The sequence below is a fragment of the Pholis gunnellus genome, assembly GCF_910591455.1.
Source record: "Pholis gunnellus genome assembly, chromosome: 3".
In the NCBI taxonomy this organism is placed as follows: domain Eukaryota; kingdom Metazoa; phylum Chordata; class Actinopteri; order Perciformes; family Pholidae; genus Pholis; species Pholis gunnellus.
In genome coordinates, this window is record NC_136529.1 from 17,390,587 (window position 1) to 17,534,765 (window position 144,179).

Genomic DNA, 144,179 nt, shown 5'->3' on the forward strand with positions numbered 1-144,179 from the left:
ATGCATTAATACATACTTAGTACTTTGTGGTAGTAGGTCAGTGTAGGATAGGCTCTAAAGAAACTAAAGGGTCCATGCACATTGAAGACATGTCAGCCAGTGTAACGTGTGGCTTCCTGATCTGTTTTCAGAGTTTTTGGATGTCTTTAGAAGTCTACGACAAGGAAAAATATTATATATTAGGCTTTGGCTACATAGACGTCTTATTGGGATCAGTTCATTGTTGGTTTTAGTCTTTTCATGGGATTTCCAACACAGAGTATTAAGTCATCTGTATAGATATGTTCAAAAGAGAACATTAATTTCATTTCACCACCATGTAGGGGTTACATCAGTGTAATGAGTGAATGTGTCATAGTGTCCTCGTACTTCATTAATCACCAAGTTTGTCTTTGCAATAACAATCATTGGCGATAACTGAACAAAAAGAGCCACGCTAAAAATGGAGTAATCAAAAATATAATCCAAAATGTATTAGTATTATGTATTAGTTGCAGCCCTAGTTTTAAGAGCTTGCGGTCTGATGGATATTAAGCTGACCTCCTGTATCATCCTGGGAAGGTGTTACTGCAGCTTTTTGTCGCTTCCCTTGGCAGCAGCCTGCCTGCTGCTTTCATCCACTTTCAAGGCGAGGCACAGTTCATCTGAAACAATCCTGCGGTCTGTGGAGCAGGTCCAGGTTTGTTTTAGATGACGACATCAAAACAGTTCTCACTGCTATCGGCTTTGAACCAGAGACTGGTTAAAATTCACGAATTATATCTGACCTCCGTTATATAACACAAAGGGTGTCACTTCTATTTTAGGGTGGCTTTGTTTCTTGAACAGACGGTTCAATAGGAATGTATGATTTCAGTATGTGAAATAGTGCTCTAGTGCTATGATTTCATTCAATTATAGGCACTTCTTTCATGATGTAGCTTGGTAATATAAAGTAGTGGAGTATTTGTGTCTTTTGAACATATCTATACAGATGATTCCATACTCTGCTTTGGTAACTAAATGTTTTACTTAAGAAGGTCCTCTATCGTTGTCTTTCAGTGTGGGTCAACATGGCGAGTCCAAGGACCAGAAGAGTTCTGAAGGAAGTGAGAACCCAAGACGAGAATAATGTAAGCCTTCACAGCAACCTATTCACACGGCTAACCGTCACTTCTTAGTCCAAATAGTGTGCCCTCACTGGACCCTTATAATCCACATAGCTGGTGGGAGCAGGTGTTTTGGGATGCCTGCAAAGTAGCACAAGTTCACTCTCCTTCACAAAGTTTCCCCGCTTTCATCAACGATCAAATAAAATGGTGGCAGTAATTGTAGGTCCGAATTTCACCGCCAGTGGACATGTTGTTGGCCAGCATCTTTGGCGCTAATATTTGACAGATATGGGTCCTAAACTAAAAATGAAAGGCCAATATGAATACATGTAGTATTGTTCTATTTATTTAACTGACAGTGCAGTGTGAAATGATCGTGTACAATGTTAAAACACATGGGGTTAGTGGACATTTTGTATACCGTAGATATTTTCCTTATAAATGCAGGATCGGGAGGTGTAAATGTATTAACTGTCCAGCGGGCCTTGTTGTTTTTCAGCTATGTTTTGAGTGTGGTGCCTTTAACCCTCAATGGGTCAGTGTGACCTATGGGATCTGGATTTGTCTCGAGTGCTCCGGCAAGCACAGGGGCCTGGGAGTACATCTCAGGTGAGAATAGTGGACCCTATCATGGTGTTAATGATTTAGAAAATGCTGGACAGCCTGATAATGATTAATGTGTCTTTTCTGCCCCGTCCACAGTTTTGTGCGCTCCGTCACCATGGACAAGTGGAAAGATATTGAGCTTGAAAAGATGAAAGCGGGAGGAAATGGAATATTCCGTCTATTTCTTGAAGGCCAAGATGATTACGATCCGACCTGGACGTTACAGGATAAATACAACAGCAAAGCTGCTGCACTCTTTAGAGACAAGGTGAGGTGTGCAGGTGGAAAGCTCTTTGGTCAATTTGTCTATTGGCAGAATGATCTAGTTTTTGCTGAGGCCTCTTTGAGATGACTAGCTTGTGAAGGTGTCTTATTTTGATCATCCTGTATATGACAGGTTGTAACTTTAGCCGAGGGTAAGGAGTGGTCCATTGAGACATCCCCTGCCAGAAACTGGACATCTCCTCAACCCAAGACCGGCCTTTCATCCTCTCATCGGTAAAAGTGGTTTCTAACACACTCACACTATGGGCAATGGCAGATTACAGGACAGGCATTAAAGCAGTGAATTCATGCTTCTGTCAAACAGCTCTGGAGGACCGGGACAAAGCTCAGCAAAATCTGGAGACAAGGCTTTTGAAGACTGGTTGAGTGATGACGTTAACTCGTATCAGAGGTGAGAGCCTCACATTCTCTACGTTTCTTTTCTTATGCACTTGTCTGTTGGTTTCTTTGTCTTAAGTGTTTTATTTCTACATTATGTCTTTATGCTTCGTCAGTGGAGGGGGCTATAGTGGGAATCAAGAGAATCGGTATGTTGGCTTTGGCAACACAGTCACTCCAGAGAAGAAAGAGGACGACTTCATCAACAATGCCATGTCTTCTATTTATTCGGTAGGTCACAATGTATATCTCTTGTCCGAGTTGTACTTTTTATTGTATTTTTCTTCCCCCCGTGGCAGTTTTTTAAATGTTTAAATTTGTTTTTGCAGGGCTGGAGCAGTTTTGCTGTTGGAGCTAGCAAGTTTGCTACTATCGCTAAAGATAATGTAAGTGTATTTACGTGATAAACACTTTATTGTTTTTCTGCATGGAAAAAAAAAAAATCCAGACAATCCAAAAAACAACCCTCATAAAAAATAAAGAGGTCATTCATATTTGTTTTGTCTTTAACCTCTCCTATAGACATCTAAACTTGCAAACCAAGCAACCTTAAAGGTAAGACTGATATAGTAACGGGTAACCTGTAACCAGAACTACGACTTTTTGTCTGTCGGGATTGCGTTTGAAGTTCCCTGTTTTGTTGAATAGGACCCCTATAACTAAAGGGAATTAGTAGTGTTCTAACAATGTGTGCCATTTTGGTAAATCTCTTACCATATAATGTAAATGTCCAGCTGCAATAACTGTGTGACTACTTTAATATCTCTTTGCCTTCTCTGGATGTAGTTAAAGGGCTATAAAGCACCCCCAGAACCGGTAAAGCAGATAATAGGTGCATGGCGCTTTTTCTGCATCATGTTTTACATTTTTTTTAAGTTAGACATTACCCATTTTTTTACATTTTTGTTAGCTTGTGAGTTGTTATTTTTTCACAGTACAAATATTTTGCAAAATGGTGAGCACCATCTTCACGTGCTTTTGCTTGGATACTGTGCTTTTCTTGGGGCTTATTCTTTGAGTTTATGGATAACCTGTGGAAGACAGTTTGTAACTGTATTGTGAGATGGGGATTGACTTTAATTCCTACCCCCAATATAGAAATGTTGTTCCATGAACTGTTCACTCACATCCATTGATAGTCGGTTATCCATTTATGCATGACGTTTTTGTGTCGACTGCTAACCGTGCCGTAGAAGTGTAATGGTATTTAAAAACAATTAAGTTTGGCATTAATCAACATCAATGCAGAGCAACATTTGGTATTTTTGGGGTATTTTGCTCCTCATCTGTTCTGTTATTTTCTATAAATAAGGCAACAAGAAAAAAATCCTAAGGAAAAATAAAAATTTACAAAATTGCAATCGTAGTTCTAGCTCAGGTGGAGCCCTCTACTGGACATAATGGCGTAGCCATTCAATCAGGACTCGCCTACCCGAATACATGCGGAACCCACTGTAGATAAGGCAGCACACATAACACAGCTGTCTGCCAGCCTTCCCATGGAAGCGTCGAAAGTGATCCCACTGCTGCTGGCATTGAATCTAGTGCAGCGTTGGGCAGGCTGGGGGCAGCGCTCTCGGCGTGCGTCGGGGCACTTGAAGCAGGCGTCGTGAAGATCCGTCCCAGTGATGAGGCCGGGACATGACGTTCTTCAAGAGGTGACTCCATCTGTGCAGATGAGCAGTCGGCGGGCAAACTGCTGTACACTGAATAGAGAAAGGCAGACGGCTGTATGTGTTGCCTTATATACTGTAGGGCCCACACAATTCGAGTAGGCATGTCGGTGGACAAACACGTGCTCACGAATGGAGGAGAGTATTACCCAGAGAGTCCTGTGTGAGTTACAACATGCATCCTATATGTAGCATGTTTCTTTGAATAATTTAGGTGGCAGAGTAGAAAAGCAAAGATGTTGTCTTTTAATATTTTGAAGATAGACGAAGACTTAAAAGGCTTCTAGTGTTTCACCAAACTCTCAGTAAGAAATCGTATGCAGTGTTGCCTCATAAGAGAAGTTTTTTTAACCATTACACCCTCTAGTGCTTGCTCAGTGTCATGGTGAATGGGAATGACTGTCGCTTCATGCAACTTCAGAACAAGCAGCTCAGTGTCTTGCTCTACTGTGAATGTTTAACTGTTTCTCATTCAAGTGAATTCTCCCCTCTGACTTCCAACTAGGCTGCAGAGTTAGGACAGACATTAAATGAGAACGTTATCAAACCCACCCAGGAAAAGGTAACATTGATGTTTGAAGTTGTAGATTTGGTGGTGGGATAGAGTCCGTTAGAGAAAACAAACAGCTTCAGATGTGAATGTGCTATTTTCTGCACTGCTTGTCTGCGTCAGTTTATCTGCTTTATGCCAGCTTACATTAAACGACAAAAGCTGCAGTTTTAAGGATGCAAAAAAAACCAAATCAAACCTTTCATTTCTCCAGTGACTCAGCAATGGGATTTGAAGAAGCACACAGCTGTGAACTGTTTATTTGGGAGCGGATGTGAGTCAGATTGAACTTTTGGTCACTGGCTTAAAGTACATTTAAACATTTGGAGGAACCAAATTGGATGTCATGCGTCATATCAAGACATTCAGTTTTTAGTTTAACATGTTGTAATTAAAGTCAAGCTTCACTAAACAATATTAAAAGTTAAAATATCACAGTCCTGGTCCATACGTTTCTCATGAAATGACACAACCTGTAGCTCTTCAATTGACAGTTAGTCGCTCCCTGTCTTTGCAGATTCTGTGTTTAAGCGTTTGCATCAGAATAAGCTTTGTTTTTAAACTAAATCCCTGAGGTCATAATGAGTTGTTTACACATAACTGCTCTAACTCTTTACTGTCAAGTGAGCCGCTCCTGGATGTGTCTTTAATGAGATCAAATGAGTCCTGTTTAGCTATAAGACAACTTGATGTATTTTGGAAAGGCCAATGACTGAGAGAAACTAGTTTTAAACTAAACGTTTTTGTCTTCTAAGGTACAGTTGGCATTTGTGATTTACGGTATTTATAGTAAGCGCTTTTGTAACGCTCTTCTTGCTCTCTTGCTGAGCGGTTATAGCTCCTTTTACTTTGGACTTATTTTCTCTTGAAGAATAACCTTTTGTTGGATTCAAACAAAATGTTATTGTTTTCTCATGTTGATTATCAGTGCCCTCAACAAAACGCATCACTTCTCTCACAATCAAACTGCTGCTTATAACATGTAAGTTAGATAATGGATGGATATTGTTGTTTTTAAAAGTTTTTAATAATTTGGCTCATTCAGGTAAAAGATGGCAAATTTCTAGATGAAGTGGCAGTCGGCATCAATGGGCTGGCAACCAAGGTAGGACGGGCAGACCTCTGCCACGCTGTACAGATGCTAAACCAGTCTCCTGAGCCGGGAACAGCAACACTGATCCAACACTTATAACTTAAGATAAGCTGAAACTGCAGAGCCTGCCTCGGCCCCCTGCAGCAGACCCCTCAAAGGAGACTGGTTTCGCTGTGTTGATGAATGTTTGAACAATTCTAATTTAATGTCATCTCTCGTTTTTCTTGCTGCCATTTTTAATCTGGTGGTGAGTACTTGGTGTTAGAAAACAAACATGTGTTTTCAGTTTTATTATTGCTGCCTCTAACTGTTGCTAAATCTAGAAATGCAGCATCATATTTTCATTTGTTGTGAAGCTAATATTGATTGTTTATGGACTTAGATTTAAAGATTTTAATTCCTGCAGTTATTCTTTCAACCACCATTAGTGTTTACCATTGGCTTTCATTTTCAGATTAAGTAAAATACCGTTTCTTACAAAGTCACAATGTTTTAACACGTACAGTAACAGCTGCTGAAAAGTCTTGTCTGTTCTTTAGGTTCAGGGAGCTGGTTCAAAATTGACAAATCTCTTCTCGGGAAAACCGGAGGATGGGTAATAACTACTTTATACATGTTTATTTTTTATATCCCACATGCAAAATCTGTTGCACTGTGTGAATGAATGCAAGGCAACATGAAGATGGTGTTTTGACTGTGTTCAGGTGTACCGGAGAGAGCTACCAGAACATGGATGCCACTGAGGGATATCAGGGCAGTTCTACCCAGCCGGTCTCAAAGGACTTCTGGGAAACCTTTGGCAGCAACAACTCCTTAAAGGCCAAGCAATCACCCAGCAGTGACAGCTGGACCATCGCGGAGAATTCTGCAAAGAAGAGCTCTGACAGTTGGGACAATTGGGGCTCCGAAGCAGCGTCCAACAACAAACACAGCACAGAGGAGAGCTGGGAGGCCTGGGACAACAACTGGGAGAACGCAGAGGGTAAGACGAAGAAGAGTCCCACGAAACCTGCTGAGGAAACCTGGGATAATGCAGACTGGTAGTGACCTCACAACCATACATCTCCTCACCCGTCTCCCCCTCTGTTTCTCTGTCTCTGCTCATCTCACTGGCACTTTTAGGGAAAGAGCTGTGTCAGCTTAGTTCCCATCAATCCATTCAAAAATATATTTATTATAAACCCAAGAAACGATAAATGAAGCCCGGGGTTAGGTTTTGCTCATTGTTGAAGGAATATTCTTAAAAGGTACAACCATACTGACTTGCAGTCATGTAGTTTATTCATCAGCTGGAAGTAAGAAGAAGTCAGTGTAGATATGGTCATAACTTTCTGCCTGGGCTCCCCAAATATATAACTCTTTACGGTGAAGAACAGTGTTCATACTGTATGGGTTTAATGGTTCTCAATTCAAATACACATTCAAACACCGATGCATGACGGAGAAAATCTGACACTGTAAATATCAGTTCTTGTAAATACAGTATGATTGACTAAACACTAATGACATGATTTTCTGTTTGTTCAATCAAATAGATTTGTTTTGCCCCTGGACCTTTTGCACATTTTTGTTCTCATAAATGTATTTTGAAAAGCATGTTTGATTAAATTAGAGCCGTTTCCCCGCTGTAGTCGCAAAGTGTTACATTAAATCAAAGAAACAAACAACTACTGGAACAAGTTAGCTTTCATCAATCAAGTCTGTGTGAATACGTAGAATTTAAATTCAATACTCTAATGTGTAATGAGGTGGAGCTACAGCAAATTACCTTTTTGTTTTTGTTTTTTTCTGGGGTTTTTTGTTTAAAATGTGCAAATAGTCAGTGGGTTTGAAAACAAAGCTGTGGATACATTATCATGTTTTGAAGAGCAGAAAATGGACTGGATGGTTAAAAGTAAAATTCGTTGTGTCCCAAACAAATAAAGTTGATCAATAATTACCCTTTTAACTTGTAAAACAGTGAAGTTGGTGTTCACATTGGTGTCATCAATGAGCTGTGAACTCTTTTTCGTCGTCGCCATCTACAGCTCAAGACCGGTGTGCGACTCCCACTCAAATATTCTTTTTAGGCACATCCCCAACATCATTTTTAGGATTTTTTTTTTTGTTACACAACTCCTCAAGTAATGCCATCTGTTACTTTATACTTCAACATTAAGTTATGTTACCACATTGTCTTTTACTTTACAGCCTAATATATTAGGGTGGAGAATTATCAACTAAAAAGATCCCAGAAACCAATCACGAAATCATATTCTGAAGCATTGAATTACAATAAAATGTCACAATAACGGCCAGTAATTATTGATCTACTTGTGGGTTTACCTGACTTTGAAGCCGGCTGACTAAAGAATAAATATGCATAGTTTATTGTAGATGATTCCACACAATAGTCTCATTTCAGGTTAATATACATGTGTATATATGTACTGTATGCGAGTGTGGAGGTTGTTTCATTAACAGATGTTAGCTGCATGGTGTTATCTGTGAGCCTGTAACTTGTGACCTCAGCTGAACTCACTGGTAATTCTACATTTCATCTCGTATGAAGCACCTCTGTGTTCTCCACATCTGGGTTATTGCACCGTAGTCCTTATGTGTCGTGAGGATTTGATGTCACATATCTTCACACTTGTTAATGACACCCATTATACGCTGGGTGTTAAGACGGTCATAGCTCTCAAACACTTAGGAAGTTATTCGGCAGCTGCAGCTCATTGTTTTAACAATTGGAAATGTGATTGGTGTGAAGTTGGGTATTTGACAAGCCTGTAGTAAAATTCAAACGAGCCATCGAGGTTTCGAACTAGGACAATTTTGCAGAACCTGACTTTCCCATGTGGCCTTTAATTCCCTCGAACATAAGGAGTTGCAACTTAATCGTACTGTAAAAGTTTAATTTGCCTGTTCATGTAATAACCTACAGATGCCCAGTCTTCATAGAAGATGCAAACCTCTCAAACTGAACTCAAGTTAAATACACTTGAACCAACTCCAGGAAGATAAAGTTAATGACTTATATGAGAAGACATCTTTGGTTTGCACCTGATTTTGTGATGCTTGGTGTCTGTAATAATCAGCCAGTTAATTAATAACTGCTCGTAGGGCAGTCTTGCAATGCATCTAAGCTGCTGGATTGTTTGTTATTAGGGTGTTATAACACTTTGCTGTACCTCTGTAGGCAGTACACGTTGGGCCTCATGATTAGTAAAGATATTTTATTATCGCAGGTTTTAATGTGGAAGGCCATTTCCTGGGAACTTTATTCCATGTCCATTTCCTACCTCTAAGAAGTCTTCAGTTTACAGCGGAGTTTTTTTAGTCGGTGAACTTTTAGTTTGTTCTGAACCGTTCAGCGTTGTTTTGATGTCGACCGTATTGCAGCAGGCTTTGCTGTGGCTCATCTTGTCTTTGCTGAATGAAGTGTGTTACAGCAAAGCAACAAAGATGGCTCTACAGCATTAGTGTGTATCTGTGACATTACAATGATGTAAACAAGAAAAACAACAACGATCACTCCTGGAACATAAATGTCACTGAACCTCTGTAGTCGTGTTCATGTATGGTCATGTGTTGAAAAACCTTAAACGGCTGTGACGGCTTTCTCTTGATGGCTGGTGTCAGTTTGCTCGTGTGTCTCTGATGCAGTGAGGTGTACACGTCAGTAAATCACCATCAAATATATATATATATCGTTAACCCCCAGCCTTCCCTACTAAAGCTTTGTGTCAGTCATTTTGATTCATTTTGATTTTATGATGGCATGACTTAAAACATATAAACTGCCAGAAAATGAATAGAAGCCTTTGTTCTGTGATATCTGATGTTTTCAAAAGAGGAATATTTTAACAGTCTGAAATCTGTATCAGAGCTTATAGTTCTGAAATACATCTTTTTATGGTGAATGTTTGGGGTTACTGGTACACATGAAACACTTATAAACTGCAGAACGTGTTAATGACTGAAATGCATCTAAAAGGTCTTGATATAAGGTGATGATTCTTTTCTTTTTTCTTTTTTTTTTCATACACCCGATGTAATCTGAAGCCAATTCTAAACTTTAACTTTCCAGAGCTTTAGTGTGGCTCAGTGTCTGTGCCTGTCGACCATTTGAGATCGGGTATGTCCGTGTGTGTTGATGAAACTATTATATCAGAAATACTATTTTTGATGTCATGCATGAGATGTAATGTGGAGCTAAATACATTCAGCTGTTGTTTGATTTTTCAAAAGTCGTCTCCTCAGTGAGTGTCAGTGCAGTTGTCTGCTTTGCCCCCTAACAGTTTCACCAGCAGCCATCCCATGACGTGAGCCAGTGTTATCTACTCAGTTGAGGCTGAGGATATATTTTACCTGTACACATGGTTTCTGTGTTGAATAAAAGTCAATTGTGCCGTGAATGCCATTTGCTGTCTGTGTGGTGCAGAATCTAGAGTCATTTGTTGATCCTCTTGGAGAGAGAAACTTGATACACAATGTGGTTATGTTATGTAGAGCTAAGTTGTAAAATGATGGGCTAGTTTGTTTGGGAACATTTTGCACAAGCTTATTAGTAAGTCTTTAGAGACGCTCAATATGGTGGTGGTCATTTAATTCACCAATGAATGAGAAAATTGTTATAGTTCCGATATGGAAGTATTGATCGATTATTACAACAGCTCCGGTTCTTTTGTGCCTGGGAATGAATCCTGCACAAGAACAATGTCACTATGTTGGAGTTGAATCATGTATCATTCAACAAAGAACTTCAAGCAAGTGGATGAACGATGTTGACCGTGAGAAAATAAACTAGTCCTTCTAAAAATTACATTACAATTTAAAAAAATAGCCTTATTTGTCCTTTAACATTTTAGCAAATGCAAGGGTAGTGTTATAGATATACTGGTATTAGACACAACAAGCATAATTATCACTTATAGCTTTGGTGCTGACATTCAATGAAGGTGCATCTCTAAAATGTTTGCAGGATTTGCACCAAACAGTATTTATGGATGCAGTTTATGACTGTTTTTTCCAAGTAACACATCTGTGAAATCTTGTCATAACTCAAATGTTTGCATTTATGGAATTAAATATTGAGCAAATTTAACCAGGCCAAGATATGAAACACATTAGGACTTATATTTTAGATTTGGCAACACCCTGTGTAAAGTACGATGTCTGACTGAGACTCAATAATATAACCTTGTTAAAGATTACTGCAGCGACATGAGTCAGAAACGTCTTTGCCCTACCACCTACTGCATTTGAGGAAGATGTCAGTTTAATTGTGCACAAATTAAATTAGATCAAGGGTCTGCCTCATCAGCAGACGGTGACATTTACATTGTGTCCCGCCTACAAGGCGTGGAATTGTGTCTCCTTTCCAAAAGTATTTTATGGGAGACAGAGAGAGAGAGAGAGAGACAGACAGAGAGAGAGAGAGAGAGCAGCATCACTGCATGAGTAACACTGAGCATCGACATTAGCCGCGAAGTAGGCTTCAGTAAAAACCACGCATCCGTTTCATAGTAGAGCCAGAAAGCATCAGGACATCCTCGGAACAGGCGCCGGGAGACAGGCTGCATCATGACCGCAATGGAGGAGCAGGCAGAGACTGGCTGGATGACTGAATAACATCGGCCGCCTTTTGAGGAACACCGCTGGTACCGACTGTGAGAGCGCGTGAGTTCGCTGCTACTTTAGAATATAGCACGACGTAGTCCGTGATAATGTGTAATATAACGTTACCGACGTTATCACGAGTTGTGATTGATTTCGCCAACGTGAAATAACCATAAGGTTGCAAAATTGCAGCCGTTGCTGCATCAGTGTGTGTGTGAGCTCCCCGTGGTCTACCACAGCTTCAGTCCAGCCTGATCGATAACCAGCCAACCGAGCCTTCAACCTTTTATTATTTGTATTAGTTCATGATAAAAGAAGCGTGTATTGAACGGCATGAACACTTCAAACGTCTGTGAGACGAGCATCACAGACTATGCCAACAAACGGTCAATCTTGCAACATGCAAGCGGGTTGTTATCGCGTTTCATGCAAAAAGACTGTACATTTGTTTTAATTTAATAATTTTGGCTAAAGGGAAATTGGCGAAGCTGTTTTTTCCCCCCACTAACGGAGCAGTCATCTCTTGATAAACACCGTATACAACCAGAGGGGGCGCCACTCCGCGTATTCAACTAACGTAGGCTAACTTCAACTAGCTATCATAAAAGTTAGGCGCCTCACAGACTAAGCTACATGTGTGAATGTTTTTATTTGAACCAGCCTAGACAGAAGCCCCCTAACCACATTATAAGAATAGTAAAATGGCGTCAGAAACATCCGGGTCGCGGTGAAAAGTAGCAGTTGGGGGACAGAAAGAAGTTGAGTCTTTAGAGACGAAGCTCGGACCACACCGGGGGATTTCTTTGCAGTTGTTGCTATGCTACCACTGCAGCGCGTGCAGACCAGTTGCTAAGTGGTCTCCGTTAAAACCTCCCAGTACAGCAGCCCAGTAGAGCCCAGTAGAGCCCAGTCCACCGACATACACCAGTCAGATGACAGCATTGTTAAGGATATAAAACTGTTTTAATCACGAAACTTTGCATGCATCTTCTATCCTGCACTGAGCCACCAACATATGTCATAACCAGAGAAGCACACAGGTATAAATTATAGCAATAATTACAGGTGTGACCGTTCAAGGGGAAGTCAATTTTATTTTATATAGCCCAATATCACAAATTAGCCTCCAGGGCCTTTACAATCTGTACAGGATATGACACACTGTCCTTAAACTGAGGAGGGATCTGCCAGGACAGACAGACCTGCAACAGATATGTGTACAGAATAGACCAACGCAGTAGAATTACAGTGTGGACAATCAGGATTAAACAAACGTATGGATAGAGTGTAAACATACTGGAGCATATATCAGGGAGGATGTCAAGCAATGCCAAACAGATCCTGAACTACACAACCTCTCCTCCACCGTGGAGAGGACAGAACACACTAGAGGCGAGAAGCTCAACACATCATTCACACTGAAGGAGAAGGAGACAAGGACATGTACACAAGAGAGAGAGAGAGAGAGAGAGAGAGAGAGAGAGAGAGAGAGAGAGAGAGAGAGAGAGAGAGAGAGAGAGAGAAAGAGGCTGAATCTCCTGGAGGACAAAGATCCAGATCCAAAACATCTGGAAAGGGTAACAAGAGAGAGAGAAAGAGAGGGAGGTCCCAGGAGGGTCAAGAAAGTCTCAAAGTTTGTGAGAACAGAAACTATCTGAGATTCAACATCTGCATATTTCACTGCAGATTCTGTAGAAGTAACTCGAGACAAGAGACTAAATTTGTATCTAATCTCATTAAAAAAACTAACCGTTTTGAATTTACGTCATTTACGTTTCCTTCTCCTGCAAGAAACATGTTTGATCATTAAACCAGGGTGAAGACCTTGAAGACCAGTTGTGTTTCAGTAGAAAGCAGTGCAACTGAAACTGAACTGAATCCCAAAGACTAGGAAGGTCTGTCTTTAACACACAGTCACACAGTTTTGACAGGTCCTGTCACTGCAGTGAAAGGATTCAGGACTGCAGGCAATCGCTCTCCAAGTACAGTTGAAGTTGACGGTCCAAGTACAGGCTGGTGTCGCTTCACATGTGACAAGAGAGTGATCTGACAGCACGGATGTGACCGTCAGAGCAGAAACCTCTCTCTAGTTGATATGAATGGTTTCAGTTCAAGAGCCTAAAAAAGAGTTGTATTTAATAACACATCTGGAGGTTGAATTGAAAAGACACTTATAGATTGAGCCCCACCTTGTTTGAGTTTCATTTAATAGTAAGATTGTGTTTAAGCCATGTGTCACATAAACAGACTATGCTGAAGAATCTAATTGTTTATCAGGATGGCTTTGGTAGACAGTTATCAGGTACGTATGAAACCACATGTGAGCGTCTTGTTTGTGCTGCAGCTTTTAGTAATAGGCAAATATGTGGAGCCACATGTAGATGATGTGTTAATTGGAAGAAGATACCTTATATTATTATGGTATCAGAGCCATTGTTATTAATAATATGATATGAACATTCAAATTACACCTATTAGGCCTCTTGAATGGTCAACTTTATGTTAGTTATATTTGACTGCGTGATAATGTTCATTCTCAACTATTTCACAAATAATTAATGGAGAAATCAAATTACTTTTTGTAGTGTTTTAGGCCATTATTTATCATTATTTGTAGTTTGAAAAAATGTAATATGATGTTATTAATAGATGATAAATCATAAATATCAATAGTCCTATGCTACAAAGGAAAACATAGATAACAACATGGCTTTAACGCTGATTAACACCGATTATCTTTAGCCAAATGTCAGTGCTGAAAGTGCAGATTAGCAACAGAGAAAAACATCTCCCCACGTTCTTTAATATTAATACAAGAACAAACTTCAGAGAGGGCTGAGAGATCACATGTTATGTGAAGCGGTGGGCCGTCTGCTTGAAGGTGCGGAGGCGGTGCAGTCGCTCCATCAGATGGCTGGTTAGACTCTGAATTGAATTGGCAGTTTTCACTGCGTATCATTTGCAGAATCCAACTTAATTTGTTGTTGTTGTTAATCACACATGCATCACTCTGTATCAGTCTGTTAATCTCTCTAATTTGTGACAAATTATGTGGAGAATGCAATGCCAGGATCCTGTGGTTCAAAGTTATCGAGATGAAAGGATTCAGGTCGTGCTTAATATTTATCGTACAATTTGTGTTCCAACTTTAGGATGTCTTCATCGTGAGGAGCCAGCAGCTGTAGTGTAATGATGCTCTCACAGCCGAGCCTGTTAGAGAAAAACCTTCTTTGTGTTATGAATGATCAAAGGACAACAGTGTCAGACGTCAGGGCCATTGCTGACGTAAACTGACAGGTGAACATATTTATAGAATCAGACAAAGCTCAGCAAGACGGTGCTGCAGTGTTTAAATGTACTATAACGCTGGTAAACCTCTCTGGAAGATAATCATCAGGCTGGTTCAGCTTGTTTCACCAGTAACGTGTTGGTGATGTTTCAGATTTCTTTTCAAATGAGCAGCTTTAAGCCGTACAAAGTGTTCTGTATGCTGAATGCAAAGAGACCAGCAAAGTCTTTTTCTTCTTTACCAACGACTTCCAATCACCAGCCGAGTCTGTCACACAGCTTTTCACGCTCATTGTAAGTCAGAGCAGAGAGCGAGATCTCATTTTGTTGTCAAAGACCGGTCGCTGCTGTGTTCCTCTTCCTCTTGTATTTCTGAGCAAATAATGAAACAAGTTTAATAAGCGTTGGGGCACCAGTCAATGTAGCCACAGTAATGTGGCTGTTATAATAAGAAGGAAGTGTCTGTGGGTAAATAATAGTGTGCTCTTGCAATGAGTTAAATTAAACAATAGAGTGAATATGTGATCCACATCAGCGTTAGCATTAAAATGTAGTGTAGAGCCGATGGCCAGACATTTATAATCCCTAAATTGTAGATGTCGCTACACTGCTTGTGTTTCATGTAGTACATATGATTTATTTCTGAATTCAATTATTCATTGCTCAAATGCAAAATATGAAGAAAGTCAAGGGACACTGTAATACACCCATGAACCCTGATTTGTCAAGCACTGTGATGAGTAGTGTTATAACCATTGTGTTTTCTTTCACATACTTCTAGAGCTCCATTCAGGCTATATAACATATACAGAAGGAGAGTTTAACGAACCCGACAGCAATATATCACCTGATATGGTGTTGTACATTACATTTGTCTGCAAGCAAACTTGAGAATTGTGAGTAAGATGTTTATAAATGACCTCAAACAAATGGTGGCATTTCAGTATTGCTACTTTACTTATCGGCCAACAAATATGTATTTGTGATAAGCTAAAGTGGGTGATAATAGAGGTCAGACTCTATTTGTCCCACCATTAAGTTGCTGTGTTGCATATCAAGAAACCCAGTTTGACTTCTTCAAGATGATGCCACAATAATTGGAAAAAAAGTAAATTGTCAAAAGAAATGTTGTTAAAGAAACAAATGGGATGTATATTTGGCATATTTACTGGAAATAATAATGGCATGCCGAAGGCAACAAAGCACAGCAAACCCAGAGCCCAGTGAGCAGAACGCTCAACCCAGTCAAGGTCTGTGTGTGTGTGTGTGTGTGTGAGTGTTTGTTTGTGTTTGTGTGTGTGTGTGTGGGTGGTTTTGTAAAACAGTCTTACAGCTTATTGATCCGTTCACTGACAGATTCAGTTCAGAGGAGAGAAAATGCAGCGATGGACCGAACTGAGACTTTGTGCTTTTTAAGGAAAACAAGGTTTTACTCTGACACGACTGCTGTGTGGGTTTCTGTGTTCACAGGGAAGCCGACTCAGTGGTTTGTACAGCAGAGCTGTGAGAGTGACCGACCCCCTCAACACGTCTCCATTAGGTGATGTATAACCTCTAGTTCATATTATTCTGAAGTTAATCAATCAACAGACTGAAAACCCAAAACATTTCTTCCTCTTCCAAATATTTTGACCTACTGTTGGAGTGCAGATTAACAAAAACATTGATTTGTAACAATGAAATTATACTTTTTTAACTTTCTGAACACAATTTATTAATTATCATTTTTAATAGCATCTATGTCACAGTGAAGTAAACCGTGTTTTAGAAGTGATTTAAAAACAGGTGTTATTAATCCAAATAATCCAACCTGGGAAGTTGTACTAGAGATAAATCTAATTGATTCTTTCTTCTGTAGGGTGCTGTGATAAGACAGCCATGCCGCCCCCAGCTGACATCGTGAAAGTTGCCATTGAATGGCCCGGTGCTAATGCTCAGCTTATAGAGATGGACCAGGTCTGTATTTGTGTAAAACGCGACATTGAACACATCTTCAGTTGCTCTCTAGTAACTCTTCTTCTTCTAACTTTAACTAGCTGTTAGTGGCTAAACCTTTACAAAGTAATTTAAATTTAATTTAATTGTAAATTGTATTTGTTTGGAATTTGAAAGCCACAAGTAATAATGAGATGTGTTTTAGTGATTCAGAATACAGGTATGTACCTCAATGGTTGTTATAATAAATAGCGCTTCATGAGTAATACATTTAGGATATGTATGTATGAAATTTTTTTCTTTCTTTCTGTTTGCAGAAAAGACCATTGTCCTCAATAATACGGGAAGTATGTGATGGGTAAGCATTACTCCCACACATTTTAATATTTTCCTTGTATTGATTTGTAATCTGACTTTCTGTTTAATTACCAAATGATGGCATATTAATAAGATGTTTGCAGGCTTATGATGTAAGACTAAAAAGGAGTCAGAGAATGGCAGCTGTTAAACTTGTGATGCCCAGCCACAGTTGTGTCACAGAGATACGATCCAACTGAAACCTTATAGGACCATTCTTACCCATTTACGTCTTTTATCCGCCATCATGTCTGCTTGTATCATAACATGTGATTTTGTGTCTTACTGTTGCCTTACTGTTTTTTTACCTGCTCTTTTTTGTCGTGTACTCTAGTGATGAATATTGCACTTTTTTTTTTTATCTCACCCATCCACCTCTTCGCTGTATCTACCCACTGCCTCCCTTTTCCATTTCAAACTGAGAATTATTTTCACGTTACTGTGAACACCCACTGAATAGTTCTCCTCCACAATCTCTCAGTTTTTGACATTTGTGTAAATACAAACGCTGGAGGGAGCGATCTGACTTTCAACAACATTTTGTTCATGCATACTCGAGCATGCTGCATTAAAAGAAGTGACACTGCTTCTTTAGTTGGTATCTAAGTCACCTTCCCTCTCCCCCCCCGTCCTCATCCTCAGCTGGTCTTTATCCGGCTCCGAGCAGTTTGCTCTGCGTTATGCTGATGGCCCTCAGCTTTACATCACTGAGCAGGTGAGCTGCACTGTTTTCTTCCTAAGCTTGAGTTGATGGCATTTGAAATGAGTGTTTAATGTGTTGAAAAATTCTTCCTTTATTATCTCATAGAGCCGTGGTGAAATCAAGAACGGGACCATCCTTCGATTAGCCATTTCACCCGTGAGTCAGCTCTGTTCAGTTGTGTCTTTTTTAAAGAAGTTTTGAAATTGTAATATTCTTAAAGTGAGATACAGTCAGCTATTTGTACAATGAGTAACTGGTGTGTATTCTGGCTCCTCCTTCAATGTTCTAATTCTTATTTTGTAGTGACTTAAAAAGGTCTTTATACATGAGCATCAGCAAACTCTACTTCGGTGCAGGCAAACTTTTTGTGTCTTGGAAGTTACGCTTGTCTTTACTCCGTAACCTGACAGAGCACTGCTTTTAAAAGGATGAAAAGGTTTGATGTGATTTGCCACGGTGGATACCAACCTCAATAATAATGTATGATAATATATTCTTCCTAATCCCACCCTTCCTCCCAAATGCACTGTGGGTGCACCTCACGTCTCCACCACCAAAACACACACAACAAAGTGCTACCCAATGCGCTGTGCACTAATTCGGATTTATAACAACTTGGGTCTTTTTCTTGGCCTGACTTCCTGATTCAACTTTGACCTATCATATTCAAAGTAGTTTGATTCATGCTTTGTGCCTAAATGTTCTATCAATAGAGCGTTTAATGCTTTATTCATCAGTCCTCTTGCTTTTTATAGTCATGTAAACATAAAACAATTATTCAGACAAAGGCATGTAAAATGTATATGATGCAGGCTTTGTTAACCGTGTTCAGTTGAGGCTGTAGTAACACTTGAGACTCACCTGTCATTACATCAATCATGTGTACTGCTTTTCATACATCAGTAGTCTCATCAAATTAATTCAACACAGCTAAAAGTTTCCTAGAAATCAAAAAAGACTCAAAACATACTTGACTTTCTGACCCCCCCGTGTTGGGTGACAACATATGAAACAGGCTGTAATATATATATATATATATATATATATATATATATACATCATAGTTATTTAACACTAATAGCATATGGAGACAATGCATCAAATAGGTGAAACCAACATAATTTGCATGTACTTTTATGTAGGTCTGGTTAAGAATGACCTGATGCAAAGCTTTAAAATCACGCTCAAATAACTCCGTGAACGAGTGGGTGAGGTAAACTTTTTTTTGCGTCTGACAGGCTCGCGCTGCTCGTCAGCTCCTGGAGAGGATCCAATCCCACGGTATCGACGCTCGGCTGGAGGCTCTGAAAGAGCTCGCCAAGCTGTCCGCAGACCCAACCTTTGCCGCGGAGTTCATCAATATGGAGGGCATTGGGACGCTGGCACGTCTTGTTGAGAGTGGCACCCAGTGAGCACCACAAATATTATTTTTTACTTCTTTATACGTGTGCTATTAGTCCTTAGTAGTAGGTAGTTGGACCAGGTCAGATGATGTGAAAAGGTCTCTACTAAATGTACTTTGCTTCCTTTCAGCTTTGGTGAGATGCTGGCCTTCACTCTCACGGCCTTCCTGGAGCTAATGGACCATGGCATTGTGTCCTGGGACCTTATCTCCCTCTCCTTCATCAAACAGGTACCTCCTCCAACAAAAGAGCATTTCATCTGACATTTTAGTTTCACAGAGAGCCCACTGGACAAATCGACACGGTTTTAAATCCCTTTTTCTTTTTTTTTATTCGTACACTTTTATTTAATTACTTCATAAACCTTTCGGCCTACATGCCGGAAAAGAGTGGCTGCAGTTGCCTAGCAACTCCTCACATTATTCCAAGCTCCTTCAGTGTGTAGAGTACGTGACTCTTTGTCTCCTGAAAACTTTCTGGATTTTATTTTTACAGATAGATTTAGGTTTTAATGAGGAAAGGGAACCTGGTGATTTTAATCTCTTTAAGGATTACAAACTCTTGTGAAGTGACTCAGTTGATGACGTTAACGATTCAGAGTCGTCTTCGTGTTGCTCGGTCTTCTCCGTCCTCACTCAGATTGCGGGCTATGTGAACCAGCCGATGGTGGACGTGTCCATCCTGCAGCGCTCTCTAGCCATCCTGGAGAGCATGGTCCTCAACAGCCACAGCCTCTACCATCGGGTGGCACAAGAGATCACCGTTGGACAACTCATCGGGCATCTGCAAGTGTGAGCACACACACACGCACAGGGGCTTCATGCACTCTGATATGGGGGGGGCAGATGTGTGAATGTAGCATTGTGGGGTAACTTAGGAAATTAATTAATTAATTAGAAATTTGCTATGATATTTGGCCCGTGGCACTTTTTAAAGTGTGAGTTGAGGATGCGTAGATGACCTCTATCAAACACCAAGGCTGATGTTATTCTATATTGTGTTGTAAACAAATCCCATGAAAAAAAACTTCTCTCATCCGAGCCCATTGGTTTCTATTGAAGACATAATCCTTAGAAAACAGGTCACATGTACGCTTCATGTACATACTTTCCTAAAACAGCTTGGCACTGTAGTTTTTAGCAAACCGTACTCGATCAGAAGCAAGTAGTGCACTTGTTAAGGACTACTTTCAGCAGCGGATTTATACGCTGCGCTCAGCGTCTCCTCTCCTCACCCCAACGTGGGTTAACTTTACGCTCCGACATAAGCAACTGCGATGAGGGCCCGAGCTTGGTTTGTGGGAGGAAAGTGTATGTGGGATTGCTAAACACACCATAAAAAAATCCCTTGTTAATTGTATTGATGGAACATTTCACCCAGTGCAACATTGTGGCTCTTAAATGCTTTTTGTAATAGTTTCTGGACAACAATGGAGCTCAATGGCACATAGGAAAAAGCTATTTTAGACAATACCTACTACGTTAGTAGGGTCCATTCATTGTTGGTTTTGGTCTTTTTATGGTAATAAATATATTTCCATGGACTTTTAAATATGTTCAAGACACTCTTTAGTTTTACTGCTTGTAAAACAAAATGAAGAATATCATACAATTATTGAAAACGGTGTGAAAGAGGGTTCTCTAAACATCCTGCAACCATCCCAAGTATAAAGTGATAGTGATAAAAGTGAGAGCATAGTTGTTATTCTTTAGTTAAAACTCTGTATGGACATTTGTGGAGCATGATGCTTCTAACTGGTTGTTGCAAAACTTGATATTCCTTCAGGTCAAACCAAGAGATCCAAACGTACGCCATCGCCCTCATCAATGCTCTTTTCCTGAAGGCACCAGAAGACAGACGGCAGGTCAGTTCCCTGTATTAGAGAAAAGCACTGAATACGCACAAAGCTAGAATACTAATAATGTTCCAGCCTCACACTGAGCTCTGAAAGAGCCACCCATACATAAAAGACAGACATTTATTCATAATAGTCGCATGTTTTTTTGGTGTCAGAGCTGCAGATATTGTCTCTCTCTGGCTGCTAATGGTGGCAGCAGTACGTTGGTTACTAAAGCTAATCCCATGAATACGACGTCTGTCTGCCAGCTGTCAGGATTCTGTCTGACAGTCATCGCTGTAATGACACGCTCCCTCAAAATAGTACTCGCTTTCCTTTTGAAGTTTTCACATTTGTTATGCTGCAGTTATTTCAGAATAGCTCAGCGAGGTAGACCAACTGAAGGACGACTGACTGCTTGTGACAAATCGACAAAGTGCTTGGATCGGATCCGAGCAGAATGCAGTAATTTAAGATTCATTTTGCTAAATTCATTTAAAAAAAAAAAAAAAAAATGCTTATTTATTTTTGACTCAAGCATTGGACTCAATGCCAGCCAGTGGTTCATTATTTCACAAACGTGGCGTGAAACATGATTCGCGTGACATCCAAATATACTAAAATATGACGTTAAGTTCCGGTTGATGAAACAGAGTCGGACAGAAAACAGCCAGGTATACAAAGACTAAAGGAGCGAGTGCTTCTTTAGATGTCTGTCCAGTATGTTCCTCATCACCGTCACAACATGTGTCTGTGCTCCGCTCACCCTGCAGTGATATCTTCTGTCACAGCTCACACAGTGCATGAGCATACTGCATTGTTTCATCCTTTTTCACACATTGTCACTTGCTCTGTCTCGTATATAATTATGGTTCTCCATGTTGGAATTTGATTTGTATGTATTACTTATATAATTTTACCATTTTTACCATAGGAAAACACGACTTTAAAGCTTCTATCCTAGATAAATACTATCTCAGGAATTAAATTGGAAGAAAACACAGAGAGTGAGAATCCTACATACATCCTACATCACAATACAATATCACTTACTTTTATAAGTACATTTAAATACCAAACATTTACAAGTAACTCACAAGATATACTTTCATTTGATCAACAAAATAAACAAAAAATTGTGGCAGACATCGTTTTTTTGTTTATCAATCACAATCTTAGACTTTTCCATATCAGATTTCAGTATCCAACTAAATGAAACTATTTTACAGTAAATTGCAATTTATGTATAAATTAGAAATAATAGTTCATGAAGTGAGAGCTGAAGATATGCAGGCAGAACATGACATGGGCCTGTTAAAAGGAGATGACAAGTAAAATGTTTGACAAACAGCTACGTCAATGCTGCTCATGCCGGATTCTCTGTCTTTAATAATTAGTCTAAACACTTCGATCAATCACTTTAATTTGACCAAATGTCACACAATAGCAACATCAAGTGGACGAGGCAGTGAGACGTTGTGTGCGTCAGAAACACAACTTTGACTGACTGCGAGAGATGTGTTTGTTTTAGTAGCCTAATTGTAAATCAGCACTTTACATTGAATTTAGGGCAAATTGACACTGAAAATATAGAATATTTATTTTCCAAAACTCCAAAAGGTCTTCAAATCCTGAGTCTTTAAAAAAAAAATCTTCACTCGGTTTTGAAAGTGCTGATGAAAAATGCAGAGTTGGTATGAAGGCGGTGGGTTCAATGACATTGTGAGAAGAGGAGGGGGATTATATTTTACTTAATTTCATCGTGGGTTGTATGAGGACGAACAGTATGTCCGGACATTTGTCCTAGAACATGCAGTCGTCTCCTGCTGCTGTTGTTGACCACTGGAGGGCAATCTGAGTCAGTTCTTTGAGATAAATGCATCAGAGGGACACGCAGTACTTATTGAATGTGGCTGGCACTGTTGAGCTGATCACTAACAGTACTAAAATCAACTACATTACAGCGAAGCTTTAAAATATCGATTTTTTTGACTTGTTCTATAGTTTTCAAATGAAGGAGACTTGTTGTAAATAATTCTAAAATCATGCAGCAATTCTGGCAGCAGTGTAGCAGTACAACACCATTCTACAGTGAAGAAAATCCTTGACAGATTAAGGTTACATGACTAACATCTCCGTTCAGGGAGCTACCAGGACACCACAGTGATTTTCATGCATTTGAAGATCACATTTTCCTCTGTGGGTTGATAGAATTTCACTGCTCTTTAGCTTGTAAAATCCTTTCAAAACCAGTTGGATGAACCAATAAATGCGTGGTCGTCTGATTCGGCATGTAGGCCATGTGAGGTTTTTCAAACAGCTAAATGTCGTGACTACTTCTTTTTCGACATTTTGTTGTTTTATGTTCTTATTTCGTTGCATGCTGTGCCGGTGATGTATCTCTGTATCTCATTGTCCATGTGTGTGCGCTCTTTGTTTCCATCACTGTTACACCCACGTCCCTCCTCCCTCCCTTCAATCTGTAGGAGGAGTATACTAACCCGCTGGAGCAGCACCTCACTGTGAGTACACATCCCTCAGCATCTCCTACCGTCCTCTCCATCCCACTGCCCTCCTCCTCCCTCACTCTCCATCTCTTTCTGTGTCATTGAAAGCCGCAGCAGACAGACTGTGTTGACAGATGTAAAATGTTTTACAGAAGGTGTGAAGGCCAAATAGTTATAACCAGTGATGGAAACATAGCTTCAGAGTGTTTCTGCATTTCAGTAGTTGTTTAAAATTCCCATTTGCTGTAGGTAGACTTTGGTAAAGTTACTGCTGTGCACTGCTTTGCTGTGTCATAAAGCATCGTCCCTCATCAGCCCTCCGTGTTGGAATAACGTGTCTCTTTACCCTCAGGAAATGGCAAGCACTTTGGCTCAGAAACACCTGCGATCTATCATCCTCAATGTGAGTATCAAATCTGAAGTGAAAGTTTGAAAGTATTTTTCTGGCTATTACAGCTGCACATCAGAGTTAACGCTCCGCTTCAGTGGTTATTAAGCTTTCAGACGGCTGTGAAATATCCAGGTGTGAACACAAGGTTTGAAGAGTTCCCAGAGGTGGGGTTTGAAACTAGTGGCTAAATCAAACTTTGGAAAACTTCCTTTATACAAAATATTTCTGTTCAGCCTTCTTTGAGACTCTCCTTTGCTGGGGTCTGGTGGTCGTTGGGGGGCTCTGGGACCACCAGTTCAGAACGTGTCGATTTTACTCACTTGGAGAGCTGCGACAGAGAACCAGCTAATGGGCGACAAAATCTGCTCTGAAAATTATTCTTTTTGGCCCCGACTCTTCTGGAAGTGTCTGACTGAACTGGCTGCACATTTTAGTGTGGAAGACGCTGCATTCAGGAAGCATCCTGGAGCAGCTCCGGCTGCTGTGTTCTCTGATCGACCCTAAAGCAGTCTGTCTGTTAAGGAGACCCGTTTGTGCATAAATTGTAGCAAAATATAGAGGCTTTGCTCTTAACTAAATGCTCTTCTTTCATCAGCATGTTATCAGAGGAAATCGACCAATTAAAGCAGAAATGGCACATCAGCTGTATGTGCTGCAGGTATTGACCTTCAACCTTTTGGAAGAACGAATGATGACCAAAATGGATCCCAATGACCAGGTAACAATGTAGATATTTTCTGTTCGGCAGATCATTGGCTTGTGTATTTCGATAATGACATTTAATCTATATATATATATAACATGATAAGTGAGGTACAGCAAATGCCTTTTAGATGTAAAAGAATATAAGAAATCTATCTTTCAACAACATGGTTAATCAAACTTTGATCGGTGTCTTTAAAGGTTTTAACAATCTCAGTTGGGTTTACACTGAAATAGATTTGCATTAAGTGTAAACAGAGGACTAGTTAATTAACATAATGAACCTGTCCTTTGAATCCGCAGGCACAAAGTGCACTGTGTACATGCTCCACGCACGGAAATGTAATTTCTGGTCTATTTTCCCTGAGATTAGATTAGATTTTAGATTTTAGATGTTGTTAAAAATGCTAATTGTTAATAAAAATGTGATTAATGTTATCAAAATGTTTTGATAACATGTTGGCTTGCTGTGGTTCAGGCTCAGAGAGACATCATATTTGAGCTGCGAAGGATTGCTTTCGATGGAGAAAATGACCCCACTGGTACAGAGAAGAGAAAGGCCATGTACACCAAGGACTATAAGATGCTGGGGTTCACTGTGAGTCTCCACTATAGATATCAGTTACATTTTCTTTAGTTACATGTTTTAAAACTGCTTTAACATTTCTGTTTGAAATGCAGAACCATGTGAATCCGGCCATGGACTTCACCCAGACTCCCCCGGGAATGCTGGCTTTGGACAACATGCTGTACCTCGCAAAGGTTCACCAGGACACGTACATCAGGGTGGGTTTTGGCCTCATGCAGGACTTTGCTCAACTCACAGAGGTGCCACATCTAACATGTCTTCTCACTCACGGCAGATTGTGCTAGAGAACAGCAGCCGAGAGGACAAGCATGAATGTCCCTTCGGCCGGTGCGCCATCGAACTCACTCGAATGTTGTGCGAGATTCTCCAGGTTGGAGAATTGCGTAAGTAGATCTGTGTTTGACACGAGGTGAATATGTTGTTCTATATATCCACAATCTTAAAATGGCTCAGAAATTGTGGTGTGACACTTTTTACTCCAGGCTAGTGTGTGTGCGTGTGTGTGTGTGAGAGAGAGAGGAAAATGCCTCTCATACTAACTTTTTATTCTCTAATATTTTATTTTCTGTAGCTAATGAGGGTTGCAACGACTACCACCCCATGTTCTTCACTCATGACCGGGCATGGGAGGAGTTCTTCTGTGTCTGCATCCAGCTACTTAATAAAACCTGGAAGGAGATGAGGGCCACAGCTGAGGACTTCAATAAGGTCTGAGACCAAAGCGCTCTCACAGTCGTCAATAACACTGTTAACACACAGATATACTGTTTATTAGATATTTATAGAACTGAACATGTAATAGAATAAAATCCTCTCTACTTGGAAATTGTTCTGCGATGAACTTTTAGAATTTAAAAGAGGTGAAGGACCCAAACAATAGAAATGAATGGATGAACTGCATAACTAAATCCTGCAGGAGGGATTCATACTGTGGTTTGAAGTAATGGTTCTCTGTAGGGCAGAGGTGGCCAACCCGCGGCTCCCGAGCCGCATGCGGCTCTTTGCCCGGTTTCATGCGGCTCTTACGTTCATATCGAAGTTTGTATTTGTGTTTTTTTAATGTGCGTGTTCGCTTCGCTTGAGTTAAATACGGTATTTTCGTCAAACGCGCATGTGCGGCCACAGATTACATTCCTCGTCGACCCATTTAACGCCGAGACGGACTGTTTGAAAGCCCCGCTAGTCACAGATGAGGATGCGGCTGAGTTGGAGATGATCGATCTTTGTGAGGAGGACCAACTCAATTCTGCTTTAAGGGACGGGACCATTGAGTTCTGGAAAAGTGTGCCAATGAAAAAATACCCCAATGTCAAACGGGCTGCGCTTAAGATACTGTCAATGTTTGGGTCAACATACGTCTGCGAGTCTGTGTTTTCTACCCTGAAACACGTGAAATCAAAGCATCGATCTGTTCTGACTGACACCCATGTGAAAGAATTGCTTCGAGTGGCAACAACGGAATACAAGCCAGATTTGAAGAGGATTGTTCAAGGCAAGGAATGCCAGAAGTCCCACTAAGTAACATGCATAGTAAAAGAAAAACACTATTGTAAATTATTATATTTTTGTTTGTGGACTTGGTTGAACTGAGAGTTTGTCTGTGTGAGACAGTGTACACAATGTTCATTGTTGAAAATGACTGGCCTGTGGGCTTAGGAGTCCATTTCTGTCATTATCATGTTGGTGTGTGACATTTACAATAAATCTGGCTGAGCAAAGGTATGTGTGTGTGTGAGGAAGGGATAGGGTGATGTTCATGTGTGCCCATGTGTATGATGTGGCTCTTTGCGGTAACACAGTAAAAAATGTGGCTCTTGGTCTTTGACTGGTTGGCCACCCCTGCTGTAGGGTGACCAGATGGGCATGGTTGAAATTCGGGATAGGGTAGTTGGGGGTGGGAGGGGTCAAATGGCCACGGTGGGCGTGGCCTCCAGTACATTACATTCTGTCCGTGTCTCCTAAGGCAGCTGTGGTTTTGGCTTTTTTTGACTTGATGGTCAGCAGGTCCCAGTACACCAGGCCACATGTCAGTGATGGGTGGCTTAACATCGCTCTGTAAATGTTTAAATTCAACGACGTCATGCGTCGCCGCTGTGTGTAGTTGTTTGTCAATTTGCGGCACTGCTGTACACAACTAAAACAAAAACTACAACAGCCATAATTCATGTGGGCTGCGGATGTAACAGTCCCTGTCTCCCAAACAATGTTTTACAATTATCAGTATTTCGTGTTTTATTAGGCTACAACTAATCAAAACTCAGTTTTAGTCAAATTTTTAGGACACACAGGACAGAATTTGGGATACAGGACAACTGCTCATAATTCTCGACTGTCCCAAATTTTTCGGGACATCTGGTCACCCTAGTTCACTGTATTACAACTTAAACAATATTTACAATCACTAAACACAATGCAGCTAGATCTGATAACGTTTATCCCATCACCTCTTGATATTTAGGAAGTCTGATGTGTTTTTATTCCACCTTTCCTCACTTATTCCGTGCATATGTGCTTCAACCCTGAGCAGGTGATGCAGGTGGTCCGTGAGCAGATCACCAGGGCTCTGGCAATGAAGCCGTCGTCTTTAGACCAGCTGAAGAATAAACTGCGAGGCCTCAACTATTCAGAGATTCTGCGTCTGCGGCAGTCAGAGAGAATGAGCCAGGACGACTTCCAGTCTCCTCCCATCATGTCAGTGTGTAGTAAAGATAAATAATTGTATAGTATTGTCCACATTTATGCGTGTTTTTCCTTTTGTTGCTCATGCCGTATTTGTCCTCCAGTGAGCTGCGGGAGAGAATTCAGCCAGAGATCTTAGAGCTCATCAAGCAGCAGCGACTCAACCGGCTGTGTGAGGGGAGCTGTTTCCGCAAGCTGGGGAACCGCCGAAGGCAAGGTACATACAGTATCAATACAGCCCCTTTGCTTTTTTTTCTGCTGAAGTAGGAGTACTGCTGCTGTTGATCAGCAGCTAAGCATTGTGTTGTTTTGTGTCTCTGCCTCTTTTGTAGAGAAGTTTTGGTTCTGCAGACTCTCACTGAATCACAAAGTGCTGCACTACGGAGACCTCGATGAGTCACCTCAGGGTGAAGTGCCTTTTGAGCAACTCAGCGACAAGAGTAAGATGCATTTATTTCTTCGCGTGGCTCCATCTCCCATCTCGTAAACTTTTCATTACACACATGATGACACATTCACTAGCAGACCACACTGTATCGGTCAGTAGGCTGACCTTAAATAAACATCTCTATATCTTCCTCTCAGTCCCCGTCTCTGACATCAAATCTGTGGTGACCGGGAAGGACTGCCCTCATATGAAAGAGAAAAGTGCTCTGAAACAAAACAAGGTATTAGTTTAGTTTGTTTTTTCCTGTCATTCTAGTCACATGGCTGTTCTTTCATTCCTTGCTGTCACTGAGTGTGTTGTTTGTCCTCATGTTTGCTTCTCTCAGGAGGTGCTGGAGTTAGCCTTCTCCGTCCTCTATGATCCTGATGAGACGCTCAATTTTGTTGCGCCGAACAAGTATGAGGTGAGCTCAGCAACAGTGAGGCTTAAAGCTACATGATTCAATATTCATTTTAACAATGGGTCGAATGTGTTTAACAGGAGCACTTAGCAGTTAAAGAGCCATATATTTTCCTCAGGAGTTGGTGGAGATCAAAACAGAACTAAAAAGGAGCCGGAGGACATAGTCAATATTGGAGAAACATTAATCAGGTGGCCAGAAAAAGAACTCCAAATCGATTCTTATGTTGTAAAAGGCAGCTGCTAACATTATTGCTATAACCAGTTTACCCGATTATAATATGTCTGTGTGGCCAAAAAAGTTACTAACACTGCTGCTTTCACTATATAGCTTAGACCTGGCATTATTTGTGTAACCACCTAAATAACTTACTTAAACGTTATTTTAATAGTCGCCTACATTTAGTTTATTGCGTGTGTTGTCTCTTTTTTTGCTAATTAATTACATAACAAAAGCGTGATTTAATATTATCTTATGTTTCTTATTAACATGATATCAATATTTCATTTTTAAATATCGCGGTTATCATCAATATCGGTATATCAGTCAAAACCATGCAACTTTAATTTCAAACGTGTATGATAGTCGCATAAATCTGGATGTCCAAATCAACAAACTAACCTACAACTTGTTTACTTGCATAGCAGCGTGAACTGACTGACGCACTCTTCTCATGCATGTTCCTCTGTGTGGTGTTTTCGGGGCAGTACTGCATCTGGACCGACGGGCTGTGCGCGCTGCTGGGCAGAGAGATGGGCAGTGACCTGACGCGCAGTGACCTCGATACTCTCATCAGCATGGAGATGAAGCTCCGCCTCCTCGACCTTGAGAACATCACCATCCCAGAAGCCCCGCCCCCCGTGCCGAAGGAGCCTAGCTCTTATAACTTCACCTACAACTACAGCTGAGATGTGTGTGTGTGTGTGTGTGTGTTTGCGGTGCATGTGTGTGTTTGTCAAGGATGATTATCTTTTGATGAATTTAGCTGCAGATGTTTGCACCTGGAGAGGTTACTTTGAACACTTTTTTTTTTTTACATTTCAGAAGCCTGGAGACTTTTCTCTGTCCATGTTTGTGATGCTGTATGGTTCGTCTAATAGAGGAAATGTGTTTATAGCTTCACAGGGAGGTCCAAGGTCAGGGTCCACTACAGAGCAGTTACTCCTGTGAGTGAATCTCATTTATCAGTGCAGTCTCCAGGCAACGCATCCCCCTTCTTTGCTATTTAAAGGTATAAAGCTGCCTAAAAAGTGTGTACAGATCTGCAAATTAGTCTTTAATGGAGTATATTTTAGTCAAATAGTGGCTTAACTGGTCAATCAAATGAAGTGACTACCATTCCAGTGGTAATACCTTTGATTCGGTCTATCCCTCCATATGACGGACGTATGATGTAACGTCACACAGAGTAGAGTGAGTGGGCCGAGTTTACACACACTCACACACACTCCTGAAATGACATTCAGCCAGTGTCTCGCTCAAAGTCACTTTAGCGGGAGGGTTAGTTGATGGTATTGAACGTGACGTTTCTGGTGAAAGGACCGTCTCCCTAATCGGAACACCATCCTTATATCATCGTGAAGATATTTGACCAGCGGTTCAGTATTAATAAGAAAATGTGCTAAAATTCAGTTATAAAGAGAGCTAGAAGCACAATTAAAAATATCTACTTATACAACAGATAAGGTGGAAAGATAATATTTCTTTGTTACTTTTATCATGTTTATCATACTGGGACGCCAACTAACAATTATGTTCATGAATTGATCATTTGATCCATGAAATAACATAAATTAGTGGAGAATAATAATCACAATTCCCTAGAAATTCAGTTCTCAAGGTAACATAAATGTTGTTTTGTCTGACTAATGTTCCAAAAACCCCAACAAAATCAGTTTGCTATTGTGGAAGACAAAATATAACTAGCAACTAATTATATCTCAGAAGGTGGATCCTGTTAATTTTTGCCTTCTTCTTAAAAAATGTGTAAACCAATAAGTGTTTGTCAGAATTTTTGCAGATGAATTGCCTGTCCATCAACTAATCAATTAATGCACTAATCGTTTCACAAAAAAACGCACAAAAGTGTTCCTGACAGCATATGAATTGCTTACAGCTTCTGTTTACTCAACATTCATGCTGCTTCAGATGGTTTGACTCACTTCTCTCCTCAGACATCTTTTCATAGCCGGTTAAACAGTGTGAGTTAGATATACGTATCCCGTTGAATTGAAACTGTTTAAGCATGTTGTGTGAAGACACCATTGCCGGCTTAATGTGTCTGTGAGTGTGTATTTATGTGTGCAGATTTGAGGTGTAGTGTAAATTGTTTATGTTGAGAGATGGAAGGAATAATCTCAATATTTCATACAAATCCAACGCTTTAAAAAACATGAATGACCCTTTTTTGTCGAGTTAAAGTCACTGCATTGCCTTATCAGTCAAAGTTACCTTATATTTTTAGTAAAAGTAGCATTTATAAGCAGTACATGAATAGTTTATAACACTTTATACTATAATGTGTGTTAGTCCATGTTTTTGTTATTACGACTTCTCCTATGAAGCATTCACTACAGATGAGTAAACATTAGATTAATGTTTGATAACTTTAAAACAGTTGAAATAAATTATAATCATATATCTTCAATATATGTTAACATATAGTAGATTGTTACAGTATAACAATTTTACAGTGTGTTTTTACAACTATGTTATACTGTGTTATTAAACACTGATTAACTGCTAATACACCAGTTATAGATGCTTCATAGGAGGAGTAACAGTTGTTTTTATAAACCACTTATTAATTGTTTATATACTGCTTATAAATGCTAAGTTAGGTTTGTGTTACCATGTTTGGTAAGATTATAGTGACAAGTGTTTCTTTCCAGTTTAAAAAAAACTTGCCTGACATACCAACAGTGTTTGATGCCCCTTGTGTTTGAATTAATCAGCAGTTTTGAGGCTTGATTTCAGACTTTTTGGCACACTGCGGAGGCAAACGGGTCTAAAGAGCAGCTCTGTTGGCCTGTTTTAGAAACACGACCCTCACATGAATGGAAGCAGGTCAAAACCAGCTGAGTGAGATGGCTGTGGGCATCGGGAACATCTAGTGCTGCTCATGTATCGTATGAGCAGACAGTATTCTGTGCTTTGTATGCAGTGATGTAAATGATAGTGCTATCGCTTGATGTTGTTTTCTTATTTTCATAGTGTCATTGGTTTGTGTATTTGATTCACTTTAGTCACTTAATGTCCTGTCTAAACCAGTACTAATCACTACTGTCACTTGTTAATGCAGAATAGAATTATATTTTTGTAAATGATTGTACAATCTTGTCAGCTGTGAAGAGAATGGGTGTCGAACCAACAGCATCGCTCTGTACAATACATTCAACACGCCCATAACTGTGGAAGAACATTCACACAAAAAACAACAACAAAAAAAAGTCACAACCACGTTTTCAAACTACAAGCACCTCATATTGTTTAGGAATGACACCCACTCCAGCACCCAATGATGATGTCAGTGTTCATGTATCTTATAATGCTAATCGAAATAATGAAAAATGCCATTACTGTTGATGATGTTTGTGAAAAGGAATATATTTTATGTTAGTTGTTTTCAAATAATGTTTCTGTTGTTTGGTTTTTAACCAATGTTGGAGGTTGTAAAGGTTCCCTGTGGAGTTTTAGACTTCTGGTAGTGCTGTGGAGCGGTCTGTCTCTGAGTGGGTCCCTGTTCTGTATGTCTAATGCACGCAAACGAGGACGCACTTGTGGTACAAATTCCTGCCAATGGTTTTACTTCACACTAGTACACTGATCAACAGGTGGCGGTAATTCACCAAGAAATGCTGCAGTGCTCCAGAAAAGGCAGTGTAGATGAATTCTGCACGCTATTAAAGATGGTTATTAAAATACTAGTTGTAGAATACTTAAACAATCGTTTTGCGAATGTTTTATGGCACGCTTATTAGACCTCAAGGATACACTCTAGTTTTAGTGAGCAACACTGAATGTAAACAAAACAAAACTCCACAGGGCCCCTTTTACTGCTCAAAAAGAGTTATTTTATATTCCAGTAAGTCGTCGAACTGCAGCTAAAATATATCAATAATGACAAAATACTGCAGTGAGTAAAGGATTGTTGCATTGGATGTACTAACAGTATGAATTGGTACTCTTTTACATGACTTGCTAAACTATTTATTTCCACTTGCTAGTGATCGTAAAGAATGACACGTTTGTTAAGAAATAACAACATAAAGTCACAATATGGTTTACATATAGATCATTGTATGTATATACAGTATTGTGTTGCCTTATTGAAGAAAATGTATCATGTTTTGTGTGAATAAATACAGAGTCTAACTAGATTAGATGAGACATCTTTATTGTCCACTCACATGGAAATTTGTCTTTGTCTACGGTTGAAAGTTTATATTTATAAGTATTATAATAGTAGTATAATATAATAAATTATAAGTATATATTTTCTATACATATATTATATAAAGAAGAAGCCTTTGATAGTGTGTTACAAAAAGTAGTTTAAGAATTATTCTGATATTTTACTTTTAAGTTTTCCCTGTGCCGTTTCAGACCTCCAGTAGCGCGGTTTTCAGCAAGCAGGTCCCCGTTTTGATCGTCTCGTGCACGCGCGCGATGGCACGCGCGCTGCAATGACACAATACTCTCACGGTGTGCCTCTATTCCCCTGATCTGCAGGTGGAGGTAATACGCCAAGATATGCAACAATGCGCCATCAAAGGCAGAGAAGAAGAAAACGGCAAACTCGTCAGCATGGATGTAAACAGTGCAGGATTTAAAATACTTCAAAATCGACTTTGCCAATTTTCTTATTAGGACGGAAATACAACAACATATTCGTCAGAGCTCAAATATAAACAGTGCATGTTGGTGAGTACACTAAATGTAAACATTACTTTTTTTATTTATAAGAAAACTCAACAGGACCCTTTTAAATATAGCTAGGTGTCAATACCACAATGTAAATATACCTCATTGCAAATACAGGTTTAGCATTCATTCATGTTACTTCAGAAGTATTAGCAGATATCAAAGATATTAAAACAATGTATGGAGGCACAAGGCCCCCTGCATTTCATATAAGGGGATTATTCGACTGATGAATTATAAGTAAAAAAACATTTTAGTGTTGTAGTTGGCCCAGTTGGAGCTATTTTTTTAATCTATATTTGGAATTTGTTTTCTGTAGGCTAAAGCAGTATCTCACATTTATAAGCTTACTTGTATAACTTAAGCTGTCAAATACATGTAGTGCAGTAAAAGTAGCCTACATATTGGCCTCTGAAATTTAGTGGAGTCAAAGTATAAAGTATAAATGGAAGAACAACCATGTATGTTATGTTCAGTACTTGATTAAATGTACTGAGTTACTTTCAACCACAGTATAACATTGTATTGTTATTATGACTTACTGTAGGTTTTAGGCAGGGTTATAAAGCTAAATACACCAACAATTACAATTAATTTACACTTCAGTGCTGGCAGCTTGTATCAGTTGTGCACTTACCTACTGCACTGGAAAGAGTTTTGTTTGCTGTAATTGTGTTAATAATGTTCAACTCACGTTATTAGGAGCAGTCTGACGTAGACAAATCAATTTCTATTGTTATTATACAACAACAATTCCCTGTGCTACTGCTCATCAAGGAAACACTTTGGAAGACTATACTTTCACCTGTCTGAAGCCTTCGCTCAGTTCCAGGTCTTACCCAGCAGGGGACACACTGTGTGTTTACTGAGGAGGTGTCAGATGTCCTGAGCTATTATCATACTTATTCCTACTGTGGAGCAACAGCAGCTGCATACTGATATGCAGGGAGTCGTCGCTGCAGATGAATCTCTAATATGTGACTTTGAGTTTGGTTTAAGGTCATCTGCCATGCTGTGTTTACCCGCAAGAAAACAAGACATAAACAGTAGCATTGTATAAATGAAAAAGATTTTATTGAATAATAGCTCAAAATAGAATTTAACACAATTACTTTTAGATCACTTTTATGCTTAAAGAAGATGTGGGTTGTTAGGCGCGGAATCAGGATGAGCATACTGTATTATGTACTGCGAGATGTACAACCCAGTCCAAGGTACTGAAAGCTAAGCAAAAGGGTTGTTTACGTACATCAATGCAAGCATTTCATTCACTATCAGACTCAAGGCAGAGTTTCAACTGCTTGGAGAAAGAATGGTTCAGTCTGTGGAACATGTAGACAGGAAACATGACAAATACCCTGCAGGTCTGAGCCGCTCTCCTCTGCAGGTATCTGTCCCTGGATTGAATCGGGTTGTCTTTAGTTTCAGTCCAGTGGTCATCGGCAGCTCAGACTCATTTGTTTCTCCTGTGTTCACTCACTGTGCTGCAGGAGTATGATTGTCCACCTTTATTTTTCCTGGTTAGGGTTCAGGCGTTCTTTACAACACATATTAACACACCAACAATGTCAATATATACTTTATACTGTATATAAAATAAATACAAATCTCTTTCTGCACCACCGCTCTGATCTATGACTGATGATCTTTTCTAGCTGTTATTCACAAAGTGTAGGCTATATTTGACATTTTGTATATGTTTGTGTCAGTGTTTGTTGTCTGGATTTGAATGTGCACAAACATAATAATCTCAGCAGTCCTGATGTTAAAGCAGTTCCTCACTTTGCTTGGTCTAAGGTGCATTGTTTCCTTCTGTCTTTTAATTGATGATCGGAGCCTTAGGACTTTTAATTTCCTGCAGGATGGTACCGTGGTGTTTTCCTTGCTCATTGTCCCAGCCCTGGCCTGCCAGCAGCAGCAGTATGATTGCGAGCAGCAGTAGTGTGACTACTGTGGAGGTCAGCTCTGGGCTCAGCTGCAGGCCGGGCTGAGGCTCTGGGACATCCTTCGTCCTGAATGAAACGCACTGAGGCTTTCTGCTCTCTCCTGATCTCCTGCTGGCATGCGTGGTGCCCTCACTAATCCCTAAATGTAGACACACTCTGTAAAATGTCTCTGCCTGCAGGTGGGTCAGGTTGAAGCTCTGAGTACCAGCCAGGATGCGTGTGGTGTATGTGGGCATGTGTGCGTTTGAGTATATGGCTTGCCAGGATAGACGAGTTGAAGGGAGGTTGCGCCCGCTCTGCCAGGACAGGATAGCATAGTGTTGTCCAACCTCCCTCACCTCCAACCTGGCATCTTCGCTGAATAACTGATATCCCTTCTTATTAGCAGCCATCCCCCTCTTTCTTTTCTTCTCTCTGCCATGCACACCCACAGTAACGCTGCGAGTATCTGCTCCCAGTGCATTCTCAGCTACACAGGTATACAACCCTGCCTCGCTGGAGGTGACCTGGTTCATTTCCAGAGTTCCCTCAGGCAATAGCCTGTAGTGTTTAGAGGGATTACAGGGAGTATCATCTTGAGGCTGGCTGTGAGAGACGCTGGATGTGTGGTTGAATCCCTCAGAGGCTGCCAGGCTGTGGCAGGGAGCCGGAGCTGGTACACCTTTGGATGCATGGCTCGGTGCAGGACCAAGTCTCAGCCCAGAGGGAGTCACCCAGTACAGTTCAGGCTGTGGATCCGCAAGAGCTCGGCAGTGCAAGACCAGTTTTCCTCCTTCTCTCACCCCAACGTAGGAAGGGAGGGAGCTGGTCGGGATCATGGGGAGACATGAGGCCGACATCTCCCTGGAGGACACCTCTCTCACTCTGCGAGCCCTGAGCTCCGCAGGTTCGGAGCACAGCGTGGCCTGGGGCTGGATGAAACGCACCATTCGAGGTGTTTGTCTCTCTGTTTGTGCGTCTTCACTGTGATGGGGAGAGGCCTCCTGAGCGGCCCAGTGAAACAGGCAGTCACAGCGCAGTGGGTTGGAGTGTAAGCTGACCTCCTGAAGACTCGGCAGGGAGAGCATGATGTGCTGGTGCAGTGCGCTCAGAGAGTTGGAGTTGAGCATCAGACTCTCCAGCCTGCTCAGCTGAAGGAAAGCCTGAGGATGAATGTAGGACAGTCGCGGGTTGTTGGTGATCTCGAGCTTCGTTAGCTCTGGAAGGTTTTCCAGGGCGGCTCTCTCAATGGACACCAGCTCCTCCATGTTGTTCAGGCCGAGCTCCTTCAGGTGGACCATATCTCGGAAGTCCCCTGTCTCGATGAGTTTGATGCGGTTCTTGTTGAGGTCGAGGAACTTCAATCCTGGCACTCTCATCAGGGCCTGAGTGGGAACCTTTGTCAGCAGGTTATCGTAGAAGGAGAGGCTTTCTAGGCCATCCAACCCTTCCAGTGCTTTTTCAGCCAAGCCTCTCAGACCCATACCACCAAGAACAAGACTCCGGAGGGTTTTTAGGGCCAGGAAGCCTCGCTCAGGCAGGGCCTCCACAGGGTTTCCCCCAAGCATGAGAACTTCCAAGCGGGGCAAAGCCCTGAACCACCGAGGGTCAACAGTGGTGAGTCTGTTGTTGTTGATATGCAGACGCAGTAGGGAGTCCAGACCGGTGAAGGCTCCAGGTGCTATCGAGTGTAAGTTGTTGTGACTGAGGAAGAGCTCCTGCAAAGCTGGAAGTGAGGAGAAGGAGGCCTCAGGGAGTCGACAGAGATGGTTTTCCTCCAGGTGTAAAGACAGTAGAGAGGGCAGGGAGGAGCTCTGAGTTATTGTCTTGACACGACTGAAGCGATTCTGGGAAAGGTCAAGATCGGTGAGATTGGCGAGTCCGTGCAGCACCGCAGTGTTGAGCTCAGACAGAAGGTTGCTTTGCAGGCGCAGGGTGTGTGTGTTCGGGGGTATGGGTAAGGGGAGCTTGGTCAAGAGCAGGTCGTTGCAGTCCACAGTGGGAGCTTCATGGTAGACAGAATCAGGGGAGAACCACGGCTTGATCTGACACACACACCGCACCGGGCAGGTGACGTGCCATGGTAGCGCGTGAGGGAGCGAGCCCACAACGCCTGGCACACATACACCAACCAACACACACAGGAGACACTGCGACTGTAGAAACACTAAAGTCGGCCTCATAATCCTCGCAGGAGCTGATTCAGACAAGGTGGGGAAGAGTTTGCTGTTAGGATGTGAGATGAATCATTTGGACAAGAAATGTATGTGAAGTCTTGTTAACAGTTTCAAGATGTGCGTGCTAACTGTGAAAGGTGAACCAGATGAGTCAGTGTCGTCATTCATACATTCTAAACCGATTAAAGTGCGATACATTTGTTAACAGCATTCTACAACAGCGTCAGACACAACTAAAAAGCTGAAATGTGTATGTTGACTTTGTAGCCACAGACTTCAGTTTATGTGTGGTAGAACAGGGACTGCACAATGGCTGTAGCTGGAAGACGGCCTTTGTTGTCACACAATCGATCTCACATCCTGGCCACAGGTGGAGGACTCATGGCTCCCAGCGCGGTGGCTCACTGTTTTGTCAGAAACACAAGAAGAGAAAGAAAGAGATTGAGAGAGAAAAAGAGAAAAATGAAAATGATCAAACCAAAATCAGCTGTTTGCTGTAGTCTGTTAAAACGAAACGTGTCACTTAAATACAAACACATTTCTAAACATTATATATTATCAGTTCCTACTCTAAACTAAATCTGTTTGCAATTGAAATGCAATAGATGTCTTGGCGAGGTCACATGAAGTTTTCAAGGATGTAGTTTGCAGAAATGCTGTGTAGCCGAGAAGAGCAAGCAAGAAGTGAAGGACAGAAGATGGATGAGCACGGAGAGAAAAAAAGCATGCGATCTGGCATTGACTGGAGTAACGCATTTAGACACGGACAGAGTAATGACAAACAGATGAAGGTAAAAACTGAACGAAAGAAAGACAGAAAGAAAATCAGTGAGGGAGAGAAGGGGGGGCTCTGCTGTAATACCCAGGCTTTCTTTCAGCCCAAAGGAAAAAGGTAAATATGCAGGAGTAATGAAATCGTGTTGCACTTTAATATTTTATGTCATTGCTTCACATTCAGTGTTCAGTGTTCAGAGCACAGCATCCCACAAATGTTATTTATTATGTAACAGTTAAAAAGACCCTTAGGATCTTTTATATTATCAGCTTCTGTACTTAAGGCTGTTATGGATAAAACTGCGTGAATGTAGCTGCTGCTTTAACAAATTCACACACACACACACATACACATACACACGGCGAGAGACACAAACACAGCAGTTACATCAGTATTTACATTTAGCGCAGTTGGCAGACTCTCTTATCCAGAGCATGGTACAACACCATTACATTAACGGATCGCAGACACTTGGCAGCAATGAGATCATTCCAGTAATTAGCAAACCAGCAGTGGAAAAAAGAGGCATATGTGTCAGAGTAACGGCTATCAACCAGCTATATTCGTCTAAAAGTCACCAGATGATACAGTCACTCATTACACCACAACACTGGTGCATTGCACAGAGGAACAGAGGCCTACTTTCTGCTAGCTTCTTTTAATGTAAGTTAAGATAAAAAGTCATGGCGAAACAAAGCAGTTTGTTTAATTTTGTCCCAAATAGACGCTGTGAGGAGCAGGAGACTCTTTTCAGATGTCATTTGGATGGAAACTGGAATCAGGGCATCATACAGACTAAACTCTTTGTCCCTGCTCTCCTTTGAAAGACACTATAATGAAATCAGTCAGGGTTCAACACCAAGCCTCGTTGTCTCCTGCTGTGTTCATCAGAAGTTAGCTATTTTGGACATTAGTGACCTATTTCAATATGATCGTTTGTTGGGTATAGTTTTCATTGGGTGCACAATTGGTTTACGTGGACGCCGTGCCAGACTGAAGTGTAATGTTTAAACTTACTGGCCATGTTGGTGCCATTGTACCTCCATCCATACGTTTGATTATTGATGCTGTTGCGTCCATCAGCTGTGTGTGTGAATATGTGACCAACGTGCCAGGATATGAGATGCTGTTAATGTTTGTTTTGTTAGTGCCTGTAATACCTCTGATGTTGAAGTATAAGCCTTGTATGATTAAACTATGACGCATTCAGGCAAGTATAGTTAAAGTGGCTTATTTTGGTCAACATACACCTGAATGGTCATAGACTAGCTTGGTCCACCTGATTTTCTGCCCACCCACACTGTGACTCCGGCCTGTGCCACTGACTGGTTTTTAAAATTTAAAATTTAAGTTTACTTGTAATTGAGCAGACATTGGGAGCGTGACATTTTGCTGTTCTTTGTCCTCCAAAAGTGCTTTTTTCTGTGGGACACACTAGAGTTCTATTATGCGATATTGGTATCATGCATGACAAACACACACTATCGCACAGGCCGAGAAGGCTTACTGCACAGTTGCCATGGAAACACATCTCCCAGCCTCACTCTGTCTCCGTGTTTAGAGATTGATAAGAACACAGATTAAGCAACACCGACTGGACCGAAGAAAACCAACATCAAAAAACTGTATTTTCTTTTTAATCAGCCTTCATGTGTTCTACGAATCAGTTCTGTATGATTGCAAATGTAGTTTTCATCAGATTAACTTTTAACCTTTTGTTGCAACGTCTTTCCATCCTGGCAGCTGGTGTGATAAAACATGACTAGCAGGAAGTGCCGTACAACTCCACAGGCTGTAGCGTCGGCTAGCGGATGAGGAGAAAGTGTGGAGAGATGCTTGCCACGTTTTTTTCCCCCAAACAAGAAGTAGATATAATCAACAGATTACATTTAGCACAGTTATTGAAATGGAGAGAAAAGTGATGAGCATTCAGACACCACATGCAGTTTATTTGTATGAGAAGCACAAAGAGAGGGACTTTGTGTGTAGTAAGTGCTGCATGTTATCAAGCTCTGAGCTGCAACTGTACAAAGAATTTGTGCTGACTTATAATTTGAACTATTCAGAAAAGGAGTGTGAAATAGATCTGCATGACTCAGCGTCTGCTCCTAGCAGCCCTTATTACTCCCCTGACTCTTCTGACTCAGATCTCTTTGAAAGTTTAATATAACTGCACAGTAGCTAACATATTAATACAAGGATGAGTAATAATATCAAAAACAAGACAAAGCTGCACTAACTCCAAAATCTGAAGTGACTCTCCTGTCGACAGCTGAGGAAGAACTTTTTTTTCTCAAACACTTCATGAATAGTTGCATCGGGAAAGTAGTGACCTAAATAAAAGTAGTGACTGCATCTAATTCTACTGTAACTATGTTGTCTTTTGACAACATAGTTTTTTTAGTTCTTTTGTTTTATGTGTATTGATTTATATATCTCTGCACTAACATTAACATAAAGCTCATCTTATCCAACTAGTCCATTCATTTTGTGAAGCCTTTTAAAAGAGTACTCCAGCGATTTTGCATTGCACTCCTATAACATTGTCGGACTCACAAAAGATATTTAAAAAACAAAAAAGGATCAAAATTGGTTACAGGGCTACAAAGCACTGGTCAGCGCACTTCTTTCTAACTCCACACCCCCAGAGTATTAGGACCCAACCGACACTGACTCAACTGACATCAATTACAGACAAGCAGCTCCCTCTGCAGCCACAAAGGCTTCATAAAACATGTGTTCACATATTACCGCCATATTACTCTCAAAGACCTGTTAACAGACTTTGATGTGTTAAATTCACACTGCCAAATCTAAGAATACCTTATATCAGTGGTTCCCAATCCCCCAAGGCATTACACAATTTTTTTTAAACAATTTTTTGATTATTATTTGTCACATTCTTGTCTTTTTTTGTGCTTTGTTCTTGTTAAATACTGGATTATTTCAGGCTCCTAATTATTTAAATTAAACTATATGAGAAGAAACCGGCTCAACTGTTTCAAAAGGTCAACGTGCCAAAAAAGTTGGGAACCAATGTCTCGAATTCATACTGGCTGCACCATTAGTTTAATGCCATTACAGTTACTTCAGGTGGTACGGTTGCTTATCTCATAAATTCTGCACCGAACACTGACCGTCCTAACAAAAACAACTATTCAGGCCTTGCTGAAGCCCCTACGCAGATGTGGATTTGTGCATAATTGTGGATTTTTAATGAAGCAGTCTCTCAAACCTCTTTCAGAAGATGTTGTTCTACTCAGCATACTAGACGTATGTGCATTTTTCTGGATTTTTTGACTTTCATATCCATGCTGAACACAACAGATGCCATTTATGTTTGTAGATCAATACCTTACCACGTTACCATTGGACAGGTGTTGCTTGTTTCTTTTTAACCAATTTTGAACATTCTCTCACACATATAAATGGATGTTTCCCTCCCACACACTCACCCACACAGCTAATACCTGCACAAATCAGCTAAACCTCCACTACCAACTGTATCTACCTGTACACTAGATGGCAACCAAGCAAACAAAGAATAATCAAATACATCAGAGAGGATTGTCCATCTGATTACCTTTGCAGGACCTTCTTAGCAGTTTTTCATTTGTTTGAGCACCTCACTTCACTTGAAATATGCAAGCTCCTGTTTATAGTAGAGCCTTCAACACTTAACATTTGATACAAGAGAGGAACACAATCTTATGCAATGGTTTAAAGGCATACATTAAAACCCTACAACTAAGAACTGATGGATTTCTTTTATGCTACACTAAAGAGCTTTTTTACTTTCCAATAGCAATTCTGGTAGCTTGTGCTCTGCAATTCTAGATTGAATTGAGACAGTTAGGTTTGGGATAATTGATTTATCTCAATCCTATAGGCAACTATCAGGAAGTCAATGGCTTGAAGTTTTTCAGAACCCCTATGGGATGTGGAAAAAACCCATCAATTAAAGGTCTGTGTTATTTCAGACTAGCCACATGAATGCTTCTGCAGAAGTTAAACATGCCTCCCCGATCGGCTCCATTCGGCTTTGCTTTAAAAGAGAGAGACAGAGAAAAGCTTTTCTATCTACATTTTCTAACAGATAACGGGAGAATATAAGTGTGGAGTAGAAATACATGCTTGTATGAACCATTCATATAAAAGGGTTTGTTTGTGCTGTGCTACGACACAGAGAGTCACTGCAACAGGGCGGAATAGAGAGAGATGGAGAGAGAGAGGGAGGGAGAGATGTAAGACAGAGATAGAGGTGCTGGATGCAGATCCTAACATTAATAATAATGTAAAACCAAAATAGAGACGCATTGCCCTTTAGCTGAATCTGTTCCAGCATGCACACTAACACACATATGCACAAACTTATGATGTTTAGCACAAGAGACCCTCGAGCTTCTCCATTTCCAACACACACACACCTGCTACCAAAACCTTTGACTCAACACTGCTTTCACTCAGAGTGAATGTGCATGCATCCACAGCTGCATGGCGGTGTGAGTGCTGCAATGACCTGTTTGCTTAAAAAATGACATCAACATATTTTAGTTTTTTTTTACCGCAACTGAAGCACCGACTACATCTCTCTCCGTCGATTCTTCCTTTCTTCATTTGCTCAGTCTTTCTTTGCAAATGCGTCACGTGCCAGGATGTTGTTGTTTTTTTTTTCTTCTCCCTCTCAGTCACACGGTTGTTGAAATATCACTTCCCCAGCTCTCCTCTCTGTGTCACTGGAGCCGAAGAGTGAAGTGGCACAGACTGAATCCCTCTCTCTCTCACTCTCTCTCTCTCTCTCTCTCCCTCCAGCTAAAATGGAGATGAGGTGTGTTCTGCAGCAGAGCTTCTCTCCCTCTCATCTCTCCTCCTCTCATTGCCTGCCTCACTCTCACTCTCTCCCCCGTACTTTTTTCCTGTTTCACAAGCCGAAGAAAAACCACTTGCATTAGTTACAGTGTGTGATTTTTCTGGATGGGAAGTTTTCTTTGGCTCCTGCTGGCATTTTAGTTTTTTTGCCATGGTCTGTAGATTAAAGACCTGTTTGCAATGCCAGGTCATAGATTACAAAGGTGACAAAGCAGCAGGACAGACACAGTTTAAATGGTGAAAGTCGTTATTTCTGTGTCCTTATTACAGTACCTGTAAATTGCTGATTGTGTGAAACGTTTTCAGAGCTGAAGTTGTGTCTCATCTCTTAATGAAAAATTCTATAACATACTGTTTAGCGATTTCATTTTTGTCAGGTTTCAATGTGGAATGGTCTCCAAAGTGATACAAGCCTACAGTGCATATTGAATAGCACTTCAGAGAGTGCTACAGGGATGACATGTTATTGTAGGACAACCCGGAAGTTAGCATCACACTGGTTCCCTCGACGAAAACCCGATTAAATTCTTACATTGGATTTTAGCTAATTGCAGAAAATAAGCTCTGTGGCAAACAAAGGTTTCTGATAGGTACGCGTTTTGTTCTTCTTCACAAATGAACACTAATTTCATGATTTTTGAAGTGTATATGCAATTACAGAAATAAAAAGCTAACGTTAGGCTATACATGAACCACACCACGGTCATATGACTTCATGTCACCTGCACAAAGCCTAAAGGTGGACTAGTGGTTGGAGTGGTGACGTTTTGTTGTCTCATTTAGCCATCTGTTAGGAACCGCCTTTTTAAAGACACTTTAAAACTTCAAAATTCATGAGTGGGGTATTTACTGAGATATTTTATGTTGTAGAACATATTTAGCGTCTGTTGAGCACAGACCCTCTTTCAGGCATCTAACCAAAAACCCATTCAAAAAACCTCATTGACTTCAGGACGAGGGAGCAGGAAGTACAAAACTGCTGTCTCATTTACGGGTTTTAGGACTCATTCCTGCAGCACTCAATTGTGTGTTTATATTACAAGGAACTTTAATTGATTTTAGCGGTCACTGTGGACAAAAGTGGTAGTGTTTCCGAGCACCAGAGTCCCTTTAGAAAATCTCTCTTTTTACTGCAACGGTCTGACAGTCGGCCCCACTCAGTCCTGGTTCTGATTTCTCCTGTGCCTCCCTTCCCTCCAGCGGGAGACTGTTTCATTGCCCTTTATTGGATAACAGCTTCTATATAATGCCGCATTAACAGTAGATGGTAATTTATGTATGAAATAAAAGGTATTCAGTCAAGTTTGTGTGCCGACGTTGAGAAAATCTCAGACTTACATCTCAGGGAACATTTTGCCAGTCAGAACCATTTATTACAGGTAACCACAGTGCAGTATAATCTTAAGCTTTTAGCAGCAATAATATTACACATGTTATGGATTCATCCTTACCAGAAGGTAAATGAGGTGTTCAATAATCCCCAAAATGTGCATAAATACTAAATAATTGTATTACTTCAACCACCACCCTCTTTTTTGACCAACCGTACTATATTGATTGCTGCAAAAGTATTAAATAATTGTTAAATAAAAGACAAAATTCAATGAAAGTTTTATTTGATGTGTGCGTTAAACATTAAATATTTAGACAAGACATTCAGAGTCTTTACTGGGTCAAATAGCAGCTGCCAGCAACTTGCATGCAGCATGAGGAGATGCATTTTTTATTTTAGCACTAAGAGAGATTATTAAATGAGGTGCTTGTGAAGAGAAAAGGGAGGTGTATAGAAACACAGCCTCTGGTCAGTGATACAAAATACACCCATGCTGATGTTGAATCACACAGACTTTCTCCACAGTATGAAAACTAGAAAAAAATGAGTTTGTGTGTGACCATGTATGTGTGTTTGTGTGCTTGTGTAGTTTAGTTTAAGACAGTGTAACAATGTTTGAGACATGTATAATACGGTAAATCCATCTTTCTTCGTGATGTGTAATACTAGGACTATAAGTGCTCTTGATATTTTTACATCCAGCAAACTACAGTGTAATTTTGGGACATTGCAGACTTTATAACTGTGATGTCCTGGATCCTGTGACGGTTTTGAAGTGGTTCCGTACGATTCATCTTTAAGATTCATGATCATTGACCTGTTGCTAATGGGAAAACATAACAGACACACTCATACAGCTCCCTGCTTGTGCTCATCTTTTTTTTCATTGTATTTCACACATACAGAGAGTAGTGGTGGTGAGGTTATGTGTGTATTTAAGTGGGTGTGTGGTAACTGAAAATCAGGTAGGAGTGGTTGTGAAAGAGTATAGAGAACCTCTACTAGAGGAACATACTTTGAGACGGAAGAGCAAGTAAATAGAGAATGAACAGAAAGAGAAGTTGGTTACCTTAAAAGTATGAAGCATTTTTCCAGCTTGTGGGCTTACATTATTATTATGTATTAATGCATATTATTGTGGCTATGCACGTCTGTGTGGAGAACAGTTTGACTTGGCTCTCTAATGGCTTTCTCCTTCATTTGCTTGATTCATTCAGGAGCCGACACACAAACGCACACACACCCACATGCCCTGCTGACTGAAAGGCAGCATGGATAAGTGGTAGCTCGCTGAAAGGAAGGGAGAGAGAGGAGGTCGCCATAGCAACACGGGGGGGGTTGTCGCTTTTATTGGAGAAAGAAAATCAGCTCTGCCTTATCCTTCCATCTCACTCTCTCAATTCTCCTTTTTCTGTGTATCACCTCTCGTTTTTATCTGTGTTCATTTCGTTTTTGACGTCAACTGCCTGGGACATCTGCAGGGGATTGTTAGCACTTTAATTTCACAACATGGCTAAAGATATAGTATCATGTATGATGCTGCACAAAAAACTAACTAAGAGTCTGTCTCATATTATAAGAATACAACGCAGAACTAAAGTCCTTCATACATGCAGCAATGGTGATACAGACAATGATAGTGTTCTGAAACCATGTGAGTGTGTTTCAGCTTGTGAGTCAAGGTCCTAAATCCTAAATAAGTAAATTGACACTTTGTTCCCAGTAAATCTGAACAGAAGCAAGCGTATCTGTCAAGTTTAGGAATGTGACATTTATCAAGCTTGCACGCAGACACACAGACAGTTAGGTGCACAATGCACACAATACACAATAGCACATAATGGCACATGATGTCCCATAACAGGTTGCACGTGGCCATGTTGAAAATGTGATATGCTATATGCATGACACAGCAGCCCTTCCCTGTCACAGCATCCTGTATGAATTTTGTTCACATGTGGAGTGATCCAGCTGGACCTGGGAACACTCAAGGACTTACGGACAACCCTCCCACATCACAACAGCTAAACATGCGTGTGTGTGTGTGTGTGTGTGTGTGTGTGTGTGTGTGTGTGTGTGTGTGTGTGTGTGTGTGTGTGTGTGTGCATGCATGCGTGCGTGTGCGTCCACAAAACATGTCAGATAGAAAATGATCGAGATTTTGCTTCCATGGTGACAAGCCCAGCAGTATCTAATAGCAAAGGGCTGTTGAGAAGCATGGCCATTGTGGGAGGAGAGGCGGGTGAGGGTGGAGGTGGAGGGAGCAGAGGGACAGAGATAGATCGCAGGAACTGAACACTGAGTGCTACTCGCAGTTTGCACAGTATTCACATTTGTATTTTGTGTTTTGCAGATCACACTCTACATACAGTTGTTGTTTAACATTCTTCCAGACAAAAAACACAACATGTTTTCTATTAAATATGCACTCCTACATCTCTGAGGAAGATCACAGGCTCAAGAATAATCACACACTGTAGAGAGCAGCTAATTGCACAACTGAATTAAACCTGCTCCCCTGCTCAGATAGACCTGAACATAGAAAATTATAGATATGTTATAATTACAGAGCTTCAGCGTGATTCTGTAGTATGTTGTTTTATACAAGAGCAGATGGGTGCTGTTCAGTGGCTTCTTCCTGTGTTTCTCCAAAGACAACGTAATTGATGACGATTAATCCTCGTTTCAATGTGTTTCAATTAGCTAGCACTGTGTGTGTGTGTGTGTGTGTGTGTGTGTGTGTGTTTTTTGCGTGGGAGATGGCAACAGGTTTGTGTTTATGAGCCGGCTCTCTGTGCAGAGTTGCCATGGTGAAAGAGCTTGGTTTGTGCTTCAATGTAATGTATCTACAGTAAAAAAAGATCTGTTGTTTCAGAGGTTAAGACCTGTCTTGCTTGCAGCGTGCACCATTTCAAAGAGCAGATGACATCACTGGAGGTGGAACTAAACTGATCCAAGAATAAATGGTCTTTCATTCTTGACCATCTTGTACAAAATGGACCACAATGGACTCTACACAGCTTATCGACTCTCTCTGGTGGTGAGATTTGGTAGTGTATCTAACACTATGGTCATGCTGTGAACAATAAGGCACATACTGTATGTCATTTTACTATATCTTCATTATTTTATATATTGGCCAGACATGCACTCAATTACTTCCACCCTCCAACTGCATTCAAATCACTTCTGTCGACGTAAAAAGTAAAACTCTGAGGGGATATTTCCAAGTGCCCACATACAACTGCAATTCAACAGTCCATGACATAATACATCGCATGTCCATGACGTAATACATCGCAATTTGAGTAAAGATTCAACAGTGATGCCAACACAAAACAATCATTTATGTACTTCAGTATGGGTTTAATGAACAGCAGTATGCTTAAAGTCACGTACAATAGGTCGGTATTTTTTCACACTGTGTTTAGTTTAGCCTTGAGCTGTTGTTGACAGGGAAAATACTTTGCGGCTGACACTCAAATTTGACTTGGAGGGAAAACCAGTTGAAAGCAAATGCTGGCTGAGCTGCTTCATATGTGATTATATATTCATTGGAAATGGCATTTCATTACACTGTGTGGAAACCTGTAATATAGTAATCCACATATAGCTGTTACTGGCTGAGTGTTGACGGTATGTCGTGTGTTTATTTTACTAATCACACCATTGTGTATCTGGGGTTGACAAAATTGGTTGGTCCACCATCCTTTGCATTTTGTATTTGCATTCAGCCGCTAGATGTCGCACTCTCCCTCCCCGCTCCAGTGAATTCACTTCACAACAAGTGGTTTCCAGTTCTGTCAATGTGGGCATCTTTACTTATAGTACAGCTATGTTGTGTATTTGGGGTTTGACATGATTTGCAGAGATTCAGCATTCAGTAGATATAGATTAAGTGACTTTGTGTGGTGGTGTTTTAACATTCATGTAACGTAATGGTAATCTTAGTCAAGTTTAGCATGTCATCTAAGCGGTGTGGTTTTGCAGGCTACACAGCGTAACTTATTCCTACTTATTTTCCAGTCTGATGCGTTGAAGCCTACATTGTTTGAGGGAACTATGACGCTAGATAACTGGACACAAGGTTGTAAGGACTATGGCTGTTGGTTGTTGTTGATTTTGTTTAAATATACCAAATTGTAATTTGATTGATTTTTGTACGATTAAGCTAAGATAGATAATATGTCCTAACGTCAGTGATCATTTGTTGCCACAGTAAATATTCTGGTATTTTGTGTCGTCAGTGTCAGTGAGGCCGGACATGGCAGAAGCAGCCTCCTTCTGCCGCTGAGCACTTACCGTCAAACTCAGCCATTTATCGTTTTTTTTCCACACTAACTGGCAACTTCATGGTTCACAAGCCTTGTTAGAAGTGGGAATTTTAAAATAATTAATTCACAAAAGAAATTAGGAAAAGTTTCAGCTGTTTTTCACTCATTGTATTCAGTCATTGGTCGGTGTGGTCGAGTCCTAAATGGCAGACACACGTCCTCACACAAGTTTGTTGCATGTGGCTTGCTCCAGCAGGAAAAGATGGATAGTTTGTATTTGAGTCACTCTCTGCCTCAATCAATTAATGTAACTTTCAATATAAATTGTACACATATTAAACTGCTGCACTAAAGAGAAGAAAACATAAAAACACACATCAGAGCCAGGAGCTCGAGATTATATTCACATTTACTTCTGGTTTGGTTCTAATGCTCATCCTCAGGCGGCAGCGGTCTTGTGAGTAGCGTTCTCCTCGATGGATGTCCAGATAGGGATGCCATTCCTCAGCTGGGGAGCACAACGACTTCAGACGCTGTGGAAAGTGAGGGATTAGCATCATATCTTTGAATTCGTGGAAAAGATTTCAAGCTGTGCAACATGCAATGCTTAGAAAAAGACGACATTAGTGAACCACCATGCCTTGTCAGTCATCATAACACATACGCACCTTCCAGGGGCTTCCCTCGGCTCTTATCAACTTATACACAGCGACGACGGGGACCCAGAGGAGCATAAATACAGCCATGCACCAGCCCAGAACCAAACCCCAGACTGGGAAAGGGACTCCTCCATAGGAGGGAGGCGTAAACGTCATCAGAGACCAGATCAGGATCACCTACACAACAAAAATAACTTTTAATGTGAATTTATGGAACCACTTTAGACACGGGTCAGTTTGATTTATTCACTCTTTTACACAAAAAGATGAAATCTAAAATTAATTGAATTTAACTGAAATTCAGATCTTGAAACATAAGTTTAGTGGCTGCTGGCCGTAATTATACCACCTTTTAAAAAAAATATCTTTAAGTAGCTTTTGAAGCAATAATAATTCTCGATTTGATGTCATTCCTTAAACATATGATTAGGATTGAAGCAGACATGTGATTGATCGCCATCTTTTGCATCAGGGGCATTGTGTGACTCACCACTATGACGCAGGGACAGATGAAGAACCAACATGCTCTCCACCATAGCCAGAAAATGAAACTCTTTTTTCCAATCATCATCTCAATGTCTTTGATAAAACGGTTCCCTCCTGTAATGCATCAGAAGAATACATTGGCCTGAATGTACACAGCTGGACTTTAAGGCTGTCTGTCAGTTTTATGTGCACATAACTCCAGTTATCATATTTACCATATATGTAGCAGACACCAATGATCTCCAAGAGAGCCAAACATAGCAGCACCCAGCTGGCAGCAAACTGGTCGATTAGAGTCACCCAGTATATTCCCGCCTGTCTCAGACACACACACACACACACACACACACACACACACACACACACACACACACAGACACACACACACACACACACACACACACACACACACAGACACACACGCACAAGCTGAGTTAACTAGGCCTATGTCAGACAACAGTTACGTTAGGTTACACTAAGGCAGACTTACCCTTGTGACACATGGCAGTCCCAGCAGGTAGAGGATGGAAGACGTCGTAATAGTCAATAAAGCTCGTTTGGATTTGAATATTTTAGGGAAGGAATCGAGCAGGCAGGTGGTGATCACCTCTAATGACAAAGAGATTTCAGGATCCAGCATTCTATCGCAACAGCAAAGGTCTTAATGTTAAGTGTGAATGACAACTGAATATCTCACCTATTCCTGCAAACTGGGAGTCCAGACCAACCGTCAAAAGCATGAAGAAGAACAAAATGGACCACAGAGGGGAAATGGGAAGCTTAGACAGAGCATCTGGATATGCAATGAATGCCAGACCAAATCCTGCACAAAGACAAAGAAACTCAACATCACAGGCTGCCTGAAAGTCTTGCACATTTTATATTAATTGATGCCCACATTTTGTGTCTGTCTGACCTTCCTTCACCACTTCTCCAACAGGCATTTTGTAGATGTGAGCCATGTGACCCAAGATTGAAAATATGGCAAAGCCTGCAAGCAAACTGGTGCCTAGGAAAACATGAAAATAGCTAAATAGATGAGATAAATATAGAAATGATATACATTTTCCTTAAATAATGCAGTTACAGTAACTGTGCTCCTACCAGCATTAGTAAGGGTTACAACAAATGCGTCCTTGAATACATTATTGTGGAAGTTGTTATAAGAAGCAAGAGTCATGACTCCACCCCAGCCAATCGAGAGGGAGTAGAAGGTCTGAGTTGCCGCGTCTTTCCAGACCTAAAAACACAGTCATGCTTTAAATCAATATACTTAGATTTCTGTAAGGCGTTGTAGATAAGTATGGATAGTTGGGTCCCTACGCCCCTACCTGTGCTTCTGTCAGTTTAGTCAAATTGGATTGGGAACCAATGTAGAACTCAATCCCATCTCTGGCTCCCTCTAGTGTCACACCTCTGATCAACAGGATCAGAATCACCACATAAGGAAAAGTAGCAGTGAAATACACAACCTGGTGAGACAAAAGCCAAGAGTTAAAATTGCAAAAAAGTAAATAATTAATTTATATTGTTGCTGGGAGTTTCAATAATAAAGTGTAAAACTTATAAGGGCTTAAAATTCTAAAGGTGTTTGCCATGTTGTAATTAGCATGTGTCTTTTCTTCTCTGCATCTAGCGTTCACTTACACTTGTTATCTCAAGCAAATCGAAAGCCTGCATACAAATGTGTACATTTTTACAGAATGGATTGACATTTTGGGCAAAACAGTTTCTAGTTGAAAGTAAAGATGAGAGGATTGGATCAACTCATGTTTGTATGAAAAATAGCTGCAACCAGCAGCTGCTTAGCTTAGCATAAAGACTGGCTTAAAGGGGGAAACAGCTAGCTTGGCTATCAGTACCTTTTTAAAATGAACTAATGGTGTATAATTTCTTCTAATGCCACCAGCAGGTCAACATTTCAGTTTGTCCAACACGTGTTGGTTTATGACAAAACCAACAACATTCCCATCAGCCTCAGCTGTACTTTGTGTTCATTGCTGATTGGAAAATATTAGCATGCTAACACACTAAACTAGAACTGTAAACATAGCAAACATTATTCCTGCAAACATCTGCATGTTAGCATTGTGAACATATTAGCATGCTGATGCCAGCATTTAGCTCAAAGCACTGCTTTGTCTATACAGCCTCACAGAGCTGCTAGCCGGGTGGTTGACTCATGTATTGTTACCGCACAGACGTGAAAGTGGTATCAATCTTATTATTTAACTCTCAACATGAAAGCTAGTAAGCATATATCCTAAAATGTGGTACTGTTCCTTCAACATAGGAAATTCAGATAGTGGTTGAAACAATGTACGACAGCTTTTCTTTGGCATGTAGCTGAGTGAGAGGCTTCCTTGCTTTGTATTGCATCTAATGATAAATATATAAAGGACATTTGGGTTGAGTTTTGCAGTGGGTTGATTGGCTCTATGCATTGGCCCTTCTGTTGAACTATAAGGACTTGCTATGAGATGGATGTTGTCTTACTTTGCCTGATGACTTGATGCCTCTGATGAGCGCTGCTGCAACAATCATGGAGCTCAGCAGCAGACAGAGGGCCAAGTGCCAAACTACTGGTCCTGTTTCATCCAGACCACTGGATCTCTGCAGAGCCACGTGACTGAGGAGGAGAGACATCTGACTTTACAGCCACAGCAGTATGACAAGTGTGTGTATTTGTGCTTGGTTGCTCGAGTGTGTGATTCTTACTCCCAGTACTGCTCACTCGGACTCTGCACTGGAACTGTGATCATGTTGGATGAAGGACAAGTGCTGTTTTCCTGAGTCAAGTTGGCCACTGAAACACCACTTACATTGCAGTACACTATAAGAAAACCAGAAAAGGTCTATATAGTGAGTATTTACATGCATACATTTTCTAGAATGAATGAATGATTTTATTATTTTGCTTTGACATGAAGTAGCGCATAGAGCCCTAGTGCTCAAACTGCAGTTCCTACTTTTAGCATGCTTTTAAGTCTTTCATTTATATCACAATATGTCATCTTGTCATTCTTTTTATGTCACCGCTACCTCAGGAGAATGAAACATCAGCTTCCAACAAACAGCAGATTTGAGCCACACAGAACAAACAAAGAATTGGAGATGAAAAAGCACCTATAGGAGTGTTGCTGCAGTTGCTGTCAGCCCAACTGAGGCAGCTGGACCACGGCAGAGGAGACTGGAAGGAGGCGAACATGTAGTACAGGCTGTAAGCGATGATGACGTTATAATAAATTGAGACTATTATCGTCACCATAACCATGGCAACGCCAACACCTGGAGAGGAAGAAAGAGGCATTATAAATAACAAGGGAAGTAACAAATACAATGTACTCTCGTTACTGTAACAACAATTGCGGATATTTCTTTTTCACAAGTTTTGTACTTGTACACATTTTAAGTTGCATCCATTACAGAGTAAAAACAAAAGTCACATAAAGAGTCCTGATGAACTGAACTGAACAGAAGACAAATAAATCAAGCTGCATCAGAGATGAAGCTGCAGGTGTACATTTTCAAGCGTTGTGTCCATAGCTCGTTTGAATTATTATTGATCATTTTTCTGTGAGTATTCTCTCTTTTCTGAGTCACTGTGGTGTTTTATTGCTTTGAGTTATGTGTAGTTCATGGTGTATTTGTAATGTTACTGTCATCAGTATTGCATACAAATGATGTCACTTCATTTCATCAACACCCCAAATTCATATAGTTTCAACAAAAACTTTAACAATAGGTTCACAATTGTTCAAGTGTGCTTTGAACCAGTCAGGTACCAAAATGAACATGGAAACAGTTTCTTCATGCTGTAATATTTTAACGTCCAGTATGAACAGTGCGAATGAAGCAAGAAACACCTGTTTCACCTTTTATTTACCTTTTTTATGTATAGGCACCTGCCCAGTACATTTTCTTGCTGTACGATTATAGCAAGAGGACGAGATTAATTATATATATAAAGCTATAAAGCTGTAATTAATCTTTTACCTTAGTTTGGATGATTATTCGTTGGCCTTAAAGGGTCAAAGCCTTAAAATCAAACAACCAAAACCTCCTCTGAAGTCAAGAGTCATAAAAAAGACACATTTTTGGTTCCACAATCATTAACCAACAGCCTCATTAAGTTCCTCATGTTTGACATCTTTGTTCTCAGATTTACCCGACTGATCTTTCACAAAACTTGAATGTTAGTCTTACCCTGCAGGATTGGCACTGATCTCCATATGTTAATTGGACCTTGGCTGCAAAACTGCCCAAAGGCGCTTTCCAGGAAGAAAAGGGGAATTCCAGCCACCACCAACATCACAAAGTAGGGGATAAGAAAGGCACCTGCTCACAGTTAAAATATCGTTAAAAAACGATATCAATAGCAATACTATCAAACAGGATTTCCTGCATTAGACAAGAAATACTTACCCCCTCCATTCTTGTAGGCCAAATATGGAAATCTCCAGATATTTCCAAGTCCAACAGCATATCCGATCGTAGAGAGGATATACTCCTTCTTGCTGGCCCAGTTCCCACGCTCAGTGTTCTCATCTCCATCATCCACGTGTGGATCCTATTGAAAAGTTAAATAAGTTATTAAAGTGGTAAAAGTTGTAAAATGGCTCAGATATTGTATGTTGTACCAGAGAAATCTTAAGAAAAACACCTGCAGTGAGAAAAGTAAATTCTAGAATGATGCAATACAAATTTCTGCAATGCTATATGATAATGTTTGACAAAAATACAGATATCATAGGACAGCGTTTCTCAGCTGTGTGCTGAAACCAATTTCACTGTTGATCATCTTGATTTGTCTTCATTTGTTTTCATTGTGACATTTTTTAATTATTTCCACTCTTGTGTCATGTTAAGATTGGATTGTTGTGGTTTCAGCACGAAAAACCTTCAGTTCAGTCAAAAAGTGAAATTGGCTCCATCATCAACCATTACGAGGCATTTTCTAAACTAAAACTTTTCTAAGTTAAATACCAAATTAAGTGAACATTTCTTTTGTGTTCCTGAGTTGATTTACATTTGTCTTATTAATCAGAAATACAAACAATTTATTCAATGTAGCTGTTGTAACTTATGGAGTGAAAGTCTGGTCAAACAGGTTTGCAATCCTACCTGGTCGACGACAGCAGGATTTCTGAAAATTAAATCCTTGAAACTGTTCCAGCTGTATTTCCTCATCTCCTTTCACCTGCTTGTTGTCTGTATAAAGAATTAAAATCACTCAGGTTGCTCTGGTTTAAAGCCCCCCTGACAGACAAAGGAGTGATGTTTTTAACCAATCACCTGACCCGAACACTCCCCCCACAACACTGCTGAGCTGGTTGTGTTTGTGCAATTCGTCTTTTTAAACTGGAATCATTGTTTAATGCACATTCATAAATTAAGTTATCCTCTTGATGACATTAGCGACTAAACTATCAATCTGATATAGAGCTGGTGAGTGTAGCTTTCTGTATTATGTCAGTATTTCTGACCCTGATATTTCCGATGGCGCTCTACTATTATTCTGCAACAATAGATCTATCTGAATGTGACTGCTCAGATTGTGTTAGGAGTGATAAAAACATTATATCCTCTGAATTGATAAATAGACAAAAGAGTGGAGCCGTGACTGCCACTCAATGTTCACACTCTTTGTGTGTGTTTGTGTGTGTGTGACTCAGGTGAGGGACTCTAACCACGTCTTAACAGCTGCTCCCTAAATCCACTGATGATGGATAGATCTCATTTTGGTTGGTGACATCTACACTTAATCACTGTGCTGTTAGCATACGCACATCTGTGTCACTCGTAATCACCACCTGATGATGACCACAACAATGTCAGAACACATGACTGAATAAGTCCTGCTTCACCCAATAATCAATGGATTACAACACCTATTAGACTTATGGTAATGGTCATAGATAAACCACTGGAAACCTGTAATATATGTCAGTTTCAATGACGGTATCTGGTGGCATGTGGCCACTGATTACAAAACATAGTGATGGAGGAAAACATTATAGACATCCTGTGTCCTGTGACGATCCCACCTCTGAGCAGCTGACACACAGAGGGTGCAGCACTGATGAACAGGACAACTCTGCCTCCTGCAGCTGGCCTCCAGGTCAACCTGATGATTAATTTATTACCATGCAATCGCCTCACAATCAAAATAAAATAAGTCTTCTCACAGATAACATGCCACGATTGTAGGTGTTTTTTTGGTGTTACGGAAATATATTTAACAAAGATTCTTGTCCTTTAGAAACATTTCTGCATCGGCCCCCACAGAGTTATAGTTTGCAATCATTTAAAATATTATGATTTGCTTTTGTGGAATTGTTGAAAAGCTTTTAATTTTCTCTTTCGGTTCATTGCCTATATTATCCTATTTGTGGCGACATCCTCTTAAGAGCAGATTGTAGTGGACATCCACAGAATTGTTTTGATGAAACTGAAATGTCTATGATACAATCTGAGCTAATAAACTTCTTTCAGGAACAGCTCTCAGTAACCTGTAGGTCAATTAATGGTTGAACACACAATTTACCATGCGTATGAACATACTGATAACACTCGACACTCGAATCATTAACCCTGAGTCTACCATGTTTATGACCCCATCTTTCCAGTTTTACGAACATCCACATTCCTGAGGACGTAGAGACGCATCCAATCGTAATAAACAACTTAAAGAAATGTTGATATGCTAGTCCTAGTCTTAGTAAGTCTTTGTATTTCATATTTTTAATCTACCTCAGAGTAACAAACTCAATGTATTTGTAAACCATATACAAATTGACTTTCTTAACTGTTTGTTTGGATTATTCTGTAGTCATACACAACTCATCTTACTGACTCACGATACATATACACAATATGTGTATAGACACACAGTCTGCATAGATAAATTGGTTAAGCTTGATGTTTACTAAATCTTCAAATTTGAAACATCTGAGTTTATATAAGTTATGCACAGTTATAGGAATAGCCAACTGCTCTGCCTGCAACTGTGATATAAGAGTCCAAACAATGTTTGAACTCCTTCAGGTTTCTTTTTTTCCGATGCACTGGCCTTTATTTGCACCTCTGGTACAGAAAGTACATAAAGATCAATTTGATTAGAGAGGACTCACCCTCTAAATCTTCCAAAATTACTTTCCTGACATTCCACCTCACAAACAACTTAGATGTGGAGCAGGAAGTCACCATATCCAGTGAGCAGAAGACCTGCAGTCTTTGAACATTCTCATAGTGTACGCATGTTAATGTATTCTAAAGTGATGTTGTTATCTCAAAGGTTAATGTGAAGGATATGAGGAATTTTATACAAGTGCCTGTGTGTATTTAACAGTAGATGAGCCTTAATTCAACAGATGGCTGCATCAGTTCAGTATGAACAAAAGCTGACTCTGTCCTAAACAAACTATATTACAGTGCTCCTCTGTTTCTTCTTCTTGAATCAACCCGAAGTCCATAAAATCACTCAATCAAAGCCACATCACACGCATACACACAAAGACAGTAAAATACAGTGCACTACAAATACCGGATGTGCTGTTAAAAGACAAAGTACAGTGTGTTTTTGTGTTTTTAATCACAGTTTTTATTTATTCTGCAATAGGCTTGTGAACCTAAAACATTTGTCAGCATAATAACCATCTAAGTAAATCATACAGTAACTCAAGAATCCTAATTCATTCACCCAATGCCCATCGTGCTGTAATCTGTGATTCACTACAGTGTGGGTATATTTTGCACATGGTACAGAGATATCAATCTATGTTTCTAAGGAAAGTTGATTTCTCTGTGAAACAAGAGAATCCTCTACAGAAACAAACACTCACAGCATTTTTGTCGCAAAGAAAAAACAATGTAATCAACTGCAATAAGGTATACATTTTGGGAAATGGTCGTCGGAGAAGTGATGAAGATATCGTCATGCTTCTAGGACAGCTAATGATTTGAAATAAAACAATTCACATCATACATGATACATAATGTTCAGCTTATCAAACAAAACAATGGAAGGCATGCTTTGTAGGAAGAAAGATTAAAAACACCAAACAACATTGATTAAAAAGATAATTGATCCTCACAGCAGCATATAAGGAGGATCAGATGATTTTCAATACGCAAAAAAGAAACATCATATGTGGCTCCTACGGCTATCGTATTAGGCCTATGCACTGTATTATGTATTATTATGATGATGCCATCCTGACCGACAGCGTCATTGTAGAAGCACAGCACCCACCCTCCGGTTCTCCCTCAAATAAACACTTTTAGCTGTGTCAGCAATTTTGCCGTAGTTTGCACTGTTAGCGCTGTTAGCACCGTTAGCTGGCCGTCAGCATGTTGAGAGGCGTCGAGAGGCAATCGAAATGCCCCAAAAATCTCGGATTTTGCACATATAATGCTTGTCATCGGTGCTACCGGGTCAGATTCTTGAGTGGTGCAGACTGTCAGACCCTGTTGCAGTAAAATTAGATTTTTTTTCTAAATAGACTCAAGTACTCTGAAACTTAAGTCCACAGGGACAAGCAAAATCAGCACACAATGAAACTTCCTTGTAGGTTTAATCAAGTAAAACAAGACTTGGCCATTTGTCCAGATGTGTGAAGGAAACTCATTCAAAGTCAAACTTGTTTGTTTGCCCTGGGAAATGTGAAATATACAGCTTCTCCAATTGCTGTAAAACGGTCATGTAAACAACCGCATATGACAACCTTTGCCTTCACTGTGATGTGAATAGTAAGTTTTGCTGTAAGAATTGCTGCCACCTGCTGTTGATATTGGCTATATATATTATTAGATAGCTGCGTTTGTGAGCAGAGTGCCACGCTTTATAAGCACAGTTAGACCTCAATGCTGGAAGTCAGGCGCAAGCAGAGGGTTGACTCTGTCGGGATGTCCTGGCGACTGATCTCATTCCCATCCAGTCGCAGCGTCCGGAGCTTGGAGAAGTTGGTCACATCCACAACGCTGCAGAAACTACCCAGAGTGAACTCTAACGGGGCAGATGGGGAGGTCGTAAAGAACGCATTTGTGTCTTCCCAAAATATTCTAAACATCCAACATCTCAGCACCTACACATTATATCAGTAAGAAAAGAAACTGCTGCTACAAGTGGTCCAACTTATTTTGCCCTAATAAATATTCATGACTACATATGCAAAATATTATCCTCAGTGAATAGTTCTGCTTCATCAGGACTGTGTGTGTGTATGTGTGTGTGTGGTTCAATCAAATCTGATTGACAGTGACCTGGAAAAATCATTAAACTGTCTGTTTTTTATTTACAACTGTTGCTAAATCCACAAACCAGTGTGAGTTTTATGCAGAACTTGATTGTTTATAGAAGCTCATTAAGAAATGTTTTCAGGCCTTTTTAATAATTTCTATGAATTGCTTTTTAAATGTTTGTGTGTAGGCTACACACATGCTTAATAAAACACCTGTATTCACTTTACCTTTGATCTGGTTGGCTTGCAGATAGAGATGCTGTAGTGTGGTGCTCACTGGAGGGATTCTCTCCAGTTTATTGAAACTCAGGTCCAGCTCCACCAGCCCAGTCACATTGAAGGTGTTGGCAGGGATTCCCTTGTCAGTTAGCTGATTGTGAGCCATCCTGATGTACTGCAGCTGAGTGAACCGGCCCATGAAATCCTCAGGTAGAGAATCGATGGAGTTGGACTCCAGGTAGAGCTGGTGCAGATGTTCGGGGAGTGCCTCTGGGACCTGGGATAGGAATACTGTGGTAGGATTGCAGATTCACTTCAAGGGACATTCGCAAACACACGGATACACACAATTACCTTCGTCAACTTGTTGCCACTGATCTCCAGCAGTGTGAGGGATTTGAGTGCCGTCAGTGACGTGCCCATGTCTGTGACCACGTTGTCGTGGAGATACAGGATGGTGAGGTTATCCATTCCCTCCAGGTCTGCAGGTATTACCTAGGCAACAGTAGAAATAACTCTGAAGTCGAATGTCTGTGACGTATACGTCCAAAACATCAAAAGAGAACAGAGACGCATCAATATCAAACTATGCCAAACATTACCTTTTCAATCTGGTTGTGGTCGATTCTCAGGTCTTGCAGGGTGCGAGGGAGGTTTGAAGGAATGGAGGTCAAATTGTTGTGTTGCAGATACAAACGCTCTAGTCCATCCAGCTGTAGAAATGCCTACAAAAGGATTTGGAGAATGAACACCAGCATAAGATAAGATAAGTTAATCTTTTATTCGTCCCGCAGTGGGGACATTTACAGGATTACAGCAGCATAGTGGATAGTAATAAACAGTAAAGAACATTAACTAAGTAAAAAATGTAAAAATCCACAATGACTCAAATATAACTATAACTAAAACCAAACATATTATATATACAGACAGAATAATTGTTGTATTGCACGGCGTATTTATATTGGACAGATGTGTTTGGTGGTCTACTGGGAGCACAGCTCATCCACATAGTATTCATTATTAAAAGATATATTTTAAAAAAAGGTCTTTGTGGAAACATCAGAATCAGTGTTTGATTGCTCAGCCTGCCAGCTTCTGCAAAAAGTAGTTCACATGCAATGGACACTACTTTTTTCGTTCCATTGTGGAATTCTGAGGACACTCTGGAATCAACACCAACTCCCAAAAGAAGTCGCCAGGCTGGAACCAGGCATCAGCATTTGGTTGCTGAAACTGAAAATACAGTTGCTATTTTTAGACACCTTACATTTTGAGTAATCAAGATACTGTACAGTTATACCTCAGCTTATTAATGAAAATATTGCGATTGGCAAGTGTTCATTGGCCTGCCTGTCAATGGGTGTGCCAGTTCTTGCAGCCTTTCCCTCATTATGTCATTGAGCAGCTCACTCTTGTTGTCTCGAGCTCCATTGCTCGTCTCGCCCTGTGGTTCTGTGGGATGTGCTCCATTGAACTAGTGAAGTTTGATGCATCACTTATCAAGGTGCTGTACACTCTTTGCAGTTTGATTTTCCATTCACAGAATTTACCATTTTTTAAAAGTTTTTTGTTCGGGTCTTTGTCAGTATAATCAGTTTTCACGTTTGTTTGAGATGTTGACGGGTTTGTCGAACTTTTCAAGCCACAGTCAAGAAACTTGCTTCCCCATCGTCTCTAAAACAGAAGCCTGGCGCTTGTGAGTAACTTCACCAATGCATATGCAGCGTTGCAGCATTGTCTGGTTCGACTGTAACTGCAATATTAAAAAAAAAATGTATGCAACACATATTAAAGTGTATTTATTTTGGGGTTTTGCTATTTGCTGTCCCTTTTTTATATGTTAGAAAGTGGTAACCAAAGACCAAGAGTTGAGCCTTTGCACTATATAGCGGATACATTTACACATTTGGACACTCAAATAAAATGGCGTACAGTAAATGTAGTGCACTATAAAGTAACAGGGAGTGGTTTTGGACACGTTAGTGTAACTGTGTGATTGGCTGTATGGAGGACGAAAACTAAAGGTGTTATGATGGATTAAAGGCGTCATGAAACCGAAACAAAAATGTCTCCTGTTTTTATTTTTGCAATGTGATTTACTCAACACATATGTATGCTGAGCAGAGAAAAAAAAAAATACAATTTAATTAATTTCAGATGGACTTTAAACTAAGAACCATATGTCCAAGTCACACATAAAGTAATATAATCATTACTTTTTCCTTTGTAACATTACACTTAATTAGCCACCTGCCAGCCATCTGACAACCATTTAGACCAACATTACCGTTTCATGCTCTGAGCTGTGTGGCTGGACTGAGACCAGATGTAAGTTTACCTTCTTGCCAATGGCGTCAGATGTCAGCTGGTTGTAGTGCATCATGAGCCACAGCAGATTGGTTGCATTTACTAGAGCTGAGTCGGGCACAGCTGTGATGGCATTGTTTTGGAGGTACAGGTATTTCACGCGGGAGGGGACGGTTGGCATGGCTGTCAGGCCCCGCCCATCACAGTACATGGCGGCTGGGAAGGAGGGGGGGCAGTCACACTCATCTGGACAATTCCCTCCTGTGTTGTCTGCCTGCAGGGAGCCAAATCTTTGGCTCTGCGCGCCGTAAAGCCAGGCGAATGGGTCCCGTCCATGGGAGCAAGAGAGTGGCAGCAGGGCAGACAAGAGGAAGACAACCACCACACGCATGGTCACGGTCACGGTCACACAAACTTTCACTGTAATCTAACAGAGACAAAGACAGAGAGACAAAGCAACACAATTCAAAATAGAAATTAATTTGTTAATTGGGTTGTATTGACTCAGAGTATTGACTCAGCTCAGAGTAGACTGTGTTCTTTTGCCGACTCTTTGTATCCTCTTAGGGAAAGTTTCTCTCTCATACAATATGGGCTAGAGCTACTGGATTTACATAAATAGATGAATAAAATGTTTATTTAGCCACCAAAAAGTCATAAAAATAAACTGTAATAAAATCATAACTTTATAGATAAAGATGCATTGATGACCAGCCAAAGGCACCGTGCAGGCTTGTTTTAGAAATGTAACTGCTGTAGAGAGGTACATTCTTGGTGGTCTTAATCCTCAGGGAATCCAGAGAGGAAGCATTAAAAAAAGGAAAAAACTAGCCATGAATGCCAGCTTTGTTAATGGTTCTCACTGCTGCCCCCAAATTGTGGGAAAATATCCAATAATTACCCTCTGATTTACAGAAAATTAAAAACAGCTCAAACTAAAATGTGACTCGATCATGTTTATTGATGCTCTTAAGGTTCCATAGATAAAAACCACAGAGCCAGACAGACAGACACATGTTGTCACACACACATGCACGTAGGCAAACACACACACACACACACACACACACACACACCTACCTGATCACAGAGGATCGCCCTCCTTGTCCCCTCTCTCTCACAGTGTGCTCAGGACTGAAGGGGACTCTGACAAACACTTTGTAAAAAAAAAAACTTTCCTTCCCTCCCTGCTCTCCTTTATGTTCTGCCCCCCCTGTCCACCCCTCTCTCTGTTCCTTTACTGGTTCCTTCCACCCACCCATCCACCCGCCTGCACCCCATTTTGTTAGCTCAGTCATGGCCCAGCACACCCCACACCCCTTTCTGGAGCCTCTTTTTCCACTAATGTGAGCACATTCAGTCTTTTTCAGCTGAACCCCACTATTTCTTCAACAGTTAACATTTGCACCTTTGCAACCCCGTCTATTGTTGTTACAGCTGAGTGTGTGTGCATGTGTAATTTGGTTTTACACATTTTACTGTGCATTATGCTTTTTTGATAAATAAAAGTCAATCTATTCCCATGCCAACATGCTTGACAGCATGAAAAGTGTCTGTAAAGGGCCATGTCATGGTTAAAGGTGATATAGTAATATACTACACAATACAAAACTACTACAATCACAATAATACTATGCAAAGAAAATAGTTTTTAGCTTTCAAACATTAATTAGATAGACTGATAATAACAAAATAATATATCCAAACCCTCTTCAGCACACTTGGCAAACATCCCTCTGCCAGAGACAACGTTTTGTAGCAGGGGTGGTTCTAACTCTCTCCATTCCTCTGCAACAACAGTACATCTTGTAAAGGGTTAAATGAAAACATGTGTGAAAGTCTGTATGGTCTTAATGCGGGCCTCTTCCTGCCTCTGCATCTTTTCTCTGACGCAATCTCCATCTGAACAAGCGTTATCCCTTTTATCCTCTCTACATCTCCTTCTCTGGATCTTGTTATTGTGGGACACCTCTTTACAATGAGAGAAGGGAAGAGAAGTGTGATTGTTTAATGGATAGTTAAACATGTTTGCACAGGAGAATGGTCTGTCCGGGCTTTTGTGCATTTAAAAATAAAATGTTTAACACATGGCATATTCTGTGTGAAAACTGGCTGATGGTTGAACGAAAGCAGTACTGAAAATAATTGTTTCCTTTTGGTGTACCATTACATGTGGAGTAAAAACCACTGCCTTGTGTTTCCTTTAGAGATCCACATATAATATTTTCTCCATCAATGCATCTTCTGCATGTTTCATCCTCTGTAGTTCAATAAACAAGGAAAGACCTCTGGCTGTGAAGTTTGCACATCAAATGTGTAAAGAAACACGAGTTGACTTTACTAAAGCGCAAGGAAGAGCTGTGGCCCTATGACTCTGACCTGGATCTGTCACTTTCTTTCTGAGCGTTTGATTTGAAGATCAATACCAGTTAGTGATGCAACTGATCCTAAAACTCAGCGGAAGCTCTACGCCATCTTTTTCTGCAGAAGTATAAATTAGGCATGAGGATGCGTGCAGTATGATTCATCAAACAGATGGTGTTTAGACCGTGTTTTCTCCTGGCAGGCTGAGGAAATGTTGGTCGATGTTGGAGGAAAGCTTAGTGCAAATGCTCCTCCTTGCCACGCGAAGGAATACAGGCGACTGGAATTGTCTCAAACGATCCAGAGACATTAGGGTAGCCATTTAATTTGGATTTAAGTTTTTCTCTTCTTCGCCTGCTGTTGGTCGTCAATAAGACTCATACCGTTTTAATCTGTATTTCTGCTGTGTACTCATTTAGTTGCTTGGTGTTGACTTTCGTTTAAAAATGGTTTCCATGAGGTTTTAGCCAAGCTTCTTCCCGTTTTGTTGGTGGGCAGGATGAATATGGTGCTACATGTCCTTATGCTGGGGTTTGTTGCGAGATTGACAACTGCCCGTGGTATCGAGAGCGCTCGGGTTTAATTTAATAACGCTGTGGCTTTAGTAGCCATAATTAGAAACCGTATCCAATGAATGTGGATCACTCTGACTCTGAACAGTTTAGTGATTGCAAAGTCTGGTACACTGGTAGTCAACACTTAGTTTAGTTAAAGTTAACTCACTACATTACATTATATTCCGTTGGGGCCATGAGACAAAATCCGACCACCTGAGACGACTGCTTTCCTTTGAAATAGTTGTTTGCTGCTCTGAATATCGATTTTAGCGCCTTCAGTGAAAACTTACATTTTTTGCCTTATTCCTATTCACATTCAAAAATCAAACAGTGATATGAACCAAACCGTGGCTCAAAAATCGTGGGCTGAACTGAACTGTTGATTGTTAAACCCATAGCATATCTCCCAGAATGTTGAAATTCCTTTAAGCCTGTAAAGGAAATTTGTCCAAGGGCTACATCATCTTGGTGCCTGATCAAAAAACAGTCCCGTCAACGTTTTCATACCTACAGTAAGAAAAGGCTAGTGTAGGTAAACTGGCATAGTGCCTTCAACATGTTATTTAAGGTGGTTGTTGTATGTAGCCATTGTGTCAAACGTCTGACAATAAAAGGCTTCAAAGATCAAAAAAGGGAAGAAAGCAACATCCAGATGGCCACATTGTATTAAAGCTGATCCGGAGAACTGGGGTGAGGAATTTAGAAGGCCAAGATTGTGATTGTTGAAGCTTAAAGTCAGGAGGATTGACCGGCTAGTTCTCTAACCTTGTAAAACACTACACCAGTCATATTTATTTTTGATGTGATTTTAAGGGGAATGGACTCGACACAGCCTTATTTTTTGACCTCTGAGCTGAACCGGATGAACTCCGACCCTTCACTCATCACTGAGGACCGACAACATTATGAACCTTTATGAGGTTGATAACTCTTGCAACATAACATCAAAGGCCTGAGGGGGTTAAATAGATAAAGTGTGTATGTGTGTGACAGAAAGACACATATCTACATGTAAAAACACTATAAAGAAGTGTAAAAGAGCGAGAAATAAAGGGTGCATCACTTATCGGTTAGAGCGAGAGAAATTGATTCTCTGCTGACCAGGACTTCAAAGGCCCAGGTGGACTCTGCATAGCCCCCAACACTAACCTAGCCCCCACCTAGGTGTGTCCCCCCCCCCCCCCCCGTCTTCTGTCTGGGTCATGCGTAGAAGATCAGAGGACCAAACCCTTTCCACTCAGGCTGTGAACTCTTCACAGGAATGTCAGAGGAATGTTCATTCTGAAGGTTGCTTCTCTTGTCACTCACCTGTAGAAAAAAAACATATATGAAATACTTAAAACTGTAGTAAAATCTTTCCATCCTAGCGTTCTCTCTGTTTCCAGAATGAAAGAAGGTCAGTAATAGGAAATTCAATTTTTCTTAGGCCGTTGTTCTGGATTAAATGGACTAAATGGTCTTATTATTTATGCATGGCAGTCAGATGTCCTTTCATCTTCTGCAGATTCATGTGGGATTGATCGATTTCTTTTTAATAAGAAAATGCAGTGTTGCACTTTCTAAGAATGATGTAGTGTTGAAAATATTTGTTTGTGTCTTTGGAAGAAGATACATCAAAATGTAGCATACAAACCTCGAACTAAATATTTTCCATTTAATCATGAATTAACAACTTTGTAAATTATTACCAGCTCATGGTGCAGTCTGTGGCAGTTCATCTCTCTTTCTCTCTCTCACTCACTCACTCACTCTCACACACACACACACACACACACACACACACACACAGAAAACTTGTTTGTCACAGGATATTATATAAGCACACATTCATTTCCGAGACACAAACTATAACCGTAATCAACTAATCCAACCAACGCTGACACTTACCTTAACCCAAAACCAACTCTAAACCCTGCAATTTAATGGTGAACCTTGTGGTAACTGGATTTCTGTCTGTGCAGCGTAATTTTTACAAGTTTACACACACAACATTACATAAACAGTTTCATAATCTTACACAAATAACATAACATAACATAAAGAAGATGCACTGATCATAATTTACATGAATGAAACAAATGAATTCTAGAAGATTTGGTTTTAGCAGTCCCTGGACAATGTGTCTCCTTAAGGTAACTTGAACCATGGCACCTCAGGGCACAGGGGCAGCATAAACCATGTGATAGAAAGCAGATGTCCATGCAAACACACACACACACACATAAATCACGCACAGATGTTCATGATTACACCATGCCAAGCTTCTCATCTTTTTCCCGTATACAGATGAAAGCAGCGGATTGTTATTTATGTATGTTGGTAACTATTTAAATTGTGGGTCTAATCTAAATTCTGGTGTTACATCTGCTATGTGACGCTAAAAAAAGGAGATCTTGACCAAGATCTTGATCTGGTGACCAAGACATTCACATAACTCAACCATCACCAGTTCCATGCCAGGGACCATCTGCTCTGTAGCAGTAGTGTCAGTGTGAAAGCTACTTTGTCATCGTGAACAAATATTAAACTTAGAGCTTTACTTCAATTGCGAACCGAAAGGACTTTAAATACTAACCGGAAAATTGTGGTTTAAGTCCAATTGGAGTCGAGCCTTATATTTCTTCCTCTTCAGTCTTTTCTTTGCATTAATACATCCCATCTCCTGGAACAATATATCATGTATTGGTATCAATGTATTATTGTACAATAAGTGTACAATACAAACAACTGCAAATTATTATTGAACAATGTGTAATTGTACAATAAACATTTGCAAAGACCTTTACCTTAATTTCTCCCAACCTGTAGCAAGCTTGTGCGTGATGTTGATTACAAAGAAAACAGTGCCATCTAGTGTCAAAAACAAGAACTGTTGAGGGGCAGATTGAGTCAGCAGATGGTGAGTGAAATTATGAGATGAGGAAAAACAATTGAGGTGGAAGAGGAAACTAATAAAGGCTCAAAACAACAACATTTAGGCAACAATTAATGAAATCCTCTCACTTCAAGTCCAGTTATGTTAAAACAAAACAAAAACAAAAAATCACACGAACACACAGACAAAAACAAACAATTATGACAACATGAATGAAAATTCCTCAAAGTAATAAGATAATATAATTATATAATCAATGTTTTTATATAACCAATGTATAATGACCACAGCCTCTGCAGTACTTTACAGCTCTAACGAGCGTTTTAAGGTCAGAGCAGGTTTTTGTGGCTGTTTGGTTCACTATTCTCGATGTTTGAATAACCGTATGTCAACTTAATATGTCAGTGCTGTCCCCAAATGGCCCAAAAAATGTTATTGCAGGTTTTAAATTGCTCTGAAAAGGTGAAAATCTGACTTGGCAAACTTTCCATCTGATGATGAGGATCATGTGATATGAATGGAACTCCAGAACAGCTAATAAATGGACCTCAACATGAGATTGTTTTTTCAACTCTTATTTCCAAGGTTAAGGTTGAACCTAACATAAAGGTACCCTGTTGAGTTTTCTTGACAATAAACAGAAGTCATGCTTGTATTCTATGTTACTCACCATAACTTTTGAAAAATATTTCTTGCTAGCAGTCTTCTTCTATCCTGCCTTTGTTGGCACACTGCACATTATATTTACATATAATCATTGGTAATGTTTCACGTGACCAGCTTTCCCTCAAAATGTCTTCAGACATACAGCCGAACACTAATGCAGTGCAGGTGAAGCATGAATCATTGTCATTATGGAGTATTTGTGGTTTTCAGGGATCAGCTTTAGGCGTGCCCTTACAATTTCCTACAACCTGTTTGAGAGCTGGCAGGTTCAGCATATCCTCAAACAGGAAACCACCTGAAGGCAATTTCTGCTTTGGGAAATGCTTTGTATTGTTTTATTGCTTTTCTCAGCAGTTACATAAGCATTGACGTCATATTATTGTTGGTAATGTGTGTCACATCATATTTGTTTTGTGTAGCTGTCACTGGATGACTTCTTGTTCATACTGTTCAAAGTAAACTTGCTACTGTACTTTTTATACAGGTTTAGTTTAACGTTGGTGCCATTAGCAATACTGGAGGATAATAATGAGTGGCATGAAAGCATTCATGTTAAAAGCTTTTTTGTGTGTTTTGAGGTTGCTCCTTTTTCATTTTCATAATGATACAGAGTTCCCGTCATTGTATTTCCATGCATTATGGCACAGACTTACATTAAGACCTCATAACCAGCTTTGATTGGCTCTTCTTTTACATAGCATCAGTAGTCTATTGATAACAATAACAAGACCGTTTTAATGCTGTATTTGAAACTTATGATTATTATTCATACAGAATTGGTGTTCAAAGTAAATTGTCTTTTGTTTCCTGTGCTATAGATTTGGAGATTACAATCTCTTGAATAAGAGTTATGTATTATAGGTTAAATTTAGTGTATTGTGTTTGCAATAATTATGGGGGTCTTTGTAGTGGGCTAGTAAAACCATTTCACATTAACTTAAAACTTGCTGACCCACAGCATCATTGCTGAAGCGTAATGCCCCTTTGCTACTATCTCAGCACTGTTGCGGTTGTTCGCACTTAGCGCTGTTAAATTACTGAACCTTTTAAATTACTGAACTGAAACATTTAACGTGTAGATATAGATTTGTATTTTTGTGGATTCATTGGTTAAATTAAATGTAAGCTTAAAGATATTATCTATTTGGATTCTTATCCTGTTTGTCTCTAGTTTGTGCTTGTTGGTTTTTAGATGTGGCCTTCCAATCACGCCGATTGCCCTCAGATCTCTCCTGACCACACCTGTCTTCGTTGGTATGAGTGTCAGTCAGGTGATTGTTAGATTTGATCCTGAAGAAAGCGGTTTGCTGCAGCGTCATTCTTTATAAGATGAAATCAGTGACTGTATCAGCGTTATGAGAGTGTGGCTTTCCCACTCTGTCTTTCATTCTGTCTGCCTGTGAGCATCTCACTACAATAGATGTGGGTTTTATTTCAGTTCTTCTTTGAGTCTGCAGTTTGTATCTCACAACTGTTGCTCGTAAGCCACTGACGTTTGAGTCTGACTCCCTTCAAAAACGTCACCCCCTTTTAATTTAATTTAGCATTTAGCTCTTCTTCCTTCTTCCTCAGCTTTCATTTGTTATAAGTAAAATGAAAATGTCTCTATTTATCCACCCATCCGTTCAATTTCTGTACCCACCTATCCTGTGTGGATTTGGGAGGTTAGAGCCTATCCCAGCACACATTGGGTCAAAATTGTATTACGTGTCAATAATTCAAATTGAAATGTGGCAGTAAAGCAAAACACTTTTTTTATAATCACAGAGGAAATATTCATGAGGCATACAAATGAATTCCAGTTAGCAGTGACAGGATGTATGAGTGCAGTGGATATTCATGGGCAGGGCATGTAATGTTTCCGTGAACGGTGTTATTCTGCAGCAGAGGGATTAGAGCCAGCAGATGATGGAAGAACGCCTTTTCCATTTCCTTATGAGAAAATCAGATGGAGACAGAGCAGACTGTGTGTAGGATGGTGAGGAGCTGCCAACCGGCTGCTGTTGACACCCCGTGTATACCAGCTCTACTTGTGTTTCCAGAAACCTTCACTCAACCAGTTAGAAATCAGTTGCAACTATAAAGTGCACTCGGTATTCATTTATCCTCATTATCTTATATCAATGGTACCAGCTAGTTTTCCTGGGGCCTGAAATCCATCATATACATACTTTATACAACATCACATTTGTTCACCTCTAATTGTTTTACATTAGGAAAGCGGTCATACACATTTTCTTAACATTACATTTCTTGTTCATTCACTTCACCATCATTTTTTATGAATTAGTCTTAGAATTAGCCTCAAGTGCCATCACTGCCGAACAAGAACAAAACAATGTACATTACTAACACCGAGCTATTGATCAGCTGCATAAGTAATGCATTATTAAATGAGAGTTGAATGAGAATTTGCTGTAGGTTTGATGTGTGTAAACTGGGCAACTATTCCAATTGATTAAGCCACGATAAGTTAATGGGTGACGTTGAATCAATTTAAACCGGTCTCCGGAACTGTGAGCGTATCAGATGTGTTTTTCACTGGCATGTCTTACGCAACAAATACGCTCTCATCTCTGAACAGACAATCTGTTCTGCTGTGTTAGCTGTTAGCTCTGTTAGCCGAACACACTGCAGGACTCCACAAGATTAGCTTTGGACAGACAGACAGACAGATAGATGCACACACTCACACATGCATGCACACACACACAACCCAGCACATAATCTTCTGGCAGAGATAATAAATCTGATACAGTTTGACAAGAAATCCTATAGGAACAGCAGGAGTGAGGGTAACACAATGTGACATTGAAAATTATACTGTTTTATTTGTGTTAAACATGCTAGTGGTATGGCATTCACATCCACCTCAGCTGTAAGTTGTGTTTAATGTTAAATAGCAAATGTTAGCATGCTAACAAGCTAATATGGTGGGCATGGTTGATATTATACCTGCTTAGAATCAGCCTGTTAGCGTTGTCCATGTTAGCATCTATGAGTTGAACTTAACTACAAACACATACAGTATTCCTTTGTATTGACTTCTTGATTACCTACACATTAGTAAATTGTGTGTAAAGATAAACTGTTCCCCCCACACACACACACTTACAGGCACTCATTACTATTTTGGCTCCATTGTGGGTGTCATTCCATGTGTTTTTCCTAGAGGACGCTCTGTCCATGCTCTGATGGGAAATACGATCCTCACTTTTCCCTCTTGTTCTCCACCATTCGTCTTTTCTCTGCTCCGCTCACACGCACAGTCAAACGCATACAGATGGACGCACATGCAGAGTCACACACAAGGTTACACACACAAGGAAACACACCCACAAACGCACACACAGAGAATGGTCTCCTTGGCTCCCCAGGTACTTTGTGGCTTGAATGCCTCCAGGCAGAACAAATACTGGAGACCCAGACTCACACGCACACACACATTCACATGCACCATACTTGAATGCTGATCAAAACTTTCTCATATTCACTGAAAACTCAGAATCTAAACCCAGTTGCCATAATTTATTTTCCTTCCTTGTCATTCGCTTTTTCCGCAGTTCTAGTCAGTCTTTTTGTGTATTTTATCACCATGGTACAAGCAAACACGTTGCCACCAAATGTTGTGGGTTCAATTGTAACCAAGAGCTGACAGAAGGGATAAGGAAGAAGTGAGGTAGGGAAGATTATGGAGGAGGTCTGGGGTCTGGGATGTGGGCAGCGTTTGAAGAAGAGGAATGTATCAGACAGCGGTAAACATCGCCGGTAGCTTGAAAACACACACGCACATGCACCCAAAGTTCCATGCAGCTCCCGAGGGTTTCAACGGGAATTTAAGACAGCTTGTCTCCATTCTGATCAAACAGGTAAGTGTTAGTCTGTTGTTGGTTTATCCTCTGCTTCCATTTCCTCTCTTCTGCAAGGCAGGCAAGACTGGAAAAGTATAAATCTATGCTGTGTGTCTGTTTAATTACAGTTGGTTTGATGAGGCGAGATGGCATAACGTTGCTCATCTCTTGGAAACCTTTTAAGCACGTACTGTAAGACTGCAAAATTGCAAACATGCTGAAAGTCAAACTTCCCGATGAGGCAAACCTTTCTCACAAACTGTCATACTGAGAGTCTGTGTTTGTCTGCCAGTGTGTGTTTGTGTGGACAGCTTTGTGGGTATTACCGTAATCATATACAGCTGTACATGCAGGGAAAAGTAATCTATTCTTCCCCCTCATACTCAGAAGTTAGAAGTAGTTGTGCAAAGGCAGCCATCTCAATTCATGCTGCACTTAAATCAGTGCCATGTTATTTGCATTTATTTAGGCTAATTCTAATTCTTTAACACATTTCATAGAGAGAGGCTGCTATAAAAAAAAAAAAAGTGACCTTGTTGAACTGAACTATTTTTCATCTTGATTTTCAGAGCCCAAGGGTTGCGTCATTTCTTTAAAGGAGCATCCCAGCAAAGTGGGGGTTTTGCGAGAGACAGGAGATTGATAAAGAGTCTAAAAAACAGGATCACTAAAGTCATTACAATTTATCCTGAGGTGGACATGGACATCTGTACTCAATTTCTTGACAATTCATGTGGTAGATTTCAATATGTTCTACTGGATAAGTAGAAACGTTGACCTGCTGGTGGCACTAGAAGTAAAGTCATGAGATCAACAAGGTCATTTGGATTCATCCTCAGTGAAATGTGAATGTCTGTCTATCTAGCTAACAGTCGTTAATATTAAAAATGAAAACCCTTATTCTCAATGCAGCTCGATAGAGCCAAAATACATTATACAACTTTCACAGCCTTATAAAACCAAGCTCATCATGACATGTTTAGTAAATTGACTAAATTGATTGTAAAAATTGCTTTGTCTTTCTGTTTCTGTTTAATTTGCAGGATTACATAATATCTCACCAGCTGTCTCTATGGCTCTCCTGTGCTGTGCTGTGTTGCTGCTGCTGTGTGTTTTCGACTCTGCCTTAGCCACTGATGTAGTTGACATCGACTATGGAGGTTTTCCTCTATGGGTTAATCGCCTGCTGGGTGAGCCCAGTGTGATGAGCCTGCAGGGACGGATGGACGCGGCCTGGTTTCGAGCCAACAACCCCCAGGCCTGCCCTCAACAGTGCGACTGCCCCATCCACTGGCCCACGGCGCTCTACTGTGACCACAGAGGTCTGGCAGACACCCCTGACCGCCTGCCGGACCGAACTCAATACCTGTTCCTTCAGGTAGAACAAACACTGACACGGGAACTGAGCGCATGTTGTCTTTATAACGGTCTGCTATTAACCCACTGTGTTTTTTTCAGTTCTTGTTCACATTGTACACTTCCCACAGTGGCTGACCTCCACTGCACTATACTGTATGTTTAATTCTAACTGTAAAAGTATGAAAAGTCAAAATCCGTTCGGCATTTGTTCCTTTTCTTCCCAGGGCAACAACATCTCGTCCTTGTCCTCCTCTTTTCTGACCAACATTATTGATCTACGCTGGCTCATCCTGGACCACAATCAGCTGCAGGATCTGGTCTCGCTGCAGAACCAGACCCAGCTGAGCTACTTTTTTGCCAACCACAACCACCTTAGATCAGTGCCAAGCACTCTACCAACTGGACTCAAGCAGCTGCGACTGGCCCACAACCAAATCAGAAGCATCAGCCCTGGAGCGTTCCAGAACCTGCACAACTTGACACTGCTGCTGCTGCAGGGAAACAGACTGCAAATCATCACAGAGGGGGACCTCAAAGGTAGAGTAATGTGTCATTTCCTTTCTTTACACATGCAGAATCTATTGGGGTGGAAAGTGAGAGAGTCCTGCTTTTACGTACCTGTTCACATTGTGCAAAAAAAACAACAATACAGTAAACATAACTATAGTACTTCTTCATGTTTTTCCCTTTGTTGCTGGCTACAAGTGTCCATTTTACCTAAGTAGTTATTCGTGGTGGGAGTCAAGCAGCTGTTTAATTCAACAGTGATTTGATTTAATTTCAAATATGTAACGCATAACAACATCTCACATTCTGTCATAATTTTATTTGATATGTTGATACTAAAAATCAAAAGTAAGCAAATAAAACACAATTTAAAAGCCTGTAAAGAATAACATTTTTTCAAGGCAAAGCATAAGAACACATCAGTTTGCTGTGTGCAGTCAGTACTAATATTTCAATGAATGCATTTTGATGTGTCAATGATTACTACTGCAACTAACATGATAGCTGTTACAAGTACCTGAACCATTTACTATACGTGTTAAGATGACAGTTTTGAAATATTTGCCCTGTGATGAAGGTGAATTTGTTTTTGTAATCGTAGTTGTTTGGCCCTGAGACTGTTCAGAACAGTCTGATTAACAGTGAACATTGCTGGCATTTAACATTGACAATGTTAACTCATTCTATACGTCGTACAAATTTGTCAGTATTAATATTTAGTGTGTGTGGGGGGTGTTTTCCCCTCATCTTGCAGGTCTGTTCCTTCTGAACCTGCTGGACCTCGGTGGGAATTTGTTCTCAGCTGTCCCCAGACATTTGCCCCCTTCTGTCCAGCAGCTCTATATGTCCAATAACACTCTCTCTGGACTGGGTGAAGACAGTTTTGGGGGATTCCTCAACCTTAAGCATCTTCGTCTAAGTCACTGTGGTCTGCAGAGCAGCGACGTCCACCAGCAGGTCTTCAACTTCTCCAGCTTGGTGGAACTGGACCTTTCTTATAACAGACTTAAAACCATTCCCACAGTCCCCACCACCCTGCAGTACCTCTACCTGGAGGCCAATGAAATACAAGGTGAGGTGCATGCATACACAAAGAAAACATGCACAGACACACAGACACACAGACACAAAAGGCAGTCAACTTTCTCACTGACTTCATGTCTTTGAAATGTTAATTTCCTACACATGTGCACACATTCCTCCAGTTTACAATTCAACAAAACACTCATTTCTTGTGACAGCAAAGTAAGATATAAGTGAGTTATGTGGTTGAACACCTGGAGAGTTCTGACACCTAAACCATATTGTGAGGGAGAAGAAGAAATGTGGAAAATGTGACTGGGACGAGAGAGAAACCCGCACAGCCCCAGAGGCCTCCAACACAGCCGGCCTTCATCACTGCATACGGACTCGGGATTGGGCAGCTAGCAGGCGAGGCGAGTCAGATATTGAAGGAGAGAGAGAATAAAGGGAGGGGAGGGACAAATAGGAGACATGGAAAGACAAGAAGCCAGAGGACGGTGGAGGAGAGGGAATATTGTGTGGCTGGTTGAGGGTAAAGTAGGTTAGCAGAGAAGCGAGGAGAGTGGTATGAAAACATCTGTGCTGGATTCAGAGGTAAGAGTGCCAGATGAGCCAGAAGCACATGCTGTTCCCCTCTTCATGGTCTCCTCTTTCCTCTCTCTCTCTCTCTGCTGTCTGCTTCCCATCGCTCTGGCCTTTTTTGGCCAATAGGATTCTAATAACATTGCAGCAGACATGTGGCCTTTTTGACTCACAAGACCATCCGTCAGCAATGACCTGGCATGCAATTTTGGCTCATGGGCTCTGGCAAAGTGAAAGTATGTTCTCAATCTGTGAAGCAGCAGACAGAGGGGCTGTGTACCAGCGGCACAGACAGACGGCAAAACACTTTTACAACAACACACACCTCATCGTCTAGCTAGCAGCATGACTGCTACCGCGATTCTTGTCTGCCAAAGCCTACAGTCTGGGCTGAGGGAGCCTCTACTACTGAAATGAAGTGAGAAAGCAAAAGAGGGCGTTGTGGTTTCCTCATCCTCCGTTTTCACCACAGCACCTGCAAGACTTTCAGGAAATGAAAGCTCTGTGAGCAGAAGAGAAACATTTGCAGACCGTACAGACCCTCTTTGGTAAGGCAAATGTCATGATGGGATTAAAGCGTTTCATTTTAGTAGTTTATCAAAAATATATAATGAACAACACATGGTACGTGGTGTGAAATCAAAGCTGACTTCACTGGTTTAGTGTCTACAATGCTTTGACAATGCAGATGGCTGTCACTTTGGTAAATAATGAGTTTATAACAAGGAAATATGGTCTGTATATAATTCCTGTCTGTTTCCTGTCTGTTCACCGCAGAGTTCAATGTGACCAGTTTCTGCAGAGAGTGGGGACCTCTTTCCTACTCCAGGATGAAGATCCTACGATTGGAGGGAAACAAAATGTCCTACCAACAGCTGCCATCTGACTGGGTCTTTTGCCTGCGAGTGCTTGAAAGTATTTACATCTGATCCACTCTCTGAATATGCAACAACATATGTCAGTGGCCAACCTCATCTAGAAAGAAAACGTGACCCAACCTAAGATTTTTGTTTTGCTAGCCAACTCGTCACTAGTGAAGTCAAACAACTCAGCCTGCATCTACAGCTTTAAGACTTGAATGCATCGTGTCTTTAATATGTAGATACACACCCAGGCACTGAAAGGAAAACCTACCTTCAAAAGATGCCAAAGCTTGAACATGTGCACTAATCCACTGTTATTTGATCATAATGCCAAAAGCCCTGATCAAAACATTTCTCATACCACCATTCCTTTGGGTCTCTCTCTCTCTCTCTCTCTCTCTCTCTCTCTCTCTCTCTCTCTCTCTCTTTCTCTCTCTCTCTCTCTCTCTCTCATTCCTTTTTTTCCAAGTTTTGCCTCCTCACATCTGTAAGTTATTACCGAATAGGAACTGTGACAAAACCTCTAATTTCTGACTGTAGAGAACAATGTGCTCTGCTTAAACTGAGTTATGCAAAGGAAACATGTATGAATGGCAAAATTCAGTAGCTTTGTCATGAAAGAGTCTGACTCAGTTATCTGCACAGTGTTAAACAGCCACACCAATCCACACATGGAATATACAAATGTTCTGACAAAACATTTAATAAAGCCCTTTTTGCAAAATATTGTTACATTAAACTTTGATTTGAAAATGGTTGTCTATCATCCTTTAAACGTGAAATGTGGTTTGCACAGCTAATTTTTGAAAAATGTGTTATATTTGCTGAAATTCTCTTTACAAATGCTTTGACAAAAAATAAGAATACAAATCTCTGGCTGTCCCAGGACTGTAATAAGCCCCGGCTTACCTGCCTGCCTGTGAGCACACTTCCCGTGCGCTCATTGCACGTCTCCGGAGTCTTCCACAAGCTGCTATCTTGACAGCTGTGAGTACTAACAACAGCCACGTTTGTTATTGACATTCATGATTATTTTGGGGTAGTGCCTTTGGAGGGAGACCTGAACTAACGGGCTGTCAGTTTTGCCTACATAGTGACTTTCTTGCTACATTTAGCCACTTTTGGAGCTAGTGCTGCTAGCTACTTTATTGGAAAGGAGTTGGCAACACTGGGCTGGGTTCTTCTGTTGAATACTTTCAAAAATCAATCTCACTCTTGCTGGTTTCTCCAGTGTTGTCGACCCAAACTGAAGCTTGTCAATACCTGAAATACAAGCAATCTAGAGACAACAGTGATTCACATAACAGCCTTTTTTATGTCAAATGTAATCATACAATTGAGTAAATATTTACGATAGAAAACAAGTAAAAAAAAAAAAAGGTATTTGACACGTTACCAACCTCTTTAGGGAAGATTATCTTCTTCATCCTCATCGTCAGGGAGACTTACAATAGATAATGTTAGATTAAACCTTATTGCCATACAGTTCTTTACAGTATGTAGCTATATTATGTACAAACAAGTTGCTATCTAATATGCATAGTGTAGAAACAAGCCATTATTCACCGTTAAATATGGTCAGAGTTAAATTCAGGTAATGGAAGGAGCAAATACAGACCGGACAGATCCTAATGTGCCAGCAGCAGATGTTTCAGTACTGTGCCATTTTTGTTACCTTGACATTTAACGGTGCATTAAAGGATTTGTATCTTGGTTGACTTACAGTTTGTGTGTAACATTTCTGTATTTTGTTTTTCAAGCCTGCATTTTGTCTTGATGCCCTCTCACAGTTTATTCTGTTGAAGGAAGCGTCCACCTGACCGACTGTGGAGAGACGCACGTTTCTCTGTGACAACAAATGTTGACAACGACTAATGATGGGAGTCAAAATTATAGCTTGTTGTGGTTGTTTGTTTTTTTGTCAGAAACTTGCAAACAGAATCCAACTCACTTTTTAGCTAATTGTGTTGACCACACCTTTCAGTGCTGACGTGTGTGAGAGTTTGATTTTGTGTGTGTGTGTGTGTGTGTAGGTGTGTGTGTGTGTGTGTGTGTGTGTGTGTGTGTGTGTGTGTGTGTGTGTGTGTGTGTGTGTGTGTGTGTGTGTGTGTGTGTGTGTGTGTGTGTGAGAGAGAGAAGGGCTTGGTCACAGTTGTTGTTGATGCAGCTGTGCGCTTTAGGCCATGTCCGCACTACTACATTTCCATTTTAAACCGCATATCTTTTGTGTGCGTGCGTAGCGTATCATTACTAAAGCCACTACTATACTTTCCAGGTGACAACACGTCTTTTAAATGCCGCGAGTGTGTTTGCTGGTCTGGTCTGACCTGCTCTATGTCTGGACCCACGTATACCAGAGTCACTAACACATAGTTTCTTTCAGGGACGGGGATTCACCGTAAAAGTTTATCTAAGGTTGTTCCAATGACAACCAGCTGGCAGTCTGTTGGGTACATATGAAGTCATGATGAGTCATGGTTATAATATGTTAATAAGGGAGCTTTAGAAGACCGGCTTTTCTTTTCTTTTTTACCTTTGGACGGAGCCAGGCTAGTTGTTTTCCCATGTTTCCAGTCTATATGCTAAGCTAAGCTAACTGGCTATAACATCATATAAAGCACAGGTATGACAGAGGTATCAATTTAACTTTCGCCAATAAATTGAAAGAGCATATTATCAACTACTCTGACCTTTTATGGAGGTCAGCGCTACATAAAAATAACGTTTTAACTGGTTAATGTTCTGACCATTGTCTTTTATGGCTACTGGTATGTTCTCCTTTATAAATGTGATATTTATAAAGGAGAACATGAATGGTGAGATAGTCCTGATGGGCAGGCGGCACCTTCCCTGCCATCAGTGTATGAATGGGTGAATGACGCAGCGTTAAAGCGCTCTGAGTGGTTGGAAGACTAGAAAAGCGCTACTACAAGTCCATCCATTTACTATACATTAGCTACAGTTCATGACAAACTGTATTGTGCTCTCTATTTTTCTTTGTTTTACTGGACTCTATTAGGTCGTCCTCGCACGCATAAACCCGACTCCTGTGGCATTCATCCCTTTCAGAGACATACAAAGCACAGTGATCAAATATGAGAAACAGATATATCAGCACAATATTGGTATAATAAATGAAAACACATTTGAAATATTGTGCAGTACACAATCGGTATTGGTGAACCCTCATTAGTGTCTCCCAACCAATTGGGAAGACACAGATGTAGGTTTTCAGGAATTGCAAGCTGGCTGCAAGAGCAGGCACTGAAGGTCCAGAAGGACAAGAGATCCCAGTGGACGGAACAACTGACTAAATGAACCGCAAGGCATTGAGGTGTTCATTGTCCTTAACAGCAGATAGCTAATAACATGTTTTCTACTTCCAGGCTCACTGATTTGGTCAGCTAAAAGGATCTAAATATAGTGGAACAATGCAAAATGGATCGAAAAGATTATAATAAAGAAATGTTGAAACTGGTAGACAACAATCTCATCTAAAAATAGCAGCTTCAATTTGTTTATTATTGTGAAGTATTTCTAATCTGGTTTCAAGCCTCAGATAATAATTTGGATTGTAAGAAAGACAGTAATTCATGTTAGTTTACAACTTACCTCTAATAAAGCGTCATAGTCAGGGGGATTATCTTTGCAGCCATTTAAAAACAGAACAAAACTCTAACTGGTGGAATCATTAAAGCTCTGGCCATTCCTCTCTTGTGAACTAAACTCTGCTTTGGAAACCATCAGTCAAAACAAACTGCAATGAATGTCCCTGCAGTGTCATAACAGCAACACAGAGGAGCTCAGGACCCCTCGTATCCCTCTGCACACAGACTCTCTATGAGTACAACATAATCTACAGGTCAGATATGAACGGGTCCAACCACCAAAAGTTATTTTGAATCTCATTCTAATTGTATCCACTGCTGTCTGGTCTGTATTAGCAGTGCTAATATTTGCAGATGGTTCCGCGTTGCCTCTTGATTTACTCTGTAATTGGAAAAACTGAATTGACATTGCTTAAAATAGAGACAGATTTAGAAGTCTGGGACCTGGGTTATGAGAGACTTGGTGTTATGTATTGTGTTATGTCAGCTTTTAATACTTCTTTATATTAACAACTGAAAATGTATCTTTGTTCAATTTGAAAGGGGTTGCTGAACCCACAGAGAGTCATGACCTGACACTACAGTTCCCCTCCGCTCTACGGAGCATTTCAGCGCCTTTTCAGCTGTTTTGATTTTACGGCCAGTAACTTTTTTTTTACTTCACACTTTTACTGAACATAGTGGCACTTTGAGCAGCTAATGATCCAGATTTCTCCCTCAGGAGTTGGTAGAGAACAAAACAGAGCAAAACGGAGATTGAATATTGGACATAGCTACTCATCAGGTGTTCAACACGTTCGTTATTTTAACTTGTTTTGGCCCAAAGAAATGAATTAATGCCGACTTCAGTAAATGGCACCATCAGATAATTTAGTTGCAATTACTTGACAGAGATCATTTTAATGTTTTTGCTGGTGTTTGAACAAACTTAACTTAAATTGCCAAGCTAATTTTAACTTCAATGCTAACATTATGTGCTGGAGATGGTTGATCTTAGCAAGAGAAGCTAACACATTTTAGCAGAGTTTTTTTTTCTTAATTCTATTATCGTCTATGTCTTCATAGAAAACAGATAGTATTGGACCTTGTTCTATTTAATTAACCAGCTTGGCAAATGTTAGCAGTTCTGTCTCAATTAATCCTCATCAAGAAAGAATATTGGCAGTATAGATACATTTAGAGATTTTAGGTTACTGACCTGCAAACGTTGGCTAGTTTGAGTGTTTTTTGTTGCTGTGCTAAGATCATGACTGACTTCAGTTCTGGTTGGCAGGTCAAGATGTTCAAGTGGATACAGGTCACTAAACGGGAAAATAGTGTACTTTTTGGGGGGTTAGCTTTGAGGATTCAATGCCTTGATTTTTCTTTAAAATCTTTAAAATCTATGTTCAACAAATAACTCTCAACCAAAACTATTGGACAGTCAGTTGGTCCTGGTTTGCAGGACCAACTGACTCTTAAAGAGGAATTGTTTGCAAAGAGCCTCGGACCTCCCAGCTGTGTGAAGAGTCTGTTTGTATTTGGGCGGAGAAATCATCCACAAATCTAACACAGGCTTGTATGGTACATGTGGTTTTGGCTAGATGACTGAGGGAGCCGTTAGATTCATTCACAGGCCTGTTTACAAGCAAGTCTAAGACCTCCAGCCCTCTCATTAGACACACACACACATAAACACGCACAGAACACGGATGATGATTCTGCCGTCTTCTATTTCTTTTACTTCTATTTCACAAAGTCATCAACATACAGTGCAGTAACAACGCTTTGTTGCAAAAGAGAGAAGGCCAATATTTCTTGACAGCAATCAACTTTTGAACACAATTTTAGAAATAATGATGGCCACGAGCTTACAGTAATGTACATAATCTTCACATAATCTTCTGTTCTTGAGACAACGGGCTTTAGCCAAAAGAATGAGCAATATACATTTTTGGCACCAATGCCAAATCTAGCTTTTACTCTCACATCTATTTATTTATTTTGTAATAATACAATACAATAATATCTAATCTAAGATAAAGAGGATTTGGTTTGTTTGCAATCCTTCTTTAAATCTCTGTTTGCAGAGTTTTGTCAAATGCTGAAAAGTTTGTGACACCATTTCCTGATGTTTTCCCACAATCCCTGTGCACCAATGAAAGATGTTCTCAGCTTGCTGACTAATCATTAAGAGAGGTGTGGGTGGGTTAAAAGTGAAAGATGTGGAGTTCAATGTCCAAACTGAATGTTTGTGTGTGTGTGTGGACGATGTGCGTTGCGTGTGAGAAGACAGTTCGACTGTTTATGGAGTCTGTATCACACATTCCATATTTCACTGAGTACCGACAGAGCCTCATATGTGAAACACATGCAGCTTACCCAACGCAATATGGATACTTGCAAATACACACACACACACTCTCACACATACTGCTGTACTGCACCACTACCATCTATCATACCTTGAAGCATATGGTAAGCTTGTGCTTCCCTTTTTATCTAAAAGAGTCCATCTGGGTAAATGTCTCTACTCTTCTCTGGGCCCCAAGTTAACCCATGGATGTATGATAAGAACTGGATACGGCGCCGACGATGAGCCTTTTTTCCAGTGGTATTGCAGCAGAAAATGTCCCTGCTTCCCAAAAAGCATAATTTGTCATGTGTTTATATTTCTGTCACCGCAGTTGCGCAGCCATGCAAGATGCAGTCACGAGACTTTACAGGTGTGTAGATGAGATCATAATAAAGGCAGAGCTAGAAGATGGGTGTGGTCAGAGCGAAGGCACCCCGGAAGTAGGTGATTGGAAGAAGGGAGGAGGCCCCCCCCCCCCCCCCCCCGTTTCATTTGGCGTCGCGGCTAGTGTGATCCCAAGATAGTCTCTTGTTATTAAAGCCGACATCCATCATGGATTTAAACTAGATACCAGACCCCAAGATGGTGCATATTCAGTCCAATGAGAATTGTTCACCTGGGGCATATGCCAGAAAAGTTTATAGTTCAAAACCCTAGTAAACCAGTTTACTTCCAGGGCATGCAGCCAACTAAATATGTCGGGAGTGTTTCACCTGCTGGCACTGCTGGGAGTTCCTGCTCGGCCCATCGACTTTACATTGTGATGACGTCACAGATTTTTAAATCACTTTTCTCAGCTCAAGGACATTTTTACAAATGTAAAGCCTCGAATCAAAAATCCCAACTGAAAGAGTCATAATTGACCTTGTTTGCAGTTTGAGGTGTCCTGTCAACAGTTTTACAGACGTCTCTTTTATGATGGTGGTCGATGCTGACAAGCTTTTTGGTGCAATAACGTGAGTAGCCGCTGAGCAAAATTGGGAGCAAGGCTGAACTGCGTGCCGTATCCACGTCATATTGTATATCCATGAACCACATATGAAAACCGTTCTGACAAGTGTCGGGTGTTTTTAAAAAAATTAAAAGACATGTAAACCCTGTACTGTATATTTATTGCAGTTTGAATAAACCAAGATTTCACCAGTTGGCTCCATCAAGTCTTCTGACATGATAAAACAATCACTTCACACCAACCTAATGTATTTCATCAGTACATACAAAGAGAAAAAAGAGCATTTTGAATTCAGCTTTGAATCAATGTTTGATATCCAATCCCAAAAAAAGAAGTAAGAATTCCAAAAATGTAGCAAAAGTCACTTCTCTCACTCACCAAGCTGAAACGCATCAGTTTGTGTGCAAACAGCATGTGGGCTGAAGCCTGTCTCAGCTGGATAATGTTTGGTTTAGTGCGTGACGGATGAGCTTTGATTTGGAAATGTCCACCATCCAGGTGGCTTCCTTCTGGACTCGCTTACTAATACGCTTACTTGATCGAGTACTTTTCAGTTAGTATGATTTCATGCATGATGTAATGCTTCTCACTCTCATTAGCTGCCATTAGGATCCACAGTCACTGACGGTGCTCAGTGTGTGTTACAACATTTTCATTCAGACACATGGCTTGAATATATTAGAAGTGAGTAATTCACACGCATTTATCTGACTGACAGAATCCTTTTACCTAATTTTACCCATGTTATAATGATGATGTCATAGTTTTTACTTTGTAGATACACAAAGGGCCTTCCAGCTACCTGTCTCCTCTGATGGACAGTGGTATGCACAGTGTCATAATGTGTAATAAACTCTGTGCACTTTGTCTGTGGTAGATAAGCCTATCGGTGTGCTGAGCTTGTTTGTTTCCTTTAAACACCATATTGAGCTGGATAATATAGCGATATTATATTGATGTTGTGATATGAGACTAGATATTGTTAACATTTTGGATATTGTAATATTGTAAAAAAGAAAGTGCTGTCTTTTAATAGTTTTAAATGCTGCATTACAGTAAAGTGATGTAGTTTTCTGCACTTACCAGACTGTTTTAGCTGTTTTATTACTTGTCTTTGCCCACTTGTTCTACAACACAAATATGTTGTGAAAGCATCAATGGTCAACTCTACAATATCCTTGCAATATCAATACAGAGGTATTTGGTCTAAAATATAAAGTTTGATATCCTCCATATCACTCAGCCCTAACACCAAAGTTCATTAATGATTGAATAATGTAATTTGTGAAATCATAAAGTGATTTTTGAGACAATACGTGCATGAAACTTTTCAAGCGCAAACATATGAAAGACTGCTAAGAGTTTGGCTTTACTTTGGAGAGGAGACCGTGGGTGGGGCCCGCAGAATTTAGAATGTATACACAGCGGATGCTGTATCGAAAGTTGTCGGAAAATGTTGGGGAGAATATTAGAATTCCTCCGGGAACATTTCTGGCTGAAGATCATACACGTCTCCTCTACACCAAACGGCTCAATCATGCAGTTTTCTCTGTAGATGACAGAGCAGGCTGTTCTCTGAACATTCTCAGATTATTATACACACCAAGTCATTTTGGCCTGGAGCCTGCTCCCGCCTCGTTCTCTCCATCAGTTTGGAAAACATCTGCTGCAGTATGTAATAGCAGTGAGGACTGCTGCTTAAAGAGTTTCTGCAGTACAAGCGGAGTCTCTGCCCCATAAATATCTCTCTTCTTTCATCAAGAGGATGAACCGAGCCCTGAAAAACCGAGCACTAACATCCAACCACCTCTGTCCAGCTTCTTTGAATGCTGCAGACTGAACAGTTACATTCCACAGCCCATGTGACTCTTTTCACATGCAAAACCAAACCACATAGTTCAAACGTTCAAACTTCTAACGTAAGCTGATAAATACAAAAGTAAAACACAATAATTAAAAATGCATTCCTTGGATGGCGGATACATGCAAAGTGTGTGCAAAATGATGGATAAATCATGAGTTGATGGGCACAGGCTGCACGGGGAGGCACCACATTACATGTAGACTACACAGTGTGCTAGAACTTAACGACCTAAACCGGAGACACACTCTCTTTAAAGATGCCATTGTGGCTTGTGTCCTGCAACAACTTGAAAGGGAAAATGTAGGTGATTGTAAGTAGAATTAAGCAGTTGGAAGATGAAAGTAGGTATGATTTTTTTTCAGACAGTGACATTCAAAAGTATTACGGACACATTTTTAAGCCGTAAGAAAAGAAAAACAGGTGCACCTCATTGAGCAAACACACAAGTCAAAGCTGAAGTCAAGAAAAGTCGGGCAGCTCAGGCAAAGTTTATCTTTGTTTATCTTTGCAAAGATTTGCCAGTCAATGATAAAAACATGACAATAGACTCAAATAAGTTTCATGTTGTTGGTCAATGATTTAATTTGTTGAACAGTGTCTCAAATGATTAGATTTTATTATACAGCTGTATTTCTAAAAATCCTGGTACCTCAGATTATACAGAAATTATTGTTCTTTGCATGACAATAATTGTATTACATTTTAAAGAAACTTGCATGGGTAACTTACTTTATTTGGATATAACTTGCCATTATCTTCATATAGTGCATCCACCATCTGTTGGACTGGATAATGGGAGTAAATTGCCATCATCTTATCCTAATGAGACTGCTTGTTCAATAAATTAGCAGCACTGGTAATTCTTGGTGTTTCTCTGTCTCTCACTAATATGGCTCAGACACACACTCTATTGCCTCCTTTGTTGTTTAGGTTCCTGGTTGGAAGCTCATTGTATTAAATGGCCTGTCCCATTTATGTGCTGACCACCTCTGTAGAGACACCTGTCACATGTAATGTCAGCACAATGCCAGACAGTAGCTGGATACCAACAATATGTAGCAGACCACATCATTGAGAGAATCGCCTTTGTTTTAAATTAAAGTGTATTAAATTTAACTTTTTGTTTTAAATTAATTTCTAATAATGGTATATTATTAATGTAATTTACTAAACAATATTAAACCACGAGGCGTTGCTGTTAATTAGCAGCTATTTCCAATGATGTCGTTCCTGCAGGCAGCACAAAATAAAAACCTTTACAGAGAAATGAGGTCACTGCAGTTGATCAGAGGAGGTGAGTCATTGAATAGGATTCTTGCACCCGCTCTTAAATGGTAGCGGAGAAGATGAGAAAGCAACAACCCAAAAAGTGACGTATTTGTTGTAATGACCCATTTCTCTCTGAGTCCTACAGTATTTGTTGACGTAACCTTCCTTTCCTTGTTGGGACCAGTCTAGTCCAGATGTTTGGTCGAGCTGAGGTCAGTAACCAAACCCTGTTGACTGAGTGAAGAGGACACAGGAGTGCGGTTAGGTGATACAAAAAAAAAAAGAGAAAAGAAAGCGAGGGAAAGTGGGAGAAGGAGGCACACGCATGTACATGTGAGCTTGAAACTGTTCCCCACACATGTTTGCATCATTATCCTTCGGCTGCAGCTCACTCTCCAGGAATGCAGGACACCAAACACATGTCCACCTAATCCCCAGTGACACATAAACACACACACACACACACAGAGGCTATACACTTTAATCACACAGCCCCACTTCCTGAAAGACCCTCCACTACTCCCATGCTGTAGCTGGACCTCAGTAATCAGACTTTTTGAGTTTACTGATGCTGGAATAGAAGAAAGCCCCTCCTGGATGTTCAACTGACACAGAAGAGCTGCTGGCAAATCAGCTAAAAGATGCTGCTAATGAAAAGCACATGACTGGGTATGAGTGTAGTCATCTAAAACAATAGCGGGGTGGGTGGGAGACTGAAAAGACATGTAATTACAGTTGGGCTTTCCCTAACAGAGATGCAGTGTTCACAGCATTTCTGAAAGACTTTTGATATAGAAACTGTTGCTTGTGCATACACACACAAATATGCAAACATGACCATGCACCCTTGTCTATTTGAGAAAAAAACAATATCATGCTGTGCTGCAACAGAACAAAAAGATGATGACAAACTGTGACACAGTTCAGACACATGAAAACCCTGAGCCGAGCAAAGGAGGAGAAAGAACCACTGTGACCTTCCAAGGGAAAAAAAGCCAGGGCACAAACCCAACAGGCAGGCTTGTCCACCAAAGGAGAGAGAGAGGGAGAGAGAGGGAGAGAGAAGGAGGGGAGAGTTTGGGACAGAGAGAAACAGAGGAAGAGGGAGAGAGAGGGAGGGGAAGGAAAAGAGTGAGAGAAGCAGAGAGAAGAAAAGACACAAAACTTGTGATTTGACAAAAGAGGGCAGGTACCAGAGGCAGGTAAGAAACTGTATTTGTTGTTTCCAAGGGGGGCTGTTTCAGATGGATCCTAATCAATAAGATAATAATCCAGTCAGGAGTGTGTTTGTGTCAGAACAGAGCCAGAACAACCACGGTGTATGTTTGAGGACTAAGAGGGGAATCCTGGCACAGGCGCAGCTGAGCCATGCTGGTGTGTTTCTGTTGAAACGCTGTGCCAGACATAGTGGTACTCTGTCCTCCAGGGAGCCGCCGCGCACTTCGACTCTACTGCTTTTCTCTACTCCTGCAAACTCACTTTGATTTCAGTTTTTTATGTCAGCGTGTGAGGACGGCTGCTGCTGCTGCAGCAAAGTTTGAATGTGAAGAGAGTGAGGAAAGTCACTCTTTTTGAAAACTCAGTGCTGCTCACTTTGGCTGATGGAGAAGAATCTATGATTTTTCATCAGATGGATCCTGAAGTTGTTTCGACTTTATTAATTTTTTTATTAATTTAACTTGCTCTGGAGTGAAGTCCAGGGTTGGTGTGTTAACCAACGGGCAAAATAAAAAGGAATATTCTGAAAATGTGAAGAGAAAAAAAATCACCTTTTTTAAATCACAGCCGTGGTGAATGTCTGTAATGTGAAAGGGTTGGACTTCTGAAAGAAATCGCTATGTGAAGAATGTGAAGATTGTAAAAGGAAATTAATCTTGGTGGAGCTGGCAGATGTTCAGGACAAAGAAGCAGTAATGACAGCATCAGACAGGAGAACAGGCTGAAATGCGAAGTGTAGATTTCATTTTTTTACTCTCAATTTATTTTAAATTAGTGTCATTTTATTTGAATCAGTTTATTAACAAATTAATTAGACATTTTTGTCAGTGCACCTTCTAACTCCGTCACCGCACATTCAGACTGTCGTACCTTAGATGTAGATCCAACCTTTGCACGGCCGCTGCAGGAACGTCCCACCCACAAGAGGAAATGTTTTGGTAATCTTGTAACACTTATGCAGAGCATCTGCTGCTGAGGGTTTCATAAGGAGGGCAAATACTTTTGTAACTATCACTTTTCCACTTTTCCACATTTAACATTAGGTCCATCTTTAAGTTAAGGTGGACTTAACTACCTAACTAAAGTAAGTTTTACATACATAGAGATGATTCTTAAATAGTCAGAAGATGCAGTTTTTATGAAGTCACTTTTATTGTCATTTATGTTATTTGGAGATTTCTGTAAATGTGTTGTTTAACCACAGATATCTGAGTCAGATCCCTGGGTTCAGATGTGTGTGACGTGGCTCTCCTTACAAAACAGTGGTGATCATTTTCAGTTAACGTAATGACGGCGCCTGTTCTGACAGCAAAAGGAAACAAATGGATTGTAAAGGGCTCACTATCAAGGCCTTTGTTGTAACAAAGAGCTTTGTTCAACAGCAACTCGAGTTGAATGAGAATTATGGCTTTTTTTTTTAATCTTCTGATACACATGGACATCTCAAGAGGACTTTCAGTGATCATACTCGTAGTATTAAAATGTATCTATACTGTGCAAAGATAGCCGTTGATCAAAGATATTTTCAATTGTACTGTAACTTAATGATATCTTGGTCTTGGTTGTTAAAAATACACTTTCAATCATGAGAAAGTAAATCTGTTTAATTTTGAGTTATGGCTGATCTTAATGTTTTACATTTTAGGTTGAAAAACTGATTTGTAGATGGGTTTCAAAATGCATTTCGATCCTGGAAACAGCAGTTGAAAACATTCCCACCAATAGGTCCATTTAGCAGCTGTTCTGGAGCTTTCGATCATATCACAGTTTGCCATTTTGTCCTTTTGATTCTACAAAAGTCCATGACAACTGGACAAACCACATCTGCTATACAGCTGCGATATAATGAAACGCTCCAGGACACCTACTAAATGGACCTTGCATGTGGGACCTGCTGTTTTTAAAAGGAGGATGCAATTAAATATAACCATATTTTGTGGGGTTTAAAGTCAAAATTAAGTAGTCAATAATTACTAGGGATGAATTAGTTACCGTCATTTGTAATGTGAATGTGGTCAGTTTGTGATGATCTCTGACCCACTGTGTAGTTCTCATGCTGATCAGATCTGCTTATCAAGGTCCCAAATAACAAATCAATGAGTCAGCCATCTCTGACTTTGCCTCTGTTGTTTGCCAGATTACTGATCTTGACAACAGCAGCACGAGGGGAAGGAGAGCTGGTTCTGGTTCTGAGCGAGGGGCTGGGAGGCTCTGGGTGGCTGAGAGGGAAAAGGAAGGGCAGTGCCAGAGAACACCGTCCGAGAAAAGCTCAGATTTGTTTTTCCAGGCAGAACAGATTATACCTCTGAGCCTCATTCCTGCCCGGTGATATATTATGTTTATCAATTTGGCCGGAGGCTTGCCTAACTGGTGCAAAGTGATTGGAAGCTAATGGTGAATTTGTCCCGAAGCATTTATGCATTTTTAAAGCTGTGTGGTGATTATTTTGTTTATTTACACCGATTTAATTTACACACATCTGTTGGACACTTTTAAAATTAAACTCCTTCATCTAAACAGCTAACAATCTTCAACAAAATCTGTTTTTACAACATGAATTGTTCTCTAAAAAGATACCATTAAAATTCATGTCAGTTTGAACCTAACTATACTACATCTGCTTGCAACATTTTTGCATTTACAAAGGTTTGAAAGATGCATATTGCTTCCATCGTCTCATTGGGATTTAGCACTGTTTCCTTTGGACCTCTCCTGAGTCAAAGAGCTTTAACCCACCAGACCAGCAGCTTCTCCCTCCACATCTCTCCCTCTGGACCAGCGCTGACAATAGAGCCTTTATCCAAAAACGTTCCTTCCCTCTCCCTCATAACGACTAATTTCCTGTACCCGTATCTTCCCCTCCTCCTTTTTTGGATTTGATCAAATTAAACAACTCACTGCTTTCTTTCCTTCTCACTCTCGTTCACTTGTATTACCAAGCCACAAACCCCCATCTTAACATTCATATGAACTGGAATGACATATCAATTCATGTCACTTTGACATTATGACAATGACTGATTGATTCACAGTTTGTATGAAAACTTAAACCAGACAACTCTCTAGTGTTCATATTTTACTTATTTTCAGCTCAACAGAAAACTGAAGTCATACATAGCAACATTTCCACTTTTATAAGAGCAGCATTAGGCTGCAATATTTGTTCAAAAGTCAGGCCTTTTGATCATTTTGGTTAACAATACTACAGTCTCAGTGTTTTCATGGCTTAGATCCAAACCCACTCTGTTTGTCTAGATACTGGTTGAAATTTGACTATTTTTGCTGCAAGTAATATCCTTTCAAAATAGGAACAAGCTAAAGTCAAATAAACAATTGCTTATTGAAGTATTCAGAGTAATCACAGATCTGCACTGAGCCTCTAAATTCCTGCTAATCAGGAAGCAGGTTTATACACACTTGAGAGGCAGCACTGTCCCAGAGCTCCCACACAGAGCAAGAAACAAAAGAAAGGACTAATGTGCATGACGTTAAACTTTGTGTCTGTGTGTGTGTGTGTGTGTGTGTGTGTGTGTGTGTGTGTGTGTGTGTGTGTGTGTGTGGAGGCTTCTTTCTCTCTCTTAATCCATGTAACTTTAAATACAGTTGAGTCTACAAATCAGCGACCTCTGTTTCATGCTCTGTCATAGGACGATGAAGGCCGGCGTGGGACTCTGCTCTGCATTGGCTCTGTTCCTACTGATGGGGGCAGTGTTCACCCAGAGAACTCGGCCGAAGAAGCCCACCAGGCGCCCAGCCGCCACCAGGAAGCCTTTTGTCGCCCGGCCTGCTGTACCGGCAGAGCCAGAGCCCCAGGAGCCAACAGACTTCCCCCCTCCCATACTGGGCCCACCTTCCGTCTATCCTGACTGCCCCCGAGAGTGTACATGCTCCCCGAGCTATCCCAATGCTCTCTACTGTGAGAACCGCAACATCCGTGCGATCCCTGTCATCCCATCTAGAACCCACTACGTGTACCTGCAGAACAACTACATCTCAGAAGTGACGGCAGAGTCGTTCGCCAACGCCACTGAGATCCGCTGGGTTAATTTGGCAAATAACCTCATTCACCGAATAGACAAAAAGGTCGTAAAGTTTCCTCAATTTATATTCATAAATTTTAATTTAAATAAAACCATCTAAATGTGTGTTCTCTGCATCTATCTCTTGTGCAGGTGTTTGAGAAGATCCCAGCACTGCTATACCTCTATATGCAACGTAACCAGCTGAAAGAGGTCCCCTCCGGTCTCCCAGCAAGTCTAGAACAACTCCGCCTCGGTAGAAATCGTATTTCTAAGATCCCTGCTGGTGCTTTCAACAAGATGGGTAACCTGACGCTGCTCGACCTGTACCACAACCAGGTAAACCTCCGTTTAAAAGTACCTTTGTGAGCATATACTCTGCGGTTTAGGTGTAAGCAGGGTCAGCAACCTGTATGCACTTCTGGAGCAAATATGAATGTATGATGACTTTTCTTTCAGTTGAGTGACAGTGACCTGGAAAAGAACATATTTAAGGACCTAAAGAGCCTCATGCAGCTCAATCTGGCTCACAACGTCCTGAAAAAGATGCCTGCTGGCGTTCCTAATAGCCTCATACAGCTTTTCCTGGACAGGAACCGTATAGATGGCGTCCCAAAGCAAGTACACAGCGCCCACGTTGTCACATAGCTAATGAACACACATGCATACATGCACTGCATGCATTATGAAACACTGGTTGGATTACATGTTTACAGTTGTTCTTCTCATCGTTGTTCAGAGACTACTTCAAAGACTTGAACCACCTGGCGTTTGTGAGGCTGAACTACAACCAGCTGACTGATAAAGGACTTCCTAAGTATGTGTTCAACATTACCACCCTGCTGGACCTGCAACTGGCCCACAACCAGATTACTTCTGTTCCTCTCTTCAACGGTCATCTGGAGCACCTGCACCTAAACCACAACTCCATCGAGAGTAAGTAATCTCAGCAGCAATCTGCACCATCTTGAAGGTGCTCAATACGGAATTCAGAGCACATCTAATGCCTCAACAATGTTCTCTTCAGAGGAAAAGCAACTTCATTCTCTGTTCAGATGGACGTTATATCTTTACGTTGTAAATAGTTTGCTGCTAAAGTAACGCTCTGAATCCCGTAAAAAGAACCTTCACGGATTGGTGAGAGGTTTGTCAATGTCCATGGGATACACGGCATGTGATAGCCACGAGGCTGTGTCTCAGGAGGTCGAGCAGCTCATCGGCTAATCGGAAAATCGGCAGTTCCATCTGGTAAATTTAAATATCTGGATTTATAATGCCAGTCTTGCTGCTGTTCATTTTCTGAAAGCTTTTAAGATCAATTATTTGAAGTTTGTTTAAAGATATACAAGTACTGCTTTTGGACTAATAAAGGATTATCTCATCTTATTTTAAGATGATTCACATTCAAATGTGTTTCTGTTTATCACTAAGAAATAGGTCTGACGTAATGAGGTTGAAACGTTTTAGAGTATAAATAGTTCCAATGGCTTCTCAGAGTACAAATAGTAGTACGCATATGCCGAATAAGTGTTATGATTAAGATCCTTGGAAACTCTTCTAAGGGATCCCTGGCCCCAAAAGGTTTGGGAACCCCTGAACTAGGGAGTAAGGGAGTAAGTGTGCTGCCCTAACAGGTGAAACAAAACCAACAGAAGTGTAAGAGTTGTCAATCAAGCTCAGTGTGCACAATCCTACACAGTCCTGAGAAGAAGTCTAATCGGGTAGATGAAGTGAAAAGCACTGTGGGGGCCGAACCACACAAAGGCAATATTGTTCTGATTTTGAGTTTGAGTTTGATCTCACTCCAATGACTCTGTTCACTATCTACAAGATCTTTCTAACAAGAAACAAATGATCAAACAAACACCATGAAGACTTCAAATTCAAGCAAAACTACATGCAAATATTTTCACATCTGGAATTGTTTTTAATGAGTCAGTTGTCTTGAACTGCCCCATAAACCCCATCAACCTAGTTTATTAATGTGGCCTAATCAAACCTAACTGTAATCTTAAATTACTTCACTTTACTAATCATTATGTGTAATGTGAAAGACGTCACTTACCAGGATGAACCCACAGAGAATGATTACAGGACTCAGGTCCCAAGAAGCTTTTCCCAAACAAAAAGAGCTTTTTAAAAAACAATGCACACTACGTGCGTCACCGAAGACTGAAAGTTAGTTACCATGAAGTTGAACATCTAGCAGACTAAAGACAGCTATTTTTCTATGGAGTTAGTGGAGACTAAAACAGGGCTAAAAAGAGAGTATTGAATATTGCACTTACATTTCTCAGGTGGCCAGAAACACGACTCCAAATGAATGCTAATGTCACTCGATGCCTGATGAATTGTTTGCTTATAGGTCCGCTTTTTTGAGCTTTTTCTGTAACCAAGTGGCCAAAACACTAATAACGCAGCGTCAACCTTCTGTATTTGCTTAAACATTTATTTATTTCATATATAGATTGAGCCCTGACCTTACCTGAAGCTAAGCTGAAGTCATTTGATAGTATTTTGAGCAGCTTCATTTGGTTAATAGTTATATTTTGGAGAGTAAACAAGCACTCTGTAGACTTTGTCTCTCGAAATATGAAGAATTTATGGTGATCATGAGCTGACACACTGTTGTGAACTGTCTCTACACATTGTTTACAGTCAGAATGATGACAAGTCAAGTAAATGTAGTTGATTAAAAAATGAATTGTTATTAATAATAATAACTACGACATAGTGACACAATTCAATTGATCCAGGTGATCAAGACATCATATTATCTTGAAGTGGGATAGACACCTGGACCGAGATTTACTTCATTAAAATGTGTCTTTATATCTTGGAATAGCTCATGTTTACCTTCCTATTTGAGCCAGAAAACGGCTTTTCAGGCAGCTCCTTTATTAAGAGTATTTCCGTGTCTACACTCTAGCTGAATACGTTTATAGATGACTGGGCCACAAAGCCTTGCCTCAGGCGTGCAGAGTCAATACAAGTTTGAAATCATCCTTCAGAAGTTAATCTGAATGTGAGGCGTTTCCAGCATTGGAGAACTAGACATTCATGACTGTGTGTTTTCCCGGCAGGCATCAATGGCACACAGATCTGTCCATACAGCCTGCAGGCCGACCTGAGCGATCTCAGTCTGGTCCCCAGACTAAGGTACGTCACATTACGTCACGACTTGGCACTCAACAATACAAACTGGTGCAGTGGCACCCTTTGACAGGAAATAAATCAGAACAAGCTAATTATGTCAGGAACAAGTTAGTTTTAAAAAGCAGTTGTCATTGGGATGACATGTTAAGCACATATTCTGTTGTGTCAGGTACCTGCGTTTGGACGGAAATCACCTGAGCCCCCCCATCCCTCTGGATGTCATCATGTGCTTCAGACACCTTTACTCCATTGTCATTTAGGAGAACTCTGCCTAAAGGCCTGAGGTTATGCATGCACGCATGCATGCATGCACACATCAGTATACACACACAAATACACACAGTGTGCACTGTGAGCAAACTGAAATAAAGGCAAAGCATGCTCAGTGAGAAACAAGGTATATCCAACCGTACATAGGCCTACTGTGGAACTGCGTTATTGAAAGAGGCACAAATACATGTTAAAAAACTGTAAAGCTTTGATAGTTCAACTTACATTGTTGACAGATGTTACATTTTAGTCATTTTCTGTTTATAGTAATACAATGCAAAAATAAAACTAGAATGAGTAAAGCCTGAAAATGCAGGTACATTGACAGACATGCTACACATGGAGGGTAGTTATGTTCACTAGCAGATGTGACCAGAGTAAAGCTGCCACCAAGGACAACAAACAGACCTGCAGTGGATGTCAGAAGAACCCGTTTAAAACATAACTACCATGTAGTTGAGACTGTCCCAAATGTGCCTGTGATTTTCAAGGTACTCCATGTACAAATGTCATTTTATTCTTTATTCTTAGTCCTCTGTATATTATTCTTCTGTAAAAAGAAGCTTTGTACAAATAATGGAAAATAAAACTCTTTTCTTTGATCATTTGATTGCATTTGATTATTTCAGACTTTCTCACCCTCTCCTTATGCTCCTCGGAGTCATCAATGGACACCAACACAAATTATTTTTAGGTAAATTAGGTTTGCAAAACTGGAATGCCCTGCGATAGTCTGGCGACCTGTCCAGGTTGTACCCTGCCTTCATCCAATGTGATTGACCTTCTAGTAAACCCAATCTTTTGAATTCTTTGTTTCAACTTATACCAACTACAAGCACCTCCTAAGGGGTCGCTAAATAACTTGCAGGATTATTGTACTGTACTGCACTGCAAGGCGTTACTGCTACTTTGTCCACTGCTGAGATACAGCGTTAGTCTGTTTCTTTCAAGTCACATGTGGTTTCTGTAAAAGAGACTGTGGCTCAATCTCAGAGAAATATAACATACTTTGTATGAAAGTAGTAAAAATGTATCACATAAAAAGAAGTTTCTTAGACCAATCGATGATATATATAGAGCAGCTGTTGAAGCAGTGCCACGGACTTGTGAATTGGATCATTAAAAATGTTTCCGTGTTCAAAGTGCTTTGTGGGGACCTCTAGTGGTTAGAAACAAGCACAAAGCATTCCTGACCTGGGAAATTTTGCCAAATATTTGTACTACCTCCTATTATGGAATCTGGAACTTTTTCACTTCTCTATTTATATTGCTATTATCTTCATATATTCCACTAACACAGGTTATACCTGTTTTCCATCGTACTTCCTTGCTTGTCATTCTTTCCACCACTTGTCATCAAAAGTTAACCTGGCCTAGTAAGCAGGTGAGCAGGTCCGGTAGGTGTTTCCAATCAAGGCTTGTCTGACAGGAGTGAAGTCGCAGCCTGTGAGAGTGCTCTCACGAGTAAGGGTATGTGCTGGAGGAGGTTTTATTTCCAGTATGACATACAACATTTGAGAGCATACTTGGTGATCGGTCAGTGGTCTATGAGAACGCAAAAACAAATTGTTATTGGTGCAAAAGACACCCATCGTTCACCCCAAAACAATGACGTTAATTGGCCGTTGGCCAAATGATGCGTTGCGTACTTTTTCACACGGCTGCATAACTTTTTGCTGCAGAGGAATGACGACACTCTAAGAATCTAATGAGTGACTCAACAAATGACATCACCCTCAGCAAAGTTGTTTCCCTACAATGAACACACTACACATCAAGGAGGAGGAAATCTTTCCTTTTACCTTCCTGCCATTCAGGTGTTGAGACATCAGTTCCTTTAATTACGACATATTTCCTCCTCCTGTAAAACAATTAGTGTGAAAGTAGCACATGTGCAGGTGCGTGAGTGTGTATGTGTCTGTGCAAGTGGTGCAGTACCTGGTAAAAACCCCCCTTACTTCACTATAAGAGGAGGCAGGATGGAGACACAGAGTCACATCTCTCCCAGGACTCTTCCTCTGAGTATCACACACACACACAGGTGAGTCTAAACACAAGTGGTGCTGGTTTGGGGTCATGGCGGTGGGCAATGAAACCTGAAATTAGATGCTTTTCTCTATTTTGTAATTTCTTCTTATTAGAAATTGAGTAGCAAGACTAGACAAAACAAGAATTAAGAATACATCACCTACAACTTGTGATGAGCATTTGGTTTTACTATTTTTTGACGTTTTATAGACTTAATTGATCAAAAATATGCTGCTATATGGATAAACCTGCCTTGCCTTAACAGAATAGTCAATAATAATTAATTAAGATAAAACAGTAATTTATCTGGCGATATTTTAACGAACAAAATGTTTCTGTCAGCTCTCCCACCAGACAACCACAATGATGAAGATGCTGCTCGGCTGCTCTTTCTGCCTGCTCCTCCTGCTCAGCTGTCTGAGTGAACTTGGGGAGAGCCGAACCCTGAACTTGGCGAGCTGCTCCGTCAATGTTCACATGCACGAACTGCGGAAATACTACACTGACATACGATCAGCGGCGGTGAGTTTAATGCACACACTTTCTCAAAACAACAGACAGTAAATGAATAGTAGAAATCCACAAACGCAGCAGCCTGATCCAGCATAGCAGGCGGACACAGGCAAACTCTTTACCAAAGAAAAAGATCAAACACGGTTTATGACATCTCTAAGTGGAGATAGATTCTAACTTGTTCTTTGCGGTCTTTGCATTCCAGATGGAAAGAGACAGTGCAATCGGAGTGAAACTTCTGGACAAATCATTGATAACGCATGTTCAGGTGAGTCTTTTTCCCCATGTAGTGCTGGTGTGATTTCCATCCTAATTTCCTGTTTCAGATTTTTGAATACTTCTATATCCTAAGCCTTAGACTGATGAAGTTTTAGAAACGGTATATGAGTGTATGTAACTGCTGTAATCTGACCTTCATGTGTCTCTATCAGGAGGGTCAGACGTGCTGTTTCCTGCGTCTTGTGCTACGTTTCTACGTTGAGAGAGTGTTCAGCAACTATGCCTCTTCTCAGCCACAGCATCAACGCTGCTCCAGCGCTCTGGCCAACGCTTTTGTGAGCATCAGAAAAGATATACATAAATGTGTAAGTTCAACAACTCTTTCCAATGAAAAAAAAAGTGCTTTCATTAAAAATAGCAATACGTTGTATTCATAATTGTGCGTTCTGTGCAGCACTGCCACTGTGGTGAGGACACACAGAGAAAAATTGACTCCCTGCAAGCTGAGTTTAACAAGGTAGGTCACTGAACAACATCTCACTGTGCATTGACATTCACACAGTTATCTGCAGAGGGTGCAATTTAATTCACTTTTTCAAATGACATCTTGGTTGGTTTTCAGTAAGGTCTACGGCTATCTTAAATATATTGTGTACCACTTGCTAATATCTTAAAAGAAAAAGATGTGGCAAAAATAAAGCCACCAAACAAATCAATGTTTTTTCAGTGTTTTTTTTTACAGTTATGCTCATCATTAAATCCACTGTTATCTCTGTCGTTTCTCCTTTTCTTTCCAATGAGCAGCTAGACATAGACCAGGCTGCACAGAAGGCCGTGGGAGAACTGGACACTGTGCTGGGATGGCTGGAGGGACTCAGCCAGGAAACACACGCATGATCAGACAGAAACTCAGCAAAATCCCAAAGTGCCTGCTGTTGATGAGTCCTCAAGCTCATCAAAGATGTTAACTCCTGACCTGACATTACTTGTACGCAGAGTGAGGGATTGTTCATTTCCCTTCTCTGCCATTGTAGCATACATTTCTTATTTTTGTACTTGAATTAATTTAATATGTATTTCTTTATAATTTAATCCACTAACTTGTGGACTGTTTTTTTTAAATATATTTATAAATAACATGACATAAATGTATATGTATTGATATTTATCCGCAATAGAAATGTGTCATGCTATTGTATGTGGGCTTCTACTGTAATGTACGGTTATTTAGCAGACTAAAGATATCGTTTTATTGCTATATTTATTTGTATTGTAAGAGCGGTTTAATTTAAACTTGAATAAAAAAAATACTCTCACCTACTGACTTTGAGTGTTTCCTTTCAACGTGTGTTGTTCTGTGGGAAGCACTCTGTGCTATACAAATGAAGTCTGATTGATTGATTGACACATGAACGGATGCTTTGAGAAGGGTCTATCTGCAGTCTCACAAACTACACGACACGCCCAATTTACCACACAAGAGGCCCCCTAAAATAACCTCGGGATTCACCTACTTATTTGAGCCCAAACCATGTTATTTTTCCTGAACCATTACCAAGCAGTTCTTGTGCTTGTAACTAACTTAGTCGTTTTGGCTTAGTGACCTGCGACTGTTTGACGGGGCGTGTCATGTGGTGCACGTGTCCCGCACAGGCGGCAACATCCGGTTCTGAAGAGTGAAGCCAATGCCTCAGTGTCTTAAACTTGCATTCTTTCAAATGACCAGCAGGGGAAGACTCCTCTGGCTGCAAAAAGAAGTGCGATTGTTTGGAAGTCTATTAAGAAAATGACCGTACTTCTCACTTGATTCATGACCTCAGTAAACATTGTAAACATGAGTTTGTCTTCTTCAATACAGCATGATTTTGATGGAAAAAAAAAAGTCATAGAAGGGTATGATATGAAAATGTCATGTTTGTAAATAACTTATGCTATTCTTCCGAAATACTATACCATACACTTTTTTTTTTTACCTTTTTCGACATACTATACAATGAGTTGTTCTTCAATGTACTATAATAGGACTTTTATTTACTTTCTTCCACAAACTATAGTATAACTTTTTTGAGACATCAAACTGTTACTTTCTCGACATACTATATTATGAGTTTTTTGACATACTGTACTATGACTTTTTTCTACATACCATACATTTTGATATTATACATTACATTACAGTCATTTAGCAGACGCTTTTATCCAAAGCGACTTACAATAAGTGTATTCAACATAGGTATTCAAGGGAACTACTAGTCACCAGAAGTCATCAGTACATCTCCTTTGTTAAACTATGAGCATAAACCAGAGAAAAACGTACAGTGCAGAAACAAAGGAATACAATAAGTGCAAGGAACTAATACGAATATAATAAGTGCAACAAACTAATACGAATACAATAAGTGCAACAAACTAATACGAATACAATAAGTGCTAAGAGGAATGCTCAGGGTAGCACTTCTTGAAGAGGTGGGTTTTCAGCCTGCACAGAAAGATGGGCAGCGAATCCGCTGCGAAGGGGCAACCAGTCGCCCCGAGGCAGCAGAGCGAAGTGGTCGGGCGGGGGTGTAGGGCTTGACCATGGTCTGGAGATAGGAAGGAGCTGTTCCTTTCACTGCCCTGTAGGCTAGCACCAGAGTCTTAAACTGGATGCGAGCTCTTACAGGGAGCCAGTGTAGAGCACGGAGAAGGGAAGTTGTGTGGGAGAACTTGGGGCGATCTAACACCAGGCGAGCTGCAGCTTTCTGGACGAGCTCCAGAGGTCTGATGCCCGACGCCGTGACTCCGGCAAGTCATCTTATTACATTTACTATATTATTTTCATGACAGTTTGATGGCAAAATATTAGATGATATATTATATGACATTTTAATGGCATACTCTACTCTGAAATTCGTAATATAATTTAGTGACATAGTTTATTATATTTCTTTTTTAAACGTATTGTATCGTATAGTATGAATACTGTACTATGTCACTTTTCACACATCATACTGACATTTTTACAGCATAAATACTATATTATTTGTATGACACACTATATTGTGATATTTATTATTAAAAAAATATGGGATACTAAAGTACCAATTTTATGGCATAAAATGCTCTTGCCTTTTATATGACATATACTATGACGTCTTTATGACAGTTTTAAGGCATACTACACTTTTGTATGACATTTTTGCAGCATACATATTTTTTACAGCTTTCTTACATTATTTTATTAGTTTTCTTACTCATCTACAGCATTATGTCATTTTTATGGTATACTGTATTCTGACTTTTTATGACATGCTATATCAATTCAATTTATTTATATCATGTCAAGTCATAACCGGCTCTGGGTGGGCAGTGGGTTGAAAGAGAAGTAGAGAAAGACGGAGACAGCGAGAGACAGAGGGAGATAGAATGATGATGATAATGATAATAATAGCAGTAATGGCAGAAATAATAATAGAAATATGACTACTAATAATAATAACAGCAGTAGTGGATATAATAGAATGATAATCACAATAACAGTATTAATGTTGGTAGCAATGGGTGTCAATCAGGGCCATGGCAGCAGAGGGAATCCCAATCCAGGTGTAACACTGATTCAATGGTACCTGCAAGACGAGAAAGCACAAAGACTCCGGGGATAAAAGCAAGTTAGTAACATGAATTAATGGAAGATGACTGCATACAGATTGAGAGGGAGATGAGGAGAGAGGAGATAGTACAGAGATATATGATCCCTTTTCCTAGTTCTTGTCAGTTCAAATGCTGCAGCAGAGTCCTAAAAGACCCTTAATTGGAGCAGCCTGATAATAAGGAGTTGCAATAATCTAGTGTTCATCACTTTAATGTTGCAGCTAGTAAGGTTGGAGCTCATTCATAGTACTTTATAATATACTGCTGGGTAGTTTAATCTATAATAATATTCAAGTACAGGTACTTGAAAATATACGCTACTTACATTCCACCACTGCCAACATAAATACATTTAATAAGTGTTTTTCCAACTTTAGTCATCACATGTGATCGCAGGTAATCCAGAAATTACATATCCATCCATCCTTTATCTGTAACCGCTTATCATATTCGGGGTCGCAGGGCGAGTGGAGCCAATCCCAGCTGACAATGGGTGAGGGAAGGGTACACCCTGGGCAGGTCGCCGGGCTATCACAGGGCTGAAACATAGAGACAAACCATTCATGCTCACACATACGGGCCATTTAGGGTCCACAACTAACCTAAGCTGCATGTCTGTGGACAGTGGGAGGAAGCCGGAGAACCCAGAGAAATCCCACACTGTCACAGGCAGAGCATGCAAACTCAACACAAAGGGCCCTCTTAATTATATACACACACGTGTAAATGTATAACTGTACTCAGCTCTGTGCATAGTGTGTATAGTTTGAGTAATCACTCAATGTAAATAAACATTCTCACAGTAGACTGCAGAGGGTGCTAAAGAGTAAAGCGCCCAGAGCATTTCATTTCACTTTGATAATGATAATCTAAATGGTTTTAAGCATTTATTGTCATTTGATGTCCTATTCACGAACATTTTTGTTGGAAGTATCTTATTTTATCATCAATAAATTATTTTAAAAAAGACCGGCACAAATATAGTCACCACATCTATTGGGATTTGTTTTGGTGTCCAAAGCGTCCAATTTATTATTCTCCTCAGAGATTATATGAACATATATATTTTCTGTGTTTTCCCAAAAATATTTTTTTCCAGAAATCATTAATAACCTAGCTAGAAGCCATGTTTTCATTAAATCACATGTTGCTATTTTTGATATAGTAACTTGTAATCTAATACATTTACTCACATTCTAAAATGACTTTAAAGCCGGCTTGAATACTAAAGTACTGTATGTATCATAAACACACATGATCAGACAGAGAATCAACAACGCCACAGTGCCTGCAGTTCATTCACTTCAATTCAATTTATTTTGTATAACCCAAAATCATAAATTTGCCTCAGAGGGCTTTACAATCTGTACACATGAGACATCCTCTGTCCCGGGACCCTCACAGTTCATGCATCCCACATTAATAATAACCAAGGCCACTGTGCAATAGTTGTTTTTTCTATGCAATATGTATTGGTGTATTTATATTTATGATTTGTATTAATTTATAAACACAAATTCAATGTTTATATATTTGTATATTTTCTTTTTTTCATACAACCTTTAGGTAGGCACAGTTAGTTAGTTAGTAAGTTAAATAGTTAGTTAGAACAAAATACATTGTGTATAATGTCACAACTAGACATGTCAATCACACAAAGTCATTACACACACAGAGACACACACATAAAACGATGCAGTTTGTTTTACAGTTTATTCCAGTAGTGAGGTGGTGCTCTGTCCTCTGTCTCCTGTCCAGAGGTGGTATGAGGGGCTTTGAACTCACTGAGGATGTTAATTAAGCATCTTGGCAATCCGTGTGGGACACCTTCAACAACCACCTGGGGACTTGATTTGAAACCATCATCAGCAACAGTCTGAACACTACCAGACATCATATATTATAATCAACAGTCGCAAAAGCCTTGGACAGATCTACAAAGTGGGCTTTAGAAATGATGAATGCTTTGCATTATTACCCTCTAGTGGTTTTCAGTAAAGACACAGTGTTTTATCCAATACAGGTCAGCAGATGTAAAACAGCCAACATCATCATCATCAGCAGCAGCAGCAGCAGCTGGATGATGATCGATCACAAGGGTTAGATCGCCTCTTTGCACTTCTTTGCACACTTTGCACAGCCACCAGTTCCCATCTTGCTTCACATCTGAACATCAGTAGACTGATAAGCCAATGAACGTGAACAAAAATCAATGAAACTGTGAATCATCATTCAAATTGCATTGAGAAACAGTGTTATTTTTTACTTTCACTAATTCAGCCCTCAGATGTTTGAACCCCATGGGAAAATATGAGCCGTCACCATGAGCTGTGTTTACATAAGTGCGGTTAACACCCTGACAGGTACAGAGGCGAATGGCCATATGCACGCATGTGCTTACGCACTTCCACCCAAACTCGCATAAATACAGTATGGAGAATTAGGTGTCATATGTTTGGAAGCATCACACTGGAATGTATCAATCACTGATTGAAACGGAAAGCTTATGCTGATTTAATCTTAGATTTCTGATAACATCCAGGTCAAACTGAACTTTGTGTACTGTGGGAATTTCTATGTTTCATCTCCGCCCCAAAAAAATGCTTGATCGGCAAAAGGTCAGGGCTACTTTAGTTTCAGGCTACAGCAATACATTTATCTAATGTTGCTTGCTCAGCTCAGTGGAAGTGATAAGGTTTCTGAGGACATCTATGGTTATGTTTTTAGTAGATATTTAAGTTTGCAAATGCTTGCTTTATTTCCAATTTGCGTTACATTGAAAGATGTATCACCGACACACAGGGTGAAGTAGGTGATTTGCCAACCAGAGGGCAGCTCCCGTTCTCCATGACGGATGAACTGAGAGGAAGTCTAAATGACTAAAGAATTCATGTGAACTCCAGAGTGGTTTCTAGAGGTCACTCAAGGGAAACACAGACGAAACTCTGTTTCCTCTTCCGTTCTGTAATAATAGCCATCTGCCCACCACATATTAGCGGTCATACCACACCCATCAATTAATGTGAATTTGTGACTGGTTGGACAGGATGATGTGACCAGGGTGGACCCTGGTCAACATACATTTCTCTTGGTTTCCTCTCTTTTTTGTAGCCTTATTGAGAAAACTCTAAAACACTAGCACACACACACACATACTATTATGTATGTTTGCATAACAATACCTGCTTGACAAAAACAATAACAGACATAGACCTCTGATAAATTCAATGCCACACACACACACATAAGCACACATACACAGTCAAACACACGACCGGTGTGAAAGTGAAAGACAAATGTGGTGAATCTATCTCAGTAAAGACAGATAGATTTCCTCTAAAGGCGCAAGTACACCATGCAGGCACCCAATATGCACACACAAATGAAGAAAATGTGACGCATAAGGTGGTGAAAATGTAAAAACACAACTACAGTACATCGTGGAGCTCATCTAGTCTGCAAAGTGCAAGGAATCGCAGTCAAGATGATCGCGCAAACAGCTAATAGCATCAAATCTTTGTCAATATATTGTTTCAGTTGGATTGCATCATGTGTTCCATTGTGATTCATGTTCCAACAGGGGACTGAATCAACTGGATATGATATCAGCATTCAGGTTTCAAGTAATGTGCTGCAGTATTGCTGACAGCGGATTCTGAGCACCGGATAGTGATGAAATCAGAAACTAAGTCGGAGGTGGGCAAGACAAGAGAGAACAAAGAGACCACATCACCTGATCATCTCCAGAGCAGACAACGTTCTGCTGACTCTTACTCAGTGATCGACAAAGTGATGCACGTAAGATAAGATTTGACTGAGTCAGGTTCTGCATAAGTGCTGCATACGTGACTGAAGGAAACGGTTTGATCAGAATAAGCAGTGCACGAAATATAGACACTTTGCTAAAATAATGTGGTTTGCTTCCAACTTCTGTGAAACTAGGAAACAACTTGTTACCGATAAATATCTCATGATGGACAGGACTGATAATACTTCACACATTACTACGCAAATCATAATAGTCATCAATAGTCATACTTTCGTGACATGCAAGTTCTGTGAACAGCTGTCTAAAAACCTGTGGGATTGCGGGGGACATATCAGCAGTTTCTCTGGTCACGTCTGTATGCTGGGTTTAATTATGAGTTGTGTGCAGGGAAGAAGCGCTCTGACTAACAGCTAAAAATGTGTTACTTAAAAATGTTTAAAAAAAAGATCTAAATGAGTTAATAGCCGACTCAAAATTGCTCTCACATGCACATAAACAAACTGGGCAGAAGCATTTCAAATGCAACTGCAACCACAAAAAGTCGTGAAATCACACGGCTAAATACAGAGATGCATGCTCACACACGCAGTCAGAGGGGTTTCCCATAAACTGCTTACTGCTGACTCATATTATTTTAACGTATATACAAATTGTACATTTAGTTAAATATAGAAGATCTACTGCTTGAAAGAATCAAGAAAAAAAGACGTTGCATGTTGATGTGATGACAATCAATCAAATTATTTCAATAAAATGTTCTCATTCTTATATTTTGAGAAATGTACAGAATAACATCTTTTTATTAATCCAGTATGTTAAACCCACATTTTCTGGTGTCATTTGTTTGTGCAAGTTCAATAACCTAATGTTCTGCATATTATTGCACTTTGCTTGTCCGGTGTTACTTGGATTATGCAATTTACAGAATTCTTTGAAAACTAATTTGACAACTTCTTCTTGTTTTTTCTTCTTCTCTCAGTCAAAAACAGTCGCCATCTCCCTGTGTCTCTAATTTGTATGCCATTTTGTAGCGTGTCACAGTTGTCTTAGCCTGTTTGTGCCGTTTGTATTTACTACTGTATGGTAAATGCATTTATATAGCACCTTTCTACCTCACCAGACAAAGTGCTATACAATTAGCCTCTCATTCACCCATTCACAAACACATTCGTACACCAATGGTGGCAGAGGTATCGAGGTTTTAATGCTGTCCAAAGATATGTTAGTCTTAATGAGACGTTACCTAGTTAAATAAAGGAAACATTTGAAACTGTACTGGATGTAAGTTTGGTTCATCTGACTTTTTATTTTTTGCATTTCATATGCTGCTTTTTGCTTCTTAAAAAACTAAATGAAAACACCATTTCTGGTGGACTATTTGTTATGCATTCACTTAAACTGTCAGATCTTTTCAAATTCAGAGTAGACAAAAGACTATTTCATTGTGACTTTAACATCTAATCACAAAAGAGAAAAGATAGTAAAGAAGTGCACTTTCATAGGAATGAACAGGGCCCCGCCTTTAACGCTGTATCGAGTTGTCTTTATACATTCATGGTCCGCATGAAACTTAAAGGTGCTCTATTCAGCGTGTTAATATAGCAGCAAACAACTATTTGCTAAGTTAAGATATAGAGTAATGTCTACCTGAGCAGAGAATGAAGTCGCTCTCTTTCTGTGTGTGTTCTTATCCGAGCTTCTTGTTCTTGTTGGCCCCGTCGCCTGCTTGTGCTTTTCGTGCACAAAAAGCTGCACTTAAAAGCTTCATACGGTAAACAAATTTGAACTTACACCGTGACAAATTTGACCTGAAGTGTATTTCCACACATTGTGAAGTCCTCATCATGCAGAGATAAACACCAGGATTGATTTTCCCGGCAAATACCAATGTTGCTCAACATAAATGGGCTCACACGAATTAAAACTGCACAGGCAAAGAGACGTATGTCACGGATAAATGGGCATTCCATACAAGACAAAAAGTACTGAAGGGGGAAAACCCCACTAAGAGTTCCAAAACACTTCTCCTTTTATAAATACATAATGTATATGTATATATACTAGGGCTGGGCAAGTTAACTCGTTATTATCGCGTTAACGCATTAATTAATTAACGCCGACAATTATTTTATCGCGCGTTAACGCAGTTTTTTTTATTATTAAGCGACATTTTTAACACAAGAACCGGGCAGTGAGCGGTGAATAGCTGTTTGTGTGGCGTCTCTTCCTGTTTCCTTCACCTACATTCCCCTGGGTCCTAAGTCCCTCCATGTACAGCTTCTTATCGCCCTCTATGTACCAACGTACACACATATTATGGTAATCAGCGTTGCATATGTGTCTGACCAAAATACCCAAAAAAGAAATGATTAATTTAAATTATTTTTTTGGAGTTTTTAAAGTTGTTTTGTTTGGAATATGTATAATAAGCATATCATTTAGTTATCGCTACTGAGACATTTAACAAACATCAAAAAGAAAATAAATTAACATGACGTAGATAGGTTTGCAGTTTTCAAGGTGCATATTTCAAATTGCATCTATTACACACATGAAAATAAAGTTGTGAACACCGGCTGAATATCTATTATCAGAATCATAACTGTATTGTAACTGCTACTGTGTAAAGGGAATACTGCTGTTAAAAAGCACCTTATTTGTTTAAAGTGTTCGCAAACCAAATGTTATTGCACTTTTGTTCATATAGCAGTACTTTTAAAATAAAAGTGCGCAATACACTACTTTTGAATTTATTATTGAATTTTGCGCATAACAATGCGATTAATCGCAAATAAATCATGCGATTAAAAATTCTAATCATTCCCCAGCACTAATATACACTATACACATATTTGAAACCCTCACCAAAGAGAAAAAATACCAAGACATCACAATCAGAAAAAAGCAAAGATGAGTAGATGTCACATGGCTTCACTATTGTCAGCGTTATTACGCATGTCTGGCATACAGAGGGAATCCACCGCGTCATCGAACATAAACCACAAATTAATATCCTTTCCAACTGACTTAACTTATTTCCTATGTTATTGTGAATATAATATGATTAACATTTGTTGTAATTTTAAACATAATTGTTTCCCGTTATAATTTGGATTAATATAATGTATATAAATATGGGGGCATTATTGTAATAATAGTCAAATGGAAACATGATGTGTTATGTAACATAATTACACACACTATGCGTGTCTGTAATACAATAATATGAAAAACATGAATAATAGAAGAAAATGATGTCATATCAAAATTCCATAAATGCTGTGTCAGATTATTTCCGATTTCCAGATCTATCAATAGTACCAGCCAATCACATGGGAGGAGCTGCCCATAGTTCAAGATTCTGAGAACCCCGAGAACCCCCCCCCCCCCCCCCCCCTTCCCGTCATAGACACTCCTTTCTGTCTGTCCCAATTTTGGCTATAAATTGAGGCAAGAGATTACACTAAATATATGCACGTCTCTCTTCTGAGCTCTTTAGGAAGATAATACCAAGACAATTTCACCTCTCCGAAGTCAGAAAACTGCAGCATCTTCGCTCCTGAGGGCCCACTCTACTCTTCTCTGCCTCCAGAAGATCCATCAGCTCGTCCACCAGCATGACTCCTTGGTCCCTCCTCCTGTCCGCCCTGGTTCTCTCGTCGTTCTTCAGCAGTGCCTGGTGCAGTCCCATGTGCAACAACAAGTGCTGTCGTTTCGTGGAGGCCTTCCCTGTCCGACTAAAGAAGCTCAGAGAGGACTATTCACAGATCAGAGATTTCTTTGTGAGTAAAAGCACAACATTTACTCTGAAAGTACCTTCAAGGTTAGTGCAGCATCGTGAGATCTCTGCCGCACATGTAGTCCTGCCAGTCTCCAGGTGATGCTGCACTTTCTCACCTCCGTCTGTCTTCCTCTACGGCTGCTGCAGCTGCTGCTGCTGCAGCTGCTGCTCACACTGTCACTGATCACAAGCGCTGTTGTGTTTTTTTTTACAGGAAGCAAACGATGACTTGGACACAGCGCTGCTGGACCAGAGCGTCGAGGACTCTTTTAAAGTAAGTTACCCTTTGAACTCTCCACGAAGATCTTTCATTATGCTAGAAATGCACTGCTTCTCACGTATAATCAGAAAATAAACACAGCCTAAAATGACCGACAAGACGAGCATTGTAAACACGCGGACATCTCTTAATTAACCGCGCTGGCGCTCTCCTCCCTCCTTCAGAGCCCGTTTGCCTGCCACACCATGAACAGCATACTGGAGTTCTACCTGCGCACGGTTCTGCCGACAGCCATGTCCGGAGTGACGGAGGACACCAGGGACTTGCAGCCTCACATGGAGTCTATACAGCTGATCTTCGACGAGCTCAAGCGTGATGTCACCCAATGTGTGAGTAGCTGGCACACGTGTTACTCCTACAGGAGAATGAGATGTAAACACGCGCCGAGCAGCGCGCGCTGCCGAAAGCTCCGATGTAGGCTACAGGTCGTGAGGAACCGAATTAACTTCCACGTTTAAAGTGTTTAGTCCAACATTAGAAATGTAACATACCTTACATAAATCACAAGTAATGTTCTATTATCGCTGTGTAGGCTATACTTAAAAGTTACATGTGGACGATAAAAGACATGTTGTAGCTACATGTATACGTTCCTGTTTTCATTCACAAAAGAACCAGGTCGGCATTATTTACAGACAGGAAGAGTCTACACGTGATTAGTTGTCACACAAGTCTAGTCCATGTATGTCACAGCCAAACCATCAAAACCACCTTACTGGTTTGGACTTCATCCAAAAACCGCCAAAATATTCCCAGCATCGGGCAAACGTCTGATAGTGACTGAAAGGGGAAGAATGGCTCACAGGACGAGTCATCATATTTCAGTGGTTCTTCAACTGGCTTGCATAACTGTTCACCAGCCAGTTCTTGCAAAAGGGAAAGAGAAAGGATATGCTACTCTGCATTTCTTTTCTCTGCTTCTGGTGGGTTTGGGGTCGAATTCAGGACATGGCTGTCTAATGTTGGTAGCTCCTAACATCATCTTTCTATTGTTCCCCTTTAGAGAAATTACTTCTCCTGCAGGAAACAGTTTGACATCAACAATCTAAACTCTACTTACAATCAGGTGGGTGTCGACATTTCATCTTTAGTTGTGAAAGGGTTCATTTTAAAAACAATGTGTGTGTGTGCATTCCTGTATTTTGACAATTCAAAAAACCAAACCTGTGTGTTTGTCCACAGATGGAGAGTAAAGGTCCATATAAGGCCATGAGTGAGCTGGATCTGCTGTTTAACTACATTGAAACATATCTGGCCTCTAATAGGCACAGAAACCGACTGGCCACGGTTTGAAGACCTGCTGACCCTAATCGAAATGTGAACCTGTTCATCCCAGGAACTCCTTGGCCTTGGACTCCTGTACTCTTCTGCGTTCAATCCGTTATTTTCACTGGTATGAGTGTTGCCAAATGTTGTTGCAGCCTGCTGAACTGTTGTCTTTTTTATTCTGAGACTTCTGTTTTTGTCCTGGGGACAAGTTTCTGTCTTAAGACCATATTGAGTCCTACACATATGAAGTTACAACCAAAACTGTCACTTATGAAGCTGTGATATTTATTTTTTTTATCATATATATAATATGTATTGATATATTTATGACTAATATTGTAGTCGATGAATAAATGACTTGATGATAATGAATGACTCTTTTGATGTTTGTTTGACGAGATGATACAGTTGTTAGCGTGCCATTTATTAGGGATGGGTAATTGTAAGAGCACTGAAAACATCACACCCTGCAGTTCTGCAGTCTATATGTGCGGAGCCTGAGTGTAACCTCGACAGGCTGATTCACTAACCTCAAACGTGACCCATATACATCACTTACCAGCAGCAGCCCTGCTATATCTTAATTTACCGAAACTGTAACTAACCAGTCTCACCCTCATTGCGCACACACACACACAGACACATACATAATCTTACTCAGTCACATCATAAAACAGAAGTAGCACACGGGGTGAAATAGCAGCCCTGCATGTAAAGAATTGGGTTTTTTTATGTGCTATGTCAGTTTTTTAAGAGGGTCTAATCCATGAGCTGTACCACAATACATTTATACCTGAGCAATAAAATATTTTCTAAACAGAGGGCACGGACACATGACCCTTTAATAACATTTGAATGTACGTATGCATTACTCACAGTGCGAAGTCACACAAGATTCCTGACTTGACTCAGGCCTCTGCATTGAAACTACTCTAATGACATTTTCATCCGCCTCTTGCTTCGTCAACGTGGGATGATCTGAACAGTATCATTCCAGCAATGACTGTACCATATGCAAAGATATCATTCATAACAATTGTCTGCAAGAGACAATTGTATCCATTTTATTCTGACCAGTGTTAATAGCAGGTTCGTTAAGGATGGATCACGTTAATCAGTGTTGTGTTCACTCCTTGAAACATTTTTACGGTGTTGATTCAGACTCCAGTAAGCCAGTGTTTACGTTGTGAATCGCTGGTCTGTTAGACGTACGATCATATCTGGCTGTTGGTAATGACTGGGTTTGTCTGTACAGAGAGCAATGGTTTCGGGGCAAGGCGAGAAAAAAAAAAAAGGAGAACAACCGTTACGAATGATCATGATTAACGGTCAAAAAATGGTTATTTTCAATATCTAAAATATGGATCTGTCATGGCTCAGCGCTTTCCTCTGAACAGTTAAGATATGCCAAATCAACTTAAGCCTAACTCAAAAGACTCCAGATGGGAATCATTGTCAGGAACTGTACAAAAATACAGGGGCCCCTCCCAAGTATTTCCAATAAATCTAAATCCTCACATTTAAAAAAGCAAAGCCCTGCTCATTGTTCTTAATATTTTCTTTTGACCCTCCCTCAACTCAATACCCAATATCTCAAAACAAAGAAATACATTTATGGCAAATAATATAACTTATATATAATATCAATGATATAACGAAATAGAGAAAGAAACAGACCCTTTCTATTTCTGACAAAGAGCTGCTGAATTGTTTGGCCCGTAATGAATAAAAATATAAAATTCTGTTGAGTAGAGAGATAACATTTCAATAAGAGCATATAGGGCAACATATTATTATACAGTCTCTCCCATGAGGGCATTTATAATATGAAAAGTGACAGGAATAGTTCAGTTAGCGAAAGCTCAAAGGAACAGATTCAATCCTGGTTCCCGTCTCACCATCACACAGCTGACCAATCACGTTGTGAAGTGGGTTAGTCTGTTCCGATTCATTATTTTGAATCATAAAAAAAGGTTCCAAATGAATTGTTGTGCCCATGCCCGATGAGTCAAGTACGAGACTGTATATATTTTTTCGATGACAATGAAGAATGTTACCAAAAAAAAGCACATTTTTAAAATAATCAGCAAAAAAAGACGAAAGGAGACAAAAAAAGAAAAGAAAATCAAAGCAACCGCAGTAACCACATGTACCCAGAGCTGTACTTGACAGTAAAAACGAACAGATTTCCAGCACATGTGAAAGATAACTGTTAAAAAACTGACTACGAAACATCTTTCCGTTTGATCGCGTCTGAAAACCTTCGATTCACTGTGGGTTTCTTGCAGAGTCTCACTGTGGGGCAGGTCAGACAGCTCTGCTGTGTCTGAGAGGATGTGTGTGTGTGTGAGAATCAGGATGGCATGCCACTTCAAAGAACCACCTCAGCTGAGAAGTCTCCATCCATTTCCCCTCATGTTTAAAAAGGGTGTACACCGTAACGACATACTGAAGGGCAACACGCTGACATTTTTTTTATTGTGTGTCGCTTGTTTTCATATTTGTGATCAAATGAATGTTATCCAACTTTCCTTCACTGGTGGAAATCCTCTGACGTTCAACTGTTGAGGCTTAGTGGTTACTTCAGAAGCTACATAGACTGTACGTACATCTAACCTGAGCTTTATACCACTAATGGTTTCCAACAGGTCAGTGAACTAAATGATTTAGGGTGCCCTCCCTAATTTATGGAAGTGCAGGCTGGGTGGGTGTCATGAGGTCTGCATGTAGGCGGGGTAAAGGGGTAGAATCTCCACAGTTACCATCCGTCACGAGGGACTCCCCTGAAGACCCATTTACCCCCTTTCTCACTTACCTGAGAGAGCGCGAGATGACTGTGGGTTTCGTCACACTCAAAGCTGGAAGCCGAGTGCCTACGGTTGCCTTGCACCTGAAGAGAAATCAGTTTATGCATGAGCGGGAAGCTGCTCTAAACACCCCAGTGTTGGCAAACACCGTGTTGACTCAATGACACCACACGGTTTTGCTACGCAAATGCGTGTATTCCAGGAGTAACTCATGCTAGCAAGCTTGTCATGAGTCGAGTCTGTGCACTCCCGTGTGAAAACACAAATCCCAAGCTGACCTGAGTCATACACGGAGACGTGAATGAGAAGCAAAAAGTCTCTAAATATTGAGGCAACGGGCAAATGTGACCAAAACATTTACATTTGATAGTTATTTAAATAATGAACGGGACCGACAACTCAGAACAGTCAACGCACATGTAACAAGTAGACAAGCTGGCCTCCGTGATCAAGAGAGCAGAACGAGTTAAAACTGGAGATGTTGGTTTGAACTATTCAAACAACTCGACTGCTTTGGAGAGAAAATGGTAACCAGAAAACAACTTTGCCCAAATGCTTGAAATATTATAAATTGTAATAATTTCTAAAAATACATTGCTCGTTGTCCTTGCTATTCATCCATTTTACGCTGTTATTCTGTATGCAGAAATGGCGATAAGAGCAGGTTTGTGTTTGTGTCTTTTTTAATCCAAAGCTGAAGCAGACAAAAGTACGGCAGGTGGAGCTTAACAGACTCAATGACAGACAGTTCTGTACTTCCACTACAAACAAATAAAAAAAAAAAGTTGTTGAGGGGAGGACAAGAAACAAAAACAAACTGGAGGAACATTGTCAAAAACATTCAATGAACATTTTTACAGTGAGAGATTTGTAGGTGCCATGTGACATGTAAAGTGGATGTGATTTTACAAAGTGAAGTGGACTAAACTGACAAAAATTAAACAATAATTTCCCATGATCCCGTGTGAGTTGGAAGCGTCCTATTGCGTTAAAAATAACATCGGAAAGAAGCCGACCGTCACACCCTGTCCGAGTGTGACGACAGCTTGCTGGTGGTGTTTGTCAGAGTTTCTGCTCTGAGACGAGGAGCAGCTGTCGAGTACGTTCTACTTCCTGTCAATCCTCCAGGAAGTGTGGAGGAGAAATGCGGGAGAACAAATGAGTCCCACTGAGCCTCCCGACAGCTGAGCTGGTGCAACCAACAGTAACTACGTGATCTTTTTAGAGACACACGATCAGAGATGGCCCAGTCTGTCTGAACCATGTGTTCCCTACAGAGTATGCTACCGCTTCCATAAAACACACATCAACGACATCTCTCCAACACATTTGCAAACAGAAATCAACACTAAGGGAAAAGGTCCTCGCAGTACTTCAAGCTGACAAACACATCTGCATAGCATTCACCTGAAATATAATCTGGCAATGTTACAAATTGGGAAACAATTGGTAGGGGTTAAAAGTCATTTGCTGCTTTAGCAACACTCGGTAAGGCCTATGCTAATATGTTCATAAGATCCATGAAAAAATACAGTATCGGTTGGCTCCTACTCTCCTGTGAGCTACATGCGGGAGAAAGGTGGAGCCAGTTTCTGCTCTTAAACGTGGCGACCTTCTCTGCCCTTTAAACTATGTACCTGAAACACAAGCGTAGATTAAGGTAGGAGAGAGGGGCCACAAGAGAGGTGCTCGGTCAGAATGGCACATGGCCCTTGTGAGTGCATATAGGCCTCTGTTTCGACATTCACCAAGACAAACTGAACCTGACAGACACTCCCACTTTACCAGCTAGATCAGGGACAGAGTCCTTACATTCCACTCGTCAGTTCAAAATACATCTGCTCACTTTGCATGTACGTAAAAGAAAACTTCCCTTGCTTTTATTTTTGGGATTTAGCCATTTGATTTAACATTCACGGGTTTGGGGCTAGAGCTAGAAAGGGGCGGCGGGTTGAAGATAGAACTATACTGCTAATGCTAAGGCTTCATGTCCTCCTCCAACATTCAAGCCCCTCCGAGTACACAACCTGATATTAGGGAAAGGAGAGGAGGGAGATCTCACCGATCCCCACTGCTCTCCTTTTCTAGAATTCATAATCTCTTCACTGGTGTACAAACACAGATACACGTCCTCTCTGCCAGAGCAGAGCGGTGGGTTTTGTTAAAATGGTTGAGTAATAAAAACAAACACTCCTACGAAAACATTAGAATTCGCCATGAAAAATAAAACGCTGAGAAAACCCATGCAACGCGACTCGCGTGTCGACAAAATTATTGCTTCCTTTTTACAACCTGTGTCTGTATGTGCATGCGTGTGTGCAACTCTCAGTGGGCAGCAGACTGGGGGTCCGGCGTGGGGTGGCTGGCTTTCTTCCTCCTTTTCGTTAGCAGTGGATTGGTCGATTCCTCGATGGTCTTGATCTTGATTTGCTCGTAGTCGACTCTCATTGTTGCCAAGGCACTGGTCATTTCCTCCTGGAAAATGACAGAAAAAAAAGAAGCTCGTTAGGCCACTTGCTTTGCCCAACCAGAGTCTGCGGTTTTTGGATAAACTTCATATCATCACACGGCCTTCAAGCTTGAGAAGCAGATCATGACTACTGTCCTGACGCTGCCTTCTATTCTTTGACACATAGTTAATGACAGAAAAGATAAAACACCACCAGCTAAACACTAACAAACCAAATCATAGGGACATTTCTGATATAATTGGATGGATTCTTTTATTCATAAAACAATTTAATATTAAAGAACTTGAGCAAAACGGATACAAAGAGAAATAGACATCTAACCTTGACATCCTCCCATGCGTCCTTCTCCTCCTTTAGCACTCGGCTGGTGTGAAGTGGAGTCTGGGGAACCTCCATCGACTGCTTTAGAAAGACACACACAAACACATCTTACTTCACTGGAGAGAGATCAGCCAGAGCCATGGAGCTGAAAAGATGGCGAGTAGAGTTTGTGCTCACATTGATCCACGGATGATTCATGAAGTCGGTGATGGTCATCCTTTGCGTTGGCTCCGTCTTCAGGAGGGTCCTAATCAGTTGTTTTGCTGCAAACGCAAGTATTATTTACATCATTAATAAAGAAAGGAATTAAGACGGAAAAGTCTGAAGTAACACTGTATTTTGAAACCCCAGAATAAAAATAATTAACAAAACAATAAGAGCGCTCCGATCAAGCCACCAATCGTATTCAGACAATATTTGACCTCAAAGGCCGATCAGATGACGCAAAACGTGTCCAATAATTTACTGAACAATGTTAAGAATAGTTCAATAAATAATGCATCACGGTAAATTAAAGTCTTCACATCGCTTTCAGGAATCTGTCATTGGTCCCAAGAATTCTGATCGGAGCCCTTTTTCAAATAGTGCGTAAAATTACAAGCTGACAGACGGACAACATTACCAAAACACAGGTAGAGGCCATTGGCCAAACAAGACTACCGTTATCTACTCTTGTTATATTAGGATTGACTGGCAACTTGTATACATCTCTATACATATACGCATATATATTTTATACTCTAGCACCCAGGGTTCAAATTATCCCATTTTTCTAAATGATGTTCTGTGACTTTGAAAAGAGATACGAGAGCCCAGACTGCATTATGTTCTGGTGACATTCAGATAGCTAATTATTTTATGAACTGTGACTTTGCCTTGCCTGTTCTACTTTCATCTAAACCTGAACTCAGAAATCCCACTGGGAAAAAGACAAGCGCACACATCGGCAGTTAGGATTGTGCTGGTTCACATTACAGTACAACACATCCGCCTTTATATGCTCGTATAACAGCGTTTCCCATTAATAACCAACTTTTTTGCCGTGTCATCACTATTCATATTTATACTGTGTTTATGATTTAATTATTTTCTAGAGCGCAGTCAAAATGTTCCTTCAGTAAAAGTACAAAAGTATTGGCATTAAAATATACTTTAAGTACCAAAAGTACAAGTACTCATAATGCAGGAACATTATAAATAATATATTTAAGGTAGGCCTATATCATTGGATTATAATTATTGATGCATTTATGTGTTCATTTAAATGTTGGTAAGATAGTTTCATCTACTTAATAATTAATTAGGCTATATACTATGTAATAATACATCATAGTTAATTAGTTGATTTATATTTTGTATTCAGAATCTGCCTAACTAGTGACTAACATTGTCAAATAAATGCAGTTAAGTTAAAAGTACAATATTTCTGAGATGTAGTGGACTACAAGTATAAAGTTACATAAAATTGAAATATTCAAGTAAAGTACAAGTACCTCAAACTTGTACTTAAGCTGTGTAGCCTAAATGTACTTGGTTACATTCCACTACGGCTAAAACAAGATCACAAGGACCTTCATAGATACAGCCTCTTATTTCTGCTCTCAAAGTGCGAGAAGCATTTCACTTCAACGTGCACACAGACTTTCCTAGAAGCTCCGAGGTCTTCCCTCTAACGCTGTATATGTATAAACACCCCTTAGTTAGAGGAAGGTATTGGGTTAGTTTACGCCAAATCGTCACGTTAGCTTCTCTTTTCCTTCTAAAGGTTTTGCATTACTCAGGAAATCAAACATCACTTTCAATTATAGTGAATGTGACGGATTGCAAACAGGAGGTGGAACAGCTGCTTCAGTTTCTATTTCTTGATCAGAAAGGACGGCGTGTTTGTCATATTTAGGTTAGATGATTGTTAAAGAACACCTGCAAGAGCTTTGTGGAAAACAGAAGATGGTCATATGATGTTATTTCTGACTTATGTGACAGTTTTTCTTTTCGTCGAGACGAATAAACATATTACTTTTCAGGAGAGATGCATTTGTTTATTAACAAAATAATCCTTCACATAATCTGGTTTTCAGTTAACCCTAACCCTTTAAACCCAATACTTGCAGTGACTTTCTAAATAAACAAAGTGTAAGTATGTATGCTGCCTGACCTTCCTCCGATACGTCGGACCATTCAGGGTTTGGAAACTCATACTGGCCCATCCTGATCCTCTTCTTCATCCCAGGAGAGATGGCTAGACCGTGGTTAGAATAAAAAGGAGGGTATCCACACAACCTGGTCATGGTTTCAAATGAAAACATTAGTTACAGCACAAAGAAAGTAATCCTCTGTGATGAAGGGTTCAGAGATATTGCAAAACAACTTACAGGATATACATAATGACACCCAATGACCACATGTCACATGACTTGTCATATTTCTCTGGGCCAAGAACTTCTGGAGCTGCAGACAGAAAGGAAGGAAAGCGTAAGGGATAAATGGGCGGAGAAATGTAATATCTAGCATTTGTAACTGTATATTAATAAGCGATTGAGTGGAGCGAATGTGCACACAGGAGCCGAGCCTTACCAACATAGTAGGGTGTGTAGCATGGAGTAGCTAAAGAGTTGTGTGAAGTGGTCTCCTTGGCAAAGCCAAAATCTGTGAGTTTGAGCAAGGGATTGGGCCTCTTCGAGGAGTACAGTAAATTCTCTGGCTGCAGGGAGGATTCGGGAAGCAGGCCGGAAAGAACAAAAAACAAGAGTTACGTCTTTAGTTGCTGCCGCTATGAAAGTCATCCTTTAAACTCTTCTCTGAACGCTTTAATTTCTCAGTAAGCAGGAAATTCATTATTAAGCAGTGTGATGATTAGTTGTGATACAAACCTTGACGTCTCGGTGTGCAATGTTGATTGCATGGAGGAACTGAATGGCCTCGCCGATGCTTTTCATGATGTCAGACGCCTCTGTTTACAAGAGAGAGAAAAAACAACAGCTTTTAACAGAGATTAAAAGTGACCGATTGTTGCATTAACCAGCAGACGCACTGGCCATTTATCTCAACACTGTGCCAGTAACGGCACATGTAAAGGACACCGATAAGGGTCGCATGATGTTGTGGATCGTAATCATGAACCTTCCTATTTAGCAAGTGTCAGTGTGTGCAATGTTTATATGTCTGTGTGTGGATGCAGTCGAATACAGCAGTATTGTAAGAAATGCTCCGATTGTTTTAAGTCAAGATAAGTTAATTACCTCTCTCTGTGAAGGCCTGATCTCCTCTGTCCTGGATTCGACTAAAAAGCTCACCACCATCCATGCTGCAAAACAAAAAAAAGTATAGTGAAGGTGAATTCAGGATCTGGCTTTCCCTTGTTGTTGTTGTTGTTGTTTGGGGGGCTAGTAAGCAGATAACATTCTGATGTTCTCATCTCTAACCTCAACCTTGGTTCACATGAAATCCCAAAAGTTGAATAGGTCTAAAAAAAACTCCCTCATGGTTCAACCAGAGCCAACAAGCACACCTTTGCATCGACGGATCCCTGAATCCCGTGTGGCTGCTCTACAGTCGGGTCGGGGAGGAGGGGGGGGGGGGGGGGGGGGGCATTAGTAGGAAGTGACACACTGAAGACAAACTGACCTCAGCAGCATTATTTCTCAAGTAGTGAACTAAAATTAGCAGAGAAAAGCTAAAAATAAAAAATAATTTCTAAATTTGCAACCCTAAACTCCTTTATGATTCAATTCTAAGTCACGCAAGTTACGATTTAGGCCAAAATAACTACGTACCAAAATAACTGCTTGTCATGATGTATGATCTATCATAATTGTGGGATGGCTTTATGAAACACAGCCCAGTCTGATTCAATTCACTTTTCCTCTGACTGGTTTGCTGGTCGAGGTGGTCTGTGGTCTGCCGGTTGACCAGCGTAGGCGATCACACCGTATGAAACCAGCTGAATCATTTCTTCACACAGTTAGTATTATTAGTAATTAACACTCTACACAGCAGGAGCTAAAAAAGACACTTTTCTTAGTGGTGCAGTTCATACCTTTAGTCTATGAATGACTAACACGGCATTAGAATCAACCAGTGACCTGTGAAACGGGTGCACAGGAGTTCACCATTTCACAGTGTCAGCAGGGGCAGATATCCAATTTTTTCACAATTTTGCAATATTCATTAGTACATCAAATCCAGCCCAAAAACTCTATTTGATAAAGTGATGACAAATGACGATAAATCATTTGAGCACAGGAAATTAGATGCGATTAGATGTGATAGCAACTTTCAGGACTTGTCACGATATGTTGAAAGTGTGTGTGTGTGTGTGTGTGTGTGTGTGTGTGTGTGTGTGTGTGTGTGTGTGTGTGTGTGTGTGTGTGTGTGTGTGTGTGTGTGTGTGTGTGTGTGTGTGTAGAGAGAGACATAGAGGGCGTCAACGTCAAAGTGTTTTGGAAATGATAGAACATGGAAAGCACAATTCTACAATGTTGAAGAGGAAGCAGTAAAACAATAATTTCCAAAGCTGTACAGTCATTTGCCATCTGATCCCTTCGTCATCAGTTATTTTGGTGGGAGATTTTTTTTGACATTTTCTTGAAAACATTACCTAGAAAAGAAATGTATATATTTATATTTGAAATGTAACTGTTAGGCCTTAAGTGTATTCTGCTAGGACTGATTGTATTCATGGTAGAGAACGCTACCCATAAAGTATCCTACTTTGAAAATGAACAATACATATTTTTATGATTTGGAAATGTTTGTTGTTATTTGATAGAAGCAGGAATCTCTTTGAAATAGAATGAACTCCCCCTGCCCTAGTGATTGGTCGGGGGCACAGCCATCTTCTCTGTCGTACTGAGCAGGGAGTCATGGTCCTCAACATGCAAACGTGCTCCGTTTCATGCTAGTTCAAGTTGCATTGTTGTAATGTTTAACAAAGCCCACCGTCTCAAAAGGAACACTTTCAAGACTAACAACTGCAGAAAACGTTACTGGTGCAGTCAAATACAAAGCGAATGGTTGTTAACCTGAATTCAATAAGCACGAGTGCGAGAAATCGAACTCGATGCACTTGATAAGTTTCATTTAATCATTTTTTTCAGTATGACTGTGTGAGTTTCAGATGATCCAGGCATGCATGCGTTAACAGGAGAGCAGGACCGGCAGACTCGGAGACGTGGGGCAGCCCTGCTAAACCACAGCGCACTTCTTCATTCTCAAAATCTATCACTCACGTTCACGTTCTGCATGCTGACAAACCGACAGTATCTCATCTCCAGCAAACGCTCACACCGGTCTGAACTTGTGTGGTCAAAAGGTAGCGATGAACTTGAGGTCTCTCGACCACACCCTGTGTTTCTGAAAATGTCTACTGAGGAAGTATGACTTCTCAGCAGAACAGATACTTATTGTCTGTACAAAGAACTAAGAGTGCACATCTTACACCATCACAGCAGAAACCCTGTTACACCCTTACACAGTTTCAGTCTACAGTCTTCACATCTCACGGACGGTGTGAAGACGCCAAAGAGATGTAATCGCTGATAACGATATCATCAGCTGTTTTTCTTTCCAAAAACTTCTCTCAATACTTTGACTTTCCATGCCTGTGTGTGACTCTCACACCCACGCCTCTTTAAAAACAGGTCATAAAATATACTTTCTTTAAAGAAAAACAAGAGTGAACATTGTATTTGTTGGGGACTACTTTCTGCTACAGATGTGGTGAACTATTGAGTATTTGAGTCGCCATGGATGGTGTATGTATATATATATATATATATATGTGATTGGCAATCTAAATAAAATGCCCATATCCATCGCAATGAAGGACCATCACTGAATTTCCTAAATGCTCCAAGATGATTTGACATAGTGACCCTTTACACAACATGGGAAGATACTCAAGAATACTCCATTTCTGCAGCGTCAGAAGGCGAGCAGACTGAGCAGCTCGATCTCACGAGCCTCTTGTGTGTAATATTCAAGGAAATATTGTAGTTTCATCAGAAGAACTAGTTTTCTTTATTGCCGCTTCATGCTGATCGTGTCTTCAGTGAAATTAGTCATCACCTGAAGCATCTTAGCATGTGAATGTGTAGGTAGATGGGACCACTACATCCGCACTGGAGAGTAACCACAGACTTAATTATTGCACGTGTGACAAGTCGAATGGGGGTTTGGTGGTTTGAAAGTGCTGCAAGATGGAAATACAAAAGGCGAGGAAAAAGGTCCCGCGCTCATTTAGAAGAAATGGGCCATTTACTACTAAGATCATACAGATTTACAATAATTTACCTGGCTAAAATGTGCTTAGATCGATGGATAGGGTGAGACGCTCAGGCTCTGTTGAACAGGCCTTCCCAAGTCTGGAAACTGCAATTTCAGATGGAAATTCAACAATACCCAGAATAGTTGATGGAATGTGCAGTTTTTGCAAAACAAGCTCAATCTGTACTGAATGAAATATTTAAATCAAAATGATGCCTGTACATTTATTTGGCGAAATATTAGCCCATTTAAATCACAACTATAAAGCCGTTCTATTATACCAGTGCGGTGTGTGTCTTAATGTACTTAGTTACATTCGAGCAAAATGTTCTTCCCCAGGTGCCCCCTAAAGGGTCCGAGGTCCCACCCACTACCCACTCCTATCAATCCTTAGATGCATCGTGATTCTCTCTTCAAAGATTATGTGTCACTGCAGAAAACTCAATAATCGGAAATGTAAAACTCAATTCTCAACATTATGATCCTCTGTAACAGTTATGATACACCAGGCTGTCCGTTCCTGCCCCTGAACGCAACAGACCTAAAACAAACACGTGCGTCTTGTTTACGTTCTAAACTTGGCTAAATACTAGCGGAGTCTTGGTGAGGGCGGCTGAGCTCGAGCAGCCAAATATGGACCCCCCCCCGCCGCCTCTAAAGCTAGCTTATGAAAGCATTTGGCCTCTTCCTACATCCAAGGGTGACGCAAATCACAAAGTACATTGAAACTTATGTTTTCAGGGACTTGCACCCCTACTCACTCGTTGAGAATCAGGGCTTTTGCGTTATGTTGCACTTTGGAACCAAGACACAGCGTTCCATCTTGATGTTTTTACAGAAATAATGACACTCAAACTCTACAAGAAAACCAAAGCTAAAGCCATGGAACTGTAGAAGGTGGGTAGGATAGAAGTAACAGAATAGGCGAGACATTAGTGGTGTTCGGATCACCCGCCACGGTTCGGCACGGTGCGGATTAATTGTTTTTTTTACAGTGTAAACATCATAGTGTGTTTTACTTCTGCTGTTCCTTTTCAAGTAACAAGTTCCCGAATATCAATGCAAAGTTGCAGTGAACAGATATAAAGCAGTAGTGTGTTCACGTAAACGGAGCGTGTCAAAAGCATTTAACGGTGAAAGTCATGGCGAGCGGAGGCGCGTCAGAAGCTCCCGGCGTCATTTAAGTCGCAAGTTTGGGAGCATTTTGTCTTCCCTGTAACTTAGAATGACGGGATGAGGGTGACGGACATAACAGTTACGTATGTAGGCGTTGTTTAAAAGAGAAAGACATACGACAACAGCAATACATCGGACATGTCCACACATATGAAGAGCCACCATCCCCGGTCTGTCAGCGACGGGGGCCAAGCCACAACAACAACAAGGTGTCATCGCAGCATTTAAGAAACCGTTTGTGGCAGAATCAGACCGGAATAGAGTATTCTTGAATGATTTATTTTCATTTATTTGTTTCAAATTAGACATCTTAAATATTGTGGTTTTCATGTAAGACTATAGCCCAAAGTTCTTTGCTTTCAGAGTTCTTAAATAATGGAAATAAATGGAAAGCAAAGTTATATTTGTCTCCTCCCCTTTTTTTTTGCTGATCCGAAAAATTATCCGAACCGTGAGTTTTGTGCTCCGTTGCACCTCTACTAGACATCCATTGACACAGAATCTCGTGTCCCTGCATTTATAGTTTCACCACATGTTTCAGAGGAAGCATTTTGTATGAGAGCTGGTACAGAATGCTCATTACACAGGATTAGTTGAAGAGAAGTCTATATTATTTATTTGTGAATGGGGGCAGCTGTGATTAATAACCTGCTGAAGTCTTGTGTTGTTAAGGCACAGTTATTTTCTTGTTGGTTCTCTTAGAAATGTTGGGTAAATGTAACCTTCCAGTTGTTCCTAATATTGAATTGATAAAAGAGAATGAAAGTAAATTCATCCGTTTTTTAAATATGATAAATCGGTAGTCGTTTTATAAATGCACTGTAGTCGTCTGACTCCGATACCAGTGTTTCATTAACGAGCTTTATGCCTCACTGTGTGAAAGTGACCTGGATTAGTCTTTACTGAAACATTGCTTTCCTAACTTTGTAGAACACAATGTAACAAATAAATACATCGATATAAATGTACTGACTTGTTATTTATCAAAATAGTGGTAACTAATACCAGATGGGGCTATTGTCCCCAACATCCAATCCAGCTGTTTGAGTCAGTGTTGGCATCGGTGCATCTCTATGACCAACCCAAACGTATCTGCTAAAATGCACTCAAAAGACATTAATGATGATTTTATTCACCACTACACAAGGATAGGTATGTTCGTGTGTATGACACCAAGACTGTGCACTCACCACTCCATGACAATAAGCAGACACTTCCTGCTCTGATAGAGGTTCTCATAGACATCAATGATGCGCACAATGTTGGCACAGGGAGAAGCCCTCCAGTGCAGCTCCACCTCCCTACGGGCCTTGGCACAATCCTGCAGCATCTGGACAGAAGGTCAGAGACAAGGAGGGTGAGGCCGGTAAACATCAAATACAAACAACAGTTATAAAATACACTACACATTAACACTGCTGTTTAACTGCCAAACAGAGAAGGATGTGCAATGTGAAAGAACTTGACCCCCAGAGGGATTAATGAAGTGAAATACATTCTGTGTGTACGAGGTGACATGAAACCAACAGCGGACACACTGGACGATTACATCACATCAACAGTAAACATACAAGACAGAAGTACAGTGCTGCCATCAGCTGGCAGAATGTTGAAAACATGTGGAGGAGTTTTTATCCAATACAGTTTTGTGTGAATGTAGCACCCTCTGTGTGTGTCGCTAGGTCAACACACCGTTCAACAAAAGCACGTGCATTAATAAATAAAGATATTTATTCATTGCTGCTACAGTATAAAATCACCAACAGCAACATGTTAACTCCTCGACACCCTACAGCAGAAAGTCCAGGGAGAAGTTTGGTAATATTTATTTATTTCTGAAACACTGAAGGTATGGTACCTGGCATGACTCCGGTCCGGACAGGTGACATGAAATTCAGTATTGCACTGCTTGGAATTTTTTTGTGGGTATATTGTTTTTTTTGCCATTACGTTCATCACCATAGTGGACAGCCAGCACATAACAAAAGGCTTGGTCACGTTATTAATTCACACCGTTGTTATTTCTGTTAGATATGATTTCAGGAAAGACAATTTCTTTATTCTAAGTAAGAGGTATGATAGTTCAATGTTCTTCTTGCCATAACCCGTATTTGTTGTACTTCATGTTTTGTTGTTTTGGTGAAGCACTTTGAGATGCACTTTGTGTTGGAATGCTGCCTACAAGAGGGAAACCAAACGGTTTTCCCTTTTACTTCATGAGACAAAATGGAATGAGGAAACATGCTCATAACTGAAAGAAAAGAATGTGTGGTCAGAGTCACAAATCATTACAACAATCCTTCACTTCTAGCGAAGACGCAGCAAAGGCAACACAACTAGGATACACAACAATGCTCATGTTCATCAAAGAAAGCATTCAGTATTACTAAGTGTGAGTTTTTAATCTGCACAGGGTCATGTATTATGATAAATAATGCCACAGACACCATCACAGGAAACTCTCTGCATCTTTTACTGTAAAACGACTTTCAGTCAAATATCGGCCTGAACTTTTGAACTTCTATTTTGCATCCAGCAGACATAAAAATGAAACTTTCTATAGTTTTTAAACTACTATCTTACTTTTTCAGTGTGATTTACTAGGCAAGCAGAAAGCAGAGGCCATACTAGGTTTCCTTTGGTAAAGGAAATATCAAATCATAAAAAAATCAATAAAGATAGGGATGAATCACTCATGGTAGATTTTTACTACTTTTCAGTACAGCTGCTCAAAGTATAAGTTGTGAAGAAGAGGCAATATAATGTTGAACTAGAAGACACTGCATATCTCTGCCAGGTGTTTGTTTGATTGACTGAATACAACCCAGAATTGGCAAACCCCGTCTAGACCCCACAGGGCTGTAAAGCGCCATAAAACACACTGCATGCAGTCGATTGGCTCAAAGTCGTTCTATAAAAAATTTCATACAATCTTGCCAAAAACTAAACTGAACTCACTGAGCTGTCTGCCTGCGTGAGTGGCGGCGTTGTACTCAGCAGTGTGTGTGTGTACCGGGAGTTCTATTAGCTGAGAAATCTTTAGTCACCGCCACCAAGAGAGGCCTTTGAACATGCAGCCAAAAATGTCCACCCAAAAATATGATGTAGTTTTCTGAGAGAATGCAAAATTAGCCGTTGACAGACAGAGGCGTGCACGCACACGCACACACGAGTCAAATTGCATAATCCTCCTGGCGGAGATAGTAAATTAGTAAGTAAGCTAGTGTTTGTTGATAGATTTAACTCTACGATATACGATATCACAAGTAAAACTCTAAAATATCCTCGTCAGTCGATGTAAGGAATTCAGCCTTGTAGCTCAGACAATGAACCGTCGTCTGTCTATCTTGTGCTGCATTACATTCCAGCACGGCCCACAGTCACAACACAGCAGTGGGCTTCGTTCCAGCGGGCAATGAGTGCTCGGGGGAGCCAGAGAATCCAGTCTGCTGTCTGGCACACAAAACCGTCAGTGTGTTTACACAAACATTAGAAACCAGGTTAGACAGGAAATCAGACAATACATCGTGATAACCTGGTTACTGCCAAGCTGAAAATCAGTAGTATCAGCAATACGTCTCCCATAGCACCTTCCTTTTGGGAGCTAATATAACAATTAGTGATAAAAGACACAGATTGTATTTGTTCAGTGCGAGTGTCGGAGGGCTGAGGGCACAGTGAGAGGACGGGCAAAGCTGTGGTTGATTGTTAGTAGTCATGTGTTCAGTGGTGGAACACGACTTATTTATACTTTTGGATGCTTCAACTCTAGTTGAACTTTATTTTGAATACAAAGATGTACTGCAGGTGATCTCTCCTTTCATCTTGTTGCCCTGCTGTCACTGCTAGGCTTTCTCTGTCTGAAGTCTTTGTCGTGCACATGCATACATGGAGAACTCCTTTGAAACCTCCACACACAAATCAGCATCCAGGAGCAATCTAAATCAGGTTTTCCTGATTACGGAAACTGTTTGTTTTTTTCCATAACAGGGTATTCCCCAAATCAGGTGTCTGTAGAAAACTGAATGTAACCTGGTTGTGTATGCAAATAAACTGACTGCTCTGGTTTGACTCTTCCCCCTTGCTTTAGCCTATTGTTATATTATGTTCTTACTCCGTCCACTGAAAGCTTTTAATACACTTCAACCAAAAGTGTGTGAACTAAACCCAACTTAGCTGACACCACAAGGTCAAACAATGCTATAAAACGCTCAGTTGTGTGTTTATGTACCGTTTCATTTTAAACAAGCCAAAAGACTGTTATGTTCCTAAATGTGTTTGAATGAAACTAGAACATGAATCAGATTTTGAAACTTTTGTGCACGTAAAAATGACCTTTTGTGAGCCCTTTGATTTACAACCGAATGAAACTCTATAACCACAAACTAGAGACGTTGGCGTTCAGCCAAGGTATGTTGTCAATGAGGGGATTTTTGAGCACTTTCCAGAACAGAAAGTCATCATCCAATTACCAAAGAATGCAATTCTTACAGAAGTGTCCATCCAATCACAGCATGAATTTTTCCATGGTGTTCTAAATCTGTGCAACAAATAAAGTGAGCATGGGAATAGCAATCATTGTACACTTTCACAATAAATAAATACATTTTGATTTATAACTAGAAGGACTTCACACACAGTGCTGAGCTGCATCTCAAATTAATCTTCAGGTTCTTCAGGTCTTCAGATGATGTATTGGCTCCCACGTCTTTGTGGCATATACTAATGACTTTTATCCACCCCATAACATCCCCCGCCCCCCACCCCAAGACCTAAAAATACTTTAGATGTGTCTGCCATAAACTTACTATATTTTCAATACATTAAAATAAAATGGGGAAGTTTGTGGTTTGGACCCAAATCTAATGTTTTATGACAATTATTCCTTTACAAGTGAATCAGATCTCGAAGGCCCATGCCTCACTTTCCTAGCCTTGTCTCATCACAGTGTGGAGGTCAGGCTCGTGACAACTCTAGCTAAGTTTAATATGCTTTATAAACCGGCAACTAAAGGGTCAATTCATTGTTTGTGTCGCTGTCGTATACCAGGTTATAGTTAGAAGAGTTCCCTGCAGGCAGCTCTGTGATTGCTGACTTTCTTGCTGTGCAGGAGTTTGTTTAAGTCCCGACAGTCAGCTGATGAACAGCAGTCTTTTTATTGAAAAAGCCACCACATTCATATTGTCCTTTTGATAACATCCATGTTGGTTTGTGATCATTAACTTTTAGTTTGTTTGCAAAGTGAAACTGAGAACAATCCTCATGTGACTTCATGCCTTTGTTTGTGAATATGTCTGTAAGGGAAGGCCGTGAATAACTGCAACATATAAAATGTCATTTCTGACTTTTAATGTAAACAACCTTAGAAGAAAAAAAAAAGACAAAAAAAAGAGAAACTACCCTGGAAATAGTTACTTATATCCAAATCATAACTCAAGTTTGCCTGTATTGGCATTTTACAAAATAGATAAATTGTTGAAGCAAATGTTTGACGGGTGAGTGACTGTTACCAGGAGGAGTTGGTATGGCGTAGGTTGCTCTACTCTCTGCTTTATCTCAACAGTGAACACAGTTCAACCACCCTTTGGGACAGAACAAACAAGTGTGGCTCTGACTTTCTGCGTCACAGCAGAGTGAAAAACACCCAAACAGACACGCAAAACAGCAGGCACAGGACAGAATCGTTGCACTGGGATCCTTCGACACTTCTTTTATGCATCGGCATAAATTCAAATGACAAAACTGTGCCACAAAATCATGTGGTATTGTAAATGTGATAGTCAGTTTATATGCAGACAATATTGTTTTACTACTGGGACGCAGATCTACTTCCGCTACAATATAAACTGATTTATAAAAGTTTTAACTGAAGGAATGAACAACAGCATTTCCTGCAATAATATATTCTTAAATTCAAAAATAGTTATATATTGCTGTACAAATAGCTCGAATGCGTCTATTGCCAGTTACCTGTTGGTGTGGCCACTACACCAAAGCACTACACCTCATCTGGTTTTGCACTCAAAACTACAGATGTCATGCAGTGTGAACAGACTCCTAAAAATCTGATATGAGCACAATGTCGAACATTCAAAACCCTGATGAATCCAAAGCCTTATTTTAAATAAAATAAATACGTTATTGTTATCTCCACTACCTCATAGGAATCTGGAATCCCAACAAAGTCAACAGCAACACATCGGCTCCATGTGGGGGCAGGCAGCCAGATGAACTCTCTAACATCTCCATGTACAGGAGGAGGGCTCGTACTTTTCCGTTAGCGTTTTGTACATTTGATTTCTTTGACTCGTTCATTTAAGGCCACAAATCAACACACTTACAATAAGTATCGTCTGTTACGAATTGGCTTCCAATGACAACGTTATGCCTTCCACATTGTTGCAAGCCACGACCAGCATTTTAGGTCTTCGCACCAACTGCAACACTGTCTACATCACTTACTAATAAATAATAGTATGTAATGTCATCAGTGGCAGTATGTAATCTATGTGCGGGGCAGTCTTGAGATTCTACATAATTGTTACTCTGGTGTCTAACTGTCAAGAGGAACTAAAAGATAGATCCATGACCTGGAAACAAGAATCATGCATGGAAACTAACATTAGCCCATCTAATTATAGCAGACTTCCCTCCACAAACAAAGACGTTACGCCGTCTTCTTAACACATACGCAATCGTATACATACATAAGAACCCCCCCCCCCACGTCACCTCTCCGCTGGTGTTAGTGTGACTGCATAGCCCCCCATCTGCTGTTGGCTGTTTGACGGTAAACAGTGAAGGTTATGGAGAAAGAGGGCGATGAGGGGGGCAGATGGGCACACAATACACTTCCTCAAGCCAACACAAAAGCCCCCGAGCTCGGGGCAGGACAGTGGGAGGTGGGATGGGGGGGGGGGGGGGGGGGGGGGGTACGCTGAAGGAGCACCCATCCTCCACCTGCCGCGCGTCAAAAACCAAGGAAAAGTCCAGGGTTGATGTGGTGAAAATATCACACAGACGGTGATGGGGCTGTAGAGTAGAGATTATTGAGGGGTAACAAGTTAAGCTTGGCTCAATCAAAAAAAAAAAGCCTCTTAACCTGACAAAACAATATAGCAGAAGTGGTGTCTTTGTCTGTGTGTGTGCTCAGTGAAGCAGCATGTTTGTGTGTCAATAGGACATGATCTGGCTAAAGACACCTGCTTTGCCTCACAGGACCATCAGATATCCATGTGTGTGCACACTAGTATTAATAATGTATTGTGTGTGTGTGTAATGCACTGTTTTATGTGGTTGCAAAAGGGAACTATCTTATGTTGTTCACAGTAAACAGCGTGCTGCTGTGTAGACGTGTCGCTAGAGCTGGCGTAATTGCATATAAAGACAATTCAAAGAGAGTGGACAGAAATAGGAATGAATTTACCCACGGCAAAACAAAATAGGTTTAATGAAAAACCTCTTCAAGAGACTGGGGGAAAATAAAGTATTTAAGTTCCTGATCAGTCAGTCTTAGCTGGCACAACACAAACTGTTAGACTAATGTCTGTACAGTCCAGCTGTCAATCAAGTCACTTCCGCATGGTAAACATATTTGTTTCATTCTGTTTGAACAGACACAATCTTCATGTTGCTTGAAACTGCTGCATGTTTTGAAGGTATCACAAGTCAGATTGAAGCGCTACCAGTTCTGTGAGGAATGGTCATGTTTCCTCTCAAGACAGACAGCTATGCTTGCAGGTGAGTATTTTTAGCCAGCAGGTGTCCCTGTACACAACACACATTCATAAAAAAAATGAGCGGCTGACAAAAGGGGGAGGAAGTGAGAGAGAACGACATCTGTATGACACACAGAAACAGCTGTCTCACTTCCTGATACAGGCTGGAAGACCTGCATGGAAACAAAGAAGGAGAGGAGTGTTTTAAGAGGAACAGCGGGGTTGCGAGAGCCAAAAGGCAGACGGGGATAATGAACAGATAAGTGTCACTAAATAAGTACAGACTGAAGGCGTTTGGCATGTTTTTCGACAGCTTCTACCTCTATTCGTCCCTTTGAACCGGCTTCGCTAACTCCTCCCCTCTGACACCTCATGATTCATGCTGTGAATCCCCAGAAGTACCAAATGCAACCGCGTCACTGCATGAATACAAATGGACCGGTGTGTTATCACCTGATTTTAAATGGGGGAATTCATGCCGTCAGCCGGTGATGTGTCCCTTTGTCAAGTTGTGTGTGTGTGCGTGTGTGTGTGTGTGTGTGTGCGAGTATGTTTTCAGAAAGACTACATAAAAACTAGAAAAACTTCAGGAAGTTACTGATCAGTTTTTGTTCTGATTAAACTAAATACATGTAACATGGTAATACGTGAGCTTTAGAGTTGCAGATTTCGTTACCTTTTCAGAGGCTTCCTGTTTCTACCTGTCTTTATGCTAAGCTAACCAGCTGCTGGCTCAGCTAAATATTTGCCATGCAGATATAAGTGTGATATCCGGCTTGTCTCATCTAACCAGGGAATGAAATTACCACCTGCCAAACAGAGTCAATATTTGCATTGGCACGGGAGTAAAAAATTCAGGTCACCCGCAAACATTCGCAGTTTACTTTTACTAAAAATATTTATATATTTTGTATTATTTCAGAAGTGGCAGGATAAATACATGCATTAGAAATGTTCAATGATCTGCCACAGTGACGGGCGAGGACAAAACCTAATTTCAAACCCTGAATGTAAATCTCGACAAGAAAGCAAGTAAGCTTATTTCCCTTTTCCTTTATTATAAAAACAAATGTCCCTTTGTCTTTTCCATTATGTTAGAATCTAAAGACACCACCATTAAAACAAATGAATAAACGAGGATCAACATAAAATTAATCTATGACCATTTTAAATTGAAAAATTAGGACTTGCTTGTTCTTCTATGCACCAAAAACAAATTGGGCTTCAAGTGAGTGTTTTTAGGTATTTTGGCTAATATTCATAGCAGAGCAACAGAGCGCACATGTTGCAAGTTGAATGAATGAACTCTGGAAGAGAGAAAAACATTCACTTCCCTTTACCGTTAACACTATTCAACCATTTCGCTTCCTTATTAGGAACTGATTATAAAACCCAAGCAGAACAAAATACAAACACAAAGAAGAAGTCCAGCATCAATACAATTATGAACAGAAAGTTGTGTCTGTTGAGAGCTTATTAAGGAAGTATCCACGACCATTCATAAAGAAGTGCTGTTTCAGTATGACAGAGTGCTGCATCAGCCTGGAAATGACTATGTATCACCGATATGAATTCTGGTTCCATCTATCACCACTACAATACCACATCCTTCCAAATAACCCTCCTCTACAGACAGGGAGGCAGCAGAGAGACAGTTCACAGCGTGGGGGTTGGTTGGTGGATCCTGCGACTAATCACAGGCGATGTAAAAATGCAAACCAGTAAATCATATTATGTCAAAAGGAGCTTACAACACCAAGATCAATGTTTACCAAAAAAAGCTTTTCCTTCAGCTAATCTGTTTGTTTGTGAGAAAATGTCAAACTAATATTTTCACAATAATCTGAAAGGAGAAAAAGGATCTTATGGCATTGAAGGATTGGTCATAGTTTTAACATAACAATGTCAAACGATACAGACTTAGGCTACAGCCTAGTTCACGTACACTGAGTAATATAGTAGTCTTCAATAATGAAAGGCTGTGCTTCGTACTTAAGATCTTCCTCCATAAACTCAGAAAAACGTATTTTTCAGACTGCGCTCTCTCTCTCTCCTATAAAATGAACACTTACACATAAACGTTTACTAGATTATGCTAGCTCTGCTGTTGGCTGAAGTCCCTGTCGTACTAGAGTAAATGTATGCTTTTGTTCCTTTACCATTTGTGTGTGGACTTCACAATAGTTGTGCAGAACAAAATAACCTTTCATAAGGAAAGCAAAGTCCTCGATCGATAATCAAGGCTGTTGCTTGTGATAGAGACGTGACGAATCAGGGAAGGACACGTCGTGACTGCTAAGAACCAATCAAGTAGCGAACGCGGATGTCTATGTCATCGTGCCCAAACGTATTCGTTTTAACGGCCTTCCGCACTAGGAGGTAACCCCAGAGTTTTCTAACTTATCCGTCCTCGGGAGTTTCTCAAACTCTAAAACTCCGGTGCAGTGTGGACGCTGAGTGTAAACCTAGCAAAAGAAATGTGTTTTAAAAGGGAAACGTAGTAATGTGGACATGGCCTTAAACACCACAGGCTGCAGTTCCGATCACTTTACTTATAACCGAGTTAGAAGTAAATGGAGTTATGTTATTTTTGCAGTGCTTGGAAATGTAACCCTCCAGTTGACACATCTCTTCTATTTGTTACTAATGTTAAATTAATAAGAGATAATGGAAGTTTTGTTAATTATGAATCATTACAAATATGCAGTGTTTTTTTAAGTAGATAGTCACAGTGAGAGAGAAAATATAATCACATCAAAGGCCTCTGAATCAAAAGGTGCCTAGAGATGAACTAACCCTAACAGCCAGTATGTCTCACCAGAAGACCTCCACTGGACACACATCTGTGGCAAAGAACAAGCTAAACCACACCAACATAGAATCCCCAAAAAGACATGGGAAATGATCTCGGACTGCAGCTAATGATTATTTACATTATTGAGTAATTAACTGAATATTTTCTGGATGAATCTCTGTCGGTAAGATATCAGAAAACAGCAAAATCCGGAGATATTCAGTTTAATATTATACGTGATAAAGAAAAGCATCAATCCTCATGTTGCAACCATCTCAAAAATGACTTGAAAAACAGAAGATACTTTTTATGCTTTGAAATACTGAAGCATTAAAGTAATAAGGAGTAGGATCCTTTTTCAAAAGTACTAAATGTTGTTCCTATCGTCCTCAATAGTGGAATGTAAAGACCATATTTGTATTGTATTAACTGCCACTATTGCTAATATCTTCCCCAGCAGCTTTTACATCTAAACACACGAAAACGAGACAACGGCATTATGTAATAACATAGAGTGAGAAATTGAACATTTCTTGTGAGAGTGTAATTGTGAGAATAGCAGAGATGACCTAAAATATGACATAAAATATGACATAAATAGTGATGATAAAAGTGGAATAATGAGTAGTTAGTCTCTGGCGTCTTAGAGATGCCTCTCTCATAAGGGTACAGTTAGACAGACGGGGCAGAGACATAACTCAAAGAGAACCTCTTCCTTCCTCTCCTCCTCCCTCCTTTTCCTTCCTCTCTCTCTCTCTCTCTCTCTCACCGTCTCATGATTGAAGCTCGGGCCTGGCTTTTCCATTCTGCGTTAACCTTTAATCCGACATGCACAAACGTGTCAATGCTGGATTCAGAAGGATTCATGTTGTGTGGACGGTGGCTTTCACTAGAAGGACATTTGTTAAAGCACAGCATTTGGACAAAGTCTGGATTATTTTGTTCCACAGCAGGCCAAGAGAAACTTTCAGAAATCCAAACCTATGAAAGAAGAAAAAGCTTCCATTTGAACTGGCGAATGTTTCCACTTCCCCTTTTTTCTTAACCAACCCTGAGCAGGTGTGTTTATTCACCACAGTGACTTCCACATATTTCAAAATTTCAGGAAGAGCGACTTTAACAGCTCACAAAATGTGGCTGAAACATTTAGTCATTCCGTCTGTGATTACATCACTGTAACGACATTTCACTGAGTTCCTTTCCGGATACAGCATAACTTGGCGTAAAGACTAGAATTTGTTTTTCAAAACTTCTTGTAGGCCATCACTATAACTATTTTTTACTTTTTCTAATCCACAATCACAGCTCAATCAGTTAAAATTAAATCAATCAGGAGTTGCCGACATTACGGTCTTTGCGAGGCTGTTGGAATTACATAAGTGTTGAGCTGAGATTCTTGTGGATCCAATGAGTCCATCTGTGATGACGTCAGTCCTCATAGTACCATCTCACAGAGTGAGACCGTCACCGTTGACCTGTTGTAACCTCTACGATAATCACAACCTCATGAAACTTTATACCACAAACTACAGACCGAGTCCATTCAGAGGAGGTACGTCTTTCTCTGGTATATTCACACGAAGGGGGTTTATGTGCAGTTTCCGTGACTTATGAAACTCAAGTGAGCACCAGAATGGCCGTTATATACTTTGATCATAATGTTCTCAGCTTTCACAATAGATTTAAATGAATTCCTTTATTCATATTTATTCCTGATTTAAAAAGACAAAAAAACGGGTCATTGTGGGTCTATGAGGTTAAGCACTAAAATAAAACATTTCTGGAACTTCTCTTTTTAGTAAAAAATCATTTATCAGTGATACACAAAAAATGTGTTGCATTGCATGTTGATTAAGTGATGTTCCTAAATGTTGTGCTGGTGCTCCTTACATTTGTATTGAGGAGTACCAGTGCTCCTAGTGGACAAGTTATTCTGGAACCATGTATGCTTTAAGAGAGAAAGCAAGAGAGACGGATCGTTTAATGTAATACATAATAAGGAATTAAGCTGCCAATTTATAGGACTGAATGGCCCAATGTATTCTCTAACTTCCTCAAACCAACATTTGTTTGCACTAAAAATGACAGCCTCTACATGTATTGCAATGAGACCACTGCATTGGTACAGTGTTGGGTCTAGACAACAAGGGTTTTCACAAAAGAAAAAATGCCGCACTGTCTGGCAAAAAAGTTGACCACACATACTGCTCAACTTTTGCCACAAAACAATGCAATGTTATCCAGTAACACAGTGCAGATTCACGTAGAATGCCTTATAATGTGAACTGCATCATTTTACTGTTTACCTCACAAAGATTGGAACAAAAATGATTACCCATGATACAAATGGTCAAAAGTTGTAGAATTGTGTTATCTGGTAAGCCAACAAACTACTAGATGTACATTTCAAACAGATCTTTGTGAAATAATGTCCCTTTCTTACCCCTATACTGTAGCTACAAGGCCACACAATCACAGCCCTCTGCATCTTTTTAACACAGTGCTGTTTTGGGTCTGATTGCTCTCAATAACTTGGTTTCTTGTGTGCATGTAAATGTAGTCGCTGTAAGACAATAGCGGCAGATGCCTCCCAGCCTTAAGAGAGACCGACCAATCAACGCAGAAGGGCAAACAACAAACAAAGTCAAAAGGTATTGATTCTCTGCGACAGGTCATAATGCGTTACAAGTTAAAGAAAAGTGCATTTCTAGGACTTCCAAGACTTTAGGTTCTCCGCTTCTCTTCCACGGTCTCTCTCCAATAAACAGAGTTAGAAATGATTCCGCTGCACCGTGTGCACAAAACGTGGTTCAAGAGACAGGTAAAAGTTGTACAAGGTGATGTCACCCTAAGCCAGTGTGGTTGATTGCTGATCCTGGCGTCTACTGCGAACCTAATGAATTCAATAGATGAGATGGGGCTGACTCAGCAAACATCAGCAAAAGGAACAACAAGGGCATCAGCTCATTGAGTGGAGGCATCAATCGCGTTGGTTAAAGTCCGTCTTAAAACAGCATGAGAAGATATTAGTGAATGTAGCATATTACATATTAGAGAGAGCTCACAGATGACAGCTGTCCATAACCTTAAACACTACATTTTTTACCACCAACATTATTTTGTGCCGTTGTATTTCTAGTAACTCTCATGTAGATCTAACACATTGTGGCTGCTGCTTCCCTCTCAAGATGGGATTTGTGTTGTTTTTATAGCATCTTTTCTCTCTTTTGTCTTCTCTACTTCAGCTAAGCGTGTATTTTTAATACAATTTTAGCTTTTTTTGCTATTTCTAATCAGCTTTTTCATGCAACAAATCCCAAAGCACAGGAAACAGTTGTATAGAAACACACTAGAGAATGACTGAGAATAGCAGTTGAGCCGCACTGCTCTCCTGTGAGTAGAAATTAAAATCTATTTTGCCCGGGCAATGTCAACTCGTAATACCGTAGTTATATAAACTCATCATCATTGTCAACACCTAATTCTGGCTTATACCTAAAACTGAGTTGAATATGTATAATAAGATTGTCAACACTACACAATCAGTTGCACAAATACTGAGAACATAACTTTGTACACAGCTTTGCTCTACAATAGTTAGTGACACAATGGTTTGTGTCAAGAATTAATATTTCTATTTTTGTACCAGTTAGCACCTACTTTAAAACAATCTGAGCTTTATTTTGAAATCACAGCTCTGTCTTTCAGATTTTTAGTTGTACGACATTTTCCAGATGTTCTGAGTACAGTGGTGAACCCACTGGGGATTCTATCAGTGGAGGAAATAATGCCACTGAAACTCTGTACATTTAAATCCTTATAATGTATTGTGATAATTTGGCCGAGATATTACTACCATAAAACCATTACATCGCCCACATGTGCACTCTTACTCTACATTAATATCTCTCTCTCTTTTCAGAGTCAATGCTGTTTAAACTTTGGTATCCTAGAATTATCAGTGTCAAACCCACGTCAGGAGGGTCATGGTCGACCTATTCAGGTCGTAGGGTTGCACAATTTATGGAATATTAATCGCGATCACGATTTGGGCGTCCCACAATGAAATGAACATAATCAAAAGGAGACATTGACATTTAAAATGTGTGCTCCGCTCATAGAAATCTAAGCTGCATATTATACCAAGGGCCTAAACTAACCAGCCGGCAAACGAGAGGTTTTGGCTGCACACGCACCCTACAGCTGCTCTCAAAGTGCATAAGATCAATGCATTTCACTTACAAATGTGACCTACACAATTTTGGGTGAATACTCCTGCATTTATTCATATCGCAATATTTATATTGCAAAAATAATATCTATTGCAATGTCTCTACTCTGTTAATTTAATGTGAAAGTGCAATACACAATATGTTATCCCTTAAATCAATGAACAGTTGTGACTATGTTGTGACTGTGCTTTCAGTGATCGCTCACTGTGTTATTAGGAAACAGGTGGATGATTGGGAAAAGGTTTAGAAAGGTTTTACTATGTTCTAATGTGGCCTTAGCGAGTCCCGTCATTTGAGCTGAACTGAATATGAGAAAGTTTTAGGTTTTTGAGGCGAGCTGCAAAGGATTTGGAGAGACGTGTCTGGATGTTTGATTGCGTGCCTGACAAAGACCCTCAGGGTCACACTATTGCGTCATTCAATGTCTGGGCGCTTACAGTCGCTAACAATTCAGTGAGCTGTACCAAACTTTGGTTGGAGGGCAACAACAAAAGCTCTATTCAGGTGCAATATCCATGTCGATCTGAAACTATAACATGACGTCTCAATTGATAAACATCTTCAACTGTAACTTTCTACAGGCTTAAACAGACAACATACAACACACCACGACATGACATCCAACAGGTTTGAGCAAGATCGCGTGTGCATGTCATGTTTAATACACACACACACACACACACACACACACACACACACACACACACACACACACACACACACACACACACACACACACACACACACACACACACACACACACACACACACACACACACACACACACACTCTCGAGTGCAAAACGCTGTGACCCGATTATTGAGACCGTTTGAATCACCACACAGGATGTTCCCAGGCTGTGATTAATTTTGTGCAAAACCTATTCGGAAAAAGTTTTATACTCGATTCCTTCTAATAATAAACAACTGATTTGGCCTGCAGTAATAAATAGCTTCGGTGGGTCTCGTTTCAGTCCCGCTTGTGTGGATAGCTGTTGGGACTTTTGTCCTTTATCAATCATTGACCGATACAGAACGTGATCTCTAGATCCTGACACCGCAGAGTCACTTTACAGCCCGCCCTGAGGTTTTTATCATTTACAGGACAGTTTAAATCCAGAGAACAATCAGAGGGCGAAAACTACCAACAAATATATGCTTATCACGGTGTTATCTCATCACACTAAATGGTGGATGATTCGCAAAACAATAACAAATGCACGGGTTGAGAAATGGTGTCATGTAGCATATAGCCTGTCCAGCAATGTGCTCTGAGCTCTACTGTAACAACCAACTTGTTATGGGGCAGCACATCACAGGGTACCCGTTATAAAAGAATTAGTTGTTCACATATGAAATACACCAGTATCTTTGTCTTCACTTAAAAAAAAAATGAGAAACCCCTTTATCCAATATGAGGCATTTCAATCACGGATCACCTGCTAATAACTGATCAGCAAACATCTGGTTGATTTTTAGGTAGAGTAATGATGAACAATGTATAAGATGGATAGAACAATACTATCACGACCCTCACAAGGCCATAAAAACAAACTTTATCTGCTAATTATTTTGTCAGCTAATCTCTTTAACAGTCAGTCTATAAAACGTCAATACATTTTAAATCACATTTTCCAGGAACTGTTGGTGATGTATTCAGGTTGCCAGTTGTCAACAGTACACAAAATGTCATTCATTTGAAAAACTAGCAAATATTCACATTAAAAGAGGCAAGTTGACTGTTTTGCCATTTTATCGATCAAAATTGTTGCCAAGAAATCTTCTGTCAATCAAAGAAAGGACTAATCCTTCCAGGTATTTGTTTTTGTTATAAACCTGAGTTGGAATAGTTTGTATAAAATCCACATTTGAACACAACACTTCCTGTGTTTCTTCTAAGGTATTCAGATCTCCTGTCTGTGCCTCAGGTCTACACAGATCTAACATTCTTCCTCTTCTGGACAAGTTTCTTTCCCCCCCAAAGTATGACCTACCTTCAGCGCATACTTGTCTCCAGTCTTCTTCTGGAAGATTTCCAGCACCTTGCCATTGATGCCCAGACCCAGCACCTGGCTGGTCACCTTGTAGTCGTCTGTTATGGCGTTCTTCTTGATCTGTAAGGAGGGTCTCGCGTGGAAGGGGAGGAACTGGCCCGTGGTGTTCTGCTGGCCCGACGGGTTGGGAAACAGTGGCTGGTTCTGTGCGTTGGACAGCATGCTTTTTGGTTTGGGCAGAGAAGACGGGACAACAGCCACCTCTCTATAAAACACTTGTCTTTTTCTTCTTCTTCTTTAAAATGCAGACCCGAGTCTTCTTCCTGGGTTAGCTGGCCTCTGACACAAATGTTCACGGTGTAACGTTAGCAGCCAGGCCCGAGAAATAACCGGCAGAAGTTCGGACGTTACAAAGTCACTTAGGTTAGCCGATAAAATGCTAAATTAGCTAGCTGTTAGCATGCTAGCTTGATCCTATTCTTGACCTGTGATTCTCGGCTAACAACTCAGCTATCAGTTAGCTTATCCATCTCTGGCGGTTTCCGCCGTTCCACCGGTTCCTCAAAAGAAGCACTTCGGGAACTTTTCTTAAAAACGTCCCATAAATCGTCCACGAGGCTGAATTTTCAAAATTAGTAACGTAAAAAGCTCGCGAGTGAAGTTATAAAAAAAAAAAAAAAGCCAACAATAACACTCAACGGAAGACAAGACAACAGCGGGGTAAAAGTCCGACACCAGTAGCACGCCAAACACACTTCACTTTCAGACGGACAGACACACAGCCGGAGCAGGTTTTACTGCTGACGTCATGGCCGGGGCTTTTTTTTCTTCTTCTGCGCTTAAAGGAGAAGTACGACAAGGAAGCGACGGAGTGTTTATATAAGAGAGCAGCAGACGGACTGTAGAGCACAAGGAAAGGAGACACAAGACAGGGCTAGATACAATTTAAAAGTTATGACCTGATTACTGCAAATCAGCCAAAAGTAACCATATATAATGTATTAGTTATTGTGGATTTCTTTTACTTATTTAATATTCTTTACTGTTTTATTACTTATTTATAATACTTGTTTTGATCTTGTTTTTTTACTATGTCTCTTGTTTGCACTATACTGTATGCTGCTGTAATCCTGTACATTTCCCCAGTGCTTGACTAATAAAGGATTATCTTATTTTATCTTATCTTATCACATTTTTATTTCTTTATTTCTAGCTTGGTGTTTGAATTAAATGAACTTTCCCACACGGGTCAGTGGAGGTTAGCAGATTACCTTGTTTCCTCTGAAGAGACCCACTTGGCAATATTTTGATAGTAAAAGAGAGACGGACAGAAATAGACCCTGTAATCTCAGACTAGAGTCCCAAAGCTTAACTCAAGGTTAGAGCTATGGTGTTTTTTCCAGCCTGCTTTTCCTAATTCAAACTGAAGTCACTCATCTAAGCCTATATTTGATTGGCTATTTTACTCTTTTGTTTTGACTCTCCAAAAGTCACCACAAATACTGGCCTCAAAACATGGTAAAAGCATTAATATTGTTAATGTGCCGTACAGTTTTTCATATATGTACCCCTCCCACTCTCCCACTCTCCAACTAAAGGTAGTAGTGTGGAAAAAAGCTGCTTCAATTCTATTTTCCCAAATAAAATAAAATCCCCGAAATCCTTGTATATATATATTTTGACATTGCAACTCATACCACATTTTTTAAAGATTTTTTTTAGAATGTAAACTTCCCCAAGGTTGGTCACACCACTCATATCACCAGGGAAACAACAGCGGCATGACATATCTTAGGCCCTGACCTTCAGCAAATGATTTAATTCAATCATGGTACTTTAACACAAGTGTTGCCTCAGATAGAAACTCTAAACAGCCTCAACATTGTCCCATCAACAAAGCGATCTTTTTAGTAATGTAGCCTTTAAGCAGACCATCACTTTATATTAACTTCATCAGTGAAATGAAATGTCTGTTTACAAATATTAGTAAACAAGAAATCCAGAGAAACATAAATTAATATCTAGTTGACTATGGTAATGTATATGATGCTTGCTCAATAGTTAGATATTGAAGACAGTGAAAAAGCCAAAACTTACACCTGGCAGTACATTTCTTGAACCCGACATCAGAAATGAATCAAACATTTTCATTTAGCAGTTCACTTTGTCACAGGCCAACAACATTCAGCTTAATTCATATGTGTGGTCACATCTGAGTGATGTCATTTAAAGTTAGGTTGTGTATCAAATGAACCGATTGACAGTGAATAAATACCCTGAGTCCAACAACATCATAGCACCTAGAGGACTATCAGAGTTAAATTAAATTATACAACATCACTTGAACTGTAAAAACATAGAGGGTTTTACTTCTGATATTCTGTGTTGTTTACTCTGATTTCATTTACACTTTGTCTGCTTAAGTATATTTCTCAAACTCTTTGGCTGTGGTCCATCTGGAACTTAAATGCAGCACTTCATGTAACCACTAGATGGCAGACCAATCAAAGGTTTTATCAGAACCAACTCCTTGCACTGAATGATAGCCGTGCTCAACTGAGTATTTGCAATGAAAGTGTTTTAAAACCTGCAAAAAGCAGATGAATAGGGTTTGCCACACATAACAATACAGAGTGAGTCACATAATCAAAATTATTATTTTTATGTGTTCAAAAGTAGGGCACTGTATTATCATTGACCATGTGTCAGACACTTGAATTGTCCTCCTAGAAAACAGTCCAAACGCCTCAATCTCAATCAAATGTAGCACGAGGGTGAAGATACTCTCAGCCCTGAGGGACATGTGTTGATCAGACTTCACTGCCTTGATGGTTTAAAGAATCCATTGTTGAAATGCCTCAGTAAGTAGGGCAAGAACACAGTAGAGAACTGTAGACCAAGCTGTATCTGAAAAATGTGGAAAATGTCTGCAAACATAATTTCTCAGCGATGCATATGCTTTGTTTTCTTTTGCTGTCAGATAAGCGATGAACTCAGCTTACTTCTGTTTATGTGTGTACGGTTGACCGTAATCACATTGGCTTCCTCAAAGGCCTTCAGATCAGCTATTATCATTTCATTATTATCATTAGTAGACAGAAAAATGTTTAGAGAATTCACAGAACAAACAGAATACTTTGCTTCCACAGTAAACAGTAGTCTTGTGTAGGATGCAGAGGCCAAGAAGAGGCTCCTCAACTCCACGTCCACCTATGGGAACACACTTCACTCTGCTGACTTCCTCTTGACTGCTCAATCATTTAAAAGTTAATCTCGAAAAGTTTTTCAAATGCCATGAAACAAGAAGCAATATTGCTGTCATAATTTTAATATGTGAATCTTAGATGTACGTTTGTCTAAAATAGTGCCACATTATAAGAAAGCTTTAAACATGTGGTGTAATTGGAAATCCACACAATACTGTCAAAGTGACAAAAAGAACAGGCACCAGTGATAATCTGAGTCTTAACCCAATTTAAGTATCTTAATTTTTTTGTTTTATCTGACATCCATTTAACATTTACTAATGACGTGTCTATTGAGACCAGGGACATATGATGACGCAATGACAGTTATTTTCTGCTAAATGAAACGAGGCCAATGTATATGTATAGAAGTAAAATGTAATCTTGACCTTGTTTTATTTTGAAGGGGTACAGCGATTTAGCACTGCACTTCCATAAAGTTCACAGACTCAAACGCATGAAATTTAAAAATAGAATGGTCAAAATTGATGCATTAAAGGGAAAGATATTCGGACTTTTAGTCTCAAGCTCCCAAAACTGGGGATCTTAAAATTCCTCAATGCAACTCGTCTGTAAGCCCAATTCAAACTAACCCTGACGACACCATCGGCAGTTGTGAA

The 144,179-nt window shown here is 40.3% G+C and overlaps 10 protein-coding genes across 14 annotated transcripts in view; 6 read left to right on the forward strand and 4 right to left on the reverse strand.

Moving 5' to 3' along the window:
• arfgap1 (ADP-ribosylation factor GTPase activating protein 1) overlaps positions 1 to 10,081 on the forward strand; it is an 11,363-nt gene extending 1,282 nt beyond the window's left edge. Inside the window, exons 2-13 of one of the 2 annotated variants that reach the window (XM_079186697.1) lie at positions 1,042 to 1,112; positions 1,591 to 1,700; positions 1,794 to 1,965; positions 2,095 to 2,195; positions 2,287 to 2,373; positions 2,477 to 2,591; positions 2,690 to 2,746; positions 2,883 to 2,915; positions 4,539 to 4,595; positions 5,629 to 5,688; positions 6,216 to 6,271; positions 6,381 to 10,081. In XM_079186697.1, coding sequence (XP_079042823.1) covers positions 1,053 to 1,112; positions 1,591 to 1,700; positions 1,794 to 1,965; positions 2,095 to 2,195; positions 2,287 to 2,373; positions 2,477 to 2,591; positions 2,690 to 2,746; positions 2,883 to 2,915; positions 4,539 to 4,595; positions 5,629 to 5,688; positions 6,216 to 6,271; positions 6,381 to 6,720 — 1,248 coding nt within the window. In that variant the 5' untranslated portion in view covers positions 1,042 to 1,052 and the 3' untranslated portion in view covers positions 6,721 to 10,081. The remainder of the gene's footprint in view (positions 1 to 1,041; positions 1,113 to 1,590; positions 1,701 to 1,793; positions 1,966 to 2,094; positions 2,196 to 2,286; positions 2,374 to 2,476; positions 2,592 to 2,689; positions 2,747 to 2,882; positions 2,916 to 4,538; positions 4,596 to 5,628; positions 5,689 to 6,215; positions 6,272 to 6,380) is intronic. The other variant, XM_079186698.1, reaches the window with a different exon arrangement.
• A 6,365-nt stretch (positions 10,082 to 16,446) lies between these two features.
• On the forward strand, positions 16,447 to 29,427 carry elmo2 (engulfment and cell motility 2; the record flags this gene model as incomplete). Of its 3 annotated transcripts, none has more annotated exons than XM_079186142.1 (21): positions 16,447 to 16,524; positions 16,821 to 16,861; positions 17,503 to 17,575; positions 17,669 to 17,728; positions 18,802 to 18,971; positions 19,097 to 19,196; positions 19,606 to 19,757; positions 20,752 to 20,830; positions 23,290 to 23,325; positions 23,663 to 23,713; positions 24,297 to 24,419; positions 24,882 to 25,001; positions 25,085 to 25,189; positions 25,267 to 25,375; positions 25,564 to 25,700; positions 27,520 to 27,683; positions 27,776 to 27,888; positions 28,004 to 28,111; positions 28,257 to 28,339; positions 28,445 to 28,522; positions 29,227 to 29,427. In XM_079186142.1, the coding sequence occupies 21 exons, from the start codon at positions 16,447 to 16,449 to the stop codon at positions 29,425 to 29,427; spliced, it is 2,181 nt and encodes a 726-aa protein (XP_079042268.1). The 3 variants fall into 3 exon arrangements, with proteins under 3 accessions (XP_079042268.1, XP_079042269.1, XP_079042270.1); XM_079186143.1 differs by having other exon boundaries at positions 17,669 to 17,719; XM_079186144.1 differs by lacking the exon at positions 23,290 to 23,325 and having other exon boundaries at positions 17,669 to 17,719; positions 20,752 to 20,841; positions 23,626 to 23,713.
• A 5,834-nt stretch (positions 29,428 to 35,261) lies between these two features.
• LOC306715862 (leucine-rich repeat neuronal protein 2-like) lies at positions 35,262 to 37,550 on the reverse strand (the record flags this gene model as incomplete). The annotated part of the gene is made up of 1 exon (XM_079186340.1): positions 35,262 to 37,550. The coding sequence occupies one exon, from the start codon at positions 37,548 to 37,550 to the stop codon at positions 35,262 to 35,264; it is 2,289 nt and encodes a 762-aa protein (XP_079042466.1).
• An 11,622-nt stretch (positions 37,551 to 49,172) lies between these two features.
• Positions 49,173 to 55,130, reverse strand: slc6a14 (solute carrier family 6 member 14; the record flags this gene model as incomplete). Its single annotated transcript, XM_079186341.1, has 15 exons — positions 49,173 to 49,328; positions 49,464 to 49,631; positions 49,945 to 50,054; positions 50,156 to 50,255; positions 50,431 to 50,549; positions 50,638 to 50,763; positions 50,857 to 50,949; positions 51,045 to 51,180; positions 51,272 to 51,412; positions 52,437 to 52,569; positions 52,659 to 52,773; positions 53,067 to 53,228; positions 54,147 to 54,278; positions 54,366 to 54,510; positions 55,065 to 55,130. 15 exons carry the CDS (start codon positions 55,128 to 55,130, stop codon positions 49,173 to 49,175), a joined length of 1,902 nt encoding a protein of 633 aa, XP_079042467.1.
• Positions 55,131 to 58,795: 3,665 nt separating this feature from the next.
• On the reverse strand, positions 58,796 to 62,102 carry fmoda (fibromodulin a; the record flags this gene model as incomplete). The annotated part of the gene is made up of 5 exons (XM_079156616.1): positions 58,796 to 58,947; positions 59,411 to 59,678; positions 59,756 to 59,896; positions 60,004 to 60,126; positions 61,743 to 62,102. 5 exons carry the CDS (start codon positions 62,100 to 62,102, stop codon positions 58,796 to 58,798), a joined length of 1,044 nt encoding a protein of 347 aa, XP_079012742.1.
• A 9,859-nt stretch (positions 62,103 to 71,961) lies between these two features.
• On the forward strand, positions 71,962 to 77,063 carry LOC306694083 (lumican). Its single transcript, XM_079156798.1, has 5 exons — positions 71,962 to 72,042; positions 73,068 to 73,402; positions 73,608 to 73,920; positions 74,645 to 74,962; positions 76,273 to 77,063. Exons 2-5 carry the CDS (start codon positions 73,097 to 73,099, stop codon positions 76,422 to 76,424), a joined length of 1,089 nt encoding a protein of 362 aa, XP_079012924.1. The 5' UTR covers positions 71,962 to 72,042; positions 73,068 to 73,096; the 3' UTR covers positions 76,425 to 77,063.
• Positions 77,064 to 87,476: 10,413 nt separating this feature from the next.
• On the forward strand, positions 87,477 to 95,656 carry prelp (proline/arginine-rich end leucine-rich repeat protein). The gene is made up of 7 exons (XM_079156474.1): positions 87,477 to 87,588; positions 91,252 to 91,687; positions 91,777 to 91,962; positions 92,083 to 92,240; positions 92,363 to 92,559; positions 94,707 to 94,782; positions 94,949 to 95,656. The coding sequence occupies exons 2-7, from the start codon at positions 91,256 to 91,258 to the stop codon at positions 95,037 to 95,039; spliced, it is 1,140 nt and encodes a 379-aa protein (XP_079012600.1). The 5' UTR covers positions 87,477 to 87,588; positions 91,252 to 91,255; the 3' UTR covers positions 95,040 to 95,656.
• A 1,411-nt stretch (positions 95,657 to 97,067) lies between these two features.
• Positions 97,068 to 98,777, forward strand: il19l (interleukin 19 like). The gene is made up of 6 exons (XM_079157101.1): positions 97,068 to 97,090; positions 97,420 to 97,599; positions 97,796 to 97,858; positions 98,022 to 98,174; positions 98,264 to 98,326; positions 98,614 to 98,777. Exons 2-6 carry the CDS (start codon positions 97,441 to 97,443, stop codon positions 98,704 to 98,706), a joined length of 531 nt encoding a protein of 176 aa, XP_079013227.1. The 5' UTR covers positions 97,068 to 97,090; positions 97,420 to 97,440; the 3' UTR covers positions 98,707 to 98,777.
• A 10,048-nt stretch (positions 98,778 to 108,825) lies between these two features.
• On the forward strand, positions 108,826 to 110,809 carry il10 (interleukin 10; the record flags this gene model as incomplete). The annotated part of the gene is made up of 5 exons (XM_079157216.1): positions 108,826 to 108,990; positions 109,204 to 109,263; positions 109,434 to 109,598; positions 110,273 to 110,335; positions 110,452 to 110,809. The coding sequence occupies 5 exons, from the start codon at positions 108,826 to 108,828 to the stop codon at positions 110,560 to 110,562; spliced, it is 564 nt and encodes a 187-aa protein (XP_079013342.1). The 3' UTR covers positions 110,563 to 110,809.
• Positions 110,810 to 114,018: 3,209 nt separating this feature from the next.
• Positions 114,019 to 141,063, reverse strand: mapkapk2a (MAPK activated protein kinase 2a). 2 transcript variants are annotated; one of them, XM_079186085.1, is made up of 10 exons: positions 140,315 to 141,063; positions 124,768 to 124,907; positions 119,377 to 119,441; positions 119,008 to 119,087; positions 118,712 to 118,838; positions 118,510 to 118,585; positions 118,293 to 118,417; positions 116,315 to 116,400; positions 116,138 to 116,215; positions 114,019 to 115,820 (listed from the first exon to the last, which is right to left on the reverse strand). In XM_079186085.1, exons 1-10 carry the CDS (start codon positions 140,534 to 140,536, stop codon positions 115,671 to 115,673), a joined length of 1,149 nt encoding a protein of 382 aa, XP_079042211.1. In that variant the 5' UTR covers positions 140,537 to 141,063; the 3' UTR covers positions 114,019 to 115,670. The 2 variants fall into 2 exon arrangements, with proteins under 2 accessions (XP_079042211.1, XP_079042210.1); XM_079186084.1 differs by having other exon boundaries at positions 116,138 to 116,218.
• Positions 141,064 to 144,179: the final 3,116 nt, after the last annotated feature.

Excerpts from the sequence above, each read along its gene's own strand:
- LOC306694083 (XM_079156798.1), top strand. The coding sequence starts at position 73,097 with ATGGCTCTCCTGTGCTGTGCTGTGTTGCTGCTGCTGTGTGTTTTCGAC. Across the intron at positions 73,403-73,607 it reads CTCAATACCTGTTCCTTCAG|GGCAACAACATCTCGTCCTT; the intron begins GTAGAACAAACA and ends TTTTCTTCCCAG. Across the intron at positions 74,963-76,272 it reads GGAGGCCAATGAAATACAAG|AGTTCAATGTGACCAGTTTC; the intron begins GTGAGGTGCATG and ends TGTTCACCGCAG.
- prelp (XM_079156474.1), top strand. The coding sequence starts at position 91,256 with ATGAAGGCCGGCGTGGGACTCTGCTCTGCATTGGCTCTGTTCCTACTG. Across the intron at positions 91,963-92,082 it reads TCGACCTGTACCACAACCAG|TTGAGTGACAGTGACCTGGA; the intron begins GTAAACCTCCGT and ends CTTTTCTTTCAG. Across the intron at positions 94,783-94,948 it reads AGTCTGGTCCCCAGACTAAG|GTACCTGCGTTTGGACGGAA; the intron begins GTACGTCACATT and ends CTGTTGTGTCAG.
- mapkapk2a (XM_079186084.1), bottom strand. The coding sequence starts at position 140,536 with ATGCTGTCCAACGCACAGAACCAGCCACTGTTTCCCAACCCGTCGGGC. Across the intron at positions 119,088-119,376 it reads TCAGGCCTTCACAGAGAGAG|AGGCGTCTGACATCATGAAA; the intron begins GTAATTAACTTA and ends TCTTGTAAACAG. Across the intron at positions 118,418-118,509 it reads GGTGTCATTATGTATATCCT|GTTGTGTGGATACCCTCCTT; the intron begins GTAAGTTGTTTT and ends AACCATGACCAG.
- il19l (XM_079157101.1), top strand. The coding sequence starts at position 97,441 with ATGATGAAGATGCTGCTCGGCTGCTCTTTCTGCCTGCTCCTCCTGCTC. Across the intron at positions 97,859-98,021 it reads CATTGATAACGCATGTTCAG|GAGGGTCAGACGTGCTGTTT; the intron begins GTGAGTCTTTTT and ends TGTCTCTATCAG. Across the intron at positions 98,175-98,263 it reads GAAAAGATATACATAAATGT|CACTGCCACTGTGGTGAGGA; the intron begins GTAAGTTCAACA and ends CGTTCTGTGCAG.